At 36.9% G+C, this 109,070-nt stretch overlaps 6 protein-coding genes across 8 annotated transcripts; 3 read left to right on the top strand and 3 right to left on the bottom strand.

Annotated features, from left to right (window-relative positions):
* Positions 1-15,304: 15,304 nt before the first annotated feature.
* Positions 15,305-19,272, top strand: LOC119069641 (mitochondrial amidoxime reducing component 2-like). Its single transcript, XM_037173756.1, has 5 exons — positions 15,305-15,482; positions 17,891-18,014; positions 18,097-18,571; positions 18,632-18,837; positions 18,903-19,272. Exons 1-5 carry the CDS (start codon positions 15,476-15,478, stop codon positions 19,090-19,092), a joined length of 1,002 nt encoding a protein of 333 aa, XP_037029651.1. The 5' UTR covers positions 15,305-15,475; the 3' UTR covers positions 19,093-19,272.
* A 14,574-nt stretch (positions 19,273-33,846) lies between these two features.
* Positions 33,847-41,955, bottom strand: LOC119069631 (collagen alpha-2(I) chain-like). 2 transcript variants are annotated; one of them, XM_037173735.1, is made up of 14 exons: positions 41,639-41,955; positions 41,474-41,569; positions 41,301-41,414; positions 40,984-41,241; positions 40,848-40,921; positions 40,708-40,785; positions 40,333-40,652; positions 39,075-39,657; positions 38,130-38,858; positions 37,299-38,048; positions 34,981-35,021; positions 34,837-34,917; positions 34,714-34,776; positions 33,847-34,202 (listed from the first exon to the last, which is right to left on the bottom strand). In XM_037173735.1, exons 1-14 carry the CDS (start codon positions 41,705-41,707, stop codon positions 33,964-33,966), a joined length of 3,495 nt encoding a protein of 1,164 aa, XP_037029630.1. In that variant the 5' UTR covers positions 41,708-41,955; the 3' UTR covers positions 33,847-33,963. The 2 variants fall into 2 exon arrangements, with proteins under 2 accessions (XP_037029630.1, XP_037029628.1); XM_037173733.1 differs by having other exon boundaries at positions 34,714-34,917; positions 41,483-41,569.
* A 10,904-nt stretch (positions 41,956-52,859) lies between these two features.
* On the bottom strand, positions 52,860-56,994 carry LOC119069638 (neural Wiskott-Aldrich syndrome protein). Of its 2 annotated transcripts, XM_037173744.1 has the most exons (9): positions 56,848-56,993; positions 56,444-56,567; positions 56,148-56,375; positions 55,962-56,070; positions 55,557-55,649; positions 54,868-55,238; positions 54,642-54,794; positions 54,415-54,570; positions 52,860-54,352 (listed from the first exon to the last, which is right to left on the bottom strand). In XM_037173744.1, exons 2-9 carry the CDS (start codon positions 56,552-56,554, stop codon positions 54,077-54,079), a joined length of 1,497 nt encoding a protein of 498 aa, XP_037029639.1. In that variant the 5' UTR covers positions 56,555-56,567; positions 56,848-56,993; the 3' UTR covers positions 52,860-54,076. The 2 variants fall into 2 exon arrangements, with proteins under 2 accessions (XP_037029639.1, XP_037029640.1); XM_037173745.1 differs by lacking the exon at positions 55,557-55,649 and having other exon boundaries at positions 53,878-54,352; positions 56,848-56,994.
* A 3,701-nt stretch (positions 56,995-60,695) lies between these two features.
* On the top strand, positions 60,696-88,252 carry LOC119069634 (nose resistant to fluoxetine protein 6-like). The gene is made up of 12 exons (XM_037173740.1): positions 60,696-61,218; positions 74,624-74,811; positions 85,173-85,345; positions 85,454-85,590; positions 85,736-85,890; positions 85,979-86,142; positions 86,717-86,885; positions 86,947-87,140; positions 87,209-87,334; positions 87,400-87,630; positions 87,703-87,926; positions 87,992-88,252. The coding sequence occupies exons 1-12, from the start codon at positions 60,939-60,941 to the stop codon at positions 88,054-88,056; spliced, it is 2,106 nt and encodes a 701-aa protein (XP_037029635.1). The 5' UTR covers positions 60,696-60,938; the 3' UTR covers positions 88,057-88,252.
* Positions 88,253-93,042: 4,790 nt separating this feature from the next.
* On the bottom strand, positions 93,043-107,309 carry LOC119069632 (O-acyltransferase like protein-like). Its single transcript, XM_037173736.1, has 11 exons — positions 106,205-107,309; positions 105,891-106,129; positions 96,254-96,477; positions 95,980-96,176; positions 95,734-95,924; positions 94,916-95,079; positions 94,500-94,862; positions 94,110-94,438; positions 93,793-93,935; positions 93,398-93,732; positions 93,043-93,325 (listed from the first exon to the last, which is right to left on the bottom strand). The coding sequence occupies exons 1-11, from the start codon at positions 107,022-107,024 to the stop codon at positions 93,226-93,228; spliced, it is 3,105 nt and encodes a 1,034-aa protein (XP_037029631.1). The 5' UTR covers positions 107,025-107,309; the 3' UTR covers positions 93,043-93,225.
* LOC119069646 (autophagy-related protein 101) lies at positions 99,548-100,553 on the top strand. The gene has a single exon (XM_037173769.1). The coding sequence runs from the start codon at positions 99,681-99,683 to the stop codon at positions 100,338-100,340; it is 660 nt and encodes a 219-aa protein (XP_037029664.1). The 5' UTR covers positions 99,548-99,680; the 3' UTR covers positions 100,341-100,553.
* Positions 107,310-109,070: the final 1,761 nt, after the last annotated feature.

The raw sequence follows: 109,070 nt of genomic DNA, 5'->3' as shown, positions 1-109,070 counted from the left end.
ATCAAAATGAACGATTAACTGTCATGCGATTTTTGACAGTTGCTGTGTCCTATATAGTCAGTTGAAAATTTTAGAATTGTTTATGCACTTACTATATTATGTGGTGTGAATTGGGTAAAACATTTTTGGTTCTTTAACTTTAACCTTTTTTATTTGTAAATATTAAAAAAAAAGAGAAAAAAATTCTTTCAAATCTTTTCATTGTAAATATAAAACTTAAATCAATTTTCGCCCTTTTTTTATAAAATATAATTTTATATTTAGCTTAATATTTTGTGCGTGCTTTGTGATTTTAGTAATCTGGTAATTTATATACATGAATGGTAAACATTTTTGCAGCAAGACAAGAAAAAAATGTTTCCGTTTGTGTCAAATTTTCTTTTTTTGTTTGTATATTTAATCAAAACAAAGAAAATATTTTTAATTTTATAAATGACAGATTATCAGCTTTTCAAATATAATTTTTTTCTGGATATAAATTTAAAACGGGGATAAATTTTTGTATAAGTTTGTGTTGGTTTTTATTGCCATAAGAGAGGTTTTTTGTTGTTTTTGATATGCATATATACAACCAATATATCTTTTATAAACAAAATATTTGTGCAACAAATGTGTAAATAAAATGAGTATATTAAGTACTTTGATTTCTTTTCATTTTGGGTGTAAGAAGAATTATAGAAGTTTGTCTTTCTCGTCTGGTCCAATATCCATTGTAATAAGTCTCTTCTTATTTTGACAAGCGAAAAAAAAGACTGCTCACAGTGGCGCAGCCAGTAAAAAATCGATCTTTTCAAAAAATAAATTTTACAATAAATAAAATCATCTACTCCATTAGCTCCTAATGTTCCCAAAATGCATGCGTGTTCCCTCGTTGAATGCAATCATGCCCCACGTTAGTTAGCGGGCGTGACGCAAGTCCACTACCAAAAATGTTTTAACAAAAAATTTTGAGGACGCGGAGCATATTTACAGCAACTTTTTTAGTTCTCCTTCTTAAACTCCAACGACCCCAAACTTCGATATTTGTGGAATCTGGGCATCAATACGAGTTCAACGAGCTATCACACGTTACTACAGCTTCAAAATTGGCCGAGATATTGAACTTCGAAATATTGATGTTTGTATGAAAATAAGCAAAATCTCGAATTTCATATAATGAAATCGCCTACGTATTAGTTATTAGTTAGTTAGTTAGTTAGTTAGTTAGTTTATCTCCTGCAAGCTGATATTTCATACATTACGCGTTTCTGCATATAAACACAAACACAAACACATACATAACCACAGCCTATACGATTGGATAATTCACACATACCCACCTAGGGTAAATTTACTTTCCATCTACATATTTGAAAAAAAAAATCGCCGAACGGCGGAAGCGAACACGGGACCAGCAGCATATCAACCAAACATGCTGACCACTACGCCAACAAATCACATAACGCGATGCAATTGGTGTCGGTAGTGGTTCGTTAGTCACTTCTACATCGATCAAATAATCAGAGTAGTCGAATGATGTGATTTGAACGAAATGTTGAGGTGTGTGTGAGTAAGTAAATAAAGGATTCTCTGTTGATGTTTTTTTTGTTGTGAATGCGTTTTAAAACAACATGTCTTAATTAATTAATTTTAAATCAATCTCTCTTCTTTAATGAAACGAGTTAACTGTCATGCGATTTTGACAGTTTGCTGTGTCCTATATAGTCAGTTGAAAATTTAAGAATTGTTTTATGCACTTACTATATTATGTGGTGTGAATTGGGTAAAACATTTTTGTTCTTTACTTTAACCTTTTTTATTGTAAATATTAAAAAAAAAGAGAAAAAAAATTCTTTCAAATCTTTCATTGTAAATATAAAACTTAAATCAATTTTCGCCCTTTTTTTATAAAATATAATTTTATATTTAGCTTAATATTTTGTGCGTGCTTTGTGATTTTAGTAATCTGGTATTGTATATACATGAATGGTAAACATTTTTGCAGCAAGACAAGAAAAAAATGTTTCCGTTTGTGTCAAATTTCTTTTTTTGTTTGTATAATTTAATCAAAACAAAAAAATTTTTTTAATTTTTATAAATGACTAGATTATCAGCTTTTCAAATATAATTTTTTTTCTGGATATAAATTTAAAACGGGGATAAATTTTTGTATAAGTTTTTGTGTTTTTTTAATGCCATAAGAGAGTTTTTTGTTGTTTTTGATATGCATATATAAACCAATATTATCTTTTATAAAACAAAATATTTGTGCAACAAATGTGTAAATAAAATGAGTATATTAAGTACTTTGTATTCTTTTCATTTTGGTTGTAAGAAGAACTTATAGAAGTTTGTCTTTCTCGTCTGGTCCATATCCATTGTAATAGTCTCTTCTTTATTGACAAGCGAAAAAAAAGACTGCTCACAGTGGCGCAGCCAGTAAAAAATCGATCTTTTCAAAAAATAAATTTTTACAATAAATAAAATTCATCTACTCCATTAGCTCCTAATGTTCCCAAAATGCATGCGTGTTCCCTTCGTTGAATGGCAATCATGCCCGACGTTAGTTAGGCGGCGTGACGCAAGTCCACTACCAAAAATGTTTTAACAAAAAATTTTGAGGACGCGGAGCATATTTACAGCAACTTTTTTAGTTCTCCTTCTTAACTCCAACGACCCCAAACTTCGATATTTGGAATCTGGGCATCAATACGAGTTCAACGAGCTATCACACGTTACTACAGCTTCAAAATTGGCCGAGATATTGAACTTCGAAATATTGATGTTTGTATGAAAATAAGCAAAATCTCGAATTTCTATTAATGAAAATCGCCTACGTTAGTTATGTTAGTTAGTTAGTTAAGTTAGTTAGTTAGTTTATCTCCTGCAAGCTGATATTTCATACATTACGCGTTTCTGCATATAAACACAAACACAAACACATACATAACCACAGCCTATACGATTGGATAATTCACACATAACCCACCTAGGGTAAATTTACTTTCCATCTACATATTTGAAAAAAAAAATCGCCGAACGGCGGAAGCGAACACGGGACCAGCAGCATATCAACCAAACATGCTGACCACTACGCCAACAAATCACATAAAACGCGATGCAATTGGTGTCGGTAGTGGTTCGTTAGTTACTTCTACATCGATCAAATAATCAGAGTAGTCGAATGATGTGATTTGAACGAAATGTTGAGGTGTGTGTGAGTAAGTAAATAAAGGATTCTCTGTATGATGTTTTTTTTGTTGTGAATGCGTTTTAAAACAACATGCTTAATTAATTAATTTTAAATCCAAATTTTTGTGGTTATTTCGCTAATGTATGAAATATCAGCTTGCAGGAGATAAAACATTGTTCTACCTTGGTATATTTCTCGAATCACTTCTTATGTACAATTGTATATACACTCGCTGGCGCTCGTTATATACAATTGTACATACGAAGTTATTCTCGAAATATACACCAAGGTAGAAAATGTACTATAGTTAGTAGTTAGTTAGTTAGTTAGTTAGTTCCTATGAAAAAGGACGATTTCGTAACTCCTAAACGTTTCTTACGATTTCCTGAATTTTGGTTATAGGTCAATCTCGGCCCTAGATCAAAATAAGATTTTAAAAAATGGGGTATGCAAGCGTTTTTTGGAGCTAGGACTCCTGGAAGTTTCCATACAATGCCATATAACAGCGTGTGTGTGTGTGAAAAGAATAATTATGAATTAATGCTAGTAATTATGAATTATGATTGGTAAATGTTGAAAAGGTGTTTTGATGGATTTGGGCTATTTTCGTCATGAGTGATGTGTTCGATGTTGGTTCCAAAATTTTGGGATGACAGATGATTCCTCTGGCACTTCCTAAACTTCCATCGGTTTTTCGATGGATTTAGGTTATTTTCGATATAATTGAGGTGTTTCCGAGGTTGGTTCCTAAATTTTGGGATGAGAGATGATTCCTCTGGCACTACCTAACTTCCATCGAATTTTTCGATGGATTTGGGTTATTTTCGATATAAGTGAGGTGTTCCGAGTTGGTTCCTAAACTTTGGATGACAGATGATTCCTCTGGCACTTCTTAACTTCCACCGATTTTTTCGATGGATTTGGGTTATTTCGATTAAGTGAGGTGGTCCGAGTTGGTTCTACATTTTGGATGACAGATGATTCCTCTGGCACTTCTTAACTTCCACCGGATTTTCGATGGATTTGGGTTATTTCCGATATAGGTGAGGTGTTCCAAGCCTGGTTCCTAAATTTTGGATGACAGATGATTTCTCTGGCATTTTCTAACTTTCATCGGATTTTTCGATAGATTTGGTTATTTTCGATATAAGTGAGGTGTTCGAGGTTGTTCTAAATTTTGGGATGACAGATGATTCCTCTGGCACACCTAACTTCCATCGAATTTTTCGATGGATTTGGGTTATTTTCGATATAATGAGTGTTCCGAGGTTTTGTTCCTAAATTTTGGGATGACAGATGATTCCTCTGGCACTTCCTAACTTCCATCGATTTTTTGATGGATTTGGGTTATTTTCGATATAAGTAAGGTGTTCCAAGGTTGGTTCCTAAATTTTGGGATGAAAAATGACTTCTCTGGCATTCCAAACTTCCATCGGATTTTTTGTTGGATTTGAGCTGTTGTCGAGATGAGTTGCTAACAAAACTAGTTATCCTTACACCTAAACTCAAAGAACTGATATCCAAAAAACCCTAAGGGCTAAAAGTGTGACCCAAGTCCTTGTTTTCTACTTACAAAATAACTGATATCGCTGAGGTGACGCATTTTGCGCCTCAACACAAAAGTGTTATCAACAAAAAATTAACCAAAATATTTAAGATAGAAAATTTTAGAAAAAATGCGTCACAAGTGGCAGATGATTCAGGACATATTTTCTCATTATTTGGACTATTTTCCTCAACATCTGCACTTGTGACGCAATTTTTTCTAAAAATTTCTATCTATAAATTTTTTGTTTAATTTTTTGTTGATAACACTTTTGCGTTGAGGCGCAAAATGCGTCACCCTCAGCGATATCAGTTATTTTGTAAGTAGAAACAGGACTTGCGTCACACTTTTACCCTTAGGTTTTTTGGCGCGATTGAAATTTTCTGTAATAAATAATCTGTTGAACGTGGTTCTCCTGAAGCAGCCTTCATGATTGATCCCAATTTTTGAACAAATTTCATAGTTCTGGCCCATACAACTAAAAGTTTCGAAAGCTGACGGAGTGAACAAAATAATTTCTTTCAAATGTTTGTAATGATTATGTAAAATATTGAACAACCTGAATTCATACCATCGAACATACAATGAGAATAAAAGGACAACAAACTTGCCTTCTTAGACATCCTCATAATAAGAACATTAGAAAGAATAAACTGAAAAATTCAAGAGGAGACACACACACATATTTAAATTTCAATTCTTTTCATCAAATCAAAAATCACAAAAAATTTCGGTTATCGATTCCTTATTATACCGCGCTTTCAAAATTTGCTAACCAAGATATTTAGAAAACGAAATTAATACATAACCACCGTTCTGATACAAATTCTATCCATTACAATTCATAACAAACGAATTTCAAGAATGGAATCAAAATTTTAGAAACATTTCAAATCTGACAAACGCAATTCAGCAAATCAATATCGAAAATCAATGTTTAAATATCAACACAATCCAAATTGCGAATCAAGAAAAAATTTAGCTTCAATCACTCCAAATGAAAACGAGGAAGACGAAGAAGAATCTGGGTACCATTCCTTACAATTGGACATGCTTCCAATAAAGTTGCTAGCTATCTACGGAAACACTCAAATGGAAGTAACTTCACTCAGGAGTAAAGTACAAATTTTTTAAATAGCATCAAAGACAAAGAAGAGAAAGAACCAGCAGGAATATACAAGATTCCATGCATTCTTGTGATTCAATTTATTTGGGTGAATCACACGTTTCGTGAAAGAAAATCGATTACGAAGGAAATGTAAGACGACGTGAATACAAAAAAAACTGCAGTAGCAAGACTGTAAAATAGCAAAAATACAAAATCGATTGGGAAAAATTCAAAATAATTTAACAATTCAGCAATACAAGTAATTTAATGAACGTGGGCAAAGTTAGTTTTAAGTCGAGCATGGGCTCCAATAACTCCAATGATATCAGACTTACTGATTTCACTTAGGCAATCCTTTCAATATCATTCCACATTTTTATTCCCTGAAGACGAAAACTGTTTTGTCTTCGTAAAACTATAAGAGCAAAAATTTGACCAAAAATTTAGAAACAAAATTTTACCAAAAAAATTTGCGTCACAAAGTGGCAGATGATTCGGACGTATTTGTGCCGATTTTAAAAAAATTTTTAACAGTACTTTTCTCAACATTCTGCCTTGTGACGCAAAATTTCTTTGGTCAAATTTTGCTGTTACAGTTTTTTTTGCGTACAGCGCAGAATGCGTCACCTCCAGCGATATCAGTTTGTTTTGGAAGTATGCACAGGGACTTGCGTCACTTTTATCTTTTGAGTGTTTTTGATGATATCAGTTCTTTTGAAGAATTAGAAGATTGAAAAATTTAAAAAATTGAAATATTAAAAAATTTGTAAATTTAAAAATTTAAAAATTTAAAAAATTTGTAAAATTTAAAAATTTGAAAATTTAAAAAATTTGAAAAATTTGAAAAATTTTGAAAATTTTAAAAAATTTAAAAAATTTGAAAAATTTAAAATCAAATAAAAAAATTTTGAAAATTTAAAAATTAAAAATTTAAAAAATACTAACTACAATTTAGGAAAAAAAATTGAGGCGAGCAGAGCTTACAAATACAAAGCGAACAAATTTGTTTCACCATACCCATCCACAACACACTTAAAAGTGTTCTTATATGGGGCTATATGGGACTTCGAGGAGCCTAGCTCCGAAACGAGGTGCGTTCCCCCAAAATTTTTGAATGTCTTAGAATGACGAACAAGAATCTACTCCAAAATTTCAACAAAATCTAAAGAAGACTTTAGAAGATAGGAAACAGGAACGGACGGAGACTAACAAAGTAACGTAGGATTTTTTCATTATCGTTTAAAGTACTGAAATTGACCAAAATGTATGGAAATGGGGCTTCTTGGAAATTTTTGCGTGGCCAAATTTTAAGCTGCAAGAACGGTGAATAGCTCGTTGAACTCGTACGGACGCTAGTTTTTTTTATGTATTTGGAGTCATTTGTCTTTGAATTGTAGAACTCAATTTGCTGTATATATGGGTTCTGGCAGTCTACGACAAAAAAAATTTTTTAAAATTTTTTTTCTAGTAATAGGACTTGCGTCAGCGGCGCTTATGCTAACCGCGCCCATGATTTGCTGTTATATGGTTTGCAGTCTACGACAAAAATTTTTTTTGAATTTTTTCTAGTAATAGGACTTTGCGTCACGCGGGCTATGCTAACGGCGCCCCATATAACCACCGCATTGTTATTTTGACTTCTAATGAGAAAAAAAAATGGTTAACCATTTCGAACGAAATCAACTAACTTTCCGATTCGGAAATTTACGACCAAAATGCTAAAAAAAATTGCTTATTCAATATGTAGCTTGTATCGGCCAGCACGAACACGAACAATATGATGAGAAAGACATGCACCGATGATGTGATGCTTGTAAATCTGCCGATGGATATACAGAAGGTATTCCTGACCCACGTTGACACGCTATTGTGTTAGCTAATAGAGGTTTAGCTAATTAGTTCAAGATCTGATATTGGAGCATGTCCAATTTTACTTTACAATTTAATAATGGGGGAAAGGGTGTGCTAATCTTACGACTCTTATCGAAATGGTTTCTAAAATAAACACTTCCCATTCATAAAAGATTTAATATTATAAACGCAGCGCCACCTTACGAGCCTTACGAGCTAAAAGTTTTAAACTTTTCAATTTCGAGGTGGTGCGCTTGTTTCGTTCAAAATGAAACGAGTTAACTGTCATGCGATTTTTGACAGTTGCTGTGTCCTATATAGTCAGTTGAAAATTTTAGAATTGTTTATGCACTTACTATATTATGTGGTGTGAATTGGGTAAAACATTTTTGGTTCTTTAACTTTAACCTTTTTTTATTGTAAATATTTAAAAAAAAAGAGAAAAAAAATTCTTTCAAATCTTTTCATTGTAAATATAAAACTTAAATCAATTTTCGCCCTTTTTTTTATAAAATATAATTTTATATTTAGCTTAATATTTTGTGCGTGCTTTGTGATTTTAGTAATCTGGTATTGTATATACATGAATGGTAAACATTTTTGCAGCAAGACAAGAAAAAAATGTTTCCGTTTGTGTCAAATTTTCTTTTTTTGTTTGTATAATTTAATCAAAACAAAGAAAATATTTTTAATTTTTATAAATGACTAGATTATCAGCTTTTCAAATATAATTTTTTTTTCTGGATATAAATTTAAAACGGGGATAAATTTTTGTATAAGTTTTTGTGGTTTTTTTAATGCCATAAGAGAGGTTTTTTGTTGTTTTTGATATGCATATATACAACCAATATTATCTTTTATAAAACAAAATATTTGTGCAACAAATGTGTAAATAAAATGAGTATATTAAGTACTTTGAATTTCTTTTCATTTTGGGTGTAAGAAGAACTTATAGAAGTTTGTCTTTCTCGTCTGGTCCAATATCCATTGTAATAAGTCTCTTCTTTATTGACAAGCGAAAAAAAAGACTGCTCACAGTGGCGCAGCCAGTAAAAAATCGATCTTTTCAAAAAATAAATTTTACAATAAATAAAAATCATCTACTCCATTAGCTCCTAATGTTCCCAAAATGCATGCCGTGTTCCCTCGTTGAATGGCAATCATGCCCGCACGTTAGTTAGCGGGCGTGACGCAAGTCCACTACCAAAAATGTTTTAACAAAAAATTTTTGAGGACGGCGGAGCATATTTACAGCAACTTTTTTAGTTCTCCTTCTTAACTCCAACGACCCCCAAACTTCGATATTTGGAATCTGGGCATCAATACGAGTTCAACGAGCTATCACACGTTACTACAGCTTCAAAATTGGCCGAGATATTGAACTTCGAAATATTGATGTTTGTATGAAAATAAGCAAAATCTCGAATTTTCATATAATGAAAATCGCCTACGTTAGTTAGTTAGTTAGTTAGTTAGTTAGTTAGTTAGTTTATCTCCTGCAAGCTGATATTTCATACATTACGCGTTTCTGCATATAAACACAAACACAAACACATACATAACCACAGCCTATACGATTGGATAATTCACACATAACCCACCTAGGGTAAATTTACTTTCCATCTACATATTTGAAAAAAAAAATCGCCGAACGGCGGAAGCGAACACGGGACCAGCAGCATATCAACCAAACATGCTGACCACTACGCCAACAAATCACATAACGCGATGCAATTGGTGTCGGTAGTGGTTCGTTAGTCACTTCTACATCGATCAAATAATCAGAGTAGTCGGAATGATGTGATTTGAACGAAATGTTGAGGTGTGTGTGAGTAAGTAAATAAAGGATTCTCTGTATGATGTTTTTTTTGTTGTGAATGCGTTTTAAAACAACATGCTTAATTAATTAATTTTAAATCCAAATTTTTGTGGTTATTTCGCTAATGTATGAAATATCAGCTTGCAGGAGATAAAACATTGTTCTACCTTGGTGTATATTTCTCGAATCACTTCTTATGTACAATTGTATATACACTCGCTGGCGCTCGTTATATACAATTGTACATACGAAGTTATTCTCGAAATATACACCAAGGTAGAAAATGTACTATAGTTAGTTAGTTAGTTAGTTAGTTAGTTAGTTCCTATGAAAAAGGACGATTTCGTAACTCCTAAACGTTTCTTACGATTTTCCTGAAATTTTGGTTATAGGTCAATCTCGGGCCCTAGATCAAAATAAGATTTTAAAAAATGGGGGTATGCAAGCGTTTTTGGGAGCTAGGACTCCTGGAAGTTTCCATACAATGCCATATAACAGCGTGTGTGTGTGTGAAAAGAAATAATTATGAATTATGCTAGTAATTATGAATTATGATTGGTAAATGTTGGAAAAGGTGTTTTGATGGATTTGGGCTATTTTCGTCATGAGTGATGTGTTCCGATGTTGGTTCCTAAATTTTGGGATGACAGATGATTCCTCTGGCACTTCCTAACTTCCATCGGTTTTTTCGATGGATTTGGGTTATTTTCGATATAATTGAGGTGTTCCGAGGTTGGTTCCTAAATTTTGGGATGAGAGATGATTCCTCTGGCACTACCTAACTTCCATCGAATTTTTCGATGGATTTGGGTTATTTTCGATATAAGTGAGGTGTTCCGAGGTTGGTTCCTAAACTTTGGGATGACAGATGATTCCTCTGGCACTTCTTAACTTCCACCGGATTTTTCGATGGATTTGGGTTATTTTCGATATAAGTGAGGTGGTCCGAGGTTGGTTCCTACATTTTGGGATGACAGATGATTCCTCTGGCACTTCTTAACTTCCACCGGATTTTTCGATGGATTTGGGTTATTTCCGATATAGGTGAGGTGTTCCAAGCCTGGTTCCTAAATTTTGGGATGACAGATGATTTCTCTGGCATTTTCTAACTTTCATCGGATTTTTCGATAGATTTGGGTTATTTTCGATATAAGTGAGGTGTTCCGAGGTTGGTTCCTAAATTTTGGGATGACAGATGATTCCTCTGGCACTACCTAACTTCCATCGAATTTTTCGATGGATTTGGGTTATTTTCGATATAAGTGAGGTGTTCCGAGGTTGGTTCCTAAATTTTGGGATGACAGATGATTCCTCTGGCACTTCCTAACTTCCATCGGATTTTTTGATGGATTTGGGTTATTTTCGATATAAGTAAGGTGTTCCAAGGTTGGTTCCTAAATTTTGGGATGAAAAATGACTTCTCTGGCACTTCCAAACTTCCATCGGATTTTTTGTTGGATTTGAGCTGTTGTCGAGATGAGTTGCTTACAAAACTAGTTATCCTTACACCTAAACTCCAAAAGAACTGATATCCGCCAAAAAACCCTAAGGGGTAAAAGTGTGACGCAAGTCCTTGTTTCTACTTACAAAATAACTGATATCGCTGAGGGTGACGCATTTTGCGCCTCAACACAAAAGTGTTATCAACAAAAAATTAAACCAAAATATTTAAGATAGAAAATTTTAGAAAAAAATTGCGTCACAAGTGGCAGATGATTCAGGACATATTTTTCTCTATTTGGACTATTTTCCTCAACATCTGCCACTTGTGACGCAATTTTTTTCTAAAATTTTCTATCTATAAATTTTTTGGTTTAATTTTTTGTTGATAACACTTTTGCGTTGAGGCGCAAAATGCGTCACCCTCAGCGATATCAGTTATTTTGTAAGTAGAAACAAGGACTTGCGTCACACTTTTACCCCTTAGGGTTTTTTGGCGGATTGAAATTTTCTGTAATAAATAATCTGTTGAACGTGGTTCTCCTGAAGCAGCCTTCATGATTGATCCCAATTTTTGAACAAATTTCATAGTTTCTGGCCCCATACAACCTAAAGTTTCGAAAGCTGACGGAGTGAACAAATAATTTTCTTTCAAATGTTTGTAATGATTATGTAAAATATTGAACAACCTGAATTCATACCATCCGAACATACAATGTAGACATAAAAGGACAACAAACTTGCCTTCTTAGACATCCTCATAATAAGAACATTAGAAGAATAAACTGAAAAATTCAGAGAGGAGACACACACACATATTTAAATTTCAATTCTTTTCATCAAAATCAAAAATCACAAAAAATTTCGGTTATCGATTCCTTATTATACCGCGCTTTCAAAATTTGCTAACCAAGATATTTAGAAAACGAAATTAATCACATAACCACCGTTCTGATACAAAATTCTTATCCATTACAATTCATAAACCAACGAATTTCAAGAATGGAATCAAAATTTAGAAACATTTCAAATCTGACAAACGCAATTCAGCAAATCAATATCGAAAATCAATGTTTAAATATCAACACAATCCAAATTGCGAATCAAGAACAAAATTTAGCTTCAATCACTCCAAATGAAAACGAGGAAGACGAAGAAGAATTCTGGGTACGCATTCCTTACATTGGACATGCTTCCAATAAAGTTGCTAGCTATCTACGGAAACAACTCAAATGGAAAGTAACTTTCACTCCAGGAGTAAAAGTACAAAATTTTTTAAATAGCATCAAAGACAAAGAAGAGAAAGAACCAGCAGGAATATACAAGATTCCATGCAGTTCTTGTGATTCAATTTATTTGGGTGAATCACTACGTTTCGTGGAAAGAAAAATCGATTACGAAGGAAATGTAAGACGACGTGAATACAAAAAATCTGCAGTAGCAAGACATGTGAAAATAGCAAAAATCACAAAATCGATTGGGAAAATTCAAAAATAATTTAACAATTCAGCAATACAACGGTAATTTAATGAACGTGGGCAAAGGTTTAGTTTTAAGTCGAGCATGGGCTCCAATAACTCCAATGATATCAGACTTCACTGATTTCACTTAGCAATCCTTTCAATATCATTCACATTTTATTCCCTGAAGACGAAAACTGTTTGTCTTTCGTAAAACTATAAGAGCAAAAATTTGACCAAAGAAATTCTAGAAACAAAATTTTACCAAAAAAATTTTGCGTCACAAAGTGGCAGATGATTCGGACGTATTTTGCCGATTTTAAAAAATTTCTTAACAGTACTTTCCTCAACATCTGCCTTGTGACGCAAAATTTCTTTGGTCAAATTTTTGCTGTTACAGTTTTTGCGTACAAGCGCAGAATGCGTCACCTCCAGCGATATCAGTTGTTTTGGAAGTATGCACAGGGACTTGCGTCACTTTTACTCTTTTGAGTGTTTTTGACTGATATCAGTTCTTTTGGAAGAATTAGAAGATTGAAAAATTTAAAAAAATTGAAATATTTAAAAAATTTGTAAAATTTAAAAAATTTAAAAAATTTAAAAAATTTGTAAAATTTAAAAAATTTGAAAAATTTGAAAAATTTGAAAAATTTGAAAAATTTTGAAAATTTTAAAAAATTTAAAAAAATTTGAAAAATTTAAAATCAAAAATCAAAAAATTTTGAAAAATTTAAAAATTTAAAAATTTAAAAAATACTAAACTAAATTTAGGAAAAAAAATTGAGGCGAGCAGAGCTTACCAAATACCAAAAGCGAACAAATTTGTTCTACCATACCCATCCACACACACACACTTAAAAGTGTTCTTATATGGGGCCTATATGGGAACTTCGAGGAGCCCTAGCTCCGAAACGAGGCCGGTTCCCCCCAAAATTTTTGGAATGTCTTAGAATGACGACAAGAATCTACTCCCAAAATTTCAACAAAATCTAAAGAAGACTTTAGAAGATAGGAAACACGGACGGACGGACGGACTAACAAAGTAACGTAGGATTTTTTCATTTCGTTTAAAGTACTGAAATTGACCAAAATGTATGGAAATGGGGCTTCTTGGAAGATTTTTTGCGTGGCCAAATTTTAAGCTGCAAGAACGTGTGATAGCTCGTTGAACTCGTACGGACGCCTAGTTTTTTTTAATGGTAATTTGGAGTCATTTGTCTTTGAATTGTAGAACTTCAATTTGCTGTATATATGGTTCTGCAGTCTACGACAAAAAAAATTTTTTAAAATTTTTTTTCTAGTAATAGGACTTGCGTCACGGGCGCTATGCTAACGCGCGCCCATGATTTGCTGTTATATGGTTCTGCAGTCTACGACAAAAATTTTTTTTTGAAATTTTTTCTAGTAATAGGACTTGCGTCACGGGCGCTATGCTAACGCGCGCCCATGATAACCACGCATCCAATTATTAACAATGAATAATAATTATGTTTAAATCTTTCCGCCTTATCCGCAATTGACCGTTTTTTCTTGCTAGATTCCTTAATATATGAAAGCGCTAATGTATCCCTAATTGTTACGTCCCACAGAATAGCTTTTCTATGACTCCAAGGAATTAAGTTCATAGCATCCGGCCTTTTACCATCATCTCTACATATTCCTGGTGGTTGTATAATATTTGGAAATCCTGCTGAAGAGAATGCATGTGAGAAAACTTTGTTAACTTCATCATGTTCAGCTATTTTGGCTTTTGTTATCATCTTGCATGACCATGTAAACCATCCTTTTGGACCATTTCGCCACATTCCTCGCATAAATTAGAACCCAAACGAAGACCAACAGCAATTCTAGCGGAGTTATTATCTAAGGACATTCGATATTTTTAACGTTGCGAATTGGCAACGGACTATTAGAATATCTATCAGTAGGTGTTACATAGAAAGCGAATGAAGGAAAAATCATCTTGCCCAGCCGCGGATTTGAACACGTGACCTCTCGATTATGAGTCGAGAGCTCTAGCGCCAAAGCAACAGGTTCAGACAAAATGATATTTACTTCGAACGCCTTTATGTTGTGTAGAGTGCTAGTTTTGTTGACGCTTTGTTCGATGACATTTCCAGTTGAGAAAATAAACATTTTCTCACCTGGGGGAGAAAATGGCTTTTTTCTCCACCGAACTTCAAAGTTGTTTTTGTTTTCAAAAATAGTGTAACAAATTGATGCATTTGTGCCGTGGAGAAAAACGGTTTTTCAAGCCTTGCACATATGACAAACGTTGTGTTCACTAATGGGAGAAAATTGGAAATTTCAACAATAGCGATTCAGAACCCTCGCTTCCCTCCTGCCGCAAAACTGTTCTCAAGAAAACATAGCTGTAGAACGTGCACGACTTGTTGATGGTAGCCATCTGTATGTCGGTAAAGTAGTGGTTGTCACGGTGGCTGTGAAGGGATAAACACAACACTGTTTCCAAAATTCAAAGTATGATGGTATCAAATTCTGTTTTTAACCAAGAACTTGATCGCGAAAGCTCAAATCTTTTCTTGGTTCGTATATATGGAATTCCGCCTTGTTTATGTAATATACTCAACACTGTGCATATTATATTCAACACATAGAATCTGCCAAATCTGGCGTTAACACCATATAAAAACGGTGCGTTAAAACGCCAGTACAAAATACCTTTATGATGTGCAGTGTATTGTGCATGAAACAAAGTTGACAGATTTCTCATACATTTTCTGTCAACTTTTTAACTCATCTTTTTTTAATTGTAATGTGCACCTTACGGTGTGAGCTCCAACTACCAACAATGTAGAGTTTCTGCATATAGACGCTGCATTACCCACGAAATGACGAAAACATATGTTTACAACCAAACCATCAACGACTATACACATCACATTCAACACAGTGCGCATAACAAAAACAGAGCGACATATCGACAGTGTAATTCAGTGTGTATCAACAACCGGTTTTTAGTGTTGAGTTTGTAAATTTTGTGATATTTCGTCGTGATTTGTTTTTTTGTTTTGTTTAAAATAGAAGACTTTTAACCATTCCATCAGATTTTAGGAATATGCACGGTAAGTGCACATTCTTACCATTTACCATTCCAGATGATTATTCATTGTCTGTCTACCAATAATTTCGTAGATTCTGGTTGCATGAGTTATTGATTTTTAGTCATTCTAACCGGAAAAAAACACAATCCAAATGTTATTCATTCATGAATTTTGTCCATACGTTCATTGTGTGAACGAATGCATAAAACATTTTAATTTCAATTAAAGAAGTGAGTCAATTGATTTCACGTTTTACATTTAAATTTGAATCAAATTTTTGCATCCGGGATGGAGACAACCATAAAAAATCGTTCGTACATCGGCTATGAATTCTTTATCAAATGAAGAGATAGAGTAAAGTGTTATAAACAAACAATTGACTTAAATGAGAAAAATATGATAACTTATCAATCAAAGAATTGATTATTATCTTATCTTACATGGAGGTATAACGCATAGCATTCAAACAATAGGTCCATTATATGAGTATAGATATTTATGTACATTAAATTTTTGTAAACGAATGAAAAAAATGAAATTCATGTAAAAAATCACGGCAGAGGAAAATAAACATTTACTCTGTCGTGAAAAAATTGAATTAAAAATTTCATCAGAATTAGGTACAGAGCGACAATAAATCGCCAAAAATCAATAAATCTGTTTTCCCTAAAAAAAGAGGAAAACTAGGCACGTTCACTGAAAAATATCGTCAATCGATGTTAAAATTTCCAAATAATCGATACAATATCAATCGAATCTTTTATCGATGATCGATAAATATCGACTTTTAATAATAGAATTATCAGACGACAATTACCGATTTATCAGTCGACATTTACCGATTTATCCGTCGACATTTACCGATTTATCAGTCGATACTTACCGATTTATCAGTCGGTATTTACCGATTATCGGTCGATATTTACCTATTAATTAGTCGATATTTACCGATTATTATCTATAAAACATTGATATTGACGTTTTGATGGCAGAAGCGCTTGGTTTGACTAGGGACCTAAATTATATAGCCTTATATTTGCGAATCAAATTAATTCAACTTATGTCAGTGTTTATTTTCATTTATATTAGTGTATTAAGTCCCTCATTTGACGTTTCAAAAATGAAACTCTGCCGTGAACATATCGATTCTAAAAAAATAAACGAAATTTTATCAATCGAACATGCCCGAGTAAAACCGAACTTCCACCTTCAACATACTTCTAAATGCGTTTAAGACAAGTGTATTGAGCAAAAAGGATTAAATCAGCCAATCAAAGCAATGTTATTTGACTTATGGAGGAAAACTGAAATCAATTAAATGATAGTAGTAACTTTACAGTAGAGAAATTTACTGTTATTTACATACTCTAGGCGAAAGAGACCCAATAAAAATGTTCATTTTGTTATACCGTCCAATATGTCAGGAGGACAAAAGAAAAATTTGAATTAGGTCTTCTTCGAGGGGCTACCTACACATGTACCACACAAATCTCGTTCCACTTAGTACAATTGTCGATTGAATGAAAGCACTCAATTCAATGTAAAAACGAAAACTCAATTCAAATTAATTAATTTTTCATTCATAACGAAATCAAGCTGACCATTTTGTTCCATTGATATCAACAGATTCCAGTAAAATAGGGTACCGAGTTGAAAAATTTCGAAATGTCTACCGCGAATCACGGTCACCAGCCAATTTAAGAAATTTGTAGTTTTCCGACAATTTTCACAGTTTTCACATGTGACTACGTGAATAGGAAAACCAATGGCCAAACCACTTTCATTTGACGTTTTGAACTAGATACTTCAAAATCATTGAAAATTGATATACTTGGCAATGGTGGATATGGCACTTCTGGTGTGTTTACTGACCCGGGACAAGAAGTGCCATTTCCAGCATTGGTACAATTTTTAATTGTGGAAAAATGTGAATATGCAGATGGAAAGAGCTGTAGTAGGAAAAAATTGTTACAAACTGGACCGATCAAAATATGAAAAGTCCGATTTGAAAAGCTCATTAATCTACGATAAAAATTGTAAACCAAATCTCGGCTCTGTTGACAACGTTTTATTCAAAAAAAAAATTTTTTTAATTTTTAACGAAAAAAAAATCCACACGGTCAGTGCCATGACTGATCATTTCACCCTGATATTTTCTTGTTGTGTCTGGACACCACTTTCTGATTCATCATATTGTGAAAGCTTTTTTATCAATGGAAACGACAGAACAGTGTCTTTTGTTATGTTTTACGCAGACGCTTATGTGAATGATTCGTACGTAACGGTTCATTGAACAGTAGCAACAAAATTTGCAGTAGAAACTTAAAAGCGATTTTTTTTACATAATTTACATTTTTCATTCTGAATATTGCTTTGTGTTAGATCGACCAGACAACTATACCTATTAACGATTTGTTAACGATATTCAGGTACCTTGTCTTCCATTGACTCTTCAAGATTAGCCGTTACGATCGCAGTAGGAGTGGGTACAGCAACAGCTATTGGGCTTGCCTACCTCTATCGAAAAAATTTAGAAAATCTACCACCGAAAAGGTTGTTATGGCAGCAGTGTCTGCATCAGCTACTCTGAGTGAAAACAAAAATTTCAAATATATTTTTTTTTTGATTCTTTCAGATGGCGTAAGGTTGGCGAAATAAGCGATTTGATTTGTTATCCGGTAAAGTCATGCGGATCGATTCGCTTAAAGACCGCTTTCTGTAATGAATTGTGCCTTGAAGATGGACATTTGCGTGACCGAGTATTTATGGCCATCACGCCCGAGGGCCAGTTCATTACAGCCCGTTCGCAACCAAAATTGGTGCAAATTCAGCCCCGCATTGAGGGAAATAAGATGATTCTATCCGCACCGGGAATGATGGATCACGAAATTGATTTCAATCGTTTGCACACGATAACACCGATAAGGGTTACCGTTTGGCAGCAATATGTCAGTGCGGTTGATTGTGGCGAAGAGACAGCAAAATGGATGTCCAGATTTATATGCAGTGACGACATTGGCATCCGACTAATGTTCTATCCAGGTACGACACCGACGAGAGAGGTTCGTCCAAAAAATCGACACTACAGTCTGCTCAATACGGGTAATTCGGTATGCTGAATCGATTTTGTTAGCTGGGCGCACTTCTAATGAATTGAACACACTTTATAGGGAGCGTTACACGATGCGTCCAGTTACATGATGGTGAATGAGGGATCACTTGCTGAACTGAATTCTCGATTAGACGAAAAGGTAACGGCAGTTCAATTTCGACCGAACTTTGTTGTTAAAGGACCTGTAGCATTCGAAGAAGACTTGTGGAAATGGGTGCGGATCGGTGAAAATGTAGTGTTTCGTAACGTGAAACCGTGTACCAGGTACCGTTCGCGACTGATTGAAGTAAATGTATCACTTGAATGAATGTGTTCCATCTCCACGATAGATGTATCTTTACCAACATTGATCCAGAAACAGCCGCCAGACATAAAGAGCAGGAGCCATTGAAAACATTGAGAGAGTACCGAATAATCCGAGAAAATGAGCCGCCTGCGTTTGGTATTCATATAGCGGCAGTAAAGTTTGGATCAGTAGCAGTGGGAGACTCGGTTTATGTGGAAGACGATCGAAATTGAATTCCGTCAGCGTGGGTGTACAGATTGAAATACGTTAAACGAAATTGTCGGCATAAAAGGGCGGAGCAAATGGACCATTCAGTTTTGAACTTTAAAATTAGTTGAAAACTCGTTTTGTTACTCGCGTAAATTTTGTAGAGTTTGGGATTCGGTAAAATAAAGGAAAATCAAATCGACTCTAGTCCCCAGTTCACTGAATATTTCATTTTTTAACAGCCTTATCATGACATGGTAAGTAAGCACGGACAGGAGCGGTGTTCACTTTCCGAAAGTCAAATTAGTGAGCTAGATTGAAGCAGATGACTCTATTTTCGATCTATTTTCATGAAATTTTGGCTGAAGGTCTAGATGTTAAAAAGAAATTAAACAAAAATTTCACACAAATGCCATTTAAGAGCGGTTCAACATGAGTTTATAATGGGTCTGTTACACCGTACTGTAAAAACGATTTTTGACAAGCCGAACACGAACGAGAGTATCAACAGAGCCATAACGAACAAGAATAGACCGGCTGAAGCCTGGTGAGGTCTTTTTTCATTTTTTTTCAATTTCTGTTTACTACTAGCTTGGTACTCATTCAAGTACCACTTTGGTATTCAACTACCAAATTTTGGAATTATAAATAGGCAAGCAAGCCGATCAATTTCATCAGTCGGTGTGCAGCTCTCAAACAGTAAACATATCTACAACATCCGTATTAGTCAACTACCATGTTGGTAGTCAACTACCACTTTGGTAGTCAACTACCACTTTGGTAGTCAGTCAACTACCACTTTGGTAGTCAGTCAACTACCACTTTGGTAGTCAGTCAACTACCACTTTGGTAGTCAGTCAACTACCACTTTGGTAGTCAGTCAACTACCACTTTGGTAGTCAGTCAACTACCTACCACTTTGGTAGTCAGTCAACTACCACTTTGTAGTCCTACTTTGGTAGTCAGTCAACTACCACTTTGGTAGTCAGTCAACTACCACTTTGGTAGTCAGTCAACTACCACTTTGGTAGTCAGTCAACTACCACTTTGGTAGTCAGTCAACTACCACTTTGGTAGTCAGTCAACTACCACTTTGGTATCAGTCACTACCACTTTGGTAGTCAGTCAACTACCACTTTGGTAGTCAGTCAACTACCACTTTGGTAGTCAACTACCAAATACTCGATTTATAAATAGACCAGCAGGCCGAATAATTTCGTCAGTCGGTGTGCGTCTATCGAGTAAGAAACATCTTTGCTGCTATATAGTTTGGGGGTCTAACTACCAACAACTACCAAATTGCAATGTCTGCTATGAGCGATCGGTTACCAGATAACAAATAATAATTGATTTGCCTGGTGTTGGTTTGCTCATTGCAATTTACCACCGAGGTAGTCAACTACCAAATATTTGAGTTATAAATAGGCAAGCAGGCAGAGTAATTTCGTCAGTCGGTGTGCGTCTCTCGAGTAAGAAACATCTTTGCTGCTAAATATTTTGGGGGTCCAACTACCAACAACTACCAAACTTTCAAATTGCAATGTCTGCTATGAGCGATTGGTTACCAGATAACAAATAATAATTGATTTGCCTGGTGTTGGTTTGTTCATAGTAGCATTGCAATTTTAACTTTTATCAATCACATTTTATTTGTGACACAGACGGACGGACGGACGGACGGACGGACGGACGGACAGATGAAGTGCCCACAATAGGTCTTTTTTTCCTATGGAAAAAAGACCTAAAAAGTGTTAGAGGTAGTAGTGAAAAACCAGTTAAACGGACATGTGAATGTGAATAAAATTTTGATAGACGAACAATTTGGATTTAGAAAAAACTATTCATGTGAAACTGCACTAAATGTGATTATGATGGACTGGAAGGCGGAAATAGATGAGGGGAACGTGGTAATTGCGGTTTTCCTAGATCTGAAAAGGGCTTTTGAAACTGTCTGTCGAAAGAGACTTATACGTGAACAACGGCATTAAGAAATACGACATTAACGGTATTGAGCTACAGTGGTTTGAAAGTTATTTATCTGAAAGGACGCAATGCACAAAGTTTGGGTCGGCAACATCAGACAATATTCGAACAGACATTGGTGTACCACAAGGTTCAAAGTTGGCAGCGGAATTGTTCCTGTTATACATAAATGATATTATAAAGAGCATCGTTCACTCGAAACTTGCCCTCTTTGCTGATGACACACTAGTTTACATCAGTGGAAAGAACATCCAGGACTGTGTCAGCAAACTCAATGAAGACTTAACACGAATCAATGCATGGCTGAACTTTAACAAACTGAAGCTGAATACCAACAAAACGAGATTTATGGTGCTGAACGGACCTAAAAACACACATCATGAAGATGTACATTATAATCATTGATGGGAGTGAAATTGAGAGAGTTAAGTATAGTTTCCACTTAAAAAGAGCACTCCGTTTAGCCTCCGTTTACATGACAATTGTAAAACAGAACAAAGGAAATAAATTCAATTTCCACTCCGTTTGCGTGACAGTTCTTTTGTTCAATTTTACAACTGTCATGTAAACGGAGGCTAAACGGAGTGCTCTTTTTAAGTGGAAACTATACTTTAGCCTGTTCAAATATTTCTGCGAGTAAACATCGATTGTCAACTTAAGATGAAATCCCATGTAGACTACCTATGCAAAAAAGTAGCGAAGAAAATTGGATTTTTGGCAAGGATAAGCCGAAAGCTACCGATACAACATCGAATCTTACTGTACAAATCAATAATTGCACCTCACTTCGAATATTGCCCGTCGATGCTGTTTACGTGTGGAGAAAATGAGTTTGCAAGGATGCAAAAACTTCAAAATAGAGCGATGCGTATCATTCTTCGATGTAAAAAATCAACACCGATTGCAGCGCTGATCGACGCACTATGCTGGATGAATGTAAAACAAAGGATAGTCTACCAGACGATGCTGATGGTCTTCCGAATCAAACACCGAATCGAACCAAACTGCATGAACCGTAACATAAAGTATGTGGGAGAAGCACATGCCCACCCAGTTCGGAATGCCAATGAGTTCAGAGAGTGAAAAAATCTTCGACGACCAAGACACTGTTCTATTTGGGTCTGCAAACGTTCAATGACCTGCCGAATGAAATAAAATCAGAAAGAGACCTTAATAAGTTCAAGAGACTTTTAGTGACGCATTTGAAGGATAGTCTTCGTTGAAGTGAAACGAACATTAGTTTGTGTGGCTCGCGGAGCAAGATTTGAAATTTAAAATTATAAAATGATGGAGTAATTTTAATTTATTTCCGTATTATTTGAATTTACAAATAGAATATTTCACTTAAGTCCTTCGAAGGCGGAATAGTTCCAAAAATCGATGCTACATTCCCCTTCTGGATAGCGATACTAATTCGTTGAATTAGATACGACGTCGCACGCTTTTCGTTTGTATATTCCGTGATTTTGCTTCCGATTTTCTTTATCAATTCCAATCCCAACTTTCCGAAAACACCAGATGTCTCAGTAGCGACTGGGATAAAAATAAACTGGCTTGTCAAGTGAGAGTAATGATCTATCTTTTTAGCCTCAGCTCTCCTTGCTACAGAACCAGCATTTCGTGACGAAGAATTTAAGTACGAAGGAGCAAACGTATCGCCACAAGTAAAATCCCACAGCAACGATTTTCCTCTCGCCCACGGTATTAGTGTTAATCCGTCCGGTTTTTTCCCATCGGGTCTGGAACATCCTGGCGGTTCAAGAATAGCCGGAATTGCTCCCGATTTCAATGCTCGTTGTAGGATGTTATTTCCACTTGCATGACGTGAATTCGTACCACTCGCTTTGATACACGACAAACCATGGTACCCATATTTATTGACCTTGTCTCCACAAATACAGACATGAGGCTGAACGATTGGTGCACCAAGTCGTAACGACAATGCAACACGAAACTCATCGTTTGTTAAATATGTTCCAAGTTGCGGAGATGGTAATACATTGAGCCAAGCACCTGATTCACGTACGGCGTTTGCTTTGAAACGAGCTTCATTAGTTTTATGTTTCAACAAACCACCCAGGAAATTAATTTTGTGATCTATTTCCTTTGACTCCCAGATTGATTGAATATTTCGTAGATGTTTTTCGGGAAGATCACCAAACTGTTCGGACCAAATTTTTTCTGCCTCCAACAGTGCTGGATCAATTTGTCGGTAAGGTTCAGATAACAAACTGTCCATCAAATCGGAGACTTCATAAATCGATGACAAAAAGCAGGGCCGAAATAGCATTGGTTGAATGTCTGATTCCAATTCCGCCTCGTTTAATAGGTAAGGATGATTCGGACCAGGCGTTAGCCGTCATTTGAACATTCATAATCGATTCCAGAGTGTCTTTAAGAATCTCATCGTAACGTTGTAGGCCGTATTAAAATGATGACACTTTAATGTATTAAGATAAGACGAAATGTGATGATCATGATTGTGACACAGAATTACGTAGAGCAAGAACATGTACGTACTCATATGAAATGTTGGGCGTTGGAGATTTTTAGACCCGTACGAAGTACTGGGGTCTTATGGGTTTACGCATACGTTTGTAACACGTCGAATTGGACTCCCTGAGTAAGGGGAAACCTATTGTGGTTGTCTAGAGATGCCAAATCCGCGAAAAAAAAAAATGTCCGTCTGTCCGTCTGTCCGTCTGTCTGTACGATAACTTGAGTAAAACGCATCCGATTTTGAAAATTCTTTTTTTTCCCGTTTGGTAATGTCAAAAGACAGGCTAAGTTCGAAGATGAGTGATTTTGGATCGACCCCTCCCGAGCTGTGGCCCAATAAGTGCTTTACGGTTTTTCGAAGATATCTCCGGACATTTAAACGTTAAACTTGTAAGTGATACGTCAAATAAAAGGTATTTACAATACCGATCGACAAAAAAAAAGTTTATGGAAATCGGATGACCGACTCGTGAGTTAGACCCCTTGGTGTGGAACAGGCACAGGGCGGCAAGCAGTTTTTGCTTGTAGGTCGGCCACATTTCAACATATTTCGTATGTTTTAGCTGTATTAGATAGGTATTGACCGTACCAATCAGGGAATTTATGAAATTATGTTCTCCGGAGCGTGAGCTAGGTCTCTTGGAGTGAGCTCTTATCTGGCTACTCGGAAGTACAGTGAACGTGGTGTATTTTGACAATATCTCGAGTAAATTTTGACCGAATTTCATGAATTTTTTTTTGTTTGAAAGGTATTAACGAATGTAAAGCGTCGGTACTATTTCCGGTCTCCTAACAAAATGGCTGCCGGCGGCCATATTGGATTTTAGTAAAATAGAAATATCTTGGGAAAAATGATACTTAGAGAGTTTCTGTTAACATGGAAATAATTTGTTATGTGTGTGGGGTTTCAGGGATTCCATATACGGACATCTATATATACCTATATACAGCTATATTGAGCTATATACAGGCATATAGAGCTATATAATAGCATATATTTATCTGTGAAATGTTTATTTATAGTGAAATATAGTTAAATATAGCGGTATATAGCTGTTTAAATAGGAATTTATGAAATTTGACTTCGTACGGGGCTGTCTATATTGCCTCCGGCAATTTAGTTGTATATGATAACAAGGCAAAGAGTGGATAATGTAAGTGATTTTAAAGGGAGAATAGTTTTTCAGCAGAGAAGAAAATGAAGTAAGAGAAATGAAGAGTTTCACATTAAAGGCTTTTGATACGAATAGGTGTTTCGTACGGGTCGGCGTTAGCTATGTTTTTATGTGTGTCTATGGAAGTGAAACATCTCAATAGAGTCAAGAAATTACCTTTTGTTATTGAGGAAATTGTGACGATCATTCTAATCTCCATTTAATTTTATTTCATATATTTGGGCTATACAAAACTCTACTTTGCTATTTCAAGTAATCTAACAATACTTCCAAAAGATGGGATGTCAGTAAAAAAATCCCCTTAACGGTTAAGGTGGCACAATTCCTTATGTCTTAACTTAAGTAGCTATTTACGTATCTGAAGTGCAAAGGTATATTTTAGGAAATTTCGCGAGTTGTAGCCCGAGCGAAATGAGGTCCTTAAATCAACCGTTCAAAACAGATACAAGTACAACTTTTCAAAGGTACCAAACGACGAGAAAAACTCGCGAGTTGCAGTCCTAACGAAGTGATATACGTAATAGTTATTTGTTTACCGAGTGGAGAAAATAGAAAATTACAACAAAAGCGATGTTTGCGGCCAAAGTTGGAATCTCCTATTTCTCCCAGAGGTGAACACAATGTTTGTCATGCGTGCATTTTGTGTTTTGCCGTTTTTCTCCACGAAACTTTACGTGGGATTGGAAAACTCCTCGGATTGCTCAATATTTTTTATTCCACGAAACGAAAACATCGATTTGCCATATATAATTTTCCGAAAAAAATACAGTCTTCGACATTTCAAATGTCTCACTGTCAAATTTTTCTGAGAGTTTCATTGTGTCATTGCGAATACACAATGACATTCTTTGAAAAAAAAAGACAGTCAGACATTTGAAATGTTAAAGCCTGTAAAGAAAGTGTCAGTTCGAATTAGAAGAGTTCTATTTTCTCCCCACGGGAGAGAAAGTGGAGTTTGCTTACTAGAATGTCATTCGATCAGTCGCCAAGAAAACATAATTTTCTCAACGCCTATTGAGGGGAGAAAAGAAGACAAAACATAACTGTCAAGTTACGAATATTTGTAGTTTTGAAAATACGATAATCGTCTCCCAGAATGCGTTACCTCTAACGATATCAAACATTTTGTAAGTTAACAACTGATTTATCAACTTGTCGACGCACTACCAAAAAACTGTCATATGAGTCAGACATCAACTTTGTGCTGACAGCTAATTGATATCTGAATTCCAATGGGTGAATAATGTTTTAACGTGATGTACATACATAGAATGATGAATATTTTCATTTTTTCGCAATTTTTGAGATTATTTGGATACCGATTCGGAGATATTTCACTGCAAATTTCATGGTATTAAGCAATTTGTGCAGTAAAATTGGAGATTTATTCAAGATTTGAATGAGTTGCTTCCAAATTATTTCGCAGACAAAAGCAATTACACTTGCAATCCAACCCCACCCAAAACCCCACCAAACAAACGGTGGCACAGTAAACTCTATACTCGATTCATTGCTTATTAGACGACGGCGATTCACTTCCCATACCCATTCGGTGTATCCTTCTCTATATTCATTGTTCCACTTTTCGATCAATCCTGCGCCATTCAACCGGTGAACTACATCATTTACGTGCTCGGTGAAAGGAAAATCATCAATGACACCATACGTAATCAATTTTTTGAAGAATACCTCTTCCATCCAATGATACACTTTCCAGCCCAACCGTTTTTGCACTTCGAGATACAGTTTTGCGTCATCGATGTAATCAATAAATGCCACAGAATTGTTGAAACTGTAGATTCGCTCACCGGACCTTTCATGCACTTTATCGCTCCATCCGCCATAATTCGTTTTATTTTCCAAGAGTTCGACATGGAAACTATAACCGTCTGATAAAATCGGAATTGAGGACGAGTAGAGATCTTTTAACGAGTTGATTTGGGGCTGGTAAATGGGAAACGTAACGTAACTTTGGAAGAGTGACAAAATTCCGTTCATGACAATCAGACCAGTGAAGGTCAACGGTAAAATGATGAAAACGTCTCCTCGATGGAGATTTCGATATCTGATGCCCTCGTTATTATTCATCAAGAGATTTAAGACGTCAGCTAAACGTTGGAAAGGCAAAATTTTCTCTTTTCGCAAATAGCTGGAAAGTATCAATAGGTGAGACGACATCCCAATGACGACAAAAAGGTAAAGGAAAAGATGCGACCACGTTCCATTTTGCATATATATCGTGAAGTCAGAATACGGCTTCGCATGAGGAACTAACAGCCCATAATACGACTGTCTAAATGGATATAGTATTCCTCGCATTTCGTAAAATTCTTCCTCATTTATAGTGACCTCGCCGGTAGTCACATCTGGGTCAATTACCTCGTCTGTCTGGTCAACCGATTCGTCAACTATTGATGCATTAAAGACATAAATTACCGCTTTCCAAAAGTTGTATATCGTGTGGGAATCTGGAATCTCTCCAAATCTATGTCTGCGATAGTTGGGAGCTTTATCTGGAAAATAGTCTCGAAGCGGCACAGTTCCTGTGACATTGTTCACAAATTTTCCGAAGGGATCGTACTTGAAAACATTAAATGAAGCGTCACCATCCGCAGCGACCCAATGAAATGCGCTGAATATGTTCACAATACCATTTTTCCAGCTCCAACGGAACAATTGCTCAACGATATCCAAAGAAGTGATGTTGCGAGAGAAAAGCACGCCAAATTTCACATTCATCTCAATTTTGTAAGTGGATTTTACTTTTGCCAACAACTGTGAGACGTCCTTAAATTTTAAAGCCTCGATGACAATAACGAGAAAATTGTTTTTGCCAATTCTTGCACTTAATGCTGCCTGTTGCGTAATGTTTACGTCGTCAAAAGTGTAAACCGTTTGAGGTATAAAGTTGTCCAACGTCTTTGCGGAATTCGATGACAACATTAGAAACCAACGACTGACGTCGATTGACGAGTCTATCAGAAAAATGTTGTGATCGAAGCGGTAAAGTTCATTGAGTCGATTGATTAGGTGGATGCCATCAGCATACTGGTCACAAGTAACCATCTTCGACGATACGAATGTGATTGTTGTCCACACTGCTATGACGGATTTCATATCGTTGGTTGTAATTTAACTGGTAAAATGCGAAACTATCGACAGCTCTGCTATTTATGAATAACATCGAAACACTATAGTTACAAATAGGATGCGGTAACCTTAGCCGCGTTGAAATGGTCGGTGAGTAATGGAATTGGTGGTATTTATTGAATAAAATAGGAGAGTCACACACATTTTTAGGTTTGCGCAACAAAATGGGGAATATTTTCAGTTGACCGCATCGACTAACAAATGGTTGTTTGATAGTGAAATCATCATCAATAATGCAATAATCACGTTCAATCACGTGTGAATTTTCGTTTTGTAATTAATTTTCGGCTTATCTGATGTTCCAATATTAATTCGATGTTCCAGAAATGGAACCAATTAATTAATCGACCAGTAGTTGTAACCGTCACAACCGAAAAGTGACCCAAAAAGTTTCAGAAAGAAAATTTGACAAAAAAAAATTGCGTCACAAAGTGGCAGATGATTCGGCCTTCTTCCGTTTAAATTCCATTATTTCACGACGGATTTTGTCCTATTTTCATAGCCATGGTTACCTCAACATCTGCCACTTTGTGACGCAATTTTTTTTTGTCAAATTTTCTTTCTGAAACTTTTTGGGTCACTTTTCGGTTGATAAAAAGTTTACGTACAGGCGCAGAATGCGTCACCCTCAGCGATATCAGTTATTTTGTAAGTAAGATAAAGGACTTGCGTCACATTTACCCTTCTGGGTTTTTTGGGGGATATCAGTTCTTTTGGAAGTTTAGGGGTAAGGGTCACTAGTTTTGTAAGCATCTCACGTCGACTGCAGCTCAAATCCATCGAAAATACGATGGAAGTTAGGAAGTGCCGGAGAAATCATATGTCATCCCAAAATTTAGGAACCAACCTTGGAACACCTCTCTTATATCGAAAATAACCCTAATCCATCGAGAAATCCCATGGAAGTTAGAAAGTGCCAGAGGAATCATCTGTCATCCCAAAATATAGGAACCAACCTTGGAACACCTCACTTATGTCGAAAATAACCCGAATCCATCAAAAAATCCGATGGAAGTTAGGAAGTGCCAGAGGAATCATCTGTCATCCCAAAATTTAGGAACCAACCTTGGAACACCTCACTTATGTCGAAAATAACCCGAATCCATCAAAAAATCCGATGGAAGTTAGGAAGTGCCAGAGGAATCATCAGCTGTCATCCCAAAATTTAGGAACCAACCTTGGAACACCTCACTTATGTCGAAAATAACCCGAATCCATCAAAAAATGCGATGGAAGTTAGGAAGGGCCAGAGGAATCTTCTGTCAGCCCAAAATTTAGGAACCAACCTTGGAACACCTCACTTATGTCGAAAATAACCCGAATCCATCAAAAAATCAGATGGAAGTTAGGAAGTGCCAGAGGAATCATCTGTCATCCCAAAATTTAGGAACCAACCTTGGAACACCTCACTTATGTCGAAAATAACCTGAATCCATCAAAAAATCCGATGGAAGTTAGGAAGTGCCAGAGGAATCATCTGTCATCCCAAAATTTAGGAACCAACATTGGAACACCTCACCTATGTCGAAAATAACCCAAATCCATCAAAAAATCCGATGGAAGGTAGGAAGTACCAGAGGAATCATCTGTCATCCCAAAATTTGAGAACCGACCTGGTGTAAGTTAATATTTAATAATCCACACAAATATACAAAACACACACACACACACACACATACAAATTGGTTTTTATATGACATTTGTATATGGAGACTTTGAGGAGCTGCAGCTCCCAAGATATGAGCTTTTTCCAACTTTTGAAAATTCCATTCTTATTTTTGGGCCATTATTAGCCTATAACCAAAATTTCAGGAAAATCTATAGAAACGTTTAGGAGTTCCTAAACTAACTAACTAACTAAGTAACTAACTAACTAACTTACGTAGGCGATTTCAGTTATCTGAAAAAACGAAATTTTCATACAAACATCAATATTTCGAAGTTCAATATCTCGGCCAATTTTGAAGCTGCAGTAACGTGTGATAGCTCGTTGAACTTGTATGGATTCCTAGATTCCAGATATATTAGTTTGGGGGTCGTTGGAGTTAAGGGGGAGAAGTCAAAAAGTTGCTGTAAATATGCTACGCCGTCCCCAAAATTTTTTTTAAAAAACATTTTTGGTAGTGGACTTGCGTCACGCCCACTAACTAACGTGCGGGCATGATTAGTTCAGTGCGTCGAACCGTCGAATCCACTCTCCCAGATGTCTCTCGTTTAACAACGGATAATCCTCTGAAACAACTGAAACAACTGAAACACTGTGACGTAAACGCGAGCGTAAACGGTGTATTAACCAATGAATTAAGTTGAAGACTTTGATGTAGCCAGTCACGATTTCGACGTTGGACAACTTTCTATGTGGGAAATATGTGGGAAAATTCTAATTGTTTTCTGTACACCTTTGTGGTCATATGTTGGAGTTGATTGATTTGAGAGGTGTTCCAAACAATTTCAGATTTTCAGATTGGTTACCTGAACGAATCTTACTTTTTCTTCATCGTGATAACGAAATTTTTATAAGAAATGCCGGTCCATATCAAACGATAAAGTCATTGGTTGAAAGCTCAGTCACAGATAACACACAGATAATGACGTAACCTTTGACGCAACATTTTATAGAAATAATTCGGTCCGAACGAAATCAAAAGATCCTGGAAATCAAGCAAAAAATGATCATGTTTAAGACGACTTCTGTGTGGCAACCTGACCTGATGAAGTCCTACTGTTATTGGAAAGTGTGAGCGAAAAATTCTAGTTGCTTTGCAGTCTAGACTGCAGTAGTCGACGTAAAATAAATGAATTGTTTTGAATTGAACATTAAAATGTGTATTTCTGTAAGTGACAATACATCCTAAATCACTTAACTGGAGCACACGTTCTTACTCAAAAGAGTTACCTTTATGCTTCATGATATTTTCAGAAAAGAAAACGGTATGTGAACATATACAGAAAATTAACTTGTAACTGAAAAAGGTTCAAAATCACTTATAAAATTTTCAAACACTTTATTAGAAATATTATTCTATTCCATGATTTTTATTAGCTTCTTATACTCACATCTGTTCATGTCAATCAAATATACTTTGCAGCATACTTTAGGGCGCATTAAATAGATAATTTGGTCTTGAAAGACTTGCTAATATAGACGCGAAAGAGCTACTAAATTGGATTTGTCATACGATCGCACGAGCAATTACTGCATTTGCTGATTATACTAAATTTTTACTTCCTCCCCCTGATATTTTAATTTAAAAAAAAATGTGGACGGTAACTTAACTCGAGTATATCCAAACACTGATGTCATCCGTTTTTCAGGTTGATGAAAAATATTCTGAAAAGTAACTATTTGCTCTTACGCAAAACAATTGTGTTTAACGAAATAATGCAAACATTCGGATGAAATTTGCTTGATTAATCACTATATTCTATTGCGACTATTTCTTGGCGTATTTCTTCGTCTATCACCATGGTATAGTAATAGATCGTGGATTTGAGAACTATTTCACAGGACTCTCAATGATTGACGCTGTCGGCAAGTCGGTCACTTCTGTCACTTCACCGAACAATTTCCTAACAAATGATTTTGATTTTTAAATTTCGTATCTCAAAAGACCGACTCGAAGGCAGTGCCATCGCTGATTTTTGCGGTATTGACGATAACAATTTCCACAACTTTTGAACTTAGTTTTGAACTTTAAAATTATTTGCAATCAAAAATTCGTTTTGTTACTCCCGTGAATATTGTAGAGTTTGGGATTCGGTAAAGGAAAATCAAATCGACTCTAGTCACCAGTTCACTAAATATTTCATTTTTGGGATCATTTGCTGGCGAGTTTTACGAGTAGCGGTTGTGCTAACATAAAATTCTGTTATGTCGGCAATCACCAGCACTGCAAATGGGGTATCAATGGAAAGCTTAGACAATGTATGTTACGACTAGCATGTTAGGTTCCCATTAAGCGTCATCAGTACCAGCGCAACCCTGTCTAAAGTTCACACAGATTTTGAAAATGTTTCTTGCAGATTTTTGCAAACATATATCAATGAATTAAATTAAACTAGGCATGACCCGAAACTACTTGAACTCAGCTTTCCAACGAGCCCACTCTCGCCCGGGACGATCGTTTATAACGGCCAAAAAATTCGGACAAAAATCACCATTTTACCAACTTCGGAGATGTTCAACCAGCAACCAGGTGTGGCTAGAGACCGTGTGAGGCCTGTTTTGAGGTCTACTGGCAAAGACCTTTCAAACCATGTATATATCAATCCCAGGCGAAATGGGTCCGATTTTGGTAGGCGGCTTTTCAAAAGAGTCCCTCTAAAGGAAAAGATGTGCCCACGTTCCATTCTGCAAATATTTCGTGAAATCAGAACACGGCTTGGCATGAGGAACTGACAGCTCATAATACCATTGGATTTTCCTTATCTGCAACTGCTAAGAATGTTAGAAGCCGACACTTTATGTTATGTAAAATAGATTTTATTAATGGTGGTGAAAAGACCATTATTGTTTCTCATACACAGTTTACAACCATCTCAGTTTTTCGTGAAATTGATGCGGCTCTGGATAACACAAAATTGATCTCAATAATCTAGAAATTCAATTATAATCAATTATCTCGTTATCGCATTCGAATAAGATCACTCAATCATCCCAACAACATAAAATTGATCTCAATAATCTAGGGATTACATTTCAATCAATTTTCTCGTTACCACTTTACAGGTTGCATCAGTCTAAGTGTCAATCGGACGTCAAGGATGCGCCGTCGACGACAAAACCGTCGAAATCGGAATTGAAATGTCATCGCTGCAAAACGACTTTCGCCAAGAAGTCGAACTTCATGTAAGTTAACCCTTATCGATTTATTCCTAATTTTACAATTTTCTAACATAAACAAAGCGACAGTTCGAATAGTCATTGAATCACCTCAGCTGAGACTTCGTGTGCCTTGGCTGCTACGTTGTTGTTGAAAATGCCTGGACTAACATTGAACAAAAGTGACGTCATTTCGGCAATGTTCTAAAGTGAATCATCTGTTTGATTGTATTTTGTGTTACCCGATTCATTGACCGTTTTATTTGTATAAACTGGACATTCTATCGATCATTCGACTACATTTTGTTTGAGAGACCGGACGCATCAGCGTATTTTAAGTGTAAATTATTTTCCATATCATTACGGTCGTCTCATTTCATTTAGTATATTAACGTAAGACCATTGTGTGGTGCTATTTTGATTTATTGATTCTAATTTTCTGTTGCACCACACACGAGACTTTTATTGTCACGATTTCATTGGAATACTAAGAGTAAGACAGACTTTGTCTTTGTGGATTTTTTATGTAGTCGTCTAAGGCAATTTTCTGTTTGTGTTCCAGGAAAATTTAAGTTTCATATGTACGAGTGTTTTGATAAATAAAAATTTGAAGAACAGCTCGTGTGATACTGTAAATTACTTAGAAAGCCAGTGGAATCGGTTGTCTGCGCAACAGTTGTGTTGACCTCTGGAAAAAAGTAGGAAATTTCACCAACGCCATATAAATGAAAATTCCAACGTTACTTCCAACATTCACACCTTGCCTATGTTGAAATACACTATTACACTATGTAGTAACTTAACTATATTTATTAAGGTGGATGAAATGAAACGTAGCCTTTGCATTTTAAATGTAAAATTAGAAAATAGTCAACAGTGTATGACTATACAAACAAAGGAATAAGGTGGTATTGTGACAGCGTCAAAACTAAGTTTGTTTGCTAGAGAGAGTATTGCTATTAACCAATAAACTCACATTGGTAAACATGAAAGATCACTTAAACTTAATAATGTTCTACGGTTTTGTCATTGACTGATGTTGCGTTTAAAAATTCTTCCAAAGTCACCACAAGCTTGATAACATAGCCATTGTTCATAATTGATTGAAAAATTAAATCCCTTCCAATATACTTCTCGAATTTCGGATTAAATATCAATACAATAAATTAGTTTATTCACAAAATATTTTACAAAAAATTAACCTATTTGTAATTCAATAAATATTAATCATAGTTAAAATAAAAATATCAAAAACTACTTAATATCCGCTAAAACTGTTGCGATATTTTCAGCTCTCCCTCGTCTTCATCTTCTTCCGAGTCTGTGTTGCTAACCTGCTGTGATATATTCAGCTCTCCTTCATCTTCAGTTGTTGAACCAGCAGTTGTTGATGGAGCAGATGTTGTTGGAGGAGAATTAGTGCTAGCTAACGAACTTGTCGCTGTTTGATCATTTTTTGATGTAGGAACAGCCGTAGTTTTTGGATCAGCGGTTGTAAGATCATTGTCTGAAGAAAATGAATTTATTGTAACGATAACGTGGAATTTTCAAAAAACCGAAATAAACAAAATATGCTCAACAGTCACATTAAATCTTGAGATAATTTTATAAATCACAACAAACCTAAACATATTCTACCACTCGATACTCATTAAATATTTACCTTCGTACAATTGTCAAATTTTTTTCATCGGACCTTTCACGATCTTTGAACCTTCTTCTAATATTTTTTCTGCAATACCACTAAAAAATGTATCAAAAAATGATCTTGACTTCTTTGAATTTAAACTGGATTTTTTAACAAGCTCCTTCGGTTTTCTATTTTTATGTATTCCTGCAATGGAAAGTGTCAGAGCCATTCTTTTCAACTTCCACTAATCCCAGTCAAATCCGACAAGAGTATAGCTACTTCTATCTAATTCTACTTTCTAAATTACACCGTATTGGCTACCCAAACTACATGCAAATAATACAAAGCTACAAATACTAAGTGGTGTATATTTTTATTTTTTACTTACCGCTAGTTTCAGTCCTTTGTGTAGTTTGTGGACATTTACTACAGTCACAACCGCTTGGTGATTCTGATTCAATATTCATAATAAGCTTACAGGGTTTGCTAATATTTATCACTATAGTGTCACCTGACATAGGACATAACGAACAACATTTCGATGTTTTACCAGGCGATACGATGCACAAATGATTTTCAGTTTCTGAGTTCACTGTGGGAGCAATAGATAAGTTAAAAAATTATACATTATACATGATTAACGGCAATGAGCTACCTAGATCTGGTTCTGTGGTTGGGGCATCAGTCGTTGGGCTGGCAGTCGTTATTTCACCACCTGGACTGGAAGTCGATACTTCACCGTCTGGACCAGATGTCGATACTTCACCGTCTGGACCAGATGTCGATACTTCTCCATTTGGAATGGAAGTCGATACTTCACCGTCTGGACCAGATGTCGATACTTCTCCATTTATAATGGAAGTCGATACTTCACCGTCTGGACCAGATGTAGATACTTCACTGTCTGGACCAGATGTGGATACTTCACTGTCTGGACCAGACGTAGATACTTCACCGTCTGGACCAGATGTAGATACTTCACCATCTGGGCCAGATGTAGATAGTTCTCCATTTGGAATAGAAGTCGATACTTCACCGTCTGTACCAGGTGTCGATACTTCACCGTCTGGACCAGATGTCGATACTTCACCGTCTGGACCAGATGTCGATACTTCACCGTCTGGACCAGATGTCGATACTTCACCGCCTGGGCCAGATGTCGATACTTCACCGTCTGGACCAGATGTCGATACTTCACCGCCTGGACCAGATGTCGATACTTCTCCATTTGGAATCAAAGTCGATATTTCACCGTCTGGACCAGATGTCGATACTTCACCGTCTGGAATCGAAGTCGATACTTCACCGTCTGGACCAGATGTCGATACTTCACCGCCTGGTTCAGATGTCGATACTTCTCCATTTGGAATCGAAGTCGATACTTCACCGTCTGGACCAGATGTCGATACTTCACCGTCTGGACCAGATGTCGATACTTCACCGCCTGGTTTAGATGTCGATACTTCTCCATTTGGAATCGAAGTCGATACTTCACCGTCTGGACCAGATGTCGATACTTCACCGTCTGGACCAGATGTCGATACTTCACCGCCTGGACCAGATGTCGATACTTCTCCATTTGGAATCGAAGTCGATATTTCACCGTCTGGACCAGATGTCGATACTTCTCCATTTGGAATCGAAGTCGATACTTCACCGTCTGGACCAGATGTCGATACTTCACCGCCTGGTTCAGATGTCGATACTTCTCCATTTGGAATCGAAGTCGATACTTCACCGTCTGGACCAGATGTCGATACTTCACCGTCTGGACCAGATGTCGATACTTCACCGTCTGGATCAGATGTCGATACTTCACCGCCTGGTTTAGATGTCGATACTTCTCCATTTGGAATCGAAGTCGATACTTCACCGTCTGGACCAGATGTCGATACTTCACCGTCTGGACCAGATGTCGATACTTCTTCATTTGGAATCGAAGTCGATACTTCACCGTCTGGACCAGATGTCGATACTTCACCGTCTGGACCAGATGTCGATACTTCACCGTCTGGACCAGATGTCGATACTTCACCGTCTGGACCAGATGTCGATACTTCACCGTCTGGACCAGATGTCGATACTTCACCGCCTGGACCAGATGTCGATACTTCTTCATTTGGAATCGAAGTCGATACTTCACCGTCTGGACCAGATGTCGATACTTCACCGCCTGGTTCAGATGTCGATACTTCTCCATTTGGAATCGAAGTCGATACTTCACCGTCTGGACCAGATGTCGATACTTCACCGTCTGGACCAGATGTCGATACTTCACCGCCTGGTTCAGATGTCGATACTTCTCTATTTGGAATCGAAGTCGATACTTCACCGTCTGGGCCAGATGTCGATACTTCACCGTCTGGACCAGATGTCGATACTTCACCGCCTGGTTCAGATGTCGATACTTCTCCATTTGGAATCGAAGTCGATACTTCACCGTCTGGACCAGATGTCGATACTTCACTGCCAGGTTCAGATGTCGATACTTCTCCATTTGGAATCGAAGTCGATATTTCACCGTCTGGACCAGATGTCGATACTTCACCGTTTGGAATCGAAGTCGATACTTCACCGTCTGGACCAGATGTCGATACTTCACCGCCAGGTTCAGATGTCGATACTTCTCCATTTGGAATCGAAGTCGATATTTCACCGTCTGGACCAGATGTCGATACTTCTCCATTTGGAATCGAAGTCGATATTTCACTGTCTGGACCAGATGTCGATACTTCACTGTCTGGAATCGAAGTCGACACTTCACCGTCTGGACCAGATGTCGATACTTCACCGCCTGGTTCAAATGTCGATACTTCACCGTCTGGACCAGATGTCGATACTTCACCGCCTGGACCAGATGTCGATACTTCACCGCCTGGTTCAGATGTCGATACTTCTCCATTTGGAATCGAAGTCGATACTTCACCGTCTGGACCAGATGTCGATACTTCTCCATTTGGAATCGAAGTCGATATTTCACCGTCTGGAGTCGAAGTCGATATTTCACCGTCTGGACCAGATGTCGATACTTCTCCATTTGGAATCGAAGTCGATATTTCACTGTCTGGACCAGATGTCGATACTTCACTGTCTGGAATCGAAGTCGACACTTCACCGTCTGGACCAGATGTCGATACTTCACCGCCTGGACCAGATGTCGATACTTCACCGCCTGGACCAGATGTCGATACTTCACCGCCTGGTTCAGATGTCGATACTTCTCCATTTGGAATCGAAGTCGATACTTCACCATCTGGACCAGATGTCGATACTTCTCCATTTGGAATCGAAGTCGATATTTCACCGTCTGGAGTCGAAGTCGATATTTCACCGTCTGGACCAGATGTCGATACTTCTCCATTTGGAATAGAAGTCGATATTTCACCGTCTGGACCAGATGTCGATACTTCACCGCCTGGACCAGATGTCGATACTTCACCGCCTGGACCAGATGTCGATACTTCACCGTCTGGACCAGATGTCGATACTTCTCCATTTGGAATAGAAGTCGATATTTCACCGTCTGAACCAGATGTCGATACTTCACCGCCTGGACCAGATGTCGATACTTCACCGCCTGGACCAGATGTCGATACTTCTTCATTTGGAATCGAAGTCGACACTTCACCGTCTGGACCAGATGTCGATACTTCACCGTCTGGACCAGATGTCGATACTTCACCGTCTGGACCAGATGTCGATACTTCACCGTCTGGACCAGATGTCGATACTTTACCGCCTGGTTCAGATGTCGATACTTCTCCATTTGGAATGGAAGTAGATATTTCACCGTTTGGACCAGATGTCGATACTTCACCGTCTGGAATCGAAGTCGATACTTCACCGTCTGGAATCGAAGTCGATACTTCACCGCCTGGTTCAGATGTCGATACTTCACCGCCTGGTTCAGATGTCGATACTTCACCGCCTGGACCAGATGTCGATACTTCACCGCCTGGACCAGATGTCGATACTTCTTCATTTGGAATCGAAGTCGATACTTCACCGTCTGGACCAGATGTCGATACTTCACCGTCTGGACCAGATGTCGATACTTCACCGCCTGGTTCAGATGTCGATACTTCACCGTCTGGACCAGATGTCGATACTTCACCGTCTGGAGTCGAAGTCGATATTTCACCGTCTGGACCAGATGTCGATACTTCTCCATTTGGAATAGAAGTCGATATTTCACCGTCTGGACCAGATGTCGATACTTCTCCATTTGGAATCGAAGTCGATATTTCACCGTCTGGACCAGATGTCGATACTTCACCGTCTGGAGTCGAAGTCGATATTTCACCGTCTGGACCAGATGTCGATACTTCTCCATTTGGAATAGAAGTCGATACTTCACCGTCTGGACCAGATGTCGATACTTCACCGCCTGGTTCAGATGTCGATACTTCACCGCCTGGTTCAGATGTCGATACTTCTCCATTTGGAATCGAGGTCGATATTTCACCGTCTGGACCAGATGTCGATACTTCACCATCTGGAATCGAAGTCGATACTTCACCGTCTGGACCAGATGTCGATACTTCACCGCCAGGTTCAGATGTCGATACTTCTCCATTTGGAATCGAAGTCGATATTTCACCGTCTGGACCAGATGTCGATACTTCACCGTTTGGAATCGAAGTCGATACTTCACCGTCTGGACCAGATGTCGATACTTCACCGCCAGGTTCAGATGTCGATACTTCTCCATTTGGAATCGAAGTCGATATTTCACCGTCTGGACCAGATGTCGATACTTCACCGTCTGGACCAGATGTCGATACTTCTCCATTTGGAATCGAAGTCGATATTTCACCGCCTGGTTCAGATGTCGATACTTCTCCATTTGGAATTGAAGTCGATACTTCACCGTCTGGACCAGATGTCGATACTTCACCGCCTGGTTCAGATGTCGATACTTCTCCATTTGGAATTGAAGTCGATACTTCACCGTCTGGACCAGATGTCGATACTTCACCGTCTGGACCAGATGTCGATACTTCTCCATTTGGAATCGAAGTCGATACTTCACCGCCTGGTTCAGATGTCGATACTTCTCCATTTGGAATCGAAGTCGATATTTCACCGTCTGGACCAGATGTCGATACTTCACCGCCTGGTTCAGATGTCGATACTTCTCCGTTTGGAATCGAAGTCGATACTTCACTGTCTGGACCAGATGTCGATATTTCACCGTCTGTACCAGATGTCGATACTTCTCCATTTGGAATCGAAGTCGATACTTCACCGCCTGGTTCAGATGTCGATACTTCTCCATTTGGAATCGAAGTCGATATTTCACCGTCTGGACCAGATGTCGATACTTCACCGTCTGGAATCGAAGTCGATACTTCACCGTCTGGACCAGATGTCGATACTTCACCGCCAGGTTCAGATGTCGATACTTCTCCATTTGGAATCGAAGTCGATATTTCACCGTCTGGACCAGATGTCGATACTTCACCGTTTGGAATCGAAGTCGATACTTCACCGTCTGGACCAGATGTCGATACTTCACCGCCAGGTTCAGATGTCGATACTTCTCCATTTGGAATCGAAGTCGATATTTCACCGTCTGGACCAGATGTCGATACTTCACCGTCTGGACCAGATGTCGATACTTCTGTATTTGGAATCGAAGTCGATATTTCACCGCCTGGTTCAGATGTCGATACTTCTCCATTTGGAATTGAAGTCGATACTTCACCGTCTGGACCAGATGTCGATGCTTCACCGTCTGGACCAGATGTCGATACTTCTCCATTTGGAATCGAGGTCGATACTTCACCGCCTGGTTCAGATGTCGATACTTCTCCATTTGGAATCGAAGTCGATATTTCACCGTCTGGACCAGATGTCGATACTTCACCGCTTGCTTCAGATGTCGATACTTCTCCATTTGGAATCGAAGTCGATACTTCACCGTCTGGACCAGATGTCGATACTTCACCGTCTGGACCAGATGTCGATACTTCTCCATTTATATTGGAAGTCGATATTTCACCACCTGGACTGGAAGTCGATACTTCACCACTTGAACTGGAAGTCGATATTTCACCACCTGGACTGGAAGTCGATATTTCACCACCTGGACTGGAAGTCGAAAGTTCTCCATCTGGTCTGGATGTTGATACCTCACCACCTGGACTGGAAGTCGATATTTCTCCACTTGGACTGGAAGTCGTTGTATCACTGTTTGTTGGATTAGTTGGAAGAGTTTCTTCATAAAGCTTGACACATTCTTGTATTGTGATTTTGCGGCAGTCAACCTTATTTTTCGGTACGCAGTTCTTTGATTTTGTATCGAAAGCCATTCCGTCTGGGCACCTAAAATATCGGAAGTAACAAAATGTGTCGCAATATATAAAATTATTGTTCTTACACAAATTGATGCTGTATGTAGAGTCCTGAAGACGGGTCGTACTTACAATGCATGTATGCCGTGCAATCATCAGGTGTTCTATTAACAAACAACATTTGATTGAACCTGATATTACGACATTCACAATATTTTAAAGTTACCTAAAAATGCCAGGTTTTGGACACGGTGGATATGGGCTTTTAGGTTTTTTGGTCTTTTCCTCTGACTTAATTATCTGTTGAGTAGTATTTAATTGATAGTTTAGGTTTGACCTTAATTTATTTATGACAAACTCACCTTGTGAACGTTTTTCACAGGGTGACTGGTACAATCTCTTAAAACCGGACAATACTGCTTTCCCTGTACACACTGATATATGCGTTGGTCGTATTCATTACCATTTTTCGTACAAGTGTAGAAACGAGTGACATCTTGTGTGATAGCCCATCGACCGTCGCGCGTACACGGTGGCAGATTGTAAATATTTTGATGATCGACGTAGTGCTTCTTTGTTTTAAACACTTGCTCGCATTGTTTCGTTTCGTTGTTATAAATCTGAATAAATTGAATGAATGAATTGTTTTAAGGTTTTTTCCTAATCGGCTGCAATTTACCTCGTCTCCGGGACATAGACCAATATAAACTCCGTCTCTGGTACATAGATAATAAAGTTTTTCGGAACCGGCGTATTGCCGCTGACCAATAAATCCATCAGCACATACGACCTCCTGCAACGATCGATCCAAAATTAAATGAATAAATAATCTTCTTTTTTAATTAGCTTTACTTTAATTACATTATCCAAATGAATTGCTTCGCCACGACCTTCAGTCAGTCGGCATATGTCGTAATTGTAATCATAGTACGAAAAATCATCACAATTCTGCAAAGAGTAAGTAATTAGAAACGGTACAATTTATTGATTTATTAAATAATTGAAAAGAATATTTACCTTCAATACCGCTGCCGATTCACCTATGTCGATAAAAATAAGCAATGTCCAGATGATAGCCTGGAACATATTATTTACAATTTCAAGATATATTTTTCTACGTAGAAAAATATAACTGAAACAATTGTCGCATTTAAAATATACTGCAACCGACGCGTCGTAGGACGTTTTTCTTTGTCAATATTTCGTTGCCAATAATTTAGATTGTGTCGATATGCTGAGAGTTTGGATTGATATCATGATTTCGCAATAGGTCTGAAGACTTTAAATGCACTCGGGTCGAATGGACCGATGGTTTTGTTTACCAAATATTCTGTTTAACAGCGTTTACATCGTGATTTTTTAACAACAAAATGCAGTAAATGTTTTTTATTCTTTGGATTATAAGGTGTACCTACCTCGTTTTGGTGATATTCAGTTATATAAGAGAAAATGTTTTTGTTTACAGTTTGCTTTGTTTACACTTTGCTTGCACATGTTTTTGTCCATAAGACGTTCAACTCTTTTATATTTCAATTAAAATCTTAGTATACCGTGTTGTTTATCATTTTATTGTTTTTGATTCTTTTCTTGTTTATGGTTCGTTTTGTTGGTTTACTATCAACAGACCTATACGACATCTCAGTATTCAAAACGCTCAATCAATAATTTTATTGTGTAAAAAGAAAAATATTGAAAAGTGCACGTTGCCACAGTGGCCGTTATTAACTTAAAATTCTGTGAAAATGCGGTAATCTGTGTTGTTGTGTAACAATTAATACTTCGACTTATGCGTGAGAAAAAGTAAAATATTCGCTATAAATAACACAACCATCATCTGCCATCGTAACAGCAACATATTAATTTGTTTTAAAAAAGCTAGTGCGATTTAAATTGATAGGAATTTGTCATTGAAAGTTTCAGTTATTCGCCTTCAACATTCTTTCGTAAAACTTTGAGTTTAGCCAACGCACTTCAAGCACTCTAAATAGGGTACTGAAACTTATCAGTGTGTTACACAACTGTATAACACTCTAAAAAACCATTTGGCAGCAATCGACTATGATCAGGTTTGCTTGAAGTGCGTTGGAAACGCTTTAAGTTGTACAATTAAAATATTGAAAAGTTAAACGTTGTCATGTGCCACATGTCTATCAACAATATCGATCCATGGCTCTTTTATCAACACTTCACAAGCTGTGCTCATAAAGATCTTCGCCCATTGAATCGTTGGACGTATAACAACCAGTTGAATAAGCGGGACTTAGATCAGTTGAAGTGTTCATTTCTCGAAAATCTATTGAACGCTAGCGTTACAATAGTATACCACTCTTTTAGTTCCACTTTTATTCGTTAAAAAGGCGAACTAAAAGAGTGGTACTATTGTAACGCTCGCTGGTCTATTGAACATGGTTACAACTACTGGTCGATTCATTAATTGGTTCCATTGCTGGAACATCGAAATAATATTGGAACATCAGATAAGCCGAAAATTAATTCCAAAACAAAAATGCACACGTGATTGAATGTGATGTGATTATTGCATTATTGATGATGATTTCACTATCAAACAACCATTTGTTAATCGATGCGGTCAACTGAAAATATTCCCCATTTTGTTGCGCAAACCTAAAAATGTGTGTGACTCTCCTATTTTATTCAATAAAGACCACCAATTCCATTACTCACCGACCATTTCAACGCGGCTAAGGTTACCGCATCCTATTTGTAACTATAGTGTTTCGATGATATTCATAAATAGCAGAGCTGTCGATAGTTTCGCATTTTACCGGTTAAATTACAACCAACGATATGAAATCCGTCATAGCAGTATGGACAACAATCACATTCGTATCGTCGAAGATGGTTACTTGTGACCAGTATGCTGATGGCATCCACCTAATCAATCGACTCAATGAACTTTACCGCTTCGATCACAACATTTTTCTAATAGACTCCTCAATCGACGTCAGTCGTTGGTTTCTAATGTTGTTATCGAATTCCGCAAAGACGTTGGACAACTTTATACCTCAAACGGTTTACACTTTTGACGACGTAAACATTACGCAACAGGCAGCATTAAGTGCAAGAATTGGCAAAAACAATTTTCTCGTTGTTGTCATCGAGGCTTTAAAATTTAAGGACGTCTCACAGTTGTTGGCAAAAGTAAAATCCACTTACAAAATTGAGATGAATGTGAAATTTGGCGTGCTTTTCTCTCGCAACATCACTTCTTTGGATATCGTTGAGCAATTGTTCCGTTGGAGCTGGAAAAATGGTATCGTGAACATATTCAGCGCATTTCATTGGGTCGCTGAGGATGGCGACGCTTCATTTAACGTTTTCAAGTACGATCCCTTCGGAACATTTGTGTATAATGTCACAGGAACTGTGCCGCTTCGAGACTATTGACAGATATGACGGACGTAACCTCGGACGTAACATTTTATAGAAATAATTCGGTCCGAACAATAACAACGAACGGAAAATGGTTCAGCGAAATCAAAGGATCCCGGAAATAAAGCAGAAAATGAACAAAAACGAGGATCATGTTAAGACGACTTCTGTGTGGCCTAACATACAGCAATACGAAGAGCGTAAATTGTTTTTGCAACAGCAAATCGATCGTATGCGGCAGAGGCGCCGACTTTCGTTTGAGTTGTTGGGTGCTCAAATTTTTTTCTTCAATTTCAAGAGTTGTGCCCAAAACGATGAATCTTTTAGTTTTTCCCATTTTTTTAACAACTTGGAGTCTCGGCTAATCAAATTCAATGAAACGAAAACCTTTCGAAATGGTTCTCTGTGCAACTTAATTTGCAAGACCTTTAAATAACACCAATTTCAAACGAATTTACGGTAAATAAGACTGGACTAAAGCTAACAGCCCACCGTAACGACTTGTCTTTAGTTTTAAGGATTCCGACTTTGCTTTCTTTAAGTGAGGCATTATGGAAAATAGTTGTGGCTGATAAATGATGTGCACGTACTAAAAGTGTGTCACGCGAGCGGCAATTTTGAAATTTGAAGCCTTACCTAGATGAATATTTCTTCACATTCGCAGTTCAATGAAATTTCGATTTTTCATTTTTTTTCTCGTGTGATAATAGCACTGCCTCGCAGGACAGTTGACGCTTGTGGGTATTTTGTATTTCAACCCGAAGAATGCATCCCACACTTCGAAACAAAAATTTCACTGCAAGATAGTGCGGTAATAGAATAATTTTTGGCTCGTATAGAGTAGCTCCAATCTACGCAGTCAGTCCGTAAATATCAATAGGAAATGAAAGTAAAATGCGTTATGTTTTCAAATATTGAGATGAAAACATTTGCATGGATACATTTCTTAGTGCAATTATTTAATTTATTTTTAGCTCCAGAAGATTTAAATCGAAATGTACTTGAAGGGGTCTGTTGTCAGGTGCTTCGCACCCAACAAATTCGTCTGTCGGGTGCTCACACACCCATTGCCACCTAGAAGTCGGCGCCCCTGGTATGCGGCTGGACATAGTATTTTTCAATTTAGTTGGCTGATTACTAAATCACTCGTTGATATGCGAACTATTTTCTTCTAATTCAGTGGCGATGTCGATTTCTTACAACGTTGCAAGCAAGCGGAAGCGATTTGACGGTTTTCAGTGACACCCTTGAATAAAATCCATTTGATTCAACAATAGGTTTGTTCCAAGGCTGTATGAATTGTCAAATTTGATCCATAGAACCATAACCTCAAAAATATTTGTGTGTAAATCTCGTAGGCGACGTTGCCATATTTGTATGAAACATCACGTAGGCGATGTTGCTATGGATCAAATCATCGTGGTTCGGGTTGTCAAAGTTCGTGTTTACAGCTATTTGGAACAAACCTATCGCCAGTTGGTTTCTGAGTTTTTTTTTCGTTTGTGTTTCATCGAAAATCGGTGAAATTTTGTTTTTTGTCTTGATGGGACGATGTGGCTTTTAAAAAAGCGACCCAAGGTTCGTCCAGTGTTTCTTCAGACTCAGACTTCACATCTTGAGCTGGGGACCAGGCCCTGATCCCAGTCAGGCTCTCGTAGAACAGTAAGGGAAAATCATATCGCGTTTTCCTGTTACTCTTCGGCCATTCAAGCTGTCCAGATACTGTCCTGGTTGTCTCTCGAGAATTCCCCAGGCCAGTCTAAGGTCTGCAGCGCTGGGCCGCCACTCAAGTTGCTAGAACTTATATACCTCTGTATGTTACAGAGGTAACTAACAACAACTGCCGCCGCTCGGTCTAACAGTCGGACTAGCTACAAATGTCATCTTTCATCTAGTCAATATAGTCAGTCGAATTAGCTATATGGCCAGTGCACTTACTACACACTTAGCTACCCGCCATCCTCACGTTCCTTCCTTATAGCTGTCTGTTTCAATCTGCGCGCTCTGGTGACGTTCTTCCTGCATTTCCAATCAACCTCTGCACATTTCAACAAGCACTCATTTCCGTGTCAACAAGCACTCATAAAATTGATGAAAAACCGGTTTTTTGCTCTCGTCAGGGTGGGCAATGCCTACCTTTGCCCGTTAGTACCTGCGGGCCTGTCTTTCCGACAAATCTCTCCAACTTTCGCGCACGCAAAAGAAAACATCCTTCGCACACACATACGCACATCAGCCCGAACAGGCACTTTTCTTTCACAAATCAGTCTATCAATTTTCTAATACTCAGGAAAGCCAGTGCTTTCATGCCAACAAGAATTGGAATTTTTAGCCTGCGAAGTGTGACTTGTGTGATCGAAGAAGTCGGCGGTTAGTTGCGTTACACTTTTTTGACTTTTCGAAATATTTTCACCAAATGCAAACTGATTTCTGTAAACTTTTTTTCCTCGCAAGCTATGGTCACGACGCGCAGTTTAAGCCCAACTCACCAGAAAGAGTCAAAACAGTAAATGTTTCTCTCACATTTTTTCTTTCACTCTTCGTTCCCAGCGACGTCACTTTTCGTTCTCAGTTGTGCAGTGATGCCACTTTACTTTCCTGTGTCAATTTTACTGCGGAATTCGTTATTTATTGGACGAAATGAAATGAAATGTTGAAACAATTTTAGATTAGCCAGTACAATGTCCGGTGTGTCCCCGATTCGTCAAACCATGAAAACACTGAATATCACGCGTCTAAAGTTATCGGAAACCACACTTTTTTAGTTCTCTCTCAGCAGACCTTGCAAACAGGTCTAGGGATCCAGGCGATGTTTTCTTTAATGATGGAGTTAGTTTTTATGTTATTCGTCAAAGAGAGAAATTTGATACGAAGGCGGAGCTTACTCTCCGTATCAACAAGTAGTGTGATGCACATCGAACGATCAATTCGTTCGGCTTTATATCGCGTATTTTCGGTTTCGTTTTTATTCTCATTCTTCGTCGATACATTCAAGTTCAACCTTGAACGGTTATGTGTATTATATTTGGTTTTGTTGTTTGTGTATTTCATGGTGTGACGAGTGTAATATTGTGTGCATCACAGGATTGAAACCACTCAATCACACACGTGGTAACGTGGTACTGTAATTTCGTGGTTTCAATCCAAGTGATACATGACAATGTATAGAAAGATGAGTCCAGTTTTCTTGTGAAGTATGTTGATGTGAGGCGAAGCCGAGGTCAACAAACAATCACACGAGAACGTAACTTTTCATTTTTATCCAGGCCTCTCTACTTTCGGACTCTTTATTAAGGAAATCGTTAGTAGAAATTAAGGAACAATAAGGAGAAAAGTTCAAATTTTTCAACTTAGAACTTTCGAGTTGACCGAGTTTACTCGACTTCGAGCAACGAAAATTGATATATACCGAACCGAATAGGGTGCGTATGGTATCCTTCAAAATTTGGGCAGTCTATATAGACTATAGACTAAAGATTGCACATAGTAATTTGATTAGCAGAGGTTTTAGGCTCGAACTGTTTCACGGGGGTGCATAAAATTCATATTTTTTTCCCTATTTTTTCCGACACCTTCTGATGGAATCAATCAGTCATCTCAGGGGCGCCGACTTCTAGGTGGCGTTGGGTGCTCAAGCACCCGACACCAAGAATCGTTGGGTGCGTAGCACCCAACAGATATTTGATATTTTTCTTAATTAAATAAACTAACATTATTGCCACTGTTTCTGAATTGAAACAAAAAAAGCCTTCAGACATTTTTCGAACCTTCACAAGCAATAATAATAACGTTTCTGTGTGAGTTGTCTGGAATTGGAGTTTTTGTATTAGTTTTGTCTTAGCTTGGTGTTCCACTTCACTAATGTAGAACCGAGAAGAAACGTGCAGAAATAGTCATCTATATTACAGACGATATGTTTAAAAATAAAATCATACGAGGAATATGACAAAGGCTATGAAGAATCCTTTTGTAGAAATAGTCATTTACGTCACAAGGACAAAGGTCCGAAAGTACTTTTCCATGTGACGTATTGAGTTTTTCATGCTTGCTATGGGAACCGAAAGTAGAAAAATGTTTACTTTCGCCCCTCAAAATTGACATTTTTACTTTCGGTTCCCATAGCAAGCATGAAATAGTCATTTGTGTACCTGTTTTGGACGATTGATTTTAGGCAATTTCGCGGATTGTAGGCCGAACGAAGTGAGGCTTACAAGCGAAAGTGCCTAAAATCAATCGTCCAAAGCAGGTGCACATGTGAGTTTTCATGCAAAGGGCCGAAAACTCAAGAAAAAATCACAAATTACCCTCATTTTTGGCCCGAAGCATGAAAAAGAAATAGTATGTCAGGACTTTTCATCAGGGCGAGGGCGACCTGGATTGGGTACGAGTACGACTTGTAAGTATAAGCTGAAACCTGAAATGTTAACTTTTTGACTTGTTGTCAAAATGGAAGTCAACCTGAAACTACTTTCGAGCCAACCTGATTTTTTCAGGCCAGTTTCATTTTCTTTAACCGGAAGCCACCCTGTTAAGATCAGGTAAATGAGATTCCGATTCAAGTTTTACTTTACCTGAACCACTCCGACCATTAGACGACAGTTGCATAAAAAATGGAAAACATGCATACGAGCAACTTTTCTCTAATGTCGATATACATGTCCAGAATAGAGATGAAAAACCGGTTTCAACTCAAATTTTCCACCAAAATATTATATAAAACGAAGTTAGATTGTCAAAAGAAGGCTTGAACAAAATTAAGTGAATGTAGTTATTCCGTAATATTTTCATGAAGAAGTATGTTCTACAAGTACGACTTAGACATTATTGACTCAATCTGGATTGCAATACGATAACTTCATTTTAGTTTTTTTGGCGAACCCTATCTATTTGGACGAATGTAGCCTTATTTTATGACGTTCTGCTGGAAAACTAGAGTTTTTGGTTCGGTTTAGACAGGCAATTTCTTAAAGGAAAACCTCTGTACGCACTCATGCGCCCTTTTGTTATAGTTTGTTCTTAGCTTTAGATTTCTCGACTATCGATATAGTAATATATATAGTAATAACGATGGGAGAATACATATTTCTCTGTTAGATTTACAAATCACTGAGAACCAGGTCTTGCACTTTCTCTTGATATTAAATTAAGTTGCTAGATTCGCTATCGTGAAAATCACTGTACAGAGATCTCGCACCCAACAACCAAAACACAAGTCGGCGCCCCTGAGTCATCTTTACAGAATACTTTCAGCGGATTATTATCTAAGAAATCCTGGTGAAAGCTTTCTTGAGTCATTTATTGTAATTTAAAATTATAGTGCCTACTGAATTTTGCAATAGAAAAGTCATGGGGTCTTATTTTCATAGGATGTTATTGTCCACTTTTTTTTGTCATCGGTAAGTTTCGCAGAGCTCTTTTATTGAAAACCTCCAATTTCGATTGAAAATCTTATTTTCGAATATAACGTCCTAAGATCAATCGGAACTAACCGGTGACCATGACCAAAATTTGGGTCTATTAATGCCCCTCTTTCTAACCTAATAACAACTTAATTCATTGCCTCTTGCTTCAGTTACATCGAAAACATAGCTAACGCCGACCCGTACGAAACAGCTATTCGTATCAAAAGCCTTTAATGTGAAACTCTTCATTTCTCTTACTTCATTTTCTTCTCTGCTGAAAAACTATTCTTCCTTTTAAATCACTTACATTATCCACTCTTTGCCTTGTTATCATATACAATTAAATTTCCGGAGGCAATATAGACAGCCCCGTACGAAGTCAAATTTCATAAATTCCTATTTAAACAGCTATATACCGCTATATTTACCTATATTTCACTGTAAATAAACATTTCACAGAGGAATATGCTATTATATAGCTCTATATGCCTGTATATAGCTCAATATAGCTGTATATAGGTATATATAGATGTCCGTATATGGAATCCCTGAAACCCTTCACACTTAACACATTATTTCCATGTTAACAGAAACTCTCTAAGCATCATTTTTCCCAATATATTTCTATTTTACTAAAATCCAATATGGCCGCCGGCAGCCATTTTGTTAGGAGACCGGAAATAGTACCGACGCTTTACATTCGTTAATACCTTTCAAACAAAAAAAAATTCATGAAATTCGGTCAAAATTTACTCGAGATATTGTCAAAATACACCACGTTCACTGTACTTCCGAGTAGCCAGATAAGAGCTCACTCCAAGAGACCTAGCTCACGCTCCGGAGAACATAATTTCATAAAAAAAAAATTCCCTGATTGGTACGGTCAATACCTATATAATAAAGCTAAAACAGACGAAATATGTTAAAATGTGGCCGACCTACAAGCAAAAACTGCTTGCCGCCCTGTGCCTGTTCCACACCAAGGGGTCTAACTCACGAGTCGGTGATCCGATTTCCATAAACTTTTTTTTTGTCGATCGGTATTGTAAATACCTTTTATTTGACGTATCAGTTACAAGTGTAACGTTTAAATGTCCGGAGATATCTTCGAAAAACCGTAAAGCACTTATTGGGCCACAGCTCGGGAGGGGTCGATCCAAAATCACTCATCTTCGAACTTAGCCTGTCTTTTGACATTACCAAACGGGAAAAAAAAGAATTTTCAAAATCGGATGCGTTTTACTCAAGTTATCGTGCAGACGGACAGACAGACGGACATTTTTTTTCGCGGATTTGGCATCTCTAGACAACCACAATAGGTTTCTCCTTACTCAGGGAGTCCAATTCGACGTGTTACAAACGTATGCGTAAACCTATAAGACCCCAGTACTTCGTACGGGTCTAAAAACCGTTTTGCAACCACCGTTTTGCGGGAATACCATTCACCTTGCCCTCTATAAGTCCGAAAAAACGCAATTTAAAAAAAATGTGAAACATACGTGTCTTTTAGAATTGAAAGGCAAATAAAATGAGCCATAAGTCATTCCATTAAAAAAAAAACTTTGTCTTCCAAAGTGCTAATTTTTTCGCGACATCGCTCTGAAAGGTGACTCTAGAGGTGTCACCTCTTAGGTGGTGCTAACTATCGAAGGAAACCACACAAATATATGGTAGGTCCAGTAAATCATATTGGAACGACAATGCGCCCCCACTTCACTTTTCTATTAGAGTTCTTTGTGTTGCATAATAAAAGTAATTTGGAAACGCCGCGTAACGAATTTTTTTATGAATTGTTAATTTTTAGCCCCGTACGAAGTACGAAGGGGCTTATAGGATTACGATGCAGTGTGTAATTGATGGAATTCGAAGCAGACGGTAAGGGCAAAGTGTTTGCCTATGTTCATAGATGACGAATCCGCAATAAAAATTTGGGCCGTCTGTCCGTCTGTCCGTCAGCTCGATATCTTGAGTAAATCAAATCCGATTTCAATTTTTTTTTTTCCCCTGAAAGATAGTCAAAATAGTGAGGCTAAGTTCGAAGATGGGCATATTCGGGTCGGCCCTTCGTGAGTTAGGGCCACCTAAGTGATTTAAGGTCTTTTGGTGATATTTATGGCAAAATAAACGATGGAAATGTAAATGACACGGCAAATGATAGGTATTGTCAATACCAATCCAGGCAAAAAAAGTTTTTTAAAATCGGGTGAGTGGACCGTGAATTAGGGCCTTAGAAGTGAAAAGCTACTAGGGCCCTATGTGTATTTTACATAGAACTCGAGCAAATTTCATTCGTTTTTCGTAATTTTTGTGTCATTTGGAAGGTAATCAAAGGCCGAATAGAATGTTGTTGAAAAAAAATTAAATTTGGGTCCTCGGACTAAGGCCGCTACTAGGGCCCTATGCGTATTTTACATACAACTCGAGTAAATTTCATCCGTTTTTCGTAATTTTTGTTTCATTTGAAAGATAATCGAACACCGAATAGAATGTTGGTGAAAAAAAAATGAAATTTGGGTCCTTGGACTAAGGCCGTTACTAGGGCCCTATGTGTATTTTACATATAACTCGAGCAAATTTCATCCGTTTTTCGTAATTTTTGTTTCATTTGGAAGGTAATCAAAGGCCGAATAGAATGTTGTTGAAAAAAAATTAAATTTGGGTCCTCGGACTAAGGCCGCTACTAGGGCCCTATGTGTATTTTACATATAACTCGAGCAAATTTCATCCGTTTTTCGTATTTTTTGTTTCATTTGGAAGGTAATCAAAGGCCGAATAGAATGTAGTTGAAAAAAAAATTAAATTTGGATCCTCGGACTGAGGCCGATACTAGGCCCTATGTGTATTTATACTCAATAAATTAAAATTTTAGGGCTATTTGAAATTTTTGTTTTATTTGAAAGGAACGTCGTACGGGGCTTCGTAATTGCGCTATGCGCAATTTCTAAGATGTACACATTACATAATAATTTTACTTTAACTACATTAACCGGCGCAATAGGCATAAGGTCAAAGTAGGGTGACAGACGCACTAGGGTCACGTACGCAATAGATATACGGGTTTGTACGGGGCTCAGTCGCAGCAAACGCTCCGACTGTTCTGATGGCTCGTTTGTCGATGAAATTTGCGAAAAATGAGGAAAATAAGGATTTTTTAAGAAAATAAGGAGGAATAAGGAGATTTTCATAAAAATAAGGAAATAAGGAGGTGTGAGAGACCAAGGGCCGAAAGTGACAGAAAAATGTAAGACAAAGAGACGAAATCTTCTTTTAATTGAAATATGAAACTTTTTACTCAAAATGGCACACGGTCTTTTAAAGGCATAGAGATGGTATCACAGAAAGTGGACAAACATCCAGGAACAATCGTTATTTGTAACCTTCTCGAACAGAAAATTTCTTCATCTTACCACTAACAGGGACTAAAACAACAGCGTAACCTCCTATTCTGTTAAATAAAATTCTAAATTTATTTATTTTTCTGTAAAATTAAATCTACAAAACATTGTTCAGGTTAATCTAATTAAATTGGTTCGTAAATTCACTTTTGTTTTTTTTTGTGTATGCCAAATCCTCGTTTCATCGACTAGATAAGTCACCTGGTAATGCTTTTCAGAAAATTAACAATTTACCATTCAGAATTAACAAATAGAAAAATAAAAACCAAAGCAACAGAATTGATCGACTGAGGTCGACTGCGGTCAAGGACTAGACCTGTAACCCGAAATTTTCATTAAGATTTTCAGGTTTCAAGGTCAAAACAGAGTCAAGGATTTTCAAATCAGGTCCACCTTACCTGATTTCTCCGTTAAAACATAACCGGTAGACGCGCGAACATTTCAAATGTGTTTTAGAAGTTATGTGGAAAAGAGGATTACTGAAGGCAGTAAGTAGTAGTAGCGGATGATGGTAAAATGCTTCAATTAAGCCTAATTTTAAGTAAGTGATTAATGGATCTGTGTGGAAAAAACACCCAGGTGCTAGGAACGTACGCGAAGATTTCATTGAAATTGCAATGACGACAGAAAGTCATCGTTACAACTGTTTTGGTTGTCCATATCTCCAATGCAATTTGCTTTTGATTTTTCGAAATGATCACAAGTAGCGACAAAGTGATAAGTTTATAACCAGTGCTGAGTGTTCACCGACGAACAGCCAATTGAAATGTGTGATTTATGAGCACAAACGAACATTCGCGGCATTTGTCCGTGTTAATCAAAATTGATTCAACTAATTTATTTGGCACTTAAAGAAACTGACGTGTACTGCGCCGTAACTGCTTGAAATTGTTAAATAAACATTAAACCCATTCACCGATCCTAATTTAGTATAAGAAATAAAATTAAAAGGAAAATCGTTGCCCAATCAGACTATTTGAGCATACGCACAACAAACCGTGACCTGTTTAAAAGCCCCAAACAACGAAAGTTCAATTTGGCCATCAGCTTTGAATGGAAAAGTTCAATTTTTCGGTTTTTACATTTCAATAGAAGTTCAAAGCTTTTCAAAGCTCACAGCAAATGGGCCAACATTGTTTCAGCTCTGTGACGATATGCTTATCAAAAACAAAAAAAAAAAAACTTTTCCGAATACAATGCAATGCTTGGTTGGTTTGGTTGTAATTTTATTAACGCTGGCGTAGCTCCGTCTCGTTGCTCTTTTCCTAATCGTCCCATTCGCCATCATTATCGGAACTTTCGCTTTCTTCGTCCGACGATCGGAGCCGTCGGCCTCTCTCCAGTAGAGCCCGACGCAAAGCATCTGCCAACGCATCCGTACCGGTACCACCACTATCACTTTCACGCTGAGCGCCAAGTTCACGTTCGGCAGCCGGACGCAGTTCGACGCCTTGTCGAATCGATTTCAGTAAATCGTTTCTCGAATCATCGCCACCGCCGTTGTTTGTGACATTTTCAGCGTTTTGTGTGTGTTCCACTTTCTGCAAATTGCGGACAACGCGATGAGATGGGATTGTATGTGGTGGAATTGAAAGCGGTTTACCTTTAACGTGATTCCCTTTTCGATACTTTCCAGCAAGGCATTTCTTGGTGTATTGGCTACGGGTCTTGGAGCAAAATCTGCATTCATTGGTGGCGGTGGTGGAGGCATTGGAACATTTTCAATTGGAGGCGGTGGTGGTGGTGGCGGAATTGGAGCCTATTCAATTGACAATTGTCAGCATGAAACAGGGCAACACTCAAAGAATCGATAAAAAGTGTCCAACTTACAGCAGATGTCGGGGTGTTGTTTGTTGTCATTGGTGGTGGACGACCAGGAGGTGTCGCACGATGAGGTGTAGTTTTAGGCAAAGGCGGTAACGGCTGACGTTGTTGAACACTATTGGCTGGCGGTGGAGGCGGTGCAGTCCGTTGTGTTCCGTTCTACGCAACAGAAGACAAAAGAAAGAGAATTTCGGAAAATCCAGTAAATATCAAACAGCATCAAATAACTCACATGAAGTCTTGATGGTACTGGCGGCGGAGCATGTCTACCACTTTGATCACTGTTTTCCAATTTCACCGAGTCCAACACATTATTGCTTTGGATGAAATCGTAAATGAATGCCCTCGTTTCACGATCGTTCAATTGCTGTTCGGACACACCGGCCCGTTCCAGGAAATGATTCAGATTGTCCACTTCTTCGCCGTTCAAATCAAATCCCTTTTGTGCCGTCCATCCCACATGGACCACATGCTTGAAATCCGTGGGCATGCTTATGTCGGCTTTGGTTAACTTTCGATTGCCTGGCTTTTTGTTGCGCAGACCCGAACTTGGAATGGAACTTGGTGACATTTGGGAAAACTGGCTCATCTGCATGGTGGCAGCTGCAGAAGCGGGGGAAAGAAGTGTCACATTTTAGAAGCGATGCAAGAGAGAAATCACCCGGAATTTATCCGAAGAAAAGCGAAAATAAAAATTTTCGCCGAAATTACTGTTCACCAGTCTGGTTTCGATGGTTCATTCATTCGTTAGTTTTCTTCACATCACTTATCCCACCTTCGCTTTGGTCTCCCTTTGTATTTATTTACAACCCCAAAAACCCCCTAATATGTCTCCTAGCTCATCAACACACTTCACCAGTCCTGTCTAATGTTACCGAAAGACAGAATAAATAAAATGGACAAACAAACCAATCAACTTACATGGAGGTGCAGCGTTCCGAAGCACAACCGCCGGTTCCTCTGGTTGAGCGGATGCATTCGGTGTCGGAGGTGGTATCCTTCGGCTACGACGCTCTACAAAAACAACACGAAATAAGTACTTACAGTGAATGCCACGCCACGGCGGGTGTGATTAATCAGTGTCTCTGTGAACATTACGCCACGAAAAACCGACAAACAAACAAGAATCTTCCTGCTTCGGTTAGTTGTTACGTAAAAAAACAAACATTCTGAACGCCAGAAGTGTACGAAGCACTGCTCGGGTTCGATCAAACTTCAATCGAACGAAAAACCAACACTTCCCGTAAATAATGTGAGTCACAGAGACACAAAAAAGAAACACAAATCACAAAAATCAAATAAAGAGATTAAGCTGGCTGTACATACTGTTGGTATCTTGTCGCCGCTTTGATCGATTAGATATGGTATTTGTAGCCGTTTTGTAGAACTGGTTGGCTTCGGATTCCGAAGCAAAGTTCAACGCAATCAAACATTCCTGTGGAAAAAGATTGTTTTTTTTTTGTAATTTCACCGATTCCATCAACCGCTTGCAGATTCAACAAGTGCACATACTCGACCCTCAAAATCCAGTAAATATTCTTTGGATTTGTTTATGTAAATCGACTCGTACATTTCCTCCTCCCAAATCAATTCGTTTTTCATCAGACAGTAGATCCGTACAAAGTAGGACCGCTTCGTACTGTCCCGAATGAAACACGCAATGCCCGTGTTCCGTTTTATCCACAACGAATGGGCTGGTGATTCCGTTATGTAAAGTTGTACAACAGCTGTTGCCATCGACTGTTTAACAATTTTTTGTGGTGTGTTTACGTCATTATTGTGGTCATTATAAGTCCAATCAATTTTACCTGGCATCGTCTGCCCAACAGACTGAATATGTGCTCATTTTCCTCTTGGGTCAGCAACGAACTGGGCTTGTTAATTTTTAACTTTTCCGGAGCACCCGATTGCTGTTTCATTGCTGTATACTCTCTGTAAATAATATCGTTTTGTTATCGAAACACTGATGAATTTTAATGAATCATTAATTTCACGACCAATCGTACGGTGTGTGACAAAAAAAAAAGATTAATTGAAAATTGTGTCACACTCATACTGCAAAAAAGAAACAGTAAATCACTCTGATATGGATGGGTGTTTTTATTCGATATAATAAGTTTCTGTTCTTCTTTTCGTTCGTAGAAGAGAAACACAGTCCAGCAATTTTTTTGTTTTAGAAATTTCACCGTTTTTGTCATAGCACAGCACTTACTTTAATTGTTTTGAATCGTTGAACGTCTATTTACATGAAATGTTTTTTTTTTTTTGCTCCTCAAAACGAAAACAGAAACTTTCAAAAAGTGAAATAAATGAATGAGAGGAGTGTGATGATAAATTTACACACGTTTGTCATTGTAGGATTTTTTTTGATTTCTTTTTGTTGCCAGATGCAAAACTGTCAAAAGTTTTAGCACTTTCAAGGCGCAATAATTTTAACTTCAGGTTTTAGTACCACAGTGTAACTTAATGATAACGATGACTTTTGTTTCGCTGAAATGGTTACTTCTGCGTTCAATGGAAATTCTTTATTCCGCTTAAAATTTAATCGATTTTTTCAGATAAATACAATGGCACAAAATTTGTACCCACAAAAAGAATGAAATTGAAAAGACTGGGATACCATATCATCACATTTCACTACCTTTTTGTAAACTTTAAATTGTTCGAGGCGAGGGGTAACCGACTGGCCAAAATGGTGGCAAATCAATTTCTAATTCCTTTCAATTCCGTTTAATTACCTCAATTACCGGACCAACTCTTCTAATTGCCGGATTCGCTCTATTTCCTTTCAATTCCTTTCGATTCCGTTCAATTCCGTTCAATTCCGTTCAATTCCTTTCAATTTCCTTTCAATTCCCTTTCAATACCTTTTCAATTTCTAAAGGTACTTCCTGTCAATTCCTTTTAATTCCTTTTATTTCTTTAATTAACGGATTAACACCACTACTTGCCAGATTCGCCCTTCAATTCCTATAATTCCAATCAATTCCTTCAATTCCACGAATTTGAATTTTCGAAATAATTGCTCGATATTTTCAAATACAGCCAAGGACAGTCAAAAAAGTGCATTTTTATGATTTTCGTGTTTATCGATTTCAGCTGTTTTAACAATACAAATTACAATGGCAAAACAGCTGAAATCGATGAAACACGTATAGAATAAAAATGCACTTTTTTGACTGTCCCAGGCTGTAGATATAAATTTAAAGTCAAAGTTAAACCCTTGAGCATTTTGGAAAAAGAATCGTCAGACTATATCAAGACATTTGTGACTCATTTTGTTAGAATCTTTAATTTTTACTCATACTTTTAGAAGAGATTTTTCAATTTCAATTTAGATTAAACCGTCCAATTGACTGCAGTTTTGTTTAAAATTATTTCACATCGCACATCATTGTTTATTTTAGATAAATAGTATTTTTCGTACAAAGACAGGAAATGGCGAAAAACTTTTGTGCATCCGACAACTGAAATATGACATATTTTGCCATGATTTTTCATTAGGAAATGTCAGTTTTTCCCGAACTATATATCGCGCAGGAATAGTTATTTACGTATATGTTGTGGACGGTATATTTTAGGAAATGGATTTGTTCAGCACACGTCAGCAAAAGCCAAAGCACTCAATTTTTTGTTTCGTTCAAGTGATCGACATCGTAAGATTTTAGGCTTTTGAAAAGTTGATGTCGGTGATGCCTTTTTTTGATGGTTTGAAACTAGAGCATTTCGCATCGGCAATGCCCCAGCCTAACATGTTTGTTGCGGCTCAAACTCTTCCGTATCTGACTCACAAGAATCCTCTGAAGAAGAATCCTTCAGTGTGCATATTTTGAACATAAAAGGACGTTGAACCTGTTCTAAAATGGAACTGATCAACACTGTACACTGTTATTTATTGTGCGGGAGCTTTTAAAATTAAAACAAAAAGGAAATAATGTGGTTTTGCATTCGCTGGTCCTTCTTTCCGATAATCACACTTATCAGCATTTACTCTCATTTACTTTCAATTCCTTACAATTCCACATATTTCCAGCCAATTCCTATCAATTCCGATCAATTACTGCCAATTCCGATCAATTCCAGTCAATTCCGGTCAATTCCAATTATTTACCGGATACTCCGGCAATTCCTTTGAGGGTGTGTAGTCAATTACCCGAGTCGGTTACCCCTCGGTTCGAGGACGGTTGAGCTTAGGGCCTTTAAATTAGAATTATGAAATAGATCTTCACAAAAATATTAAAACCGTCAAACTAGTAGCAGTTTAGTCGTGGATTGTTGGCTGGAGACGCATTCCAGTTGACAGACTGGATAATTGGATTTTGTTAAATAAACCTCAATAGAGTGTTATGATGAAAGAAAAAGAAATATTTTGACAAGTACCCCAAGGCAAGTTATACTAAACTGGTCTTCGGTTTTTTCGCTCTGCTAAGAATTTCGCGTCACGTCATTCACAATAATTGACAAAATGACACATATACTGTTAAAGAGAATGTCAAAAAGAGTGTTCATCCATCGAGCTCAGTTAAATTAACTGGTTTGTTCCTAGTTTACTGAACTTTTACATACAAATTTTGACGTATCACCCATCGAAACCAGTTAAGCAACTGGTCATTCTTCTCTCTTTTACGCTCTTTACTACACTGAAATAATGGAACTGAGTGACAGGGGGTTCGTTACTCAACACGTGGTTCTAGTTGTGTAAATGGGTCCGATTTAGCGTTATGAGCGATGCAACGAAATAGTTATTTTCCTAACGTATGTTAAAATGCTTTTTTTTTAGCGAATGAGAGGTTTCCAGCTCGAGTCGGAGGTGACTACTGAAATCGAACTGGATAAAAAAGCCTTTTACAATTTCAACACTAGCTAGAAAAGATCATTTCCATTATTTCAGTGAAGTGTGGGTGTGGTAAATTGAGATTATCTAATTTTGTAAAATAGTAGAGTTCATGTAGGGTCATGTATTCTACGAACATGCATTAAATATAGTAAAGACTAAATCATTATGGGTTCGCAAAGTTCGTGAGCAGGCCCGTAGCTAGACTCTGGTTTTCTAACATTCCAGGGTGAGTTCAGAGCCAACAAAAAATAATTTGTATGGGGAAATTAAAGAAAAACCGAGCGCACCAATTTCGTAAACTTTTGAACTTTCGTCCATATATTAAATGTCAAAAGTTTACGAAATTGACTTACTTACGAACTTTACGAACCATAATGGTTTGCCCCTAGTATTTCATTAGCTCTGCAAGTTACGTTGATGGTATCGTTGTTCACGTTTTTCTGAGTACATGTACGTTGAAAGTAGTAGAAACAATCGAAGAGGTTAGGAGCCGTTCATGGATTACGTAACGTCTAAGTCTTCATGTTCAAGGCCCTCATGACTACTATCTTTACGAGAAAATGTAAGGCCGATTTTGTTTTGTATTTCTTGATAGAAGCAGAGGCATGTGTTGGTAATTGGTAAGCACTGTGACATGAAATGTTAGTGTCCCTCCAAGGCCAAAATGCAGGGTCGTTTTTATTGAAACACCGAAAAGGAGGGATTGTTTGGCAAAATTGGGAATATTAGTGAAGATTATGAAATTTTAGGAAAATACGGGAAAATGTTTTCCCAACGATGATTCCTGTTGGAAAATCTGCACGATAACCCTAGTAGATGCATCTGTCGTCACACATGGTATCAAAACGAAACTGGTGTAAAACTGAATGTATTCGTGAACAATAAAGAGTGTAAATATCAATTGACGACCAATGATCAATACTTTATCGATTGAATGATTTTCCCATCATCCCTTAAAAAAAGCGAACAATCAAAATCATTACTCAAATCACCACGACAGATAGAGTTTTTCGCAACAAATAGCAACACATTAAATTAATGGTCCAATTCATCATATTGCACTCATTCATTATAAAATCCACCGAATTTTCCGCATTATTCAAAAATCTCTTTGTTTGTTTACCAACACTCAGAAATGAAAGAATAGTAACGTGGTACGCATAAAAATCATTCAAGATGTTGGTTTCGCTACCGCAATTATTATTAATATACCAAACATATCAAAGTCAGTAACTAGTCGTAAGCGGAGGCGAGAACATACATTTTTATGAGAGAAAAAAAAGCGCGAGCCGATCGATTGTTCAATTCAAATAAATTCAAAAAATCGTTATTATTGGCGCGTTTTGTTGAACATAAATGATAAGAAGATAGGAAAAATTGGAAAAATCCGGAAAAATTGAAATTAAATTCCGTTTCAATTGGCACAACTAAATTTGCAAAAAAATAATTAAATTTTAGCAATTGAAATGAAAAGGAAAATTTACACAAATTGGTTAATATTTTGTGTGTCGGTGTGTGTGGCCGTTGCATCCGAAACTAATGAAAATCCAATAAATATTCAAAATGTAAAAAGAGAATTAGAATCAAATGAATCTAGAACTACGAATGAAGTGGTGCCAGTTCTGAGTGCAGCTGCAATGAATGTTCTAGATAATGGTATTAGAGCCGTTGGAAGTGCTGTGTGCTCAATAGATCTGAAATTATTGATGAATGGATTGACGACCCGTATGCCATGGGCTATTTCAAGTAAGAGCTTTTTTTTCTCACTCTCAATTTTTCTGCATTTTTCATTAAAAACACGTTTTTCTATTAAATATTTTTCGTAAATTGAAATCGATGATAGATTCCTCTGTCTTGTATGTGACTGTGACTACATCGCAGATATTTACTTCCAACTATTCGTAAATTGACTTTATGTGAAGAACCATGTTCACCCCATGGTCCAGCACAAAAAAAAATCTTTCAAAAATTTAAGACGTCAAACCGGACCAATTGTATAAAATGTTTCTATTTATCAATCCAATTGCTGCAAACAAATATTTATTTTGAAAACCAGTCCATGATGATGGCTTTTGCTTCAGTTTTTTTTGTTTATGATCTTTTTTTTTCTGTCTGTCGTTACTTATTTAATGTGATTGTTACGTGAACATTGAGCACGGTTTCAACATAGATGATTACAGAGAGTTCATAAAAAAATACAAAAATTATCGCAATCACATCACGTTTAGTGGAGCCTACCAAAAATCGTCTTTGTTGAGTTCTATTCTCCGATTAATTTTTGGTTGAAGTAAAACTTGTGATGAGTTTGTGTGGACGTCAAACAGCATCCATAAATTACTGTAGATTATGCTCTTCATTGAACATGGAAGGAAACCCGAACTGACGTAATTTACATAAGGGACTTACTGAAAAATTTACACGCACGGAATTTTGAAAACCGACACATTTTCTGTGTTTTACTCGAGTTTCTGATTTCTCCATATCCAAGTACATGCAAAATTCACAAAAAAAAAATTCCGAGAATGTAAATAAAATAATTCTTTTGTTTAACATTTTCACTAGGTCTCTTATGCACATTACGGCAGCGAGTTGAATGGGCTTTCTACACCAACATTGTTCATATTTATTTTCTTAGTTCGTCTTAGTTAGAGACTGAATGCTGGATTTTAACTTCGTATGAATTTTGTCTGTGTTTTCCGGTTAAGGAATCAATCACAAATTGTGAATATGTACGTTGGTTAGGGAGAAGCAGAAGGATGTCTGCCCTACAACGCATAAAAAATTTAGTGCAAAACATATACAAGATTTTGTAAGATTAAACCAATACCCTCTCTAGCAACCAAACTAGGAAAATTAAGGTGGTAAAACTGTACAGTGTATTCAGGGCCGGATTAGCATTTACAGCGCCCTGGGCAACGAGCCTTGCAGCGCCGCATGAAAAATTTATTAAAGAAATTGTTTCCTACATTGTCAACCAAATCAAATAAAATGTTTTCAACATTTCCTCAAGAATATTATTTTCTAAGTAATGTGTAGTTAGAAACGGCGAGCGAGGCGAGGTGGCAAGCTTATGATAACATATAACCATATATGAATGAGAGATATATGATATAACCAGAGTTTTCGTGATTAATTCGCAAAACTTTCCCACAAACAAAAATCAAGTAAAGTTATAAAAAGGTTTCGCTCGTATTTTTCGGGATTTTAAGTTTGAAGTTTGTAGAATGAATCCGAAACAATTTTTTCTTGAAATTCTTCTTGAAGAACAAATCAAATCAAACAAATTTATTTAGCAAATAGCTATTTTCAAATACAAAGTTCCATAATCACAGACATTGAAAAATGAACACTACAATTCAAATTTACATCACAATTCTATAGTTTCATTCAGGTGTTCTTTCAATTTACACTCGAATGTCCTCTCATTATTCTCACTTTTCACTTCCCTTGAAAGATCGTTAGAACATGAACGCGTTGTGAGGAAAAACCAAGAAAAAAACGTGAATTTTTGACACAATATTTGTGATACTGTTACAGTTTCATTATATTGCGAGATTTACTCTACTTGGTAAGGCAACGCACTGCTCCTAGCATGAACACTACTTTGACAAACGTCGAATTTGGAGGCTTTTGTGATTAGAGCTACCGCTTAAGATTGATTGTATTGTGTGTTTGAACTCACACAACTAAAACAAGACACCTATCTTCACGAAAGAAACGCAGTGCCTACTGTGACTTCATCAGCCTCCAAATATTTCTTATGTTCATGCTAGGAGCAGTGCGTTGGGTAAGGTCATGATTCGGAAAAAACGACTTGCGTTGAAGCAATTTCAAGGATCTAGGACTCGGGATCCCAAAAGTATTGAAGTTTAGGGCACTCTAGAATGATCCTTTGTCTTCACTCTGAAAGTGTTAGATCTTGAAATTCACGCCGTAAGTGTGCCGAAAATTTGAATTTTAAGTGAACGATTCGATGAAAAAGTGAACCAAAAAATACTTTTCAACGCTTCATTGTATGAAAATGACGCTACGTTAGAAAGACCTCCGCACTTTCCATTTTGAATTTCGACCGCACTTACGGCGTCAATTTAGGTAATTGGCCTTGGATTTCGACAAAAAAAAATCGCGAATATATGCCATGAACAATTTTTAATGGGCGGAAACGGATTTGTTCTGCAGCTTTTCCAGCTGCTTTATTTGTTCCAAACTCCCGTTGTCCGGCGATCATGAGCAGGTTTCAGCTCATGAGGAATTTACAAAATTTTCGAAAATTCCTAATGAGCTAAAAGCTTTCCATCATCCGACTATCACCAGCGGCTGACGAAAATGAAGCAGTGGAATGGTTATTGAAAATTATTTATAGTGTCTTCAGCCAGAAGCCTCAAAGTTCAACTTTTCTAAAGCAGGACCATCATAAAAACGCTTTAAATAACCAAATACGAACAGCCTTGGGTTAGTCGATGTGCGTGTATTATTCAAAAATATCAAGTTAGATGTATATATGCATTTCTTGTAGCTCACATTTACCCCAAGAATGTAATGTACAGACGCAAGCGAAGCGAGCTCGAATTTTTTTTAATCGACGTTGATTTGTGCATGACTTATGTTGAACGTGAAATGATTACATTGTCGAGAAAATTTAATTTCTAAGCGCCCCTATTTTCCCAGCGCCCTGGGCCGGGCCCACTTTGCCCATGGGTTAATCCGGCTCTGAGTGTATTCTGTCATAGAAAATTTTGTACTTTTAACTATAATTTAAATGAAGTAAGAGCAGCGATGTCCTCTTTTGGGTTGATACTATTAAGTCTACTATTACCGTTTCGGTGTTCGAAAATGAATAATTTGTTGTTCTGACGTCTTTTTTTGTGAGTTGCTCAGTCATTTTGGTGTGCAAAAATGAAATGAGGTTTAAAATTTATCTTTTTCGCGTGACGTCGATTTTGCTTTGAAAAAGAGCACGGCAACTCTATTACAAATAAGAGTCAGTGTCACATTTGTCAAAATAAGGTGGTATTTTGACTGCGTCAAAACGAAGTTTGGTTGCTAGAGAGGGTATTGATTAAACGTATGAAATTCTCTCACAAAATCATGTATCCCTTTTGCACTAAGTTTTTATGCGTAGGTAGTGGGGCAGATTTGTCGGTATGACATGTGGGAGAAGAGGGTTTGAAAACTCGTACTTTGGTAATGGCCTTAGATTTTCTATGAGACTCGGTTGGATCTGTCGCTTACGTAAAATTGATGTACAAACCAACACCGACATATTCCTAACAAATCAATTCCAATTAAGTTCCATTTTTGAAAAAGTTCACTTTTATGATGCGGGGACAAAAAAAAATATTTTCACTTTTGCGATTTTGTATATGGGATTCTGCGGGTGCAAAGTTGTTCGAAATGCTTTCGAAATTCGAATTGGAACTAAGTTGTCGATAAAAGGTTAATTTTCGATTTGTATAGAGCTTCTTTCGACGTTTTGACAGTGGTTTTTTTTGTGAATTTTAATTCGAAAAATTCTGAAAAAATTGAATTTTTCGGAACTTTTTCAGAATTTTTAGAATTCAAATTTCCGAAAATAAGTTGTGCCTTTCGTGGTTGTCGTTAACGGAAACGTTACATGTTTGGTGGAAAATGTTATTTTATAAGTTAGTTGTGAGTTATCCACTAGAAGACTGTTGACAAATTTATTGTAACAAAAAAAAATATTTTTTTCGAGTTCTATGCAGAGCCCATTTTTGCAATTCTTAATTCCGAAAAATTCTGACAAAGTTCCGAAAAACTTTCGATTTTTCTCTCGGATTTTTATTTTAGATTTATTCGTAATTCCCAGAATTTTCAAAAAAAAAAATCCCAAAAATAGGTCCTGGTTCTAATGCAACCAAAAAAATTCAGTAAAAGTTCCCAAATTTGATCAAAGAAGCGGTTGATTAAAAATTATTCGAAATTATTCCAAAATTCCTTATTGCTAAGTGGACTGCGCACGACATATTTTATTGATCGAATCGTTAAACGAGAGAGACAGATAAAAAACCTGAACCTAATTATGATATAATTAAATACTCTAACAACAATTCCAACTAAATTATTTCAATTTATTGTATAAGCATTTTTTTAGCCATATTATTACTCACATCAATGTCGGCGAATGTTGTCAATAAGGTTAATAAAATTTCAAGTGCAACTTGTTACACTTGCGAATTTAACTTGTTTATTAACATGGATTGATGTTATACATTTAGAGTGTGGTCAGACTCTATTTAGAACGTACTTCATTTCAGACATATGTTTATGTTTACAAGAAAAAGTAAACAGAATATAGCCTAGACCATCGATCCTTTCACTTATTCACCGACATCGGCATGATAATGGCTTGCATAATATCTTTTTACTTTTACTTTTTTTTATCGCATCGCAACAATACATTCACTGAATTACTTTTCTCGTAATAAAATCAATGAGTTGCAGTGTAGATACCTTCATGTGTACAACATTATGAATTGCATGCATGCAAACAACATTCATCGCTGTGTAAAAGGATCATTGAAAGTTGTAATCTTCTCATTGTTTTCAACAATTTGGTGATCGAACCTTGCAACAGAATTTATTTTGATCAAAAATTTTGATTTACAGAAAAGGTTTAATTTAGTTTTTGGCCTTGTTTTCAGGTTTTTTTTTTAATCGTACAAAATACTTTTGATAAGGTCGAAATTTGATGTCTCTATTCCATTTGCATAAATTGTTGTTTCAAAATTTTACATATTCATCAGATCAAATCAACGTTGGAGATCTTCAGATATTTCCAATGTAAACATTCGTCCCGATTAATATTTAATTATTTAATCAGTCGATCAGCAAGGACTCAATTCTTTTCCCTTTTGCAATTTTTTTTTTATGTTTTTACTGTGGCCGATCAAATGCACATTTCTCTCTATATATCACGAGGGAACATTGTTAAATAATGTCATCTAAACTGACCATTAAATTCAACGTTAATCAGACGTCCAAAGTGTTGATTTTCATGCATGCAAAGCAAGAAAGGTTCTATTGTCTCTTGGAAAATAAAAGAAGAAAATAAAAGCTTAATTCAACGGAAATAAGAAATCGACCTACGTTTCAAAAAGAAAACAGAAAACAATTAAGGATACAATTACTGTCGCATAAAAAGCAGACTCTTGACTTGTTGCTATTTCTATCTGTTTACAACACTACAGGTTTTACTAGTTTGAATTTTTTATGCGAACTAATCGTTGACGTCATTTTGTTGACAAAAAAAACTGGATTTTTCTTTATTATCAATCAACCCATATCAACCCATTAAATTAACATGTTCATCGTGGTAGTCCGGTAAAAAATATCATGATTTTCCCAAGTAACTGTGACTCAATAAGTGAAGAAAAATCTTAAAGCGATAAATGAAAACGTGTTGTTCATCAAAAGCTAATTATCAGAGACTCAAGAGTATTCAGTCTCGAAATTCTAACAGAAATATGAATCAGTTAAAAACACTCAAAAGAGTAAAAGTGACGCAAGTCCCTGAGCATACTTCCAAAACAACTGATATCGCTGGATGTGACGCATTCTGCGCTTGTACGCAAAAACTGTAACAGGAAAAATTTGACCAAAGAAATTCTAGAAACAAAATTTTACCAATAAAAATTTTGCGTCACAAAGTGGCAGATGATTCGGACGTATTAGGACGTATTCTTGCCTATTTTAAAAAATTTCTTAAAATTACTTTCCTCAACATTGAAATTTTGAAAAATTTAAAAAAAATTTGAAAAATTTAAAAAAAATTGAAAAATTTTGAAAAAATGTGAAAAAAATTGAAAATTTTAAAAAATTTTGAAAAATTTAAAAAATTTTGAAAAATTTTAAAAATTTTGAAAAATTTTAAAATTCTAAATTTAGGAAAAAAAATTGAGGCGAGCAGAGCTTACCAAAAGCGAACAAATTTGTTCTACCATACCCATCCACACACACACACACTTAAAAGTGCTCTTATATGGGGCTTATATGGGAACTTCGAGGAGCCCTAGCTCCGAAACGAGGCCGGTTCCCCCCAAATTTTTTTTTCTGGAATGTCTTAGAATGACGACTAGAATCTACTCCCAAAATTTCAACAAAATCTAAAGAAGACTTTAGAAGATAGGAAACACGGACGGACAGACGGACGGACGGACTAACCTAGTAACGTAGGATTTTTTCATTTCGTTTAAAGTACTGAAATTGACCAAAATGTATGGAAATGGGTCTTCTTGGAAGATTTTTTGCGTGGCCAAATTTTAAGCTGCAAGAACGTGTGATAGCTCGTTGAACTCGTACGGACGCCTATTTTTTTTAGTGGTAATTTTGAGTCATTTGTATTTAGTAGTTAACACTAGTATAACTGAAGAGTTGAATTGTGGAACTTTAATATTTGCTGCAGTCTACGACAAAATTTTTTTTTTGAAATTTTTTCTAGTATTAGGACTTGCGTCACGGGCGCTATGCTAACGCGCGCCCATGATCGGATGCGGGTTTCAGGGGTTATTTACTTAGAATGAAATTCTCCAGTTCAGAGTACAAGGCCTCATCCTTAAATGACGTCCACGCTCTTTCAATGTTTTCGTCCCTCTCTCCCCTTCCACCATCCACTATTTTCCAATGTCCCTTTTCTTTGGAATTCTCATGAAAAATTCGGTGTTTCTATAGACTGATTAGGATATAACGATGATTATCATTGCTGTACAGCGGCAACAGTATAAACAGTTCTGATTGTTAGTGTGGATCAGCTGAAAACAGCTGAAGCAATTTCATGCTGAAATTTCACTGCCTCTGACTCTAGCTTAACAAGTTAACAAGCCCTGAACAAAGGAGAATATTCTGTTCTATCCAGGTTATGAATTACCTTACCTTAGGAAAGAACTCATCAAGGAACGAACATTCTTTCACTAAGTTTAATACAGACAAGTTAGACTTTGAGGTACATTTCTTATGATAACATGATTTATTTGGTAGTCAATGTTGTTTTTTTAACCAGATGTCATTTTGAAAACAAATTTTTGGTGGAATACTGACTTTTGAAAGAGGGAAACAAACTTCGGAGAATTTTTTCGAAAGTGGTTTTGGCTTCTAGGGTTGAACACCTTTCTAAGCACATATAAAAAAGTCCACTGGAAAATGCGTCCGATTTCGGTAGGCTGTTTTTCAAAAGAAAGATTTTTTCTGAACGAGCCTAAAAGTATTTATCAACTTGTTAAACTTGCGATGGTTGTAAATTTGTACCATCTGCAAAATTGTTAAGAATTTTTCGGAATTACACCTAATATAAGCTCTGACGGAACTTACGTGTTTTTTTTAGCATGGCACTTTTAAACGGGTATTTATGACATGACGTGAGTACCTGTATCTGTATCATGTATCATTAATGTGTAATACGAAAATCATAGAAAATTTGAGTCCGAGTTATGGAATGAATGCATTGAAAGAATTAAAATAGCTCTGTTAAGCAGATACAGTTTTTATATCGTATATACCACAAAACAAGTTTTCGTTTAATAATATGTCTCATTCGGCGTATGTTATAATAAATTCTGCGTTGTTTCATAGGTCTGTTTTTTCGCTACTCAACATTTTTCCTATTAGTCGAATGGATCGAAACATAAATTTGGTCAAGGATGAGTTTATCACAACACTACATGTTGTTGCGCAATATCCAGTAGCTCATTATGATAATTCTACTAATAGGAGTGAACTCATTTTTTTCTTCGTTTTTTTTCCATCAAAAGTTCAAACATTTTTTTGACTGAATAAAAATCGATAAATCGTAACACTTTTACGGTCACTCATCTCGATTTACAATCCGTATTTTAGCAGAACGGTGATAAAGGCAATTAAGATGCGCTATACAATTCATTTAATTTTTTCGACTCATGAATAAAAAGAGAGTCTAGCGTCCGTCTGTGGTATAACACGTCAACATAGAAATTATCATAAAATACCATTTAATGCCAGTCCCATATGGAAAATTCTTGTTACACGTACATATGCCCCCCTTGGAAACTGTTCATTACTTGTAGGGATATTTATTTGACAGTGTTTTGATGTAATGGCCATTACCTTCCTAGGCTAGGCATGGGCGATAATGATAATGATTATCGATAAATATCGATTATCGATAATTATCGACTTTTTTTATCGAAAATTATCAAAAAAATATCGATAATCGATAATTATTGATATTTTGATAATTATCAAGATATTGATAATTTACTTATCGATATTTCGGTTCGAAAATCCGATATTTATCGATATATTTCGATATATCGGTATATTATCATGAATTTTCAGATAAATATCAAAATATCGATATTTTGATAATTATCGATAAATATTAAAATATCGATAACGATATGATTAATCGATTATCGATAATTTCTTTCGATTGATATTATCGATAATTTTGAACGTCTCCCATCCCTATTCCTAGCTATTTAACAGCCATTCCCTGCATGATAGTCATCTAAAAAATTTGGTCCTAATTCTGCAATACAGAAGCGAAAATCATTTTTGTTGTTGACTACGACTCGGATATGCAAACTCTACCCTTGCCAAAATAATAGCCTCCAAACCTCGTTGCTTAAACACACTTGTGAGTTCGGCTCGTATCACAAATTGATTTCTCATGTAATGAATTACTTCCACCGCTTCCAATGTAATCAACTGTTAGATACCGTGTGATACCACTGAATTTCGGCATTTGCAACATTCAAACAGGACTGGTACAAATAATCAAAAATTTGCAGCAATAAAATTTGTTCTAAGTGGTCCAGCGTCTCGTACTACTATTTTTGTGTTAATGTGCGTCCGAAATTATATCAACACACAGAAAAAAATGTAAATATAATTACTTGAATGATGAATGGTATATCGACAATGTTTACACTGTTTTGTTGTGACTCGGTGAGAGAGTTTAACAATATAATTATTAGATATGCGAACGTCTGAAGAACAGGTGAAATATATAAAAACAAAATTGTGAAGAGAAAAAAAAACTGAGTTCCACTGTTAGGTAATTCAAAAGGCTGGTTGTTATAGATTTCGTTAAAGATTACGTGCTCATATTAAACGAGTGTATGAATGTAAAAATGTGAGATTTTGATTCATTTGGTAAATTGTTTGTTCGGTTTAAGTAACAAACACAACATCAGTGGTCCATTCTCGGCAAATTTATATTTTGCTATTTTTCCAATACATTTTTGTTTCAATATTGTTGTGTAGTAAACACACGACTGCAATCTGTAATTATTTCGCAACGGTAATAGTTCGCGTAGACATTACCAGCCAATTTTTTTTTTTGGTATTGCCATTGTTATATCACCAGAGAAAAAAGTTATTGACGAATTGAGTTTGTTTTATAGTCGAACACTTAAATTTTTATATAATTTCAAATATTTACCATTAGGCTGATATACTCTAGATGAGACGGGTGCGCCGGATAATATATTTTTACGGCAGTGTTATATTACGGTTCGACTTTTCCATGGACATATTCATTGTGCCTGGTAATTTTCGCTTCATCTATCATTTGTTGCAGACACATTCGACGCCCTGAACCAATCAGATCTGTAGCGTCTTTTTCTTGACCATTGTTAAGCAATATTTTTGGGGTTTAAATTGACCTTTACCCTCGATCATATTCTCCTGAACCATGGTCCAATTGGTCTCTATGACGATACGGCACTGGTTGCAGAGCGCGTCGTCATTGTCATATTTACAATTTCCGTCGATATTGCCAAAATCGTTTAGTTCATAATGTTTCGCTTTATATGAAGCCCTAGAGGGCCCTGATTCTAGACCAGCTATTGACTTATGTCACGTTATCGTTAAACAAATGTCACAAACTTTTGATGAAACTATTTTTTTCAGCATTTCTGCGCACTGGTCTATTTAGTTATAGGTTCCACATTTTGCTGGGTTTTTGTGCGGTTTATTAACACCATTTTGGGAAATATTCTCAACTCATCATGGAAGAAATGCTCCTAATTAATTTCTGTGACGGAAAAGAAGCTGTGATGACAAGGCAAAAGTCACTTGTTTAAATATGGAAAAAATTAGCAAGATTATTGTGTGAATAGAAAAATACTGTGGAAATTTTGAATGAATTTGTTATTTAGCACTCATTTTATGTCGATTAAGATGACTATTCTGAGAAATATGTCCAATTCTTTCTGTACGTATCTTCAGTGATAGACAAATATTTAAAAAAAAAATGAGAAGTTGTTAGGAAAGACCTGATTTTTCTTCTTCTAAATATGTAGAGAGAAAATCTATCATGTCTCCTATCTGTGACCACAGACTGTTAACATTAGAGCGATAATACCGAAGGCCAGTTAATTATAACTTGCCTTCACATACGCGTCATTGAATATTTTCATATTAATTTTAATACGTACCTCAAGGACAGTAAAGACAAGTGGTCCGACCTCAATTTCTTTCTTTCTCCTTTCTCACCATAACAGTCTACTGTTGAAGCCTAAGATGTTACAAAGGATGTATCTTCATCTTGCCTCATTTAATTCAATCCAAAGAATTTATTGACTTGCAGTACCCAGTATCCCAAACCCGATTTGATACGAAAATAAAATATGAAATGTAGAGTGCAGGAGGAAATTGTTTTTTTTTTTAATATTATTGATTTATCTTGAAATTTGTCGTTTTTTAACAATGTTTTGACCGCTCTCTCCTTGTCCGTCATACCACCGTCATCGTCAAGGTAACCGTTCCCATATTAATTTTTTTTTTTAATTCAAAAGTGTTGTGTGGTAAACAAATTCAAATTCTTCGCGCTAATTTGCCCACCAATTCTCACACTATCAAACATTTCGTATTTCATGTTGGAGACACATTATTTACGTAATTTTGTTCGTAATCCACGCCATTAGTCGTATAAATCTATACATCAGATAGAGCTTTTTTCTCCTTTGTTACGATCTGTCAGTTTTTCTATTTTGCGATTTAGTATGGAAATGAAAACTAAAATTGAGATATCTTTGCTGTTTTAAGCGGTTTTTCACATTTTTTTGGACCAAAATGTTTTAAAGCGTGTTTGGAATCGATTGACATTAACAAAATAATAAAATAGAAAGAAATATTTTCACACAATCGGTTAATGCCAATCGATTCCAAACACATTTTAAAACATTTTGGTCTATCTATCTATCTATCTATCTATCTAAGGTCATCTTACTTCAGGAAAATCTGAGAAATCAAGAAGATATAATTTCGCCATTTTTCTTGAAGTTTCTTGAAGTTGTAATTTTTACAACAAAAAATGTCAAAAGTAGTGTGAGTTAGTATCTTAAATAAGCCAAAACATTTGTGTCCCCATTTCGGTTACGTAAATCCTGTCCAAGTTTGCCTATGTTTATGCAATCAAGGGGAGAAAAAAGGAAATTCCAACAATAGCGAAAGTTCGCTCGAGTTGGAATTTCCTATGTCTACCTTGTTTAATCAGAGCGTGCAGTGAATAACTGTTTTCATATCCACGAAACAAACACATCAATTTGCTTAAGCATTTTTCTAAACTGAAACAACGTTGCAAAGAGAAATATTTGTTTGTTCACTCGGGAAATTTTCGATTTCTCCCCGAGGTGAACACAACGTTTTTTTCATGCTTGTGCGAAAATCGACATTTTTGTCAACTTTCAAGAAAATAAAATATTTTTTGGTATTCAGCCATTTAAGGTGAGAAAATGACCCAATATGGCTGAATCAGCCATTTTAGGGTAGAAACTGATTTTTGTCTCACCTAAAATGCCGTCTCTCAGAATGACATCAAAACGCCATTTTCACAACGTTTCATAGTGGACAAAATAAGGATTTTCGTATCGCAAACATGAAAAAGTCTTGTTCGCCCCATAATAGAAACTAGAGTTGCGAAAACAAAAATTTTGTCACGTGAATTGTCACCAGAGAGAGCGCCAACAAAACGCCATCTTTTCACCGCATTTGAGTGGAGAAAATAAGGTTGTTCACGCCGCAAGGATGAAAAGCACTTTTCATTTCTCTTCTCAACGCTATGATAATAATTGTCATGTTTTGATTCACCATTGATTTTTAGAGCTAATATTGTTACATTATACAATCGGCTCTGCAGCTGAATTTATGAAGAAAACGAAGAAATTGAAAATAAAATGTGCAGAATGATTTGTTCGCTCTTAACGAACGAATAGTACCTACATTGCATATCAAATGGAACAAATTGGGCTTCTTGTGTGAAGGGTCAGAATAATCACACCAGAAACTGTTTAAAACTTTCACCTCAGTTTGCTTAAAAACGCGAGGTAAAGTTTATCAGTCAAGCGGAAAATTAAGCTTTACCTCGCGGTGTGAGTAAAATCATAAACAAAAAATAAAAATTGAATAAATTTTCGGTAAACTCCATTAATTTTATGTAAAAAAACCACTTGTTGTTGCATGTCGTTGCTCGTAAAGCCTTATTAATTGCACTTGTTGTGAAAACAGTGTGTACAACAGTGGTAAATTAGATACAGAACACCTGCATATATTTTCATTAGTTTGAGAATGCATTTTGCTATCCAATTCAACGTTCAATAGGGGTACACCTATGCCTATGCATGCATGATGGAGTGTTTGTTTTTTCACTGTGACGGCAAGGATAAAGTTTAAATTATTTGACATTCTATCGTTTCTTAGTAAAATGTCGTCATGGAGGTCCGATTAAAATTAAAAATTTATCAGGCAGTGCGGCAGTGCCCAATATTATTTCCCAAAATTTTAACTAAAAACTCACCAAAGGTGATTTTTTTGGTGAATTTCAGTGAAATAATTCACAATATTAGAACCTGATATCGGGAGTAAACCGGTTCAAATCAAGACGCAGGTACTTTCAGGTCAAGTTCAGATGAGTCTGACACCAATTCCGAGGATTAAAACTGCGGAGAATAAATGTCTGAAATAGAAAACTTTTGCAAAATACATCCAGTCCAATGCATATATGTCTTACAAGAACAATGATTTACCCCCCACTGGTCATGGCTACCATGTGTGGTTGCATTAAAGGCTATTCAACTTTTACAAAGAAAAAAACCCATCAAACAAACTGTTAATTAAGTAAATTCAATCAAGTTTATAATTGATTTTCATGTTCCAGTGTATGATTCGTCGGTTAAAGCACCGTCTGGCATAGAACTCGGATCGATCTATCAATTTGGCAGCTTTGACGAATGCATGGGTATAACGACAAATGAAGAAAATCTCAATATCAAACCGAAATATTGCTTAGCCGATGTGACATTAGACGGTTATAGCGTACGCTCGGACGCAAGGCGAGATTTCAAGGTTGGTTTTTTCTTAAGGTTTTTTTTTCTCACTTGTCATCGATTTTTGTTTTGTTTTTTTTTTATCGATTTGACTTAGCCGAGAAAGGATGGCTGTAAAATCGAGCGATTTTACGAGCATAAATCTTTTAATTTTTTTTTTGTTACTTAAAATTTAGAATTTTAATTCTTGTGCGACTGGCGCGAAATTCATTAATTTTCCGAACCGATTTAGAATGCAAACTGAATACCTCCTCAGAAAAATCATAAATCATTAACGAAGTGCATAGAGAAGTGTATATATGACCATGAGTCGAAAAAAAAAATTTTTCCTTTTACTTAATCAATTTACGCACACCATCAATGTATAGCGATCGCAGGTCGCATTCTTAATATGTTTGATTAGGCCGTGAAACCTGAGAGATAGTGGCAGTGTTGAGCTGAATGAATTAGTATGTTGTGTGTGGACGGCGTTCGGTATGAGCAGAGAATAGATTTATTCAAGATTAAAAAAAAGAATAAAAATTCTGCCTAGTTCAACGTGCAGTAAATAGCCGGTGCGTGAGAATTTATTTCCCCGAATTTATTATATCAACGTCGAACAACAAGCATTACACGCGATAATGTGCATGGAATAGCAAACAGACGTTAAGAAGAAGCTAATGAGATAAACAAACAGAATTTCTTGATGAATAAAAAACAAATTGTTGCTGTCCAATGCCGCTAAGTGATTATGACGAATTTTCTGTCAATTATTGCAAGTCATTTTCTCTGTTTTTTTCGGATATCTAACACCTTTACGCTCGAGATTGGGTGACTAAATTTTTTATTTTGAGGAAGTCAATTCCATCGTACGCTAAAACACTTACCTCATATCGTAATTTGGGCTTCAAAAATTGTCTGAAACTCATCGCCAAAAATAGATTTCGACACTTTTTTTGATAAACTTAAACAGGCGATTTCAAGGTAAACACCTGTCTCGTCCGTTTGTTGAACAACTGAATTTTAAGCAAGTCTATAGTCAGAGATTTGACCGATACGAGTGAGAAGAGTTTCACATTTTTAAATATGATCGTCATCCCTAAAACATCTATTCACGAGACAATCATCCATCGGAAGCACGGCAGAGCAAAAAAAACTTTACTCTGTCGTGATCGGAAGTGTAGGAAATTGTATTCTTTTCAAGAGAAGTGAAATGGGGAAGGATTTACATTAGACTGGTCGATTTGAAATAGATGAAAGTCGACTAGAATAATCAACAAGAAGCATACCTGATCTCCAAATTAAATGTGAATTGAAAGAAGTGACATAGGTCTTCTATTGGGCGCAAGATGAACAATTCAAAAATTATTTATCGATTTTTGTGAACAATTCAGAAGAAATGGTAATCGAAGTTTGAAAAGAGAATCTGTCAAATTTTACATAACCGGAGTGGCTCGAAAAAGAACCATCGGGGGCTGCATACAATTGATTTTAAAAATCCCAAAAATCATGTCCGGAGCGATAGCGGAGGACTTGACGCAGTCTAACTTCCAAAAAAAGAACGAAGAAATTTTTTTGAGACGCGGCAACTATATATAGGCGAGAATTTAAGTTTCAGTCCTTTGGCCTGTATCACCACAAATCCTATTTTATCTTATTCGCGCTTCAAATACGAGCAAAACGAGCTATCACTCGACTATGTAACTTTAAAATTGCCGGAGATACATCGTTTTGAAGTTGGTCATTTTGATAGAAAATGCACCAAATTAACGGTTTCCAAACAATCAAAATCTTTCAACTTATTTACTCTGTATGTTTCTATCTATCTGTCTATCTGTCTATCTGTCTATCTATCGACGGTCGATCTCGGAAACTAGTCAGCCAATCTCCATGAAATTTTGCAGGAACCTCAGGGTGGGCATAAAAATGAAAATGTGATACGCCATTACCCCAGGAAAAACCAGAATTTTGTTTTATTGGCCTCGAAGTGGTTTCTGAGTGTGGTTTTCGAGGGTCGGGAACGCGTTTTCGGCTGTAGCTTAGCTGTATTGAAACCTACAGAGGCGTGCGACCCATCAAATGAAAGGTATTCGTAACACGATTCGAACAAAAAAAAATTAAAAAAATCGGGGCAGATTCGTTTGAGCTAGAGTGATTAGAGTGACCAAATTTTGAGCTACTCGAGCGTAGGATGAAAGGACTAATATTTTTTTGGGGTATGAGAGATAGAGAATTACTTTCTTCGGCAAAGTCTCAGAGTTTTACGAGTAGAACAGAGGGGCATATGTGAAAAATGTCGAAAGTTGGAAATGGGTGGGTCAATTATGTTTTTAGAGGTATTTCTTGAATGGTGGCAGATAGAGAGTTACTTTCTTCGGCAAAGTCTCAGAGTTTTACGAGTAGAAAAGAAGGGCATTTGTGAAAAATGTCGAAAGTTGGAAATGGGTGGGTCAATTGGGGTTTTAGAGATATTTCTTGAATGGTGGCAGATTTTCGTCAAATTTCGAATTTCGTCAAATTTTCGATTTTCGTCAAATTTGCGATTTTCGTCAAATTTTCGATTTTCGTCAAATTTTCGAATTTCGTCTAATTTCGTCAAATTTTCTAATTTCGTCAAATTTTCGAATTTTGTCAAATTTTCGATTTTCGTCAAATTTTTGATTTTCGTCAAATTTTCGATTTTCGTCAAATTTCGAATTTCGTCAAATTTTCGAATTTCGTCAAATTTTCGAATTTCGTCAAATTTTCGAATTTCGTCAAATTTTCGAAATTCGTGAAATTTTCAAATTTCGCCAAATTTCCGAATTTCTGTTATAAAAAGCAGTGTTCTAAAACTTCTAAAACGACTGATATCCCAACAAAAATCTCTTCGAGAAAAGTGTGACGCAGTCTTTGAAATACAATTTCTAAAATGAATGATATCGCTAGAGTTGACGCTTTCAGCTTCGTTACGCAAAAATTAAATTTTACACCCAATTAGTTCAAACAAGCTGGCTTAGTTTTTCTCATCATCTGCCAAATAATTTTTACCAAAAAAAAAAATTGACTGGAAACAACCAAAATTTTACCAAAAAAATCTGCGTCGCAAAGTGGCAAATGTTCAGCAAGAAAATTTATCATTCATTTTAGAAATTGTACTTCAAAGACTGCGTCACACTTTTCTCGAAGAGATCTTTGTTGGGATTAAGAATTTTCATACAAAGGCTCGTGTAACTGGAGAAATTTTTGTAAGAAAAGTGCATGTTTTCTGTTTTTGATTACCTCACACTAGCCACACAAGCTTCGAAGAATTTTTTTGAAAGTGGTTTTGGATTCTAGGATGGAATACCTTTCTGGGCGCATATGAAAAATTCCAATAGAAAATGCGTCCGATTTCGGTCTTCTGTTTTTCAGAAGAATCCCTCTGTGCCACCTTCAGAGAAATATTTTTTAACGTTTTAAGCGGTTTTTTGATACTAATTAAGGCGAACAATTGATACCGTCACCATTAATTATGTTTATTATTGGTTTCGCAGAAAAAATTCCGTTAATCATAATTAGCGTGTAACGATCGATACTTTCAAAGTCTTCTGATCTCATCAATCTTAGATTGAGTAATGTGGTTGTTATGCATCATAAGACGCTGTCTGAAATCGTTTTGGGTTCCTTTCTTTTTCCAAAATCAAAATTCGAAAAACGTTTTTACTTAAGTACAGACAGGCGTACGAGTGCATGTAAACCAATTACAAAAGCTGGTACACAATCTGAATAAATTACTGATTTAACACACGTATCTCTGACGTGCACAGTTGTACGACAATTATTCAAAAACTAATTACAATCTGTGAGAAAATTAACAGAAAATCAGAATTTTTTTTTTCGTGAAAAATAAAGAAAATTTAATGATCTGTCGGTGTATTACCCAGATGTAAATGTAAGACAATGCGATTCAATATGCAAATGATATTCACATTGTACAAATCAGGGCCAATTTTCGAGAGAATTCGAAGAATATTCATCTTAGTCAGTATTCGTTCTACGTTCTAATTAGTCGAATCCGTTTGATTCCTTGATCGTAACTTCTTTTTTCTTTCACATTCACTTCATTAGTCACATAACTGTGCATTTATCCGTCACAACAGTCATAAATTCACGTCGATTTATTTGTGTAAACACAACAACAAATCATTTAATTTGTTTAAATAATTACAACGACATTACCTTACCTCCTTAACAGCACTTTATTTCGTGAGGCACAAGCCATCAATTTACAGTTTCATACTTGCATTTCGGACGATGAAAGAGTCTGTATGAAAAAAAAAAATCGCGAAATTCATGCAAAGAGTATTTTGTTAACAAAATATTTAAGATATGAGAAGCGATTATATATAACGTCGACAGAGGAGACCCGTACGATGAATTCTTATAGTAATCGTTAAATTGTAGCACATTGATTAAATTATCAATGTAAATTCCTTATTTGATGGACTAGTCTCTTACGTGGTGCCGGTTCTTAGTTTGTGCCACCGAGAATTGAAATACGACTCTTTTCAACATTCATTTTAGTGTTGTAAAGTGACTTATTTCAGCACCCGTTTGATGTGATATTACAACACTCAAAGCAGTGTTGAAATGGAATTTGTATGAGTTGTTACAGCATTCGTTTGAGAAAATGCAAAGCAATGTGATCGATCAAATTTGAAGAGTGATTGTTTACAATGAAAATTATGATTTTTTGTGCTCTTGTCTATTTCAATTCTCGGTTGGCACAAAGCATGATGTGTTACACGTATTGTAATGAGATTTTTTCAGCACACGACCCAATTTTCCTTACTCGCTCCGCTCGTAAACTTGGGTCTAGTCAATACTTGTAACACAACATACTATTTCCATTCTCTGCCAAATTCTCTGTCGACCCAATTTGATCGCTCAGTGACACTCATCATTTAATTTTCTCGCAAGGCTCTGAGAGGGGAGTAATTGTAGATTGGGATGACAACAAAAAATGTGTTTCCAAGAAGAAAATTCCAAACTACAGTGAGAGGCATGAATTTGCTTCAGCTGATTTTCAGCTGATCTACAGATACAATCAAAACTGTTAATACGGTTGCTACACGCACGCGCGTGGTAGTAGTAAAACTGTAGAAGGACGTGTAAACCGTTTTGATTGACAGTTGTTTTGTGGATCAGCTCATAAACAGCTGATGGAAATTCCTGTTTAAATTTTTACTGCCTCTATTCCTTGCCTCATAATTCCTTTCATCCTTCTCTTGTTGAATGTATTGGATTGAAGAGAGAGAACATTTTTTTTTTAATTGAGAGTTTGGAATTATTCCGCACAGAATAGATCAGAATCTTCTACCTTTGAAGAGTTTTTAGACCCGTACGAAGTACTGGGGTCTTATAGGTTTACGCATACGTTTGTAACACGTCGAATTGGACTCCCTGAGTAAGGGGAAACCTATTGTGGTTGTCTAGAGAAGCCAAATCCGCGAAAAAAAAAGTCCGTCTGTCCGTCTGTCCGTCTGTCCGTCTGCACGATAACTTGAGTAAAACGCATCCGATTTTGAAAATTCTTTTTTTTCCCGTTTGGTAATGTCAAAAGACAGGCTAAGTTCGAAGATGAGTGATTTTGGATCGACCCTTCCCGAGCTGTGGCCCAATAAGTGCTTTACGGTTTTTCGAAGATATCTCCGGACATTTAAACGTTAAACTTGTAAGTGGTAAGTCAAATAAAAGGTATTTACAATACCGATCGACAAAAAAGAAGTTTATGGAAATCGGATGACCGCCTCGTGAGTTAGACCCCTTGGTGTGGAACAGGCACAGGGCGGCAAGCAGTTTTTGCTTGTAGGTCGGCCACATTTGAACATATTTCGTCTGTTTTAGCTTTATTAGATAGGTATTGACCGTACCAATCAGGGAAATTTGAGCTCTTGGAGTGAGCTCTTATCTGGCTACTCGGAAGTACAGTGAACGTGGTGTATTTTGACAATATCTCGAGTAAATTTTGACCGAATTTCATGAATTTTTTTTTGTTTGAAAGGTATTAACGAATGTAAAGCGTCGGTACTATTTCCGGTCTCCTAACAAAATGGCTGCCGGCGGCCATATTGGATTTTAGTAAAATAGAAATATCTTGGGAAAAATGATACTTAGAGAGTTTCTGTTAACATGGAAATAATTTGTTATGTGTGTGGGGTTTCAGGGATTCCATATACGGACATCTATATATACCTATATACAGCTATATTGAGCTATATACAGGCATATAGAGCTATATAATAGCATATTCTTCTGTGAAATGTTTATTTATAGTGAAATATAGTTAAATATAGCGGTATACAGCTGTTTAAATAGGAATTTATGAAATTTGACTTCGTACGGGGCTGTCTATATTGCCTCCGGCAATTTAATTGTATATGATAACAAGGCAAGGAGTGGATAATGTAAGTGATTTAAAAGGAAGAATAGTTTTTCAGCAGAGAAGAAAATGAAGTAAGAGAAATGAAGAGTTTCACATTAAAGGCTTTTGATACGAATAGGTGTTTCGTACGGGTCGGCGTTAGCTATGTTTTTGTTTTCAATTTTATTGAAAATTTTGAAGAAATTTTTTTATCGATAATTTCGGGAATTTTTAAGAATTGAATTTTAGAATTTTGAATTTTTGAATATTCTCGAAAAATCTTTATTTGGAATTTTCAAGAATCAATTGTCGTGAAATTGAAAAGAGGGACTGGCTGAAACTTTCTTAAGATCAGAAAAGTGAAATTTGACATGTTTTCTAATTTTGGAGTTGTTGTAGTTTGTAATTAATTCCACCACGAGAACTTCGTTGAACAAAAAAACCTAGATTCTTATTTTCTCGTAACAAGAAAGAAAAACTAAAATAAAAAGTGCTTCGTACGAGCCTGAAAAGTGAAATGAATTCGCAATTAAAACCGTCATCTTAGCTCATTTACTGTCACTATAACTTTCTGACGTCCAGCGCATTTATTATTCTAAAATGAAATCAACAAATATCCGCATATGAAGTAGAAACTATTAAAATTCTGAACACAAAAATATATTTCAACGTACATACGGTACGGTATGCGTCATTTCGTTACAATAATTGTAAAATCAAAGAAAAACAAGAATAAAACTGCTGACTACAACACAAATTACTAGAAGTGAGCCGGTGACGTAAATATAGCCTCTCGCATACGAAGCGGTTACTTAATTAATTATTTATATTTGAGTTTCCTACGTAATGTAGTATCGCTCATGGTAGCAAGTCACAATACCGTTGACTAAGAATCTTGTTATCACACATTAAGCGATAATCGTCGGTACAAATAACAATGGAAAATTTGAATTGAATTTAACAATTAACGCAATATTGAACATACGTTTTCTCTAACGGAAAATCTATCGAAGCGTGGCCAAAGTAAAGGTCTCCCAAGTAGGTAGTTAAATGAATTGTTCTCATAGTATAATTTATACGAGGCTGGACATGTAGCACATTCCTATGTTAGTCCATATACGAGCCAGATACGAGTTCAATAAACGACTGTGGCGTGTCCAAATGAAACAAAAAATTCATTCAACAAAGAACTGTTTTCTGATTCTTAACTCAAAATTTTCTGATCCAAAATTTGTACGAACAATTAGCATCGTATTTTTTGCGAGTTTCTGGGATGATTGAGCAGTTTTTGTTGAAGGAGGTAGTGACGACTTTTTGCGAGTTTCCTTCTATTTAAACAACGGACTTCAAGTAAAAGTGGTACTGAAACTTGACAGTGGGGATAAAATTTCATACAAAAAGTACTCTATTTAACAGCTGTCATAAATAGCATTTGCTTGAAGTGCGTTGATTTAAAACGAAAAGTCAGGACTGGCAGAACAATTTCTAATTGTCATTCTACGAACAAATTTCCCGATGAAATTTCAATGTTGCTTATCAAAGACAGCTTTCTCAATTACTTCCCGGATAATTATTGAAATTTCGTTATTCAATTGTCATCTTGTCCGCCGTTAATTAGAATCATACCAACCGTTTCCTGTCTCTCAGTAAGAGTTTCATTAAACTATTGTATTGATGGATATCTTCACAGGGACTGCACTGTGTTTTAAGTAAATAGCTGTAATTAAGACAAAGGCTGTCCAGCTTTCATAAGCGGTGAGATTTTTTGAGCTTTACATTTCTACTGCAGATGGATCTGTATCACTTTGACAAACATTTTTTCAAAAATTTTTTAATTTTCTTCGAATCATAGAAATTTGAGAAAAATTTGGAAAATTTTGGAAAATCTAGAAAATCCAGACAAGTTTTTCTCGAATTTTCGTGATTTCGAGAAAATTCACGAAAATTGAAAAAACAAACAGGAAAATTCGATGAAATTAAAAGAAATTTTCTCAAAGATAGTGATCTGCAAGAACTTAAGTGTAATAGACCACTAATCTGATGGGTGTGTACTCGATCAGGTTATCCTATTATATAGTCGCCTACCCGGAACATTTATTGTCCCACCGCAATTATGAGTTTTTGCACAACAAATGTTCAAAGATTTTTAGCCCCGTACGAAGTACTGGGGGCTTTTAAGATTAATATGCCGTTTGTAACATGTTGAATTGGAAGCAGACGATAAGGGCAAAGCATTTGTCTATGTTCATAGATAACGAATCTGCAATAAAAAAAATGTCCGTCCGTCCGTCTGTGACCCCTCTAGCTTGAGCAAATCACAACCTTTTTTCAAAATTCTTTTTTTCCCCGATTGGTATCGACAAAAGTAAGGTCAAGTTCGAAAATGGGCATGGTAGGGTGAGCCCTTCCAGAGCTAGGGCCCTATAGGTGTTTTTCAGTCTTTCGACGATATCTACCGAAATACGCACGCAATAGCTGCTTGTGATATATCAAATGAAAGGTATTGACGAGTAGAACAAAATTGCTGAACATTGTTTTTGGGTAAGATGCAACGCGGGCTTGTTGGGAGGGCTCAAAGGTCGTTACTCGGCCCTAAGTGTTTTTTGCACATAAATCGAGTAAATCTCATCCGATTTTGCTAGTTTCTGTTTCATTTGATAGATAATTGAATGCCGAATAGAATGATGGCAAAAAAAGTTTCAAATTTGGGCCCTTGGACTAAGGCCGCTACTCGGCCCTAAGTGTTTTTTGCACATAAATCGAGTAAATCTCATCCGATTTTGTTAGTTTTTGTTTCGTTTGAAAGATAATTGAATGCCGAATAGAATGATGGCAAAAAAAGTTTCAAATTTGGGCCCTTGGACTAAGGCCGCTACTCGGCCCTAAGTGTTTTTTGCACATAAATCGAGTAAATCTCATCCGATTTTGCTAGTTTTTGTTTCATTTGAGAGATAATTGAATGCCGAATAGAATGATGGCAAAAAAAGTTTCAAATTTGGGCCCTTGGACTAAGGCCGCTACTCGGCCCTAAGTGTTTTTTTGCACATAAATCGAGCAAATCTCATTCGATTTTGCTAGTTTTTGTTTCATTTGAGAGATAATTGAATGCCGAATAGAATGATGGCAAAAAAAGTTTCAAATTTGGTCCCTTGGACTAAGGCCGCTACTCGGCCCTAAGTGTTTTTTTGCACATAAATCGAGCAAATCTCATTCGATTTTGCTAGTTTTTGTTTCATTTGAGAGATAATTGAATTTCGAAAAAAACGTGGCGAAAAAAGTTTCAAATTTGGTCCCTTGGACTAAGACCGCTACTCGGCCCTAAGTGTTTTTTGCACATAAATCGAGTAAATGTCATCCGATTTTGCTAGTTTTTGTTTCATTTGAGAGATAATTGAATACCCAATGGAAAGTTGGCAAAAGATTTTGGGTTTCTAAAATAATGTCGTAAATTGTTGGTTTTATTTGAGAGGTACTTCGTACGGGCTTTCGTAATTGCGCTATACGCAATTTTAAAAATGAACACTTTCAGTAAATTTGACCATGCCCAACTTGACTTGCATTTTGGTAACAGACGCACTAGAGGGTTGTAGACGTATTAGGGTTCCGGGGGTATTACGACTATGGACGTATTATATTTACGGACGAAATAGGATTACGGGTCGTACGGGGCTAAGTCGCAGCAAACGCTCCGACTGTTCTGATGCCTTGTTTTTGTAGTGAAATGAGTGTGTACCGTGTAACAAAGCAAAAGTAATGCAATGTAATGTAATATATGGATGTAAAGCACGTACCGCCTTGATACGGCTCGTTCATTTGCATTATTATTGCAAAAGAAAAAAAAACTAATAAACTTCCGTCAACACAACTCGTTAGCGTATTGTGAACAGTAGAAAAATCACATTCATCGTCAAATTACTTCTGCTAATATTTGCATTAATTTTTACGAGAATTATTCCACTATAATAGCCATGCTAATCAAAGTATAATAATTTTGTTTGTTTATAAATTGCGAACAGATTTTGAATAGCACTACCGTCCGTTGGGGCATTTGTATGCCGGCATCATGCTCATCAAACGATATAGCCGAGTTCCTTATTACATCGACGGGTCATTCATCGGTCAGTGTGAACGATGCTATGTGCCACACTGACACACGAGCGCATTTATCCACAGGGGAAATAATTTACGGGTAAGGGTATTCATCCAGTATGAATCAGAATGAAAAAGTTCTGTCGAAAAAATAATGAAAACTCCACCGCACACTCACCACAATTGACCGAGAAATTTCACATTTCAGTTGTGTTATCACCGCATTCGTATCGACGATATTGTTATGCACAATTTACCATCTGTACATTCACTGTCAAGCGTCTAAAATGAAAAATCGCCCGAAAACAGGTGTCGAGATGTTGGTGCTATCTTTTTCATTAATCGGTAAGTGCGACATCGCGAAGAGATCCACATGCCTTTGAGTATGTGATAATATTATGTTCAAGTAACGATCGGTTGGTAACACGATAGTCTGCACGTTTTATATTAATTTAAATATTCTTCGTTCTTGTCTATTCAATTCGTTTAGAAAATCTGCAGAAATTGGTGAAAGGCAGCAAGGATGACCTTGGTCTGAGTGCAATAAATGGAATCAAGGCCATCAGTATGATACTAATAATTGCTGGTCACGCATTGGTATTTATGATTGGCGGACCAGTTTTGAATTCCGATTTTTATGCCAAAGTAAATGCCGCTCAGCGGAGATATGAAATGATGTTGATGTGTGTTCTCGTTCACTATTTTCGGTTCTTTTCTTTTTTGATTGTCACAGGAAATCAAATTGGTGCAAAATGCATTTTTAGTGAATTCACCACTGCTGGTGGATTCATTTTTGTTGCTGAGTGGGTTCCTATTTGCCCGATTGCTGCTGCTAGAATTGGACAAGCGCGGTGGAAAGGTTAACTTTCTTCTACTGTACATATTTCGGTATATTAGGTAAGTTCGGTCGATTTTGAGTCTAGAGAATGTTTTGCTGCTTTTGAGAGAGAATAGCGAGATACGGAAAGCGAAGGGAAGTTGAATCTTTTTCTATTTCTTGATAAGAAGCCACAATAACGAGGGCCTACGATAAAAGTGATTTTTCCCAGCTTGGAGAATTTTTTGAGTTTCGTCTCGTTTTCTTTTCGAAAACTGTATTTTAAGACGACGAACAGATCAATTCACTCATTTAACGTAATAAGATTTTTCCAAGGATTAGTCAGCTGCAAATTGGGGATCAACCTATTTGGTTAGTGGAATTCGTGAGTATGGCGATTTCGTAGACTTGTGACATAAAATATATGGAAGAAATGTCAAAAGTTCACGAAATGGCTATAATTACGAACTTTACGAACCATAACGGCTTACCCCTATTGTATCTTGCAGTCTTGGCTTACCCCTATTGTAACTCGGTAGTCTTCTTACCTTTTTCTATGCAAAATTGAAAGTTCACCTGAAAAACCGCAGTCCCCGTATACAATACTCGCAATCGAAATGTACGCTCCGAAATTGAAAAATTATCTCACTATAGACTGACACCAGCTTACCTGGCTGTAATTGCTCTTTACGCAACTTGGTTACCAAAACTGGGTTCCGGTCCACTATGGGACAGTCGTATGTTATTGGAACAGGAGAGATGCCAGTCGTCGTGGTGGCTTAACTTACTGTACATTAACAACTACTTTGGAACCGACAACATTGTATGTTGATAAATGAAATGAACAGAAAAAAAAACAAATTCTTCACTGCCCCATTTTACAGTGCATGTTCCAATCGTGGTACCTGGCAGCGGATACACAACTTTTCATTCTGGCACCGTTGGTGCTTTATCCGATGTGGAAATATCGTAAATTTGGATACAGTCTCCTAACGACCCTGACTTTCGTATCGATTTTGATTCCTCTAGTTGTTACATACACAAACGACTATGATCCGTCGTTGTTGCCATATGCTGAGTGAGTATTGCTATTCGATTCGGGTGCACGACATCGATCGATTGCCAAATATTTTCTTTCCAACATAGCGAGGTAGCTGACATATCCCTGAACCATTTCTTCGTCAATGTTTACATCAAAACGCACATGCGAGCAACGGCTTACATTTTCGGCTTAGTTACCGGTGCTCTCGTACATCATATTCAGCACAACAAGTAACATAAATTTCGCATTTTCAATGTTGAAAATCGATGCTGAGAAGAGTCTGTTGCAATTCCAGAATTTTACTTCCCCGATTCATCGTATACATCGGCTGGCTAACAGCAATAACCGTTGGCGTAGCGTCCATGTTCTCCGTTGTAATATTCTTCGATCGTACACCGTACACCCGACTGGGAAAATCAATGTACGCCGCACTTCATCGGCTCGGTTGGAGTCTCTCAACCAGTTGGATCATATTGGCATGCGTTTTAGATGCTGCTGGTCCGTTGAAAACGATTTTAACGTCCAGGTAAACGGCGATCTGAATTCGGAAACTGATTTTCGCAATTTTCTAATGTCTCCTCGTAAAATCGATCTCTAGGGTGCTCATACCACTCAGTCGATTGACATACTGTGCATATTTGATGAATGGTTTGGTGGAACTGTATCAAGCCGGTACGATCCGGACACCGAAGTATATGAGCACATTCGTTCTCTTGGGTGACACGCTATCGCACGTCATGATAACGTTTATTGGAGCGTTGATTCTGTGCCTGTTTTTTGAGTCGCCTATTCATGGTATCGAAAAGATACTGTTGAGGAGAGGTAAGTGCCGTTTCTCTAGACATCCGTTGCCCATTCCACTGAACTGTTTTCTCAATTTGTTTCAGAGCAAAAGCAACGAAAAACTGACCTTAGCAATAGTTCAAGTTCCAGTACGTTTGAATCTGCTTAAAACTTTAGAGTTACTTGTAATGTGCTAGCCCTAATACTGTGTAGAATTTTAAGCTCGTGTTTTTTTGTACATAATTTACTTTTTTTTACTATTTTGTTTTTGTGATGTGTAGCGTGTGTGGTTCACACCTGTGAACATAAAGCGTCAACTGTGAGTAGTAGACTACTTTAAATAAAGAATTATTTAAGAACAAAAATGGGTGGTAGTCTTTTCTTTGATTCGGGGACCTTGCGACGACAGGCTTTAAGTGTAACATTACTTTACCTCAAAAATACCAGGAAACTGTTTCTGATTTGCTGATTTTCCAGGAAGCACATGGGATTGTTCGGTACACATTCCAAATATTAAGGGACCTTAAAACTCTTAAACGAATCATCATGCCCGCACGTTAGTTAGCGGGCGTGACGCAAGTCCACTAGCAAAAATGTTTTACAAAAAAAATTTTGGGGACGGCGGAGCATATTTACAGCAACTTTTTGACTTCTCCCCCTTAACTCCAACGACCCCAAAACTAGGATATCTGGAATCTAAGAATCCATACGAGTTCAACGAGCTATCACACGTTACTGCAGCTTCAAAATTGGCTGAGATATTGAACTTCGAAACATTGATGTTTGTATGAAAATAAGCAAAATTTCGTTTTTTCAGATAACTGAAATCGCATACGTTAGTTAGTTACTTAGTTAGTTACTTAGTTCCAGGATTCCAGGATCCAGGAACTCCTAAACGTTTCTATAGATTTTCCTGAAATTTTGGTTATACGCTAATAATGGCCCAAACAAAACAATGGAATTTTCAAAAGTTGGAAAAAGCTCATATCTTGGGAGCTGGAGCTCCTCAAAGTCTCCATATACAAATGTCATATAAAAACCAATTTGTATGTGTGTGTGTGTGTTTTGTATAATTTAGTGCATGATTTATGGATGGTAATGTGGTGAAAGGTGTGTGTTGTTTTTGGATGTGTTTCTTGTTGGAAATTGTGTGAATTATTAAATATTAACTTACACCAGGTCGGTTCCCAAATTTTGGGATGACAGATGATTCCTCTGGCACTTCCTACCTTCCATCGGATTTTTTGATGGTTTTGTGTTATTTTCGACATAAGTGAGGCGTTCCAAGGTTGGTTCCTAAATTTTGGGATGACAGATGATTCCTCTGGCACTTCCTAACTTCCATCGGATTTTTTGATGGTTTTGGGTTATTTTCGACATAAGTGAGGCGTTCCAAGGTTGGTTCCTAAATTTTGGGATGACAGATGATTCCTCTGGCACTTCCTAACTTCCATCGGATTTTTTGATGGATTCAGGTTATTTTCGACATAAGTGAGGTGTTCCAAGGTTGGTTCCTAAATTTTGGGATGACAGATGATTCCTCTGGCCCTTCCTAACTTCCATCGGTTTTTTTGATGGATTCGGGTTATTTTCGACATAAGTGAGGTGTTCCAAGGTTGGCTCCTAAATTTTGGGATGACAGATGATTCCTCTAGCACTTCCTAACTTCCATCGGATTTTTTGATGGATTCAGGTTATTTTCGACATAAGTGAGGTGTTCCAAGGTTGGTTCCTAAATTTTGGGATGACAGATGATTCCTCTGGCACTTCCTAACTTCCATCGGTTTTTTTGATGGATTCGGGTTATTTTCGACATAAGTGAGGTGTTCCAAGGTTGATTCCTAAATTTTGGGATGACAGATGATTCCTCTAGCACTTCCTAACTTCCATCGGTTTTTTTGATGGATTCAGGTTATTTTCGACATAAGTGAGGTGTTCCAAGGTTGGTTCCTAAATTTTGGGATGACAGATGATTCCTCTGGCACTTCCTAACTTCCATCGGATTTTTTGATGGTTTTGGGTTATTTTCGACATAAGTGAGGTGTTCCAAGGTTGGCTCCTAAATTTTGGGATGACAGATGATTCCTCTAGCACTTCCTAACTTCCATCGGATTTTTTGATGGATTCAGGTTATTTTCGACATAAGTGAGGTGTTCCAAGGTTGGTTCCTAAATTTTGGGATGACAGATGATTCCTCTGGCACTTCCTAACTTCCATCGGTTTTTTTGATGGATTCGGGTTATTTTCGACATAAGTGAGGTGTTCCAAGGTTGGTTCCTAAATTTTGGGATGACAGATGATTCCTCTAGCACTTCCTAACTTCCTTCGGATTTTTTGATGGATTCGGGTTATTTTCGACATAAGTGAGGTGTTCCAAGGTTGGTTCCTATATTTTGGGATGACAGATGATTCATCTGGCACTTCCTAACTTCCATCGTATTTTCGATGGATTTGAGCTGCAGTCGACGTGAGATGCTTACAAAACTAGTGACCCTTACCCCTAAACTTCCAAAAGAACTGATATCCCCCAAAAAACCCAGAAGGGTAAATGTGACGCAAGTCCTTTATCTTACTTACAAAATAACTGATATCGCTGAGGGTGACGCATTCTGCGCCTGTACGTAATCTTTTTATCAACCGAAAAGTGACCCAAAAAGTTTCAGAAAGAAAATTTGACAAAAAAAAAATTGCGTCACAAAGTGGCAGATGTTGAGGTAACCATGGCTATGAAAATAGGACAAAATCCGTCGTGAAATAATGGAATTTAAACGGAAGAAGGCCGAATCATCTGCCACTTTGTGACGCAATTTTTTTTTGTCAAATTTTCTTTCTGAAACTTTTTGGGTCACTTTTCGGTTGATAAAAAGTTTACGTACAGGCGCAGAATGCGTCACCCTCAGCGATATCAGTTATTTTGTAAGTAAGATAAAGGACTTGCGTCACATTTACCCTTCTGGGTTTTTTGGGGGATTTTGATACACCACTGGAATTTGGAAGAAGTCTCGAAGCTCTTTGAAAATCACTCTTAAAGGGTAAATGTGACACAAGTCCTTTATCTTACTTACAAAATACCTGATATCGCAGAGGGTGACGCATTGTGCGCCGTTCGCAAAAAGTTTAACCAACAAAAAATTGACCCAAAAAAAATTGTGAAAGAAAATTTTACAAAAATAAATTTGCGTCACAAGTGGCAGATGATTCGGTTTTCTTTCGTTTAAATACTTTTAGTACATTTTTTAACCATGTTCCTAACAATAGGTTTCTCAACATCTGCCACTTGTGACGCAAATTTCTTTTTGTAAAATTTCCTCAATGTCGAAAATAACCTAAATCCATAAAAAAATCCGATGGAAGGTAGGTAGTGCCATAGGAATCATCTGACATCCCAAAATTTAGGAACCAACCTTGGAACACCTCACTCATGTCGAAAATAACCCAAATCCATAAAAAAAACCGATGGAAGTTAGGAAGTGCCAGAGGAATCATCTGTCATCCCAAAATTTAGGTACCAACCTTGGAACATCTCACTTATATCGAAAATAGCTTAAATCCATCAAAAAATCCGATGGAAGTTAGGAAGTGCCAGAGGAATCATCTGTCATCCCAAAATTTAGGAACCAACATTGGAACATCTCACTCATGTCGAAAATAACCCAAATCCATGGAAAAATCCGATGGAAGTTAGGTAGTGCCATAGGAATCATCTGTCATCCCAAAATTTAGGAACCAACCTTTCCACATCTCACTAATGTCGAATATAACCCAAATCCATCAAAAAATCTGATGGAAGTTAGGAAGTGCCAGAGGAATGATCTGTCATCCCAAAATTTAGGTACCAACCTTGGAACATCTCACTCATGTCGAATATAACCCAAATCCATCAAAAAATTCGATGGAAGTTAGGAAGTGCCAGAGGAATCATCTGTCATACACCTACTGGAAGTTAAAACTTAAAAATCCACATAGTTTCTAACAAGAAACACATCCCAAACCAACACACACCTTTCACCACATAACCATCCATATCATGCACCAAAATATACAACACACACATACACACACACAAATTGGCTTTTACTTGGCATTTGTATGGATACTTTGGGGAGCTCCAGCTCCCAAGATATGGGTTTTTTGCAACTTTTGAAAATTCCATTCTTATTTTTGGGCCATTATTAGACTATAACCAATATTTCAGGAAAATATATAGAAACGTTTAGGAGTTGTTGGATCCACTTTTCCATAGGAACTAAGTTAACAACGCAGGCAATTTGCATTATCTGAAAATTCGAGATTTTGCTTATTTTCATAGAAACATCAATATTTCGAAGTTCAATATTTCGGCCAAGTTTAAAGCTCCAGTAACGTGTAATAGCTCTTTGAGCTCGTATGGATTCCTAGATTCCAGATATCCTAGTTTGGGGACCATTGGAGCCAAAAGTAGAAGTCAAAAAGTTAATGTAAATATGCTCCGCCGTCTCCAAAAAAAAAATTAAAAACATTTTTGGTAGTGTACCTGCGTCACTCCCGCTTACTAACGTGCTGGTATGATTTCTAACCAGAGTCTACAGAGAGTTGAAAATATTTGTCCAAGCAATTGTGTCAGAAAAAATGGCTCCGAAAAAATCTACTGAAAAACTCGATGTTCGAAAAAATGAAATTGGTTCCACAATTTTTCATTACCAATCATTGATAACGGCAATACCCTCTCTAGCAACCAAAGTACATTTATTAAGGAAGTAAAAATGCAGCGTGGCATTTGCATTTTACATGTTAGAAATTAGTTAACAAAAATACAGAAATAAGTTGGTATTTTGACAGCGTCAAAACGAAGTTTGTTTGCTAGAGATGGTATTGGTCACGCATATGCAATATAACAAAATTTTATAGTTACTCACCCGAAACTTGGATTCCATATTTTTTGCAGTGTACCTTGAGTGCTTATATACTGTAGATCTTTCACTGTTTAGGACGAGCATTAAAACTTAATCTTTTAGTAGCATTCCTTTGTCATCTGGTGACACACACCACGTTTCATTTCATTTTGTATGGAGTAGGTGTGTTCCAGCGTATTAGATGAAGTGGCGATCTGCGTGACCTCTTAAAAGTTTACGGCTTTGACAAAAAGCGCATGAAACAAAAGATTTTCAAAAAAAAACAGTTTTTTTACAGGTTTATTAAATCATCAATCATTGCCATTGTCTATATCGGAAACACTCGGAACGTTTAGATAAGAACGAATTACTGAATCTTAAACCGTTCGCTGAAAGTTTATTGTTCAAGTTTCAAAAATGTTTTAGGACTTTGCAACACTTTCCAACGTTTTGGGCTTCTCATCGTTTCACTCATTTCCCGAACTGATGTCTTCTTCTTCTTCTTCTTCCGAATTACTTTCTTCGTCTTCCGGTTCGGATTCGGGATTCGAAGCCTTAGCTGCTTTACTAATTGAGTTAAAATGATTTTTATTTTCGTTTACTTCTTACTGCTTCATGTAAATTCACAACAAAACTTACTCGGCATCGTTTTCATCTTCGTCGTCTCCCCATACGGGCTTTTCGTCGTCAGACTTTTTCCATACCGGTGTGAACGATCGTTTCGAATATTCATCGTCATCGGCAAACGTAACTTTGTTGTTGTGACTCTCATTGTTCCATATCTCATCGATGTCATTATCAACATTCTTTTGATCATCAGCGGCAACATCTTCCGTTTGAGATGCAGCTGATTCCTCAACGACAGCGTCCGTGTACGTTGTCAGAATTTTGCTAATCTCTCTAAACGGCAAGTCGAATAATACTGTAGAGACGATTGAAATGCCGACAATAGCAGATATTTCCGTATAACTGATCTGTATGGGAAAGAACAAATGGGGCGGAGTGTCTTCCATTTAAATGTTTGAATGTCTTACGAATGACCCCAGGCGAAAGGTCTCCCCATTTCTAACAGATGCTGTGTTGTAAAATAGAACTAGAAACTGCACGAAGAACATCTGATAGGAGATCTTGTTGAGCAGTAAAAGTGGTCGTACCGTTAACAGTCGGCGCAGATATTCTTTTCGTACGAATGGGCCATGATCGATAGATGTGAAAACAAATAAATTTTTTAAAGAGAATGTATGATCATTGTTTACGGAACAATGGGCGTGAGAAACCGTGAATGTAAGTGCATGAAAGGGAGAATGAGTTTTCCATGCATTATGAGTTTGCTAATTGTGCTGCGATTTACCTCCATTTTCAATAAAAATGACAAAAATTATCCATGAAATGGCGAGTGACCATACTAGCGGTGCCCATGCAGCAAAAACAGCGGCATCCAACGGCTCATAAACGTAATCTTTGTTGCTCAAATCGCTCGGTATCCAGAAACACCAGATCAATGACCAAATACAAGTCAGCCAGCCCACAGCCAAAATTCCCTTTGGTATTCTAATGTCGCGCTTGATATCGTTCAGATTGAATAACAGGACGCCCAATACCAAGCCGATGAGATATGATGTGGATCGTTGCACTGTCGAATTGAAGGATATGTCAAGCGTTCGGTAGAATTGGCTCAGTCTATACAAAATTCGCTTGATTTACTGTCGATTCGATCAAGAAATTGGATGTTTGCACTCACTTCATGCCTTGGAAAATGACGAAAGATAGTCGCTCGGACAGAGCACTCGAGTATCGCATCGCAACAGATAGAGCATTCAATGCACCGAATAGTCCAAATCCAACAACTGCATTTCTATCCAAATAGTAGACTATAATCGGTGCGATCAGGAACAGTTGACAGTCAATAGCAATTTGTTGTAGATGCGGTGAGCATTGCTCTTGAGCCGGAAAAAAGTTCTGGACAAAGAAAATGCTTTTCCAGAAACTTTCCTGGCACAGGTCAGAGTTCTCTTCGATGAGCGGACCCCATTGAGGTCCACTTCCCAAGTAGGGTAGAATCCAGGCTGAGAACGAAATTGCCGCTACCATTGATGGAAACAGCCTTTCAACGAAAGTTGTACGGGCTCTAGTTTCTCGTTATCAAATAAAATTTACCTAATGAACCGACCAACGATCCGCCGGAACCACGCTATGCGATGATTGTGGTCTTTAAGGTCTTTCGACAGTTTATATCCAGCGTAAAAACCACTTGCCAACAGAAAAACGTCCATGAAAAGGAACGACGCTCGTAAGAATATACTTAGCGACGAGTTTAGCATCTGAAATGAATTGGCATGTCACTCGAATAAAGCTCGAAGGATGTCATGTGTTTCAACATGACCTGCTTGAAAGGATTCAGGCCAAGTTTCAAGTTCAAGGTCAACCTTAAATAATCCAAAACTTGGACATGATTGACTAGGTCAACCTGAAATAAGGGTATAAGGTCAAGGGTACTTCAGGTCAGATTCTGATTGAAATGTTCGGTTTCCAGCATAACTCTCGAATGCAGTTGTATATGGGAATTAAATCTTTTAAAAAATTTGTCACGAAAGTTCTCTAAAATAATCCACAGGATGTGTTAGACCACAAGTGCGCCATAAATTCAAATTAGATATAACCCCGACATCATCAATTGTGATCAATACGCTATAATGAGAACAGGTTCCGACACCCCCACAAAGAACAATAAATCGAACTCGTAGCGTCCATTACGAAAATAAATTTTGACAGAGGATGTTCCTGTCAGGATTGCAATCTAACGAATGCGAAATAGATGCCATTGCACCCGCCTAATTTATTAACAGAAGGGTGTTACAATCTGTTCTTTTAGAACCTTTTAAAAAAAGGGTTTTCGAATTTAAATTATAAGGCGCACATATGACGTGCATCAGGTGGCAACGCCAATTTGAAAATGTTTATTTTCACCGAGTTACCTTCGTCAGTTGTGCCTTATTGGTAAACGGTAGGTGTCCGAAAGTTAACAATTTTAACGACAGAAATAAGGGTACTGTAGCCAATCCCTTCAGTCCATCGATACAACAGAATGTGCTATCTTCGTAGTCAAAATTGAATAATATTTTGCTGGTGCGCTTAATTGAAAACGTCATTAGGAATTTTGTGGCTCCTTCAAAAAAGAAAATTGTTGCAGGATAAGCTATGAAATGACCGAATGGTCTTACCTTTCTGAGTCGAATCATTGTCATTTTCCACTTCTTCATTGACCGATTCTACACAGTCATCGGTCACATCATTTGTCTCTTCTTTTGAATTGTCTTTCTTCTTGTCGGGAGCGAATAAAACGTCCAATTTTAATATCTTCCAGTAATCTTTCAACGAGGCAACAACAGCTACAACAATGAAGAACGTAAAGTATCCACTGCAAATTTTTATCATTGTTCACTTCCTCTTTTTCCAGATAAAATCAATTAAATGTAAAATATGTCCTCAACTCACACAGTTGCTGCAACCTGCCAATTTTCCTTGAGCGTATTCGACCAACTTTTCTGACTTTTCACATAGCAACTGTTATCGTCAATGTCGGCATATATTTTCACTCCAGTCGAATTGAATGGCAGTAAAAATTCGTTCAATATTTCCAGGGCATTTTCACTGCTGCAACCATGTGGGATACAAAGGGCCCATTTTAAAGTTGAATAGCGAGGTAAAAAATGACTCGGCTACATTATTATTATTGTAAATATTTAATTCGGTTTGAATTTCTATTTTGATTGTGAATTTTAAATCAATAAACTGCATTTACAGCCAGGCGAGAAAAGGGCTAGCCAAAAACTAGATCCACAAATTCCACTATTTCATTCCAAAAACGTTTGCAATCTACAACTACGAAAAAAATCAAGCAAAATATTCTCGGTCTACGACACGAATCGGGATCGAACCTTATACAAAACCTTGGAAATTACAGCTAATTAAGTGAAAAACCACTTTATAATGTCTCAATCAAGGCCCATTTTAGATAATTAAATAAAAAGAGACACTGGAGGAGCCACTCGTTGTGTTAAAAAGATACAACAAAAAAGTACAGTCAGTGCCAGTCAGTTTGCTTGTATGTGTAGATCAGCTGAAAAACAGCTGAGCAAATTCGTGCTGAAATTTCACTGTCTCTGACTGTACTATCAATCAAGTGTATCTTGTTCAAGGGCCTATTTTTGGGGAAATCATGTCCGGAGCGACAGCGGAGGACTTGACGCAGTCTAACTTCCAAAAAAAGAACGAAGAAATTTTTTTGAGACGCGGCAACTATATATAGGCGAGAATTTAAGTTTCTTTCCTTTGGCCTGTATCACCACAAATCCTATTCTATCTTATTCGCGCTTCAAATACGAGCAAAACGAGCTATCACTCGACTATGTAACTTTAAAATTTCCGGAGATACATCGTTTTGAAATTGGTCACTTTTCATACAAAATACACCAAATTGACTGTTCCCAAACAATCAAAATCTTTCAACTTACTCTGTATGTTTCTATCTATCTGTCTATCTGTCTATCTATCGACGGTCGATCTCGGAAACTAGTCAGCCAATCTCCATGAAATTTTGCAGGAACCTCAGGGTGGGCATAAAAATGAAAATGTGATACGCCATTACCCCAGGAAAAACCAGAATTTTGTTTTATTGGCCTCGAAGTGGTTTCTGAGTGTGGTTTTCGAGGGTCGGGAACGCGTTTTCGGCTGTAGCTTAGCTGTATTGAAACCTACAGAGGCGTGCGACCCATCAAATGAAAGGTATTCGTAACACGATTCGAACAAAAAAATCGGGGCAGATTCGTTTGAGCTAGAGTGATTAGAGTGACCAAATTTTGAGCTACTCGAGCGTAGGATGAAAGGACTAATATTTTTGCGATTATGAGAGATAGAGAGTTACTTTCTTCGGCAAAGTCTCAGAGTTTTACGAGTAGAACATAGGGGCATATGTGAAAAATGTCGAAAGTTAGAAATGGGTGGGTCAATTATGTTTTTAGAGGTATTTCTTGAATGGTGGCAGATAGAGAGTTACTTTCTTCGGCAAAGTCTCAGAGTTTTACGAGTAGAAAAGAAGGGCATTTGTGAAAAATGTCGAAAGTTGGAAATGGGTGGGTCAATTGGGGTTTTAGAGATATTTCTTGAATGGTGGCAGATAGAGAATTACTTTCTTCGTCAAATTTTCGATTTTCGTCTTTCGAATTTCGTCAAATTTTCGATTTTCGTCAAATTTTCGAATTTCGTCAAATTTTCGATTTTCGTCAAATTTTCGAATTTCGTCAAATTTCGTCTTTTCGAATTTCGTCAAATTTTTGATTTTCGTCAAATTTTCGAATTTCGTCAAGTTTTCAAATTTCGCCAAATTTCCGAATTTCTGTTATCAACTGTTATAAAAAGCAGTGTTCTAAAACTTATAAAACGACTGATATCCCAACAAAAATCTCTTCGAGAAAAGTGTGACGCAGTCTTTGAAGTACAATTTCTAAATGAATGATATCGCTACAGTTGACGCTTTCAGCTTCGTTACGCAAAAATTAAATTTTACACCCAATTTTAGTTCAAACAAGCTGGCTTAGTTTTTCTCATCATCTGCCAAATAATTTTTACCAAAAAAAATTTGACTGAAAACAACCAAAATTTTACCAAAAAAATCTGCGTCGCAAAGTGGCAAATGTTCATGAACAGACCAGCAAGAAAATTTATCTGCCACATGCGACGCAGATTTTTTTGGTAAAATTTTGGTTGTTTTCAGTCAAATTTTTTTTGGTAAAAATTATTTGGCAGATGATGAGAAAACCTAAGCCAGCTTGTTTGAACTAAAATTGGGTGTAAAATTTAATTTTTGCGTAACGAAGCTGAAAGCGTCAACTCTAGCGATATCATTCATTTTAGAAATTGTACTTCAAAGACTGCGTCACACTTTTCTCGAAGAGATTTTTGTTGGGTAAACTCTTAAAAATTCTATAAATTTTCGGTCTGGATTTATTGGTTCCTCTAAAATAACAATAGATCGAAGTGCCTCCGTTGTTTTTATGACCCTTTATGTTTCTGAGCTAAATCGATTACATTCGGATGGAGTGTTATGAGATTTAAGAGCGCTCACCCCTTGACAATTTTGTAGCCTACATTTGTGCGCAAAAATATTGGTAATGGCAAAAAACCATTAAAGCATGCAAAAATTGGTTTGTGGATGATAACTTATCCCACTTGGAGAAACCTTTGCAAATGTGTAAAATATATGTGTTATCAACCACAAACCAATTTTTACCTTAAAAGTAACACATTTTTGCATGCTTTAATGGTTTTACTTTTTCAAAAAAAGATTTTGGCTCAGAGAAATCATCAAAAAACGAATATTATAAGGGGTGAGCGCTCTTACTAGTAATCAAAATTCAGGAAATTTAAGGAATTTAATTCTCTAAAATGGGCACTGATAGAGACATTATAAAGTGGTTGTTCACCTCAAAATTAGATCACTAGGGGCTGTTGTCGCAAAAAATCCTTAGAAATGAGCTGTAATTTGCATACAAAATCTAAGTACAATTTCAGTTGAAATTTTGTATTTAAATGCTGTTTAAGTTACCGACGTTTCCATTCATCGAGTTTAATTTTGAAAAATTCAAAAAAAAATTTAAATCGTCCAACTAGTTCTCTAGTAGTTTGCCCCTCGATTTCAAATAATTTTTTAGTACACGAAATGAACGCAGCGTTACAACATGACAGATCAGTGCTTACCAACGTGATGAAAGCAAATTCTATGTCAACAATAATAGAATTTCTGCCATTGAAGAAGTTGTCTTTTCATAAACGTCAATAGAGCCAACAAAAACAAAGTTTTATTTTAAGAGATTAAACCTAAGGAAATTATTAGATTTTAGTCGATAAGTGTATTGCGACCATCATGAACGCTCGATCGCAAGTATTCGAACTAACAATGGAGGGCAGACAAGTGGACGAAGCGGTGGCAAGCATATTCCATACAGTGCTGTTTCATCGCAGTCTTGGCAAATTTGTGTTCGCTGATGATTCGTCGTATTCCGTTGGAACGGTGGGTCATATGGATGTTGACTGTGATTTCATTGACTTTACCTACGTGTGCTGCACATCAAAGAAATTGGATCGAACGCTAAAGGATGAGATTAGCAGCTTCAGCGAACAGCTACGTAGTAACGACAGTTCCGGTTCCGGACAGATCAGTTTAGAATTCTTTCAACGTAAACGCAACCGTTGGCCATTATTTCAACAGGAATGCATACCGTGGGAGGTGTGGACGATCCGATTAGAATTAATGAATTTGTACAATGAGGATGAGCGGCAAGTGTGCCGTGAGCGTGTTAGTGATATGTTGACCGATAAAATTTTATACATCACAGAAGTGATGAATCGGCATGACTATGTGCCGAAAGTGCCGAGCCATTTAGAATTGGATTCAATATTTGACACAAGCTATGCAGACATTCAACCGTATTTGTTTAAGTGTAAATTTAGTACAGCTGGACCAAGCGAAAATTCAGTCGGTAATACCATGAAAAAATTAATCAAAGAGACGCTGTCGTTGTGACTTCTTCATTTCGACGGCAATCGGCATCATATTTTATTGGAAATGTAGGGTAGCGTTTGCTTGAATGTCTGCAAAATCTTTAACGAAAACTTTTCCGATTATATTTCCTACCCCTCCTCCGCTCCTTTTTACTGTGTAATTTCAAATCATTTTTTTACGTTGTAAGTAGGATCTTTCGTTCGTTTAAATAAATTTTTATTGAAGTGTGCTACACGTTCCGTTTACTTATTTATAGCCCCGCTTCATAACACCATCATAACAGACTGGTGGTGACAGTCGATAAGCCAGCGTCCATCATGGAAAATGATAAAAACATCGACAACAATCAACAATGCGGAAAAAGATGCCGATGAGTCAGATCGAAAACATGTGGCGCTGACGCACCATCAATTCGATCGGAGAAAGGACATGTGTGTCCACTCTGTATCTTCGTACATTAGTCGTTTGAAAGAGAACTGGCTGGCAGCACTGGGGTAAAAATTTATTTAAACACCCCTCAGTGCTACCAACCAGGTGCCACTCAAATGACTAGTCAGCGCTAGTGAGCAGAGAGTTGCTAATATGACGACTGGGTCGTTTCGACGGATAGAGGGAATATGTCGAATGACAGTTGGGTTTTTGAGAGAGAATTCAATACATTTTCTCTCAACCAATTTCAAAATCATTCGACATATTGCCTGTATCCGTCGAAACGACCCAGTCGTCATATTATCAACTCTCTGCGAGTCAGTGACCGACCGGTAGAAAAGTTGCAACCTGAACTCACAATTTGCGAACATCTGCAGCTACCGGTTGCTTGTTCATACATATGAATGACGCTCAAGAAGACCAGCAAACTTGATGTTATTGCCCTACATTGTGAGACTATCTTCAGTTTACAACAACTTTTGCACATGACGATCGTGTCACGACATAATGATGACATAAAATGAACACATGAATCTGATCAAAGACCTTAAGAACAGACCGATAAAAACTGCTTGAACAATCGTGTTGTTCACAGGAAGTAACATTCTTAGCGGTTCCAAGCCATTTAAACGATTGGAAGGCTGAAGTGCACTCAAAAATAACAGGACACCAGGGAACGATTTGTTGAAAAGGGTTGCTGTACCAGTTAATATATCTTTGGGACTATCTTCAAAATGCCTCTTTATCAAATAAACCGTTCGCACTGCACTAAGAGAATATGGTACATACGCATGCCAAACTGCAAACGTTCAAATTCAAATCGATCAAAGTTTCATCGAGCATGGTTTCGTTGGTCCTCGAACTCAAACCGAAAGTTTGACCTAGACAAATGAAGTCTAAAACCAATCTCTAACTCGCAGGAATTGATTGTGGAAAAAATCACATTACCAAAGGATGGTTATTCGGTCGATCTTTATAAAGTAGGATCAGTATTTTGAATCACTGCCCATTGTCCGAGTTCTTTTTTTTTTCAAAAAATCTGGGAAGCTTTGGCTTTCTTTTTCCAAATTTTTTGTCCATGTCTTTGGGAGCTACTACCGAACCAAAAAATACCTCCTCCATCACATTTGCCTCTGTACAGAATCTTACAGAATCGGCAACAAAAACTGTCGATTTTCTGATTTACCAGTTCTACATAGTCGCTATTCGAGTATATTACTGATCCCCAAGCATTAAAACATTATATCGAAACCAGGCAGTTCATTGCTATACGATTTCCATCCCTCCCTATAGCAAAGGACTCATGCATACTATTTTCATTGTCACTGTTCAATGAAAATATTGACGGTTTACGCTCCAACATGTAATACGTTCAGGCCATAAACTACGAAATGCAAACTATTTGCATGATATTTATACACTCTTGTCGACACAATGGCTGTGTTATGATTATATTGTGATGTTGTTGACCTGAATAACAATCTAAATTACAACAAAATCATGTCCAGAGGGAATTTGAAGAGCATCAGAGTGACATTTCGACAAACTTGAGTTTTTCATTGATTGCAGAAATGGACATTTAAGCAAAATTAGTTTTTCATTGAACGCAAAAATGGACTTTTAAGCAAATAACAATTGTGATGAGTCGTACGAAATGTACGATGGTAATAGCGAATTTGCGTTGGTCGCATAGGACGCTTATCAATGGTAAACATATACATAACGATCATATTGACCGTTTGCCTTGTACCTATAGGTAAAACGAGCCATCAGAACAGTCGGAGCGTTTGCTGCGACTGAGCCCCGTACAAACCCGTATATCTATTGCGTACGTGACCCTAGTGCGTCTGTCACCCTACTTTGACCGTAAGCCTATGCGCCGGTTAAAGTAGTTAAAGTAAAATTATTATGTAATGTGTACATCATAGAAATTGCGCATAGCGCAATTACGAAGCCCCGTACGACGTTCCTTTCAAATAAAACAAAAATTTCAAATAGCCCTAAAATTTTAATTTATTGAGTATAAATACACATAGGGCCTAGTATCGGCCTCAGTCCGAGGATCCAAATTTAATTTATTTTTCAACTACATTCTATTCGGCCTTTGATTACCTTCCAAATGAAACAAAAATTACGAAAAACGGATGAAATTTGCTCGAGTTATATGTAAAATACACATAGGGCCCTAGTAGCGGCCTTAGTCCGAGGACCCAATTTTTTTTTTTCAACAACATTCTATTCGGCCTTTGATTACCTTCCAAATGAAACAAAAATTACGAAAAACGGATTAAATTTACTCGAGTTCAATGTAAAATACGCATAGGGCCCTAGTAGCGGCCTTAGTCCGAGGACCCAAATTTAATTTTTTTTTCAACAACATTCTATTCGGCTTTTGATTACCTTCCAAATGAAACAAAAATTACGAAAAACGGATGAAATTTGCTCGAGTTATATGTAAAATACACATAGGGCCCTAGCAGCTTTTCACTTCTAAGGCCCTAACTCACGGTCCACTCACCCGATTTAAAAAAACTTTTTTTTCCTGGATTGGTATTAAAAATACCTATCATTTGCCGTGTCATTTACATTTCCATCGTTTATTTTGCCATAAATATCACCAAAAGACCTTAAATCACTTAGGTGGCCCTAACTCACGAAGGGCCGACCCGAATATGCCCATCTTCGAACTTAGCCTCACTATTTTGACTATCTTTCAGGGAAAAAAAATTTTTTTGAAATCGGATTTGATTTACTCAAGATATTGACGTGACGGACAGACGGACAGACGGCCCAAATTTTTATTGCGGATTCGTCATCTATGAACATAGGCAAACACTTTGCCCTTACCGTCTGCTTCGAATTCCATCAATTACACACGGCATCGTAATCCTATAAGCCCCTTCGTACTTCGTACGGGGCTAAAAAGAATTTTTTGGTCAGCTCTAATACCAATAATAGCGATACGATCGCCGGTGCGATAACTTTCAATAAAAATTGGTCCAGAAGAACAGCAATTTACACATTGAGAGAGCGCATTCGTAATACCGATTGTTGATATTACACGACAATGAATGATTTAACGAATTGTAGGACTCTGATAAAAGTAAAAATTGCATTTATTAGAGTTTTAAGATCGTGGCCAGTGACTTATTTACTAAATTGTTTTGCATCATCAACTGTTTCATTTTTCATTTGTGATTAGTAGGATTTTCCCTACCAAAACCCATACTAATTTCACTCAACAATTTGCGAACGAATAGTCAACGATTTTGATTTATGCGAACAAATACGTTGTAAACGGTATGTACAGGTGTTTAAAGAGAGCTTATACAGGTATATGGCATGTAAACAGACAAAGGGTTGGGGGTCACTTGCTAAAATCATAACAAAGAACGTTGTGCTCATTTTAACAGCTGACCCCGAGACAAACAAAAAAACGATTTATCATATACCTCTACTCTACTCTACTACACACTGCGTATTTATAGAAAGCGCACAATTTCCGCAATGTTGCCATCACTGCAATGTGTCATCGTTCAACGTTGCGTTTTTAGTAATTCAATGGACGAATGTTCAAATTTTTTGGCGCGCGTAACTTGTTTTCTTTTGATTTATGTTGAGTTACTTTAACAAAGTGTTGTCTCTCACAGAAATAGGAACAAAATTTATTTTTTATTTTTACGGTCACTAGAATAACGATGTTTCGACCTATGTTGGAAGGTATGGTTTCTTGGACTCAAATAAACAGTTCCTTATGCCACCGACGGATTAATTTTTTTTTGGGCACAAGATGCAAGATTAACATCTAAAATCCTACTTAGTTGTAACAAATTTGTGGGTTTATTGTCCTCGACTTCGTCTCGGATCAAAAAAATTCACACGAAAACTTGACTTTTCAACTTTTTCCCCTTAAAGAGAGCTAAAAAACAAGTCAATAGTGCAGTGTGTAAGTCGAGATTTGCCTTTAGAATTGCCTCTAGTGGGTTCGAAAATCAACTGCAGCACAAATAATTCGCTTCATCAGGTTGTTGTCCACAATAATGACATCTGATTGAATCGGTTATTAGGTTGCGTCTTGGATTTAGTACCGAAAACATCTCTTTAAGCTACATGTGATTGTTCGTTGGTAATGTCATTCAGTCAGTTAGGGGAAAAGCCCATTAAGGATGTGAGTTGACTTTAAAAAAACGAAGAGACCCACTGGTAAAACGGTAATGTACACATAGATGTGTCATCACCCGTCTAACTACGTAAAAATAAATGATTTTTTGGGCAATAATTGTTTCCAACAAATAAACGCTTCTGGCCATTTTGGAATTCCAGATTTATGTCCCGAGGCGAAGCCGAGGTCGACAAGACGTCGTGTGAGAAAAAATACCGGCATACCTACCATAGTAGATACACCGTTTTTCGCAATTTCGGGCCATAATCACCTTTCCAATGCGAAACATGTCCTACATTTATTACCAAAATTCTTGTGTACACAAAAATTCATTTGAACGATCAAAAAGGCTGCATTTAATACACATTGCAATGTGATGTAAAGAGACGCGTTGAATGAAATCGAGTATAGTCAATGCTTAGTATATATACGCTTCAACAATACGTTCGGTACAATTGTGTGACTCTATAGCCGAATGGCTATAGTTGCTGCTTTGTGTTCAAAAACCTTGCGGTGTCGGGGGTTCGATTTCTGGTCAATGCAAGATTTTTATTTATAAAAATTTAGCCTTCGTTGAAGGTAATAGGTTCTTTAACGTGCGAAAAAAAAGTTGATATTGCACTGTGTCCGCGAATACAGTGAAATAAATACCTTCAAAGCGACATTAAATGGATGCATGGAAAGGTGATGATTATGGACCGGAATTGCGAAAACTAACTTTACAAACACTTTTCCCAGATGTCAACGTCCTTCTTTTATGCATAGCTTGCAAATATCAAAAATTGAATAAGAAAAAAGCCAAACTCGATGCGAGAGAAAGTAAGAGGTTCAAAAAAAAATCGTAAAATGGAGAAGGGAGTGGTAAATGTTACCCAACCATTCGAAAAACGTTATTATCATTCGATCTTACTTCAACCAAATTGCAAAAACCGTTAAACCGTTAAAGCTCTTTGCAAAATTTTTGTAAAATAAAAACTCACATCCTCCAAACGGCTTCTCAAGAAATTTCGTCCCTGCAGCAAATGTATGGACATTTTCAACTGTTCGTCTTCTGCAACGACGTCAATATTCGCTAAACAATACTTTCCCTTAATTTTGACCGATTTATCGTCCTTAATTTTCACTTTAGTCCTGATTCCCGTACATAGATCGAAATCGCCGAGCTGATTAGCATTTCCCCGTAACAGACCAGATGGTATTTTTGCGCTGGCATCCATCACTGCAACGGAGAAGAAAAAAAAACGGATGTATGAAAAACCCAACCACATTACTCATCGCGATGAAGCAAATTTACTTTGTAATGCCCATAGCTTTTGACCTCGAACTTGTCGTTGGAAAATTTGTCCCATTCGTCTGCAGTCGACGTCGTTTATTTTCGTATAATTTGGGATGAATGATGGTATCGACAACAATAAATTCTCAAACGATTGTGTAGTCAGTGGTTCCCGTTTCTCTGGTGCGACCTCCTCTGATTTGTGTCGACGTTTCTTATCACTGGCGACACTCGATGTGTCGTCGGATGAAAGAAGGTCGGTAAAATCGGCTAGCGTTGATTTGAGATACGAAAACCAACTGGTTTCATCAGAATCCTTGTCATCGTCGTCAGTTGATTCTTGATTCGCTCCCATTAGCCAACCGAAATATCCGCTGGACTCATCGTCGCCCGGTTTAGTTCCTTCATCTTCCTTCTTTTCGCTGAATATGTTCAAATTTGTAAGATGACTAAACCACGACGTCATTTTTTCGGTCTCAGCAGCTTCTTCGATTCGTTCCTCCTCTTCCTGTTCGACGTCAGGATTGTTGAGTGTAACTAGCGGCCGTGATGGTAAATCGAAATTGGTGGTGTGGACTTTTTCAAATGTAAAGTCTCCATCATCATCATCGTCAGTAACAACTCCGTCGTCGTCTTCGCCACTTTCACCACTCTTGACCCTTATTCGTTCGATTTTCACTACCTTCCTCATCGGAATATCCCGAAATATCGGCTTCTTTGGCAACACTTTATTTTCATCATTTTTCTGGGATAGGTCACGCAATTTCCAACCGTCGACAAGTGACAGACTCACTGTAATTATTACACAAACGAACAAATAACTTTTTCCGTTCAACAACATTTTCTTTTTGAATGATTTTCCACCGATAAATCGTTACAATTCGCACTTCGACACACAAGACATTAAAGACTCAAAATATTTACCGGCTGTCGATCATAATTCGGAAGAATTTTTAATAATTTTTTCCTCTTCAATTTTTAATAGGCTCAGTCTAGCTAATGAAAGCGAATCGCGTACACATATTGACGGAAATAAATTAATTCGTTTTGTGGCTGTTGTTGTTGTTGTTTTGCTGAAGATGTTACAGTCTCAACACGATGGAGCTGACTAAAATTGAATCTATGAGTTGCTGCTATATTTAATTTTGTGTTTGCTGAAGAAAATAGTTAAATTTAGATGCGTTTGGATGGTTGAGACAGAATACGGTTTATATGAGAACAACATGCATCTCTCGCACGATGTATACAATCAAAATACGCGATTTTGTTTTCTGTTTTGCGTTTTCATAATGATCACCGAAGAGAATTTAATTAGCAAATTAAGCGGAAGCGTAATAGTATTATATCACACATTCGGTTACCTTGTTCCTTGAAAGAGTTTTACCGTGCGCGCAGCTCATCAGTGCAGGTCCGTCTTTGCATTAAAATTTCAAAGAACAAAAAAAAACTATTTTCCGAATAGTGCGCACCGTGTCTTGGAGGAATGTGTTAGAGGAAGGTTAATTTATACCCACACATTTTGTCACTCTACACCACCCTCTCAACATATCTGACCTTTCTGACCTCAAAGATTTCCTACAGTTTAAACTTTGAACTAATTAATCAACGTTCAGTCAAGAGATTAAAATTAATGTTACTTCATGGCATCCTGACTATCAGTGGGATGTATGAATTAATTAGGAAGACAAAAATCAGGAATCCAATAATCAGTAGACAAAAATCAGGAAACATTATTCAGGAAACACAAATCAGGAAAAATTAATCAGGAACTCCACTTATTAGGAAGCATTAAGCATTAAGAAAACCATGAATCAGAAATTGTAATGAGTTTCGGTACAAAATAAATTTCGGACAAAATATCCACATCAAAGTTTATAAGGACGTGCAAGGGGGGATACTCCCCCTTGACCCCCCTTTGCGGGGGCTGCCGCCCCTCGACCCCGCTTTTTTATTTTTTTAAATTCTTCACGGCCTGCGGCGCTACATCATCTGTAAAAAACATGATATTACTGGCGTGCGCAATATTGTACTTATGTATATGAAGTGAATTCCAGTACAATCGAGTCATAATTTATTTGTCTTCCAATTACAATCGAACTGAACTTACTCGATATATTCTCATATGCTCAATGAGCATTGGTCATATGCTCGACTATTCCCGGATATAGTCGATGTACTCGAATAAAGCAGACGACGTCCTCTAATATAGTCGATGTCCTCAAATATAGTAGATGTTCTCGAATATAGTCGATGTCACGTAATATAGTCGACATCCTCGAATGTAGTAGAAGTCCTCTAATATAGTCAACTTCTTTGAATATAGTAGATGTCATCTACTATAGTAGATGTCATCTAATATAGTCGATATCCTCGAATATAGTCGATGTCACGTTATATAGTCGACATCCTCGAACGTAGTCGATGTCCTCGAATATAGTCGATGTCCTCTAATATAGTCGATGTCCTCAAATATAGTCGATGTTCTCGAATATAGTCGATGTCACGTAATATAGTCGACATCCTCGAATGTAGTCGATGTCCTCTAATATAGTCGATATCCTCGAATATAATCGGTGTCCTCGGATTTAGTCGACATCCTCGAATATAGTCGATTTCATTGAATATAGAAGATGTTCTCGAATATTGTCGATGTCCTCGAATATAGTCGATGTCACGTAATATAGTCGACATCCTCGAATGTAGTAGAAGTCCTCTAATATAGTCAACTTCTTTGAATATAGTAGATGTCATCTAATATAGTCGATATCCTCGAATATAGTCGATGTCACGTTATATAGTCGACATCCTCGAACGTAGTCGATGTCCTCGAATATAGTCGATGTCCTCTACTATAGTCGATGTTCTCGAATATAGTCGATGTTCTCGA

This window comes from Bradysia coprophila, assembly GCF_014529535.1.
Source record: "Bradysia coprophila strain Holo2 chromosome X unlocalized genomic scaffold, BU_Bcop_v1 contig_38, whole genome shotgun sequence".
Classification (NCBI taxonomy): domain Eukaryota; kingdom Metazoa; phylum Arthropoda; class Insecta; order Diptera; family Sciaridae; genus Bradysia; species Bradysia coprophila.
Note: the sequence above shows the minus strand (reverse complement) of the source record. Positions and strands in the feature narration are given on the sequence as shown.

Coding starts and splice junctions, on each gene's coding strand:
- LOC119069634 (XM_037173740.1), top strand. CDS start 60,939: ATGAAAAGGAAAATTTACACAAATTGGTTAATATTTTGTGTGTCGGTG. Junction 74,812..85,172: donor ACGCAAGGCGAGATTTCAAG/GTTGGTTTTTTC, acceptor AATTGCGAACAG/ATTTTGAATAGCACTACCGT. Junction 86,886..86,946: donor ACTTTGGAACCGACAACATT/GTATGTTGATAA, acceptor CCCATTTTACAG/TGCATGTTCCAATCGTGGTA.
- LOC119069646 (XM_037173769.1), top strand. CDS start 99,681: ATGAACGCTCGATCGCAAGTATTCGAACTAACAATGGAGGGCAGACAA.
- LOC119069638 (XM_037173744.1), bottom strand. CDS start 56,554: ATGAAACAGCAATCGGGTGCTCCGGAAAAGTTAAAAATTAACAAGCCC. Junction 56,376..56,443: donor TGTTGGGCAGACGATGCCAG/GTAAAATTGATT, acceptor ATTGTTAAACAG/TCGATGGCAACAGCTGTTGT. Junction 54,795..54,867: donor CAGTACCATCAAGACTTCAT/GTGAGTTATTTG, acceptor TCTGTTGCGTAG/AACGGAACACAACGGACTGC.
- LOC119069631 (XM_037173733.1), bottom strand. CDS start 41,707: ATGTTCCAGGCTATCATCTGGACATTGCTTATTTTTATCGACATAGGT. Junction 38,859..39,074: donor CCAGACGGTGAAGTATCGAC/ATCTGGTCCAGA, acceptor TGAAGTATCGAC/ATCTGGTCCAGACGGTGAAG. Junction 35,022..37,298: donor TCGACTCCAGACGGTGAAAT/ATCGACTTCGAT, acceptor AATAACGACTGC/CAGCCCAACGACTGATGCCC.
- LOC119069641 (XM_037173756.1), top strand. Junction 18,015..18,096: donor GAAAATCTACCACCGAAAAG/GTTGTTATGGCA, acceptor TGATTCTTTCAG/ATGGCGTAAGGTTGGCGAAA. Junction 18,572..18,631: donor TGCTCAATACGGGTAATTCG/GTATGCTGAATC, acceptor CACACTTTATAG/GGAGCGTTACACGATGCGTC.
- LOC119069632 (XM_037173736.1), bottom strand. CDS start 107,024: ATGTTGTTGAACGGAAAAAGTTATTTGTTCGTTTGTGTAATAATTACA. Junction 106,130..106,204: donor AAAGCTATGGGCATTACAAA/GTAAATTTGCTT, acceptor TCTCCGTTGCAG/TGATGGATGCCAGCGCAAAA. Junction 94,439..94,499: donor GTCATTTTCCAAGGCATGAA/GTGAGTGCAAAC, acceptor AATTTTGTATAG/ACTGAGCCAATTCTACCGAA.